The 135588-nt window shown below is 46.7% G+C and overlaps 1 protein-coding gene and 1 long non-coding RNA gene across 4 annotated transcripts; one reads left to right on the forward strand and one right to left on the reverse strand.

Annotated features, from left to right (window-relative positions):
* Positions 1-19991: 19991 nt before the first annotated feature.
* On the reverse strand, positions 19992-116711 carry BCAR1 (BCAR1 scaffold protein, Cas family member). 3 transcript variants are annotated; one of them, XM_074286012.1, is made up of 7 exons: positions 116227-116711; positions 34584-35249; positions 23632-23793; positions 23426-23542; positions 22001-23212; positions 21294-21383; positions 19992-20843 (listed from the first exon to the last, which is right to left on the reverse strand). In XM_074286012.1, the coding sequence occupies exons 1-7, from the start codon at positions 116236-116238 to the stop codon at positions 20331-20333; spliced, it is 2772 nt and encodes a 923-aa protein (XP_074142113.1). In that variant the 5' UTR covers positions 116239-116711; the 3' UTR covers positions 19992-20330. The 3 variants fall into 3 exon arrangements, with proteins under 3 accessions (XP_074142113.1, XP_074142114.1, XP_074142112.1); XM_074286013.1 differs by lacking the exon at positions 116227-116711 and adding an exon at positions 46347-46673; XM_074286011.1 differs by lacking the exon at positions 116227-116711 and adding an exon at positions 45747-45869.
* On the forward strand, positions 55501-61484 carry LOC141554270 (uncharacterized). Its single transcript, XR_012485812.1, has 3 exons — positions 55501-55850; positions 58816-58950; positions 60675-61484. It is a non-coding gene; the product is annotated as an uncharacterized LOC141554270 (long non-coding RNA).
* Positions 116712-135588: the final 18877 nt, after the last annotated feature.

Raw genomic sequence — 135588 nt, forward strand, 5'->3', positions numbered from 1 at the left:
TAAAAGTAGTTTTCTTTTTAAAATAGATTTTTATTGATATCTTTGAATGAGGTGGTAGAGATATGTTGTAAAAAGGGAAACAGGCCCTGCCCTCCAAGAACTTACTAAGGTTCTTACTAAGTGCTAATGAGATAATGAGATATTAGGTCCTTACTAAGTGCTAAGTCAGTACTTGACAATTCTCTAGTTCCAGCCATGACTGGGAGTTTTGCTTGTGAATATCTGGGGAAGAGCTTGCATGCTTAGGAGGAGCAAGTTCATTGATTGAAGTAATTTTTCCCAGAAGCCCTTGCATTATCTCACGCCCATTCTCTGGGAGGATAAAAGAGGGAAGTCACTACTCTGGACGAGAGTTGACAGCAACTGTCTGGAGACAATGGTTCTCTATAGGAAGAAGAATCTGTACGAGAGATTTGAGTTGACACAGCAGATCTCCCAGAGATCGATCGGCAGCTTCTGGAGACAACAGCACATTACAACTTACATTCTTCTAGAAGGAAATAATACATAGACAGACTAGACAGACAGATATAGATAGGTATATAGACACATATATACATACATACTTAGACTGATGAATGGGAGAAGGATGGATGGATAGTAAGATGAAAATGGATATATGAATGGATGGATAGATGGATAGTAGGATGGATAAGGGATGACTAGATAGACAGATCAATTAATGTATGATGATTGGACAGATCCTTTATTTACTATGTACTAGGTCTTGCACTAAGATTTGGGGGCTACAAATTGTTGTTTGCCCTTGATTTTTTTTTTACTTTTTGTTTTGTTTTTAAATGATAGCTTTTTGTCTTTAAAATATATGGAGATGAGAACCCCAAAGACTCTGCTAAAAAGCTATTAGAAATAATTCATAACTTTAACAAAGTTGCAGGATAGAAAATAAATCCACATAAATCCTCAGCATTTTTATATATCACCAACAAAATGCAACAGCAAGATATACAAAGAGAAATTCCATTCCAAACAAATGCTGAGAGTATAAAATATTTGGGAATCCATCTACCAAAGAATAGTCAGGAATTATATGAGCAAAATTACAAAACACTTGCCACAAAAATAAAGTCAGACTTAAATAATTGGAAAGACATTCATTGCTCTTGGATAGGCCAAGCGAATATAATAAAGATGACAATACTCCCCAAACTAATCTATATATTTAGTGCTATACCTCAAACTCCCAAGAAACTATTATAATAACCTAGAAAATATAACAACAAAATTCATATGAAAGAATAAAAGGTCAAGAATTGCAAGGGAACTAATGAAAAAAAAAAGTCAGATGAAGGTGGTCTAGGTGTACCTGATCTAAAGCTATATTATATAGCAGCAGTCACCAAAACCATTTGGTATTGGCTAAGAAATAGACCAGTCAATCAGTGGAACAGATTAGGTACAAAGGACAAAAAAGGGTACATCTACAGCAATCTTGTCTTTGACAAACCCAAGGATACCAACATTAGGGATAAAAATTCATTATTTGGAAAAAACTGTTGGGAAAACTGGAAATTAGTATGGCAGAAATTGGATCCACACTTAACACCATATACCAAGATAAGATCAAAATGGGTCCATGATTTAGGCATAAAGAATTTGATAATAAATAGATTAGAGAAACAGAAAATAATCTACCTCTCAGACCTGTGCAGGAGGAAGGAATTTATGACCAGAGGAGAACTAGAGATCATTATTGATCACAAAATAGAAGATTTTGATTACATCAAATTAAAAAGTTTCTGTACAAATAATACTAATGCAAACAAGATTAGAACGGAAGTAACAAATTGGAAAAATATTTTTACAGTTAAAGGTTCTGATAAAGGTCTCATTTCCAAAATATATAGAGAACTGACCCTAATTTATAAGAAATCAAGCCATTCTCCAATTGATAAATAGTCAAAGGATATGAACAGACAATTTTCAGATCATGAAATTGAAACTATTTCCACTCATATGAAAGAGTGTTCCAAATCACTACTGATCAGAGAAATGCAAATTAAGACAACTCTGAGATACCACTACACACCTGTCAGATTGGCTAAGATGACAGGAACAAATAATGATGAATGTTGGAGGGGATGTGGGAAAACTGGGACACATACATTGTTGGTGGAGTTGTGAAAGAATCCGGCCATTCTGGAGAGCAATTTGGAACTATGCCCAAAAAGTTATCAAACTTTGCATACCCTTTAATCCAGCATTGCTGCTATTGGGCTTATATCCCAAAGAAATACTGAGGAGGGGAAAGGGACCTGTATGTGCCAAAATGTTTGTGGCAGCTCTTTTTGTAGTGGCTAGAAAGTGGAAGATGAATGGATGTCCATCAATTGGAGAATGGTTGGGTAAATTATGGTATATGAAGGTTATGGAATATTATTGCTCTGAAAGAAATGAACAGTAGGAGGAATACAGAGAGGCTTAGAGAGACTTACATGAACTGATGCTGAGTGAAATGAGCAGAACCAGAAGATCGCTGTACACTTCAATGTTGTATGAAGATGTATTCTGATGGAAGTGGATATCTTCAACATAAAGAAGATCCAACTCACTTCCAGTTGATCAATGATGGACAGAAACAACTACACCCAGAGAAGGAACACTGGGAAGTGAATGTAAATTGTTAGCACTACTGTCTATCTACCCAGGTTACTTATACCTTCAGAATCTAATACTTAATGTGCAACAAGAAAATGGGATTTACACGCATATATTGTATCTAGATTATACTGTAACACATGTAAAATGTATGGGATTGTCTGTCATGGGGGGGAGGGAGTCGAGGGAGGGAGGGAATAATTTGGAAAAATGAATACAAGGGATAATGTTATTAAAAAAATTACTCATGCATATATACTGTCAAAAAAACCTTATAAATAAAATTTTAAAAAGCTAGAAAAAGAACAAATTTAAAAGATCCAATTAAATAATGAATTAAAAAGTCAAAAATAAATAAATAAATAAAAGATAGAGATAATTTTCAACATTCACCCTGCAAAACCTTGTGTTCCCAATTTTCTCCCTCCCTTCTCCTACCTCTTCCCCTAAACAGCAAGTACTCCAATATATGTTAAACATGTACAATTCTTTTTTTTATTTTATTCGTTATTTTTAATTTTTATTAAAGCCTTTTATTTACCCAACATATGCATGGGTAATTGTTCAACATTAACCCTTGCAAAGCCTTCTGTTCCAAATTTTCCCCTCCTTCCCCTCCCCCCAGATGACAGGTGGTCCCATACAAAACATATACTATTCTTTGATGTGTATTTCTACATTTATCATGTTGCACAAGAAAAATAAGATCAAAAAGGAAAAAAAATGAGAAACAAAACAAAAAGCAAGCAAACAACCACAAAATAACTGTGTTGGATTGCACATTCAGCTCCGACAGTACTCTTTCTGGGTGCAGATGGTTCTCTCCATCCAAGTCTGTTGGAATTTTGCCCTTCATTTTTGAAGACCAGTGAATCATGGGTGATGTGTGTGTGTGTGTGTGTGTGTGTGTGTGTGTGTGTGTGTGTGTCTGCGGGCTTTATTGGGGGCGTGCCTTCTGGGTGGGGGCTTGCAGCCCCTCCTCCTGATCCTGCTTCAGGCTCAGCCTCTCGAAGAGGTGCTTGCCCAGCCCGGTCTGGGGGTCAGCCTGCACACGGCGCAAGGTAGACCGTGGCCGCCCAGGTGCTTCACCTGTTTGCACAGGAAGTCACGGGGACGGGCTTGAGCCCAGGGCTCGCAGCTTCAGGGGGGCCTGGTTCATACCCTTCTCCAGGTTCAAGGCAGCCTCTAGGACCTCTCCTGGTGGGAAGAAACCCAGGGACAGGTAGGCGGAGGAGGCCGGCAGGTAGAGGTTGGCCAGGAGGGCGAGCAGGGCCGTGGCCTTGGAAGAGAGGTTTTGGCGGATCTGGGAGCTGGGCCCATGGCACTACTGGCGAAGGGAGGAGGCGGCCGGTCCCGGAGTGGGCTGGTCACAGGGGCAGACGAGGGGACCTGGGGGACCCGGGATCTGTTCTGTGCAAGAGCCAGAGCCTGAGAAGCGCTGCTGGGGGACGGCTGGACTTGAGCACGAGCTGAGTTGTACAAAGCCGGCAGGCAGGCCGCTCTCTCTCCGAGGGTTCTGGAAGTCCAGGACTTTGTCTAACGTCAGGATGACCAGCCCAGCAGGCGCGGAGCCGCCGTGGTGTCTCCGGCGTCCGAGCCACCTCCAAGTGCTCCCCAGCGGCTGCCACCGTAGCCTTCATGGCCGCTGGAACATCTAGAGAAGTCTCCACGTGCTTGGGGCAGAGTCTCCCTGACTCACGTAGGAGTTGGAAGCCGACACCCGGAGGTCCAATACAAGCAAGCAAGGCTCTTCTTGCCCTGAATGATCCTCCGTGCTAGGGGAAGAGCGCGGGGGTTGTGAGAAGGAGAATGGTAATGGTCAGGACCAGGAAGAATGAAGGGATGGCCAGCTTGGGGCTCAAGTCAAAGTTGGGCAAAAGCCACCCCTCAGAACCATCAGGACGTGTGCACAGTTGCTAGGGGACAAGGTGGGGAACCGACACGGGTGTCTCTCAGGCTGCTTCCGAGGACTCTACCCCCCCCCACATGCACACACATGTGTTCACATGCACACACATGTAAACACATGCACACACCCCCATCTCCACCAAAGGCTCTGAGCAGAATGAGGGGGTTTGATAAAATTAAAGGGGAGTCAGTGAAGTCAGGGGGTGAGCGGTGATAGGGCTCTTGGGACCCCCTGAAGGATCCTCAGACTGGAACTACATGCTCCTGGGTGCCCGAGTCCTCAGGATCTCCTGAGAATAAGGTATTGCCCAGCTGGGCTCAACGGGGCTGAAAGGGATGAAGAAGGAGCTCAGAGGCCAGCCTCCCATTTCCCTACCCCTAGCCCCATAACTCTGCTTCTGGAAGGTGTAGGAATCCCCTAGACAGTTCAGATGCTACAATTTAACAGCACTTTTAAGTCTACAAAGTACCCATAATAAGGGATTTCCTTAGCCCCTCTTATTTAAAGATGGATAAATCTAAACATCTGGGAGGTGGGTACCATTATTATCCCCATTTTGTGGATGAGGTAACTGAGGCTAGCCCCTGCTCCATGCTTCCTCATCTTAAGCACCAGCTTAGCCCATTCCCCTGATTTTTAAGGAGGAAGAAACTGAGCCCTTGGGAGAAGTAACAGTTCATTAGTCAGCTTCTCCTGGCAGGAACTAAGGAGATCTCTGCCTTGCTCTGGAGGCCTTGGATTCTGGGCTACAGGCTGGAGGCCTTTGCCCAGAGAAGAGCTCCTGGAGCTCCAACAGGTCCTGCACCTGAATGCCGAATAATCTGACAACCTAATCAAAATGGATGGATATTGACAAAAAATACAAATTGCCCAGATTAACAGAAGAGGAAATACTTAAACAAACCCATTTTATTTTTTTAAATGTCAGATTTTTAATGTTCCAATCAAATACAATTAAGTTGAAACACAGATATAGAAATATAATATCTTCTTAAGTGCTGTTGGTCTGGAACAAATAAAATAGCATCCCCTTGGTTTATCTGCAAATTCAGTGTTTGTTTGAACATTAGTTTTCTGCTTTCTACTGAATGATCTCTGAAAAGTCATTTTGGGTAAGGGTCTTCTACATGCCTCACAGTTGGGAGCTCATCTGGGATGGGGTCTTTGAGGGAGATCTCTGTGGGCGCCCTGGACAAGGACAGGCACCCATGGAGTAGTTTTCTCCATGGTGTCTGGCTCTGGTTGAGCAGCCTCCCTCCCCTCTTAGACAACAACCTGAGGCAGGGATACTCAGTGGAAAGCAGAATTGAAGATTGAAGGAAGTAGAGTCCTGATGGCAGGCATTGTAGCCTGAAAGATATGTACATGTGTAAACTCAAAGTAACGGTCTTAGGGATCTGGGCATCCATTGCCTGGGTGGAGACCCTGAGGGATTAGCCCTCCTGAATTTGTTATTGGTGTGGACTGCTATTGATCCCAATGATAAAGGACTTTCCTGAAGAAGGTTCTTGGGTGGCTGTGGGGCGTGAGGGTAATGAAGGACCTGTGCCAACACCTGGACTGGGTCCAAGGTGGTAAAACGGGATAGAAGCAGTCCAAGAATTTTTTCGGGATGTTAGCTAGGGAATTCAAGACTGGAATGAACTTCCCAGATATAAAAGGGAAGAAAACTGGGAGGATGTATATCCCAGGACTATTTGGGTATATCAGACTTAAATCTGTATGTAAAAGGTGAAAATAGAGTTTTGTATATGTCTATGTGTGTGTGTCTGCTTTGCATTTTGTTCTGTGTTAAAAGTTAGCAAGCTCATAAGAGATAAGAATTCAGCCTCTGTGCTACAGGCTTAGAAAATATCAGGCTGAATTGTGGGAAATGGGATTGATTCATAGTAATTCTTTCAGAAGTGGCTCAGAATGTATTGGCCTTAGATCATGGTAAAATAATTTGGGAACTAGTTTTGGACTCCTCAAAAAAAGGAAATCTTTTTTCTCTTTCTCTCCCTCTGCCTCTGGCAGCAGCTTTGCAGAAAGGGGAGAGAAGGGGGAAAAAAATAAAAACATAGATTGAAAGTTTGGCAAGTTTTGAGAAAATAGAAGAACAGTGACTATCACTCCTGTAAACAAGGAGCCCTGTTACCGATAACTCGGGCTTGCGGAATTCTGCTCAGGGAGGGAGTGGGGATCTCAAGGTAAAGCAAGGATTGGTGCATAACTCTTTGCTGGCTTATTAAAGAAAAGAAGTTTGAATGGAATATCTAGGTATATTTTAGGAAATTTCACAAACTAAAGTACTGGTTAATTTTTAAATAACTTTACATTGGTATGTGTGGTAAGATTGGAAACTTGAGATTGGAAATAAGAAATTGCAGATATTGGGAGGAATAAAAATAGAGTAAGACAGGTAAATAGCTGAACACAAGGGCTCTCTGACCTGTTGGACTTGTGGGAAAATTAGGCATGCTCCTAAAAATTGTCCTAGGAGAAAGAAAAATCATTCTTAGAAAGTTTGCTTTCATGGAATTAGAGAACAGAAAGTTTAAGAAGGCTAAACTGGGTAATTGTCTGCAACATTTGATTAAGAGTTTTGGGAACTTACTATATTATAAAGAGATACTATAATTTTGAAATTGGGGAAATAATTTTACTGTTGCCTTGCACATGTTAGATTTATTCTGAGTATGAAATTTCAATAACTCTTTGAATATTGTGGCCTTTACAACTAAAGAGAAAAACTTTTATTTTTTATTATTTGATTGGACTTCAAATTAAAAATATAAGGTTATTAAACAAAATGCCAGGAGCTTACCTTAGGGGAGGTCATGTTTGTATCTCCCTACTTAAATGGTATATTGCTTTTTTATTGAGTAATTTGTAAGCTATATTATAAGTTTTATGAAATTTGGTTCAAAATTAATTGTGAATCTTGAAGTTTAAAGTTTTAAAAAGGTGATTTAAAGAAAAGGGAAAAGAGAGATTGATTTACAGAAGCAATTAATAGTTTAAATGGAGCATCTAGTCAGAAGGGTTATTGGTTTGGGAGTGTTTAAAGTATATCAGAGAAGGTTTGAGCAAGTAGGCATTGGGAGGAGAGAGACAGAGAGATAGGAAAGAAGAATGAAGGTGATTTAAGAAGGATTGATTAAGGTGATTAAGAAGGAGCAAATGATTTCAAGAAGAAATCAGTGGGAAAAAGAAGGAACTGGCTAGAAAGGGTAGTCACAGAGAGACAGTTGTGAGATGGGACATGTTTTTGCAGGGGGAGAGCAGCAGTGGAAAGGTGCTGCAACTGTTTGGTTCCTTTTACTGAAGAAAGCAAACAGTGATTTAAAGGGACAGGATGCTCTTACAATATATTAATTAATTGAATATTTGTTTCTTTAGATACATAATGGTTTTCTTGTTTAAAGAATATGCTCAGAAATGTGATATATGGTTTGAAAGGGTTATTTCAAAAAGTTTAATTGATATTTTCAAGAACTTTTTAGATTCTTTTTCTGTGAAAATAGGAAGTTTTAATTAACCATATTGATGCCAATTATCTGAAAGGGACTCCAAGAATAATAGTTTTTGCCTGCTTCCTTTTGAAAATGTTTTTGTTATGGGCAATATGTAGTTTGGGATTTTTCTGTGTATTGGGTTATTTTAAAAACAAAATGATTGGTATAATATTCAACTTATTCAAGATTCAACATCTACATGCGTATGTAAGAATTGTGTGAATTTTCTGTGATAAATTTCTTACTGTTACCAATATAAGGTCATGGTAAAGAACTGTTTGGGATTTTTCTGAAACTTTAGAGATAAAATCTCTTGGACTTGTAATTAATGCTATTGGGGAGTTTTAAAGCTCCACTCTCTTATGTGCTGAAGGTTGAGTTTTAACTGCTTATATTATGGTATAGTCATGTCCCTGCATTTTTTTTTCTCCTGTGACTGATTTCTATGATCAGAAAAATAGTTAATAAGAACTGTTAATTCAATTCAAATATGTCATATCTTGCTGTTTCCAATCTGGTTATATATAATCATTATATCCTAAATACTTAGGCAAATGATATTTTACCTTGGTCATCTATTTGTCACTGGATATTTGTGTCTATGGATATTCAGAGTTTTTTAAATGTTTCTAAATAATGAGAGGACAATTAGCACAGTGGTCTGTGAAACCTAACTGCTATTTTATTGGGATTATAGCCGTCTGCCTGACTCGTGAAGCAAACTTGTTTCTTCACATAGGAAGTGCTGGCCAATCTATACTGGCCTCCCCACATGTTGTAGCAGTTCCAGACTGTTCTAATCTTTATCTGTTAGATTTGGGTTTTTTGTTCCAGATTTTGGTCACATTACAGCTATACTGATCTGCTTTTGGGACCTGGATCAGCTCCTTGATCATTGTCAGCATATCCATCCCCCTGCTCGGACTGAGAGCCAGTTCTCCACCCCTTATCAACATGAAGCAGTTTTTGAATGAGAGACCATCACCCATGCTCCTGATGTAATTTGGACTGAGATGGGGGACTTGGGAATGGTTGATGAATGATTGTTAAACCTTGACTTGGTCATCAATTACTGTGGATTTAAAATTTGGGATGGAAATTGTTAAAATTGGTAACCGTTGTTGTTAAGGAAGTTACAATATGTTTATAATATCTATGTTCACTTCAAAATATGTAATTGATTGAGGGATTTTTTTTTTTTAGGAAACTCTTCCTGTACTTGTCTGTTATGTATAGGAATTTTAATTCACTCTTGGGATTTATATGTGGGATGGTTATTTGACTATTTATTTATTTTTTTTTTTGGATGATTCCTTTCATGAGAAAAAAGAAGGAGAGGAAAAGATAGTGAACTAGGGAAACTGGTGGATTTTTCTCAAAATACCTAAAAGCAGTGCTCCTCAAACTTTTTAAATAGGGGGCCAATTCACTGTCCCTCAGACTGTTGGAGGGCCAGACTATAGTAAAAACAAAACCTCACACTCTGTCTCCGCCCTTCAGCCCATTTGCCAAAATCTGGCGGGCCACATAAATGCCCTTAGCAGGCCGCATCTGCCCAGTGGGCAGTAGTTTGAGAACCCCTGCCTAAAAGAGTGGGAACTCTTAGTTTTCTGTTTACTTTGCCTTAGGTATTTCTGCCCCACTCCCTATCTCACTAGTTTAGATTGAATTGGAAGTCCTTAAGCAGTCCTTTTTTGTTTTTACTATGCTTTAGCTTTGAAATCCCTTATTCTGTTAGAATTGCTCTGGCAGACTATTCTCAGATTGCCTGTTTTTAGGAAATCTCCAAAATATAGACACCTGTCTTGGGACTGGCAGTCTCCAGCCCTGTAACCCCAGTTTCTTAATTGATATCTCAGCATTTTCAAGAACATTGCAGTTTTGAGAACAAGCCTCTAAAGTTTGGGGTTTGCCTGCCTTCGTGGTCTAACTGCATATTCTGCTCAGAAATTCTTTCTGGATAGTAGTAGCAGCTCCTGTTCTATCAGAGGGGACAGGTGGAGCTACTGCAGGCGCCACTCTTTCCCTCCTTTGGAATCCCTAACAGACTTGGGGTACCCCTCTTAGCATGGGGCTGTCTTGAGTACTGCTACTCCCTATTTAAGCAGAAGCTGAGTTAAGTGCACAAATGACTGAAGACCACCCAACAGTGAACCGTCCATCTCAAACTGGATTCTCTGGCTGAGATGAGGGCCTTTGTACTGCTGATAACTCTGGGGTTGTCAGGAAGAGATTTGCCATTGCCATCCTTGCATTTTCTAGTTTCATTTTGGTTTATTTGCTTCACATTGGGTTGGCTAAAATTATGGTGCTGAGATCTTCCCAGTATCCAGGGGGAGGTAATTCAATAATTCAAATATTCAGAAGGAAAGTGTGTAATGTTGTGCCTCAGTTTCCCTAGATTGTCATCTTTGTTAATTTATCTTTGTATTTTTATGTCTGCCAAATGCCAATCTGTTCTGGGATAACTGTTTCCAAGACAGTTGGTGGGAGCAATTTTTATGGTATGAACTTATTGCAATCAGTGGTATTATCTTATTGCCACTATGTCTACCCTGTATAATTACATTAGTAACCAGAATAGTTCAATGGTCCCTATCAAAATATTGCATACCGAAGATGCTATTAAAATGAAGATCCCTTATATTCTGATGGAAATGGATATCTTCAACAAAGAGAAGATCTAATTGAGTTTCACTTGCTCAATGATGGACAGAATTAGCTATAGCCAGAGAAGGAACACTGGGAAATGAGTGTGAACAGTTTACATTTTTGTTTTTCTTCTCAAGTTATTTTTACCTTCTGAATCCAATTCTTCCTGTGCAAGAAAAGAACTGTTCAGTTCTGCACACATATATTGTATCAAGGATATACTTTAACATATTTAACATGTATAAGACTGTCTGCCATCTAGGGGAAGGGGTGGAGGGAGGAAAGGAAAAAGTCAGAACAGAAGTGAGTGTAAGGGATAATGTAAAAAATGTTGTACTGTCAATAAAAAGTTATAATAATAAAAAAATAAACAAAAAATTAAGAAATGATAATCCTTCAGAGAAAAGGCTGGAATGTATTAGGGCTGATTTTGATGGTGAACTTCATAAACAATATATAGATATAACTGATTTTGAATGGTGTGTAAGTTCTTCATAGAAATATGATAAAAGGCATGTACATATTTCAGGGGGGGAATGTGGAATGGAGAGATAAGATGAAGAACTTACAGGTTAAGATAGTTAGGATTTGAAGCCGCCTTCTCCCCGAGTCCAGTTCCCATCTGCCCAGCCCCCAAAGGGCTGGGAATAGGCTGAGGAAACAGCAAACAAGGCCAGGACATCTCTCTTTAGAATGCCCCCTTCTCTTGTTGGGTGGGCCCTGAGGAGAGGGCGTCTCTGTGATGGGAGGGAAGCCCCTTCCAGTCTTTCTCTCTTATTTATGGAGTTGTGGAGTCTCCCTTATCAGCCAAGATTAGGTGATCACCAAGTTAGTTATTGGACAGTTCTGGGGGGCTAGCCCAAGAGTTATTTGGGGGTATATCAACTCCTCAGGACACCCATGGACTCATTTTTAAAAGAAAGTGAAAAGAAACTAATTATATAAAAGTATAATAATCAAAATATCAAAAGTTTCAAGATCATAAACTCCACATTAAGAAGCAGAGGGAGGCTTCCTTCTCTGGGGGCGAGGGTGAGCTAGGTTTGGTGGAACCCCAATAACTGCCCACCTAGCTCTCATCAGGAACTTCCTCTCCCCCCCCCATGCCAGAAGGCACAGGGAGATAGCCCGACATTCGGGTATCAGGGCTCTGATACTTCGGGTCCTGAAGGCTGACCAGGTATAGTCTGAGTTCGGTGGGGGAGAGGGAGATCTCAGCTGTCAGGCAGAGGCCCCGGATGTCCAAGGGGACAGCTACCCCCACAAGTGGTTCTTGACTCCGGAGCCAGAGTCCGGACGCTTCAGAAGTGGATTAAGCTGCCCCCAGTCTGCTCACGAATCCCAGGCTGGGCATTTCCAAGGTGATGGGGACCTCACACCCTTATGAGACATTCCCTTTGGGGGCCACTCTGAGTGTCCTGAACTGTTCCCCAGTGGCTGCTTCTGTGACCTGTTTGGTTCTCTGGGACTGAGAACAGGATTCAGACACTCAGCGTGAGATATTCCCTGCCTTGGATGAGGGGAGTGACAGAGTTGTGGTCAGAATCCTGGTCTCCCTCCAGGCCCACGAGGCTCCGGCCTTCTGGAAGGGGACCCGGGGCTCCCTCTGAGAGGCCCAGTGAGGGCTCCAAACAGAAGCTCCCTCCCGGATCCTGGCCCTCCCCTTCTCCCCTTGGTGCTTCAACCACCCCCAATACCTGAAGGCCCGCTGCAGTAACGACCGCTGCCCATCCCGCCCGATTCTCAGACACCAGGGCCCCCGGCTGCGTGCCCAGTGCTGGTGAGCTTCCCTGAAGACTCCCCCTGGAGGCAGGACCAGTGCCAAGGGCAGGGTGAGGTCGGGGCCACCTCTGTGATCTTGGACAAGTCTCTGGCACTCCGGGCGGCAGAGGTGAGCCCAGGACCCTTTCCAACTTGAAATCAGTGACCCTGTGGCAGGCTTGTCCTCAAGAGCACCCCCTTTGTCTCACTCTAGACTGCAAAGGGTCCAAGAGGCCTCAGCAGGCAGCCCAGTGCCCAATGCCCACAGGCTGGGTAGCTGCACCAGCCCAGACATGGTGTGGGGGGGGGCTTCCTCCTGTGGGGCGAGGGCTTCTGCGTCTCTCTGGACTCTCCCTGAACCCTCTCACAACTCATCAACACTTCTCCCCTGTTCCCATCTGTTAAATGGAGGGGAAAGGAAGCAAGCATTTATTAAGCGCTTTCTGTGTGCCAGGCGCTATGCTCTTCATTTAGATTCTTACAAACCTGGAAGATGGGTATTATTATTCTCCCCATTTCACTGTTAAGGAAACTGAGGCAGACCAGCCCAGAGCTGTACAGCCAGGACATCTCTGGAGCCAGATTTCTCTATTCCCTGTGTCACCCGACTGCCTCAAGATGGCAACACTCGCTTCACACAGCTGATCTCATACAAACGTAACAGTTATTAAATAGCCATTAAAAGCAGCAGTTATTAGGTAGCACTAGGCAGAAAATATACAAAGTAAATCTATGGGCCAGTGTGTATCACACGGCAGACACGTGAGAAAGTGCTCTGGCCTGTCGAGAGCCTGGCCCCTGGACCTTGACTGGCACAGTCCCCTGGCCCGGCCCCTGCCTCCATTCTGACCTGCCACGGAGTTCCCACCTGGGCTCAGGAGCCCCCAGCCATCCTCCTGAAATCTCCCCAAAGGCCACTGGGGGGCAGCAGCTGGCCAAGCTCCTCCCGCTGCCCCGTGGCTGACTGAGCTCCCCGCAGCGGCTGGCGAGGCCTTCCTGACCTGGGGGTCCTGGGGCAGCCTCCTTCCGCCCCCTCCGGCTGGCCCGTGACTCCCCCGCCTCTTCTCAGAACCGTTTTCAAGCGCATAAAATAAAATACGCAGGGATGCAGCAAAAGCCAGTTTTCTCCTAGAGCTCCAGAGCCTGACTTCCCAGGGTCACAGACTTCCCGAAAGCCGTGGCTCTCGGGTAAAGAACGTCCGCTCCAGGGCCTCAGAAAAGGCAGGGTCACAAGCACATGAACCCCCCACCCAAGTACAGGCAGCAGAGCCCTGGGCGGCTGCGAGGTGGGCTCCCGCCCTCCTCCCGGCCCCCAACAAAGTGCAGGCGGAGATTTCCCCAGAGGCCAACGGAGGAAGGCCGCCAGCCCTCTCTGGCTGCCTCCCCTCCCCAAACCGCCCCTTGTCTCCATGAGGAAACCATTGGAACCCAGGGTCACAGAATCACAATCCAATGGCCTTTGGGCGGCCCCCGCAGAGAGCCTGTGAAGGTACAAGAAGAGCAGGGGCCGAGGGAGGCCCCACCAACCGTCCCCACATACACACACACACACTCACATTCACACACACTCACATTCACACACACTCACACATTCACACACTCACACATTCACACACTCACATTCACACACACTCACACACACTTACACACTAACACACATTCATACACACTCACATTCACACACACTCACATTCACACACACTCAAACATTCACACACACACATACACACTCACACACACTTACACACTCACACACATTCATACACACACCCTCACACACACTTACACACACTCACTCACATACACATTCACACACTCATTCACACACTCACATTCACACACACTTACACACTCACACACACACACTAACACACATTCATACACACTCACATTCACACACACTCACATTCACACACACTCAAACATTCACACACACACATACACACTCACACACACTTACACACTCACACACATTCATACACACACCCTCACACACACTTACACACACTCACTCACATACACATTCACACACTCATTCACACACTCACATTCACACACACTTACACACTCACACACATTCATACACACACACTCACACATTCATACACACTCACACATACACACACACATACACACTCACACACACATACACACTCACTCACACACATTCATACACACACTCACTCACACACACACACTCACACACTCTTACACAAACTCACATACACACACATTCATACACACACTCACACATACACACACACTCACATTCACACACACTCACACACAGTTACACACTCACATTCATACACACACTCACACTCACACATACACACTCACTTTCACACACTCACATTCACACACACTCACACATTCACACACTCACATTCACACACACTCACACACACCCTCACACACACTTACACACTAACACACATTCATACACACTCACACACTTACACACTAACACACATTCATACACACTCACATTCACACACACTCACACATTCACACACTCACATTCACACACACTCACACATTCACACACTCACATTCACACACACTCACACACACCCTCACACACACTTACACACTAACATTCATACACACTCACACACACTTACACACTAACACACATTCATACACACATTCACACACACTCACATTCACACACACTCACACATTCACACACTCACATTCACACACCCTCACACACCCTTACACACTAACACACATTCATACACACACTCACACACACTTACACACTAACACACATTCATACACACTCACACACTTACACACTAACACACATTCATACACACTCACATTCACACACACTCACACATTCACACACTCACATTCACACACACTCACACATTCACACACTCACATTCACACACACACCCTCACACACACTTACACACTAACACACATTCATACACACACTCACACACACTTACACACTAACACACATTCACACACACTCACATTCACACACACTCACACATTCACACACACACATACACACACACACACACTTACACACTAACACACATTCATACACACTCACATTCACACACTCACATTCACACACACTCACACATTCACACACTCACATTCACACACACTCACACATTCACACACACACACCCTCACACACACTTACACACTAACACACATTCATACACACTCACATTCACACACACTCACACATTCACACACACACATACACACACTCACACACACTTACACACTCACACACATTCATACACACACACTTACACACACTCACTCACATACACATTCACACACTCATACACATTCACATTCACACACTCATTCACACACACACATTCACACACACTTACACACTCACACACATTCATACACACACACTCACACATTCATACACACTCACACATACACACACACATACACACTCACACACACATACTCACACACATTCATACACACACTCACACACACACACTCACACACTCTTACACAAACTCACATACACACACATTCATACACACACTCACACATACACACACACTCACATTCACACACTCACACTCACACACCCTCACACAGTTACACACTCACACATTCATACACACACTCACACTCACACATACACACTCACTTTCACACACTCACATTCACACACACTCACACATTCACACACTCACATTCACACACACTCACACACACCCTCACACACACTTACACACTAACACACATTCATACACACACACACTTACACACTAACACACATTCATACACACTCACATTCACACACACTCACACATTCACACACTCACATTCACACACACTCACACATTCACACACTCACATTCACACACACTCACACACACCCTCACACACACTTACACACTAACACACATTCATACACACACTCACACACACACACTAACACACATTCATACACACTCACATTCACACACACTCACATTCACACACACTCACACATTCACACACTCACATTCACACACACACACCCTCACACACACTTACACACTAACACACATTCATACACACACTCACACACTTACACACTAACACACATTCATACACACTCACACACTTACACACTAACACATTCATACACACTCACATTCACACACACTCACACATTCACACACTCACATTCACACACACTCACACATTCACACACTCACATTCACACACACTCACACACACCCTCACACACACTTACACACTAACACACATTCATACACACACTCACACACACTTACACACTAACACACATTCATACACACTCACATTCACACACACTCACACATTCACACACTCACATTCACACACTCACACACCCTCACACACACTTACACACTAACACACATTCATACACACTCACACACACTTACACACTAACACATTCATACACACTCACATTCACACACACTCACACATTCACACACTCACATTCACACACACTCACACATTCACACACTCACATTCACACACACACATTCACACACTCACACATTCACACACTCACATTCACACACACTCACACACACCCTCACACACACTTATACACTAACACACATTCATACACACACACACACACACACTAACACACATTCATACACACTCACATTCACACACACTCACATTCACACAAACTCACACATTCACACACTCACATTCACACACACTCACACACACCATCACACACACTTACACACTAACACATTCATACACACACTCACACACACTTACACACTAACACACATTCATACACACTCACATTCACACACACTCACATTCACACACACTCACACATGCACACACTCACATTCACACACACACACACACTTACACACTAACACACATTCATACACACACTCACACACACTTACACACTAACACACATTCATACACACACTCACATTCACACACATTCACACATTCACATTCACACACACTCACACATTCACACACTCACATTCACACACACTCACACATTCACACACACTCACACATTCTCACACTCACACATTCACACACTCACATTCACACACACACACCCTCACACACTTACACACTAACACACATTCATACACACACTCACATTCAAACACTCACATTCACACACTCACATTCACACACTCACACACACCCTCACACACACTTACACACTAACACACATTCATACACACACTCACACACACTTACACACTAACACACATTCATACACACACTCACATTCACACACACTCACATTCACACACACTCACACATTCACACACTCACATTCACACACACACTCACACTCACACATACACTCATTCACACACTCATACATTCATACACACTCACACATACACACACACACTCACACATACATACATTCATACACACATTCACACACACATACACACACACATACACACATTCACACACACACCCTCACACACACACACACACACACACACACACACACTCCTTAAACCAATAAGCAGAAACGATGGGTGCATGTGTAAGGAAGCACGTGTTACATGTGGTTTCCAAGTACCCCCCCAATCCAGACAGATTTTCTCCGCCCCCCCTCAGCTCCTCTGCTTTTAGCCCAGATCAGCTGCATCCTTGGCACGGGCTCTGAGAACATTGTTTGGGGGGCAGCAGCTGGCGCCAGGGTGTCTCTGTGGAGGGCACAGGTGTCCACTGCATTCTCTGCCTGTGTTCCTGCCCTCTCCAGCTAGCACACTGGAGCTAACAGCTGCTGGGGCAGCTGCTGCTGCAGGCCATGGGGCTCCCCGGACTGTGTCTGGGGCTCGAGCTGGGGGGAGAGCTGAGAGAAGGCCTTGTGGTCAGCGGGCACCCTGGGAGCCGAGGGATGGTCCCCTACACCATCACTGCCTGCAGCTCTGGGGGGCCATCTTGCCGACCACGGCTGATGACAACTGCTGTTCCCAGACCCCGCACCCCCAAGGGCCCCAAGTTGGCTGCTTTCCCTCTCTCCTCTGCCCTGAGGCTCAGCCCAGGCAGCAGGGTCTGGCCCCAGAGATGAAGGGGTGAGCCAGTGCCACACAGGGACTTAAATGGCAGGTTCTGGACCCGCTCGGGGGCAGTGGGCAATGTCGACGTCCTGCCCAGGAATCCCGTTTCTTGCTGACCCAAAAGCGTTTTTCTCCAGATTTTTCTGGTTTCCCTAAAAATGACCTTTTTAAAACGCCTGTACGTAGTGAGCTCCTTGAGGACCAGCTTCAGTCTCTGGGTGCCCAGCAACCCAGAGCGCCTGGTACACGGATGTTCGTGTTTACAAGGGGGAAGAGGAGCTGGTGAAGCCGGGCCTTTCTCAGTTCTGACACTTCTAGGTCACATGTGGGTGATTTAAACCTCACACGTGTACCCAGCTCCCCCCTCTGGCTCACTAGCCACTCAGGGACACCCCCCAGAAAACCCCGAACGTCTCCGAGGGTCTCCCAGCTTGGGCTCAGAGAAAAGGGAGCTCTGCTTTCCAGGTCCCCCATTTGGCTGATGTGGGTCCCCTTGGGGCTCAAACAAATCCAAAGCCCAGCAGGAATCTGGTGGGCCGGCTCCCTCCCTGGTTCCCTCTCTCCTCCCTCCTCCCTCTTTCACTGCCTCCTCCCTCCTCCCTCTCTCACTCCCTGGTTCCCTCTCTCACTCCCTCCTCCCTCTCTCACTCCCTCCTCCCTCCTCCCTCTCTCACTCTCTCTTCCCTCCTCCCTCTCTCACTCCCTCCTCCCTCTCTCACTCCCTGGTTCCCTCTCCCTCCCTCCTCCCTCTCTCCCTCCCTCCTCCCTCTCTCACTCCCTGGTTCCCTCTCTCACTCCCTCCTCCCTCTCTCCCTCCCTCCTCCCTCTCTCACTCCCTGGTTCCCTCTCTCACTCCCTCCTCCCTCTCTCCCTCCCTCCTCCCTCTCTCCCTCCCTCCTCCCTCTCTCACTCCCTGGTTCCCTCTCTCACTCCCTCCTCCCTCTCTCCCTCCCTCCTCCCTCTCTCACTCCCTGGTTCCCTCTCTCACTCCCTCCTCCCTCTCTCCCTCCCTCCTCCCTCTCTCCCTCCCTCCTCCCTCTCTCACTCCCTCGCTCCCTCTCACTCCCTGGTTCCCTCTCTCACTCCCTCACTCGCTCCCTCCTCCCCTCCAGGAGGGTCTGCTTGTTGCTTGGAACCCATGCTGGGGGAGATGCTGGCAGGAGCGGGACAGACTCTGCCAACTTTACCCAATTCGTGTTTCTTAGAGACACGGCAGGGCTGCTGATGGTGGCCTTTTTCCCTTTGGGAATTGTTGCTCCCTTCGCTTCCCTGGGCACTGGCCAGGCAGGAGAGTGACGGGGGAACAAGGGGGCCCGGACCCCAGTCCCATTACAATTACCCGAGTGACCCTTATGGGGGCAGGCTATTAAGGTCCTACCCCCACACTCCGGATCAGATGGAGCCTCCTCCCTGTCTCGGGCCTCTGTCTCACCCCCTCATTAGTGCTTGAGGTGCACGGGCCGCCTTCTCTTACACACACCCCTCTTACAGACAAGGTTCGGGTCCTTTTAGTTTTTTTTTTTTATTTATTTAAATGTAGGCCATTAGTCAAATGATTGGAAAATCAATAACGAAAAATAGTTCTTTAGTGTTTGCACTCTGCCTCCTTCCCAGCCACTGGCACTGGGGGGCAGGGGGAGGGGGCAGCAGATTCAGCCTCTTCAGGCCTCCTCAGGGAGGCCTCCTGATTCCTGGGGTTTGCTTCTTTTAAATATGTACAATGCATTTACAATCCGGGGCCACAGAGAAGGAGGGGCCTTTCCCACTCCCTGTGAACCGAGTCACTGAACAGCTAGAGCCCCCCACCCCACCCCGGTCCCCAACAGGCCGGCCCGGGCCCCCTCAGGCAGCGGCCAGCTGGCCCAGGACCCGCCTGAACTGCTGAGTGCTCTGGCCCAGCTCCTTCACGCGGTCCACCATGTCCTGGGCGGCCGTGGGGGAGGGGTACTGCAGGGCCGCCGTCTTGGTGGTGACCACGATCTCCTTGAGCATGTCGCACAGGAGGTTGCTGTAGTGGGTCACCTGGCTCCGGACGTCCGGGGCCTTGGCTTGGCGGGACAGGGTGTCGCCGATGAACACCAGCTTGTGGGCGCTGAGGATGACGAACTTGCTGTGGGCCACAAAGATCTTGGGGGGCTGGTTGGTGGCCACGGCCGTGAAGAAGGCGTCCACGGCGTTGGTGAGGGTGGTGAGATTGGACTCGCACTGCTCCAGGTAGAAAAGCAGCAGCTGCCGGTCCGAGGGGCCCAGCCCCCCCGGCCGCCCGGGCGCCAGGGGCTGGGAGGGGGTCCAGCTGGAGAGGTCGTGGTCAATGGGCCTGGACACCTCCTGCTCCAGCCGCTCAAACTGCTTCAGCTGAAGGGAGAGAAGGCGCCGGGAGTTGGTTGGCTGGGCTGTGGAGAGGCTCCCGGCGGGGGGCACCTGGCAGGCCCCGAGCGCCAGCTGCACCCCTCTGTTTCCAAAGCCCTCTCACACTGTCAGGGCAGGCTGCCACGTCCCCCCTGCTGCCACCCCCCCCACCCCCGCCCCCCACTGCTGAGGTACAGAGCAGGCTACCATGCAGCCCAGGCCAGGCCGCCGCCAATTCCCAATTGACACCCTCCTCCTCCTAACCTCACCGAAAGGAGAGGGCTCGGGGTCGAGTGGCTCCGACCCCCGGCCGCCTCCCGGCCTCTGTACAGGGGGTGGGGGCTGCTGGGGAGGAAGGGCTGGGCTCACTTAGGCAGCCCCAGAATGTTGCCCGCGCTGTCCCCAGGCCGAGAGCCGGGGCCGGGCAGGGCCAGGGGGCACAGGGCAGCCACTCACCTGCTGCTGCTCCAGCTGCCCCTTCCCCTGCCGAATGATGTTCCCTTTCTCTAATAACTCCTTCTGGGTTTTCTCAAATTCTTCCTTTCCCTGGGGGGAGAGAGACAGAGGCAATGAGGAGGGGAGGCCGGCTGGGAGCCCGACCCCTGTGCGCAGCAGGGTCAGAAGGCACAGTCCCAAGGCTGAGGCTGGGAGGCTGCAGCCCAGCATGTGCCCACTAGGGGGCAGCGAGTCTGCACTCGGGTTTTCTGGTCCACGGGAACTCCCTGGCTCCCCCAGCCTCAGGCCCCTGCTGGGAGGCTCCAGAAAAAGAGGGGCCGGGGGTCCCGGAGCAGGAGGGGGCTGGGGGCCCCGCCCATTTGGGTCCTTGTGCTGGCGAGGTGCCCCCTGAGAGCCGATATCTGCAGGTCCCCGGAGGGAGAGCAGGAGCCCTGCGGAACGCCCGGGAGGAGCGGGTGGGCTGCCATGGCTGAGGGTCTGGGGGGGCAGGACTGTCTTGTCACTGACTCTCCCAGCGCGCCCCCAGGTGGAGGCTCCGGGCACCCCGGTTCTGACATGACTGGGGGAGTCCGGGCCCCAAGAGGGCCGCAGCTCCCTCATTTGCCCTGAGTCGCAGCCCACCCCCCATAGGACCCGCCTCCCGTCGACTCTGTTGGGGCGCAGCTGGCCCCCCACGGCCACCCTCGCCCCTCGGGCCCGGCACCCACCTGCAGGTGGACGTAGTCGTAGTCCTCCATCCAGCCGCCCTCGCTGTTCTCGTAGGGCCCGTCTGGGGAGTCCTGGGAGGTAAACTTGGGGGGCGAGGGCAGCGGCCGTGACTGGATGCTGCTGGCCTTGTCGGCGGGGGTGCCCGTGGTGGGGGGCGGGGCGGGCGGGGGATGGGGGCCGGGGCCCGGCGGCCCCCCCCCCTCGGGGCCGCCCGGCTTGGTCCTTTTAAAGAGCAGCGAGGCGTTGCCGTGCAAGAAAGAAGCCAGCTGCTTGGTGTCGTCAGGGACGCCCCGGGAGCACGTGACGAAGCGGTCCAGGTTGTCGGGCGCCCCCGGGGGCTGCCCCCCCGCCGCCAAGGCGCTGGGGGCCCACTGGCAGCCGTCCAGGGCCTGGCTGTGGGCCAGCAGCGTCTGGTAGACGTCTTCCATCTTCTGGAGCTGCTTGCTGAGCTTGGCGTGCAGCGCCCGGTCCGTGGAGTGGGCGGCGTTGCCCACGGCTCCGCGGGCAAACTCCAAGAGTTCCCGGACGGCCCCCTTCACCTCGCCCACGGCGGCCTGCAGGCCGGGGATCTGGGGCTCCAGCAGGTCGGGCTCCCGCCAGCCGCTGCCGCTGACGAAGGACATGAGGTGGGCCACGGCCGCGCCGACGCCGTGCTGCAGCTTGGCCAGCGTCTCCATGGCGGCGTCCAGGTCCATGGGCAGCGGCTCGCGGCCCGCCGCCGGTTCCCTCACGGGCACCACGTCCAGGGAGGAGGAGGACAGGTTGCTGCGGGTGCTGCCGGTGCTCGAGGCGGACAGGCGCTTGCCGTCGGCCCGGGGCTCGCGGTCGGCCTGCGGGGGGACGTCGTACACGCTCTCCCCATCGGCCTCCAGGGAAGCGGCCCGGCTGCCAGCCAGGGCCAGGTCCCGAGGAACGTCGTACACGGAACCCGGGGGGCCGGGGCCCAGCTTGCGCAGGCCGGGGGGCACGTCGTAGATCTCCTGGGGGGCGGCCGCGGCGGGTGTCCCCTTGCCGGCGGGTGGGGGGACGTCGTAGACATCATCGGCCGGGTAGGGGTCCGCGGTGGGGATGGGGGAGGGTGCCAGGATCAGCGGGTGCCGGGCGGGGTCGAAGGGCTTGGGTTTCAAGAAGGCGGGGGGCACATCATAAGTCTCTTCCCTCAAGGGTCCATCGGGCACGTCCTTGCTCACTGAGGGGGGGATGTCATACACCTGGAAGGGAAGAGAGATTCTGTCAGCACCGGGCCTTGCAGGGAGCCAGAGGCCCCCCGGCTCCTTCCAGAGAGCGGAAACCCTGTTGTGGGCATGCACCCGGGCATACACATGGTGGGGCTGCTCCCCCCTCATCACCCTGCCCAAGGGAAGGCGGCTCTGGGTCCTACACGTGGGACCCTCCCCCCACCCCTGGTCCTGGGGTGCTCTCACCAGGTGGTGGTTTGGTGGCTGCAGGCCCTTCTCCACGCTGGGGGGCACGTCGTAGATGTCCAGGGAGGGGTCTCGGCTGTTGGGGCCCTTGACAGCCATGGGGGGAGTGTCGTACACCTGTCAGGAGAAAGCCCGTGGTTAAGAGGGCAGGCTCCCCACCATACACGCCCAACTGGTCAGGGCAGGGACCCCGGGGGCGCCCTCACCTCCTGGCTGTACTGGCTGGGGAGCAGCCCCCTGACGGGGGGGACGTCGTAGATCTCCTGGGTCCCCGCAGACAGGAGGTGCCTCGGGATGTCATATTCATCCTGCTCCGGTTTGGGGGGCTCATAGACGTAGGCCTGCCCAACCCGCGTGGGCACCACCACCTGAGGAAGCAAACAGGCCCGTCAGCGGAGGAGGGGGCACCAGCGCTGGCGCCACAGGGAGCCACCCCACAAAACCCCGTGGCCTGCTGAGCCCCCATTCCCAGAGTTGGGCAGCCGGGGGCTCCAAGACCCTGGGCCAAGTGGTCAGCAAGGATGCCGCTGGAGTGGGAGCAGCACCGCGCACCCCTGTCTCCCAGGTCTCGGCTCCAGGGCCACCGGGAGCAGGCCCCTCTTGGAAAGGGTAATCACCTGGTTGTGCAGGTATCTAGGACCTCCAATGGGGGAGGAGCTTGGCCAGAGGACCACCCACCCAGTCAAGTGAAGGGGCAGGACTCAAAAAACAAGAGCTCCTCCCGAGGAGCCCAAGGGACCCAAGGGACGGGGCTCTGTCACCCTCTGCATCCAAAAGATACAAAATGGGGGAAAAGGGTCAGGGTGCGGTGCACAGAAGGGGCTGCTCTCTCTCCCCAGGGGCAGCTGAAACCCGCCCCCCCCTCCTCCCCATTGCTGACTGGGCCATTGGGAGTCCCGGGGTCCTGCCCTCCCAGGGACCCTGGAGCTCTGGGTCACTCAGGCCAACCCTGGGAGGAAATGGAGGCTGGACAGGATTCGGGCTCTTCCGGCTCGGGGAGCCCCGGGCTGGCCCGGGGCCGAGCGCCCCAGAGGGAGGCGAATGCTGCCCCAGTTTGTGGCCAGCTTCAGTCCTCTGTGGAGGGACTTTCTCCCCATTCTAGTCCGGGTGCAAGTTCATCCAGCTCCTACCAACCCCCAGAGCCAGGGAAGACGGGGCTGGAAGGACAGAGGCTGGTGCACCGGAGGGCCTCTGTCAGGCCCTCAGCACTGCGGGGGGGGGGGGAAGGAAGGCCGCTCTGGGACAACCTGATCTGCGGTTTACGGCTGGGCCTGGGCCCGGCTCTCACTCCTGCCTGTGGCAGAGCCCGAGCTCAGGAACACCCTGGGCCAGCCCCCCCTCCCCCAAGCAACAACAAAGGCAGAGGCGGGATTTCTCCGGGCGTCCTCTCAGCTCCGTAAAGGTTCTGCAGCCGCAGGATCACTGGTCAGCTGCCCACACCCCGGCCTGCCCAGATCGGGACCGGCCCGTCGGCCACATCAAAGGGCCAGACTTTCTGAGCAAAAATGGGCTCCCACAGGGTTAGGAGCTGTTTATTAATCACCTACTGTGTGCAGCATTCCTTAAACGCTTTCTGTATATGAGATAGAAGCAGCACAGAGAGCTGGAGTCCCAGTTTTCACCGGTGAGGAAGCTGAGGCGGAGAGGAGGGGGGCCCAGCAGGAAGAGGAGCTAGAATGTGAGCACAGGGCCCAACTCCGGCAAGAGCCCCCACTGCAAGGGCCCGGGGGAGAGGGGCGCCAGAGCCAGAAGGGGTCCAGGGTTCTCGGGTCTCCTGACCCCCGCTGAGGGAGAGGAGACAAACTGCCTCCCCACCCTGGTCCAGAGCCCTCTAAGCCTGAGCAGTGGAGAGCCAGGGATGAACAGGGGGCCCTAGGGCAGAGCTGCCTCAGTTTCCTTACCCATAAAATGGGGATAACAATCACCCCCACCTGACCCAGAGCCAGGCCTTACAGGTGTGTAATAGACCCTTAAGGGGCTTGTGCACAGTCCTGTAGCTGGCTAAATGTCTGGGCCAGCTCTGGGTGTCTCTGGAGGACAGAACCAGCCTGCCTGGGCTCTGCTTGGGCGTTTCCTGCCTGAGCCGCCCCAGGAAGAACGGGCAGTATGGGGAGGTCTCCCCCCTCAGGGGAAGAAAGGCCCCTCCCCCCAGCTTCTGTGACAGTGGGGAGTTGAGGAGCAGACCACCGGGGGAGGGGCAGAGTCAGGCACACAGGGGAGGGATCCAGTCTCCTGGGAAGAGGGGCCTGGACCCACACGGGGACACAGTGAGTGAGCTGGGGCCGAGGAGGGGCTGCCTAATGGGACCTTCCCTGTGCAGCCCCACTGGCTCCTCGACCAAGGGCAGGGCCCACTCAGGGAGAAAAGAGGTTTGGGCCGGGACGGAACAGGGCAGCCTGGCTGTGGGAGCTGACCTGCCTGGGCTGGAGTGCAGGGGATGGGGGAGCCCTGAGTGTGGGCCCCTCTGCACAGAGCTCCCTGCCAATGCTGCAGACCCAAGTGGCCGAAGTCTGGAAATCTGGGCTGTGAGACAACAGCCCGCCCCTGCCCGTGCAGGGGCCTGCACACCTCCCCCTTCCTCACTTCCTGGGATGGCCCCCGGCCCCCTGCAGAGACAAATGCCTTGGGGCCCCAATGCAGGGAATGCATTCAGTGCCCCTGACCACACCTCCCCAATGCGGAGCCGGCCCCTGGAAACATGGGGACTGTCCCCCTGCTGCCCTCAGCACAGACTCGCCCTGGGGACTGGCAGCCTCCCCAGCTGGCCCTGTCATCGCCCATTAAGCAGAGCCCCGTTGGCAGGGCAGCGCTCGCTGACGCACTCGGCCTCCACGCTCCCCCCCCCCTGCTTTCCTGCCAAGGGCCACCCCTCGCTCAGCGCAGGCCCCCAAAGCCACCAGCGCTGGGAAGGGGAGTCAAGCAGGCTGCATCGGCCCAGCGGGAGGAGCCGCCCCGTGTCCCAAGGTCCCTCCAAGGCTGGGAAAGGCCCCCGGGCCTCGGGGCGGCTCCTTCCCCAGAGGGGGCCCCGCTCTCCACAGGGCAGGTGAGCCCCACCCCCCACCCCAGGGAGCAGAGGCCAGAGGCCGGCTGCCCCAGGCCCCACCTCCCACTGGACGACCTCAGAGCTACCATGGACACTTCAGAGGTCAGCGAGGGCGAGCTACCTTGGACAGACCTCTGCTCAAACGGATTGGGGCAGGAAGAAGGATCGGTTTCTGGAGGGCTTGCTGTGCAGCGGGCACGGTGCCAGGCGTTAGGGACACAGACTCGGCAAAAAGGAAGTCCTGCCCTCACAGGGCGAACGTTCTGAGGAGGACAGCCCAGAAAACTGAGGGGAACAGGAGGCAGAATGGGGAGGGCCCGGCCCCACAGCCCCCAAGGCGTGAGGGAGAGAGGCGGCCCCACGCGCCTCTCAGACAGAGCAGCCTTGGCGGCCTCTCGCAGTTGAATCCCTTCCAACTGCAGAGCTCCCATTCCCCTCCAGAGCTATTTTTAGGCCCACCTCCTTCCCAGCCAAAACCTGCAGAGGCCCCTGCACAGGGGCGGGGGGCTGCCCGCCTGGGGGGGAGGGGAGCCATATGTGTGGTAGTGGGGGGTGGGAGCCCCAGGGACCAGAGGACTCAAGCCTCCAAGCCCAGAGCCAGAGTCTGCTAGAGACCCAAGAGGGAGCAGTCGGCAGCCAGGGAGCCAAGCCAGAAATGGGGGGCACAAGGGAGAGAAGTGTGCCCAGGGCCAGAGGTGCCCCTGGGTGTGAGGGGCACGAGAAGGCCCCCCAACCCCACCTGAGGACAGAGGCAGAGGCAAACCCGAACACGGGGCCAGGGCCTCCTCCCATTCTACGCCGGCTCTCACAGCCACAGACACGAGCTCCTTCGGGCCAGGCCGGCCCGGCCAGCTGGGATGCCCCTTTAGAGCCGAGCTCTGCCTGGGACCCCACCAGTGCACCGGAGCTCCCTGCGCCTCAGGGCTAGAGCATGTGCCGTGGCCTTGGAGGCAAGAGAGGGGGTCCTCAACCTAACCCTGGCCCTCCCCAGAGCGCGGCACACGCACCTCAGGCCCTATAAGAGCATTCACACTGAGGCTCCCCGGCGTTCACAAGCAGAAGGGAGCCGGCCACCATGTGCCCTCCTGGCCAGCCCAGCACGCTCCGTCAGGAAGGACTTTTGGCCCCTCTCATCCTCACTCCTCGCATCCCTCCCGAGTGGGGCCGGCCCCAGTGCCCGGATGGAGTCACCTCGGCACCAGGAAGCGAAAGCGCCTCAGACGGGTCTGACGGAGGCCAGAACCACGGGAGGGCCTGTGCCAGTGCCATCGGTGGTGGGGAGCAGTGTTAAAGAGGGCCTGTGGCCTCCCGGGAGGAGTCCGGATCCAAGTGTGGATCGGATGGAGAGAGCCGGCAGCCGGGCCGACGTCGGGGTGACCAGCCACGGCCCGGGAGGCGCCCACCTGCCAAGGGGATCGAGGGTGTGGCAGCTTCTCGGAGCCCCCAGGGAGAGCCAGGGGAACAGCAGAGGTGGAGAGGCGGCCCCGAGGGCTCAGCACATGCTCTCTCCAAAGCCAAGAGGAGCAGCCCAGGGAGCCGGCAGGGCCCCACAGGACCCACAGTAGGGGCCAGAGAGTCGGTTCTGAGGCTGACCACAGCCAGAGACCGTGGCTGCGACAGATTCTGGCCAAAGATGGGCTGAGGGCCAAGGCACCAGGTACAGGGTCTGCATGCAGAGGGGAGAGGCTCAAGCTCTCCGAGGGAAGGAGGCCCCTCCCCAGTCTCCCACAGGGCCCCACACAGCCCCTTCCTGTTCAGGGATCTAAGGGGTCCGGCCCAGCAGGGGAAGAAAAGGGCACTGGCCTGAGGGGGAGCCCGGGGTCAAGTCCTGGCTGCAGCTCTGTAAAATGGAGACGCTCCCCAGCATTGCTGCAGGGAACCCGCCACTCTCTCAGCACATCTATGAGGCTACAATTATGGCAGGGCAACCAGCCCCCCAAAAGACAAAGAGCAAGAGAGGACCACGGAGGAGGGGTCCTCTGCAGCTGGGAGCCAGTCTCCCCCCAAGGTAAGGCTGGGAAAGGAGAAGGGTCACTGAGGCGGGGAGGGCCTCCCTCTGGGGGGGGGGGATCTGTGGGGATGGTCCCCAAGCCCTTCCCCATAGCTCTCGCTCCCCTCCCCCTCAGTCCCTCGGCTCCTGATGGAGACTGGGGCAGTGAGGGCAGGCTGGGAAAGGAGAGGAGGGTCCTAGCCCGCTCCTGCGCTGCCACTTACAAGTCATTCTCCAGAAAGGAGAGAGAGAGAGAGAATGGCAAACGCAGTAAGGCTCAGCAGAGGCGAGTTTCTCCACAGAAATGCACTGTATGGCTAATTGCAGGTCAAGCTAGAACTCCATGTTTGATGTTCTTAATTGACCCTGATGCTCTCAACCTCAGAGGAAAGGGAAGGGAGGGATCCCTAAGGGGAGCCGGAGTCAGCCTCCAACAGAGCAGAGGCGGAGAGAGACTCGAAAGCCCCGAAGGAGCCGGGAAGGGGATCCGTAGGCGGGACCCTCTGAAGCAAGGCTGAGTGTGAGAGAGCAGCAGAAATCCCCAGGACCCCACAAAGGGGCAGAGGCCGGGAGCCGGGCCTCCTCCCCACGTGCACATGCAGGGCAGCGGCTAAGGGCCTCCCTGCCTCTGCCCAGAAGTTGGGAGATCAGCCTCCATGGGGGACAAGCAGCTCCTCGATGAGCAGGAGGAAGAGTCAAACCAAAGTTAGGAAGGGAGGGGCTGGTTTCAAGGTGCTAAGAAATGGGAGCAGCGCCCAGCGGAGGAAAGGGGGTAGGCGCCAAGCCCAGGTCCCGAGGCAGTTCTCATTCCCTCCAGATTCTGGTTCTTGGTCCAAAGCTTCTCTGATGAGCCTGGGCCACACTGGGAGAATGTCCCCCAGGGACCTCCCCAAATAGTCTGAGCCTTCAACTGACCTGGCACTCAGGGACCTGCCCCTGACACTTCTGCCCGTCCCACTCATCCCACAGGGGAAGAAATCACCAAGAAGCACAGTGACCACGCCCATGGCAGGAGGCCCCGCCCCTTAGTCTCCATCCCCAGCACAGAGAAGATGCCCAGGAGCCACCAAAATGACGGAGCCCACACGCTTGCAGCATCCCTGGGAATCCGTCACCTCCTCTAAACACCACGGACCTTGGCTGTGGGGCCAGGGGAGGAGGGCTCTCGGAGCTGGAGGCCGGCTCTTGCCCCAGCTGTCCCTGCAGGGCTCAGCTGACAGCTTGGACCCCAGGGGACCCTCCCTTCTCAGGAGCTCCCCAGTGCCCACAGGGCATCACCTCAGTGCTCCCCTCGGTTGGCGTCTCTGCACTGGTCACAACCTGACCACCTCCTCCTCTTCTAGCTCTTTCTCCTTTGATTTTTACACTCTTTTGGCAAGTTTCATGGGCCTGCTCCACCCCCCCAAACGCCAAGGGCATTTACTAAGCGCCTACTGTGGGCCAGGCTAAGGGTGAGGGATACAAGGAAATGCAGAACTAGGCCCTATTCTCGAAGAGATGGCGGCCAAAGGGAGAAAGGGCATACAGACAGAGGAGGGAGACTGTGGTAGAGGGAGGCCCGGGACAGCAAGCTGGAGGTCAGGTCACTTGGCCCCTGGCGCCGCCCACCCAGCCTTGTCCTCGCCCACATAGGCCCGGTGGCACCCGGCCCCGCCCACCCCCTCCGCTGTGGCACCTGCCCTAGCAGGCCCTGCCTCCAAGCGCACTCCTGCCCTCCTTGTCTAAAATGTTTCTCTCTGGTATCTCCCAGGGACCCGCCTCAGGAAGCCGCCTTCCCCATCCTACGTCTCTGGGCCTCCCAGGAGTCTGTGGGCCTCGGCCGCGGCTTGCTCCGCCAGCACTGGCTGTAGAGAAGGTGGCGGCCCAGGAAGGACTCCAGGACCATGCAGATAAATAAACTGAGGGGGGGAAGCTTTGTCCAAGGCCCTGGGGTTTTCAATGACTCGGGGCCATGCCAGGGCAGTCTCAGGGGCCACTGAAGTTTTGTTTTGTTTTGGTTTTTTTTTGGGGGGGGGTTGGTCCCTCTGACCCTAAGGGACTGGAGGAAGTCCAAGGGGGGGCAACACTATGGGGTTGAGCCCAAAGCCCCTGGGCCGGGGCCTCTGTTTTCTGCAGAGGAGACTGGGCCTCCCGGAGTGGGGGGGCCCCTCGTGCACTCCGGGGTGTGTCCGGCCTTCCTGGGGAAGGGGCCGCGGTTTATCAGAACCAGCCCCGGGAGTTTCCAAGGAACCAGAACAGTGCTGCAAGCTGGGGGCTAAAACCATGGCAGGACCCCCAGGCAGCTTTCCCGAGGCGGGACCCACCCTGCACCAGAAAGACTCGAGTGAGGGAGGAGCAGCTGCAGGTCTGCCCCGGGCCGCCCAGCACCAGCATGGGGCAAATAGGCGTCTGGCCCAGGGGCTGGGGGTGGTGGAGGGGGAGAAGACTCAGGAGCAGGCTTCCTCCCGGCTGCCTTCAATCCTTTCTGGTTCTGACTCGACTACTGAGCCCGACCACCTTCTGCTTCCCTGTAAAAGGCGGCCTGCAGACCGGGAGGTCCCTGCCTGGGCCCCCACGCCCACCATCAGCCCCAGACGCTAGTGGAGTCGCCACTGATCCTGCGCCTGCCCCGATTTCTTCCTCGCTCCTCTTAAGACACAACGACCTTCACTTTTTCTTGGGCCCAGAGCTAAGACAAGGGCACCCTGTGGGCGACCTGCCAGGAATGGGGCTGGGGCTGGGGCTGCCACAGAGCCCTTCTGTGCTTGCAGAGCAGACACTCCTGCCCTCCCGGCAGCCCGACCCCTGCAAGTACAAGCCGAGTTCTTGCTGGCATCTGCCAAGTCCTTGAGACTCTGGGAGAGGTTATGCACCCATGGGATGTGGGCACACCTGCCCCTGCAGACAGACCCGGCTAGACATGGGCACTCGTCTCTGCCCTCCGCCATCTGCAAAACCAGGATAATTCCCAAGAGGCCTCCCAGCCCCCCACTGCGGGCTCCTCCCAGGTATAACAAAGAGAAAAAAATCCTTTCTGCCCCCACCTACAGCGGAGCGGTGCCTCGGACAGAGGGCTGAGGTACACAATGTACAGAGGAAACAGAGCCCGCCTCTCACCACCCCGGGCCAGCACCTGCTGCCCCAGCAGGAAGAACTGCTCGGTGCCCATCAGCTCACCCGCCCCCTTCCCCCACCCGCAGACATCCTGTCACTGGAAGGAGCGCCAGGACACCTGGGCAGGAGCCAAGTTCCAGCGGTTGCCAGGACACCCGGGGTCCTGCGTCAGCCTCCCCTCTGCCCAGTCCCCCTGCCAGGAGGCTGCCGGGCTGCTAGACACGCAGGCCACACTGTTTGCTTCCTGGGGGCCGGGGGCAGAGACTCCCCTGAGTCCATCTGACAATCGGTACTGGGGGCTCGCAGCTCAGGCTCCGGATCCCACAGGGCAGGGGATTTCCTGCTGAGGGATGAGTCACTGGGTCCAAGTCCAGCCTTCCTGAACAAAGTCCCCGAGGCGCTAGGACCAGGCACTTCCCCAACGTGGGGGCTCAGGCTCCCCAGCAGTGACCCCAAGTCTAGGACGATAGAGGTCGAGGGAAGCCGTGTGGGCAGGAAGGCTCAGAAAGGCCCCAGAAGCCCCGAACCGCTCCAGTGAGCACGGCGTTCCCGACAGGGCCTGGGGAGCTCAGGGCCCTTCCTGGCTCTGGCCTGCTTGGTGCAGGCCATGGTGGAGGGGAGGGCCAGTAGGAAGTGATGAGCGGACCTCAAAGTGACTTCCCTTCTCTGGAGGGGTAGGGGACTGTTAGGTTCTTACGAAGTGCTAAGTCGGTACTTGACAATTCTCTAGCTCCGGCCTTTCCTGGGAGTTTTACTCCTGTGAACTCCTGGGGAGGAGCTTGCATGCTTAGGAGGAGCAAGTTCATTGGTTAAAGTAAATTTTCCCAGAAGCCCATTCTCTGGGAGGATAACAGAAGGCGGCAAGATTGAGTCTTGTCTGGGCCAGACCTGGGGCGGCTCTCTGGAGGAAGAAGAGTCTCTACTCTAGGTCAGAGTTGGCGGCAGTTGAGACAGCAGATCTCCTCCCAGGGAGCGATGGGCAGTTTCTGGAGACAACTGCACATTACAGGAGACCAGATGGTCAGATATGGCAAGAGAGCACGTATCCATAAAATATGTGACTTGGGCGAGTGCCTTCACCTCCTCTGCCTCCGTTTCCTTATCTGTAAAATGAGCTGGAGAAGGGAATGGCCAACCCTTTTCTCCAGTGTCTTTGCCAAGAGAGCCCCAAATGAGGTCCCAAAGAACTGGACCAGCCCTTAACGTTAGCTCCTTTTCATCGGGGAAAGCGGGAAGGGAATCCTTTGGCAGCCTGGACCTTGCCCAGAGCAGGGGTCTATGGGAAGGCAGACCCAGACAACTCCCCCAGAGGAGAAGGTCTGTCAGGAGGAACAGATCGGCCACCGCGTGCAGCAGAACAATCTGCCAGGAGGGCGGGCCTCGGGGAGCAGTGGATGCGGAAAGCCTCTCCTTCCCTTTCATCAGGTCCTGAGTGCCCTCCCGTTCTTCAAGGTCACATCAAGTCCAGTCACCCCGAATGCCCACAAGCACTGAAGCTTCTCCCCCAGTTTTGCAGTTCTTACTTCCTGTCACTCCCTCCCCACTCCAGAAGAACAGAGGCTCCGAAGCCCCACATCTTACCCCCCTCACAGGGAGAGTAACAAGCTTCCCACGGGACAGCTGAGGAGGAGGAGGGGCAATTCCCGACCCAGGACGCACCACCAGCAGAGTCTGAGGCCACAGCAGAACCTGGGCTTTTGGGCCCCCAAGCTCAGGAGGCCCATTAAGATTTCCAACTACTAAATGGCTGAGCCCTCCCCTGCCCCGGAAAAGCCTTTACCATGGGACTCCAACTGCCCAGTCCTTTCCTGTCCCACCCCCAGACCCCCTGGCTGCCCCCCAAAGGACCCTGGGCTTTGCTCCTCCCCATTCCACCACGGGAATGCCCGACTCACTCCGGCCTGTACCCGACCCACCCACAAACAGCGACTACGGCCGTGTGCCCAGCAGGGAGACTGTTATGGCCCTGGCGGCTTAATCTGATCAGAGGATACTTGGAAATTATAAGGTCCTGTTTTGTGGGGAGGACGGGGGAAGGATTGGAAGAGGGCTGCTGGGGCTGGTTCTTTAAGGACCCAGGAGCCCCAGAACCAGTGAGAAGGGATGAGGCAAACATGAAGGCCGGCTTGGCTGAGCTTGTGAAGCAATGAAGTCCCTGGGATAAGGGCAGCAGAGCAGGACCCTTCTCGCGCCCTTCCTCCCCCCCGGCACCAGCTGGTCAGGGACAGCACCAAGTCCCCAAGTCATCCCAAGCTGCCCAGAATCCCTGCCCACGACCGCTCCTGACAAACGGCCCTCCCGCCTCCAAGTCCCAGAGACTGCTCTCCCCACCCGAGCCGCAATCTCCCTCTGCAGCCCCCCCTGCTTCTGAGAGCCAAGGGAAACGGGCCCTCCCAGCAGGTGCCCGTGGACGTCTCCTTCTCGGGGCCTTCACGAGAGCCCAGCACCGGGCCTTCGAGGCCAGCCCGCTCTCCTCCCATGGCCTGGCCCAGATGGAAGAATGACACTTATGGGAGCAGAGAGGGAACCTTTAAATTGTCTGGGAGAAGGAGAGCACGCAAGGGCACTGCCAGGCAGATCGTAACCCCAGGGCGGGGGTGGTTGGAGAGAGAGCCAGAGCAGGCTTTCCAAGGCAGCCCAGGCCCACTCCGGAACGTTTCTGTGCCCCACTCCACCCTCTCCCACCTTCCTTTTCTCCCTTGTTGCTCACTAGCCCTTTACCTCTCTCCTAGGATACAGAAAATGGCTTCCTCTGCCCCCCAGACCCCCAAGCCATCTGCAGCCCCCAATATCAGTCCATTCCCTCAGAGCAGCCCCTGAGGGCAGAGGAGGACTCTTGGAACCGATGGACACCAGGGACCCTGAGCGATGCTGGACAGACCAGCCTTCAGTGGGGCCAGAAAGTGGTCAGGGCTCCTCTCGGAGACGGCCATCTGCAGCCCCCTCTCCCCTCCCTGTCTAAGCGTGTCCCATGGGACCCAGGACACAGAGGGTAAGAGGACAGGGCGGGCGTTGCCCGCCAGCAACTCTACCTTTGTGGGTGGCTTGGTCGCTTCCCAGTTCCGCACATCCATGGAAGGGGGCACCTGATAGATGTCCTGGCCCATCCCGGCTGAGGGGGGCACCTGGTAGATATCCTGAGGGGGGCTCCCGGGCCCGGGGGGCACCTGGTATACGTCCAGTGTGGGATTTAGCGATGGGGGGACTTGGTAGATTTCCTGGGCTGGGCTCTGGAACTGGTGATGGGGGTTCTGCTTCTGGTACATCAGGGGCTGCTTGGCCGGGGGGGACTGGAACTGCCCTCCTGCAGGGGGCACCTGGTAGACCCCCTGCTGTGCCTTGTTGGGGCCTGGGATCAGGTAGACGCCCTCTCCTTGGGGCTGGTAGGCAGGGTGCATGGGGGCATACTGGGAGGCGGGGGAGAGCACGTTGTAGAGGCCCTGCGGATGGCAGGGCAGGGCTGGCTGCGGCTGCGGCTGCCCCTGGCCTGGCACGCCCTGCTTCTTGTCATACATGCCCACCAGGATCTTGAGCCGGTTGCCCGGCACGATGCCCTGGCGCCCATGCAGGGAGCAGAGCCACCAGCCATCCAGCCCCTGAGTGTTGCGCTCCAAAACGGTCATGATGTCACCCTTGCGGAAGGACAGCTCATCAGGGGATTCGGCCACATTGTCATAGAGCGCTTTGGCCAACACGTTCTGGGGAGAGAGAAGAGAAGGGCGATTACCAACTGACCGAGAGGGGGTCTCCCCCCCCACCCCAAAGCCCTACTCCAGCGCAGCCTCAGGCACAGCCCCTGCCCCCCGGGGTGGGAACCAGCCTTCCCCCAATGGCTTTTTTACCCAGCCAGGACCCATCATCCCCTCGTTTCTCTGAGCCCTTCCTGAAGCTGTGGATCCCACTGGCCTGGACCACCTGCCAAGTGCAGGCCATTATGTTGATCTCTTTGCTGGGGTCCCTTGTACAATCACAGGCCCTTCCCCACCTGCGCATTCCCAGCAGCGCTGAGCCCCCAGTCCAGGGGCCTGAGGAGGGGCATGGGCAACTGCTGGGGGCACGTAAGCCATGCAGCTCCTGAGCAGCCAAGGACTGGCGGGGAGAGGGCGCAGGCTCCCCTCGGAAGGCTCCCTCAGCATGGCCAGCGGAGCAGCTCCTGCCAACTGGGAGCCCAGAGATGACAGGAGGTCCGCGCCAGGCCAGCAAGGGGGAAAGAGACAAATGTGAAATGGGGGAGGAGGAGGCAAGGGCATGCCCAGGGCAGGGGGTTCAGGGGATCACAATCAATCCCAATCGCGGCCCAAGGACACCCAGCAGGTGAGTCACCAGAGCACTAGTCAGGAATTCCTGCGGCGCCCGGACCCGGAGAGGGCCCTCACCTCCCTTCTAAACTCAGCCCCATTAGGCTTGGATGTCTCAGGAAGCCTCCTACCTGAAGCACTCCCTTCTCTGGGGCCCAGAGCCCGGGAGAGCCCTGGGGGCAGGAAGGTGAGGCCCCCTGGAGCTTCACAAGACACTGAGGGCAGCTGCAGAGAAGAGCATGGCAGTGGGAGCTTGTTCGGGGACCGGGGCAGCCACCCCTCCCCACAACGCCTCAGAAGCACTGTGGGGGACAGAGTGGGAGCTGAACCCGGGGTGCCAAGGGGCAGTCACTCCTCGGACCCCGCAGTCAGCAGAGCAGGGCTGGGATGCGAGGAAGGTCGGGCTCGGCTGCTTGGCCGGCTGCCCGGCCTGCCCTCGGTGACTTCACCTGGAGGAAGCACAGTTCCTGAGAAGTCCCAGAGCAAGGCGGCCTGAGAGCAGCAGCCACGAGGCTGGAGGAGAGGGCCCAGTTCCGATTCTGCTGGTCAGTCAGGGCAGGACCCACCCAGCTGGCACTCGGCCTCTCCGCCATCGCTCTGGCTCGTCCCCCAATCTGATTCCTTCCCCACAAAATTCTCTTCTCGGCTCCGACTCTGTTAAACTCCCTTGGAAAGGAGCCTGCTGTCGGACTCCGCCCCTTAATCTGGGGACCGAGTGCAAATTCTTTCACCAAACTCGCAACCAGGAGACCCTAACCTTGTTGGGCTGCAGGTAAGGGCCAGTGGCCCAGGCCTCCTCCCAATTCCAGTGGCCAAGGTCCTGCTCCAGAGTCCCATGGGAAGTCATGACCGTGGACACTGGTTGTGCTCCATGGAAACACACGGGGTGAATCTGAGCAGAGTGACACTCTGGACACCTACAACGGGCACTAAGGGGGACCAGTCACAGCTCACCCCAACCCTCCACAGAGATCTCCCCAACGACAAGGCCCAGGGGATGGGGAAAGGCTCATTTATCAGCCCCTCTGACACATCTCAGCAACCCAAGGCAGCTGGGCCCAGACCCTGGGGCCCCTGAGCAGCAACCTCGGACTGGGGCTCTGCACTGTGGGTTTCTGGCTCTCCCTGAACCACTGCCTCAGGCTGGGACTAAGCAGTCCTGGGTGTCCAGGCACATTCACTTCAGAAGACTGCAGAAGACCGGTTGTGGCTAGAGTGGGCTCTGCTCAGCAGCCGAAGGCTGGCCTGGGCTGTGGCCCCCTCCCCCAGAAGGCACAGGAGCTCCAGGCTGGAGGCCAGATGGAGCTGCCCCGGCACTCGGGCACTGCACAAGCTGCCCGCCCTTACGAAGGAAAAGGGAGCAGGCTCAGCCCAAGCCTGGCCTTCCAGGCCCACCTGAGGGTGCTTGGCCAGCTGCGCCCCTGTCTGGGAAAGGCCCCTGGGCTTTCTCGGAGCACTTGCCTCTCCTTGACTCTCGCCCCCCCTCCCTCATCAGAAGGCACAGGGCGGAGAACAGGCCTGGGCCTTAGCTGCTTTGTCTGCGCAAGGCCCACAACAGCCATTGCTCATGGGAGCCACCAACAAACCCTGATTTGTGGAACAGAATCCTGACAGCTGATGGGGACAATTCACAAGGTGGGGGCCTGAGACAAGCTGTCCAGGCCTAAACCGAGGATGCGGTCCTGTTGGGGAAACAACGGATGGGCCAGAGCCAGGAGATCCGAGTTCAAACCCGGCCCCAGACACTTACTTGCTGTGAAAGCACAGGCAAGTCACCTCCAGCAGCCTGTTTCCCCAAACGTTAGATGGGAATGTCTTACAGGGTTTTTATGAGGAGCAAACGAAATGATATTTGGGTTTTTAAATACTTAGCATATTTTGCGGCACACAGAAGGAGCTGCATAAATGACTATCCCATTTCTGCTTAATTCAGAATCTGAATCAGTGCAGGGGGGGGGGGGGAGAAGCAAGGCAAACCAACCCCTTTCCAGAGAATCCACAATGAATACACGGACAAGAAAATTCAACATACAGGCAAGAACCAGTGCCATCGACCCCAGAAGAGCAGATCTTTGGGGGGGAGGGGGAGGGGTGTTTGAGCAGAGCTGATGTCCAGATGATCAGGGCAGAAAAATCTCTTTCCTCCCCAAGAAGCCAACTCTCAGCTCTGCCTTAGGGCTCTGAGGTCCATGCTCACAAACTTGGAGATGAGGAAACCTTGGAAGTTGCAGATGGGGAAACTGAGGCCAGAGATGCTAAGAATGATCTACCCAAAGTCCCTGGGATTTGAAAGCAGGCCCCAGAACCCGAAAAGCAGCACAGGAGTGAGTTTTGTCTCTCCTCTCCCCAAAATAATGAGGGGGGAAGGGCTGGGGGCCGCACGCAGCTGCCATTCTCCAAGATCGGGCAGCCAGGCTGGCTCCCTGCTGGCAGTTCCCAGGAAAACTGCTGCAAGGCCAGTCCAGCTGTTCTAGGCCCCAGGGAGAGCCAGACCTGGGGTGGCTGGAAGCCAAGAGGAAACAGAAATCACTGGGAACGTAAACAGAAAAACAGGATGGCCCTTCTGTGGGGACTCAGGGTGAGCGAGCAGGGTGTCTGGAGGGGGGAGGGGGCTGGAGAGAGACCAGAGGGAAGGAGAGGAGATGGGGGAGGGTCCTCCCCGCCCTCCACCTCCAGCTGACCCGTGCCTGCCCAGCGACCAGAGGAGCGGCAGGGTGGAGGGTGGGCCTGTGGCAGCAAGCTCACGCTGCTCCTCTGCTACTGTGCGACCTTGGCCAAGGCCTTTCGCCTTTCCTCCCCAGCAAAGCCGGGGTTTGGGTCCTAGCCGGATTCCAGAATTCTGAATGTCCCAGCGGCTGACACAGCTCAGCAGAGTGGAGGCCGCCAGATAATCATCTAAGGCTGGGGGGTGGGGGAGGCAGGACTTAACCCTTCCCTCTCTTCCAGCCCCGTTCTCCCACCCCATCCACCAGCGCACTTCCTTCCTAGCAGGGACACAGAAGGGGAAAGCTATGAATGAGTCTGAGCCGAGCTGGGGGAGCTGAGATGCTCTGGAGCAGACTTCCCAAATATGGTCTCCAGGCGGCCTCCCCTCTGGAATTACATCCTGTCCAAAAGCTGGCTGCTGGGGGGAGGGGGAGGGACCGCCTACGGCAGTGACCCTGGAACAGAGGAGCTCAAGGCTCCCCCCTCCTCAGGCTCCCTTTCCATTTTGGGTGCCTAACTCCCACCCCTCCCCCTACACCTTCCTCATGGACAGGAAGTGCCTGGAAAGTGAGTCAGAGGGAGAATTTCCCCTCTAGCCCAGTCAGAGGCTGTCAGTCCCAAGGATTGGGGGTGGGGGCTGCCACCAAAACCAGCCCACCCGGAGACAAAAGGGAATTCCCCTTCAGCAAAGGCCTCCTTCCTCTCCTCCCGGCCCAGGGAATGGTGGGCACTAACAGAAGCCTCCTTCTTCTCCCAGCAAGGCTCATCTTCCTGCCTCTGGAGGAGCTGGGCCACTCGGGCCCAAGCCGGATTCCTTCCCTTGGCCACCTACCTCCTTGGCTGCTGGGACAGAGGGCGGCTCAAGCACCAGGCTGCCTCCCCCAGCTCCAAAGGGCCAGGAATGAACTCGGGACAAGCTGTCCTTAGGTGACCAGCCCCGGGACTCCAGGTGGGAAGGCTCAAGGTCCTAAGGAGTTAATCCCGGACAGGCCGCCCCTCAGGGCTGGCTGCTGGGGCCTTCTCCACCCCCACCCATGAGCTCATTGTAATGTCTGTGCAGGTCCTGGCTAAAGACTGCAGCTAATTGTATAGTCTATTCCCCGCCTGAGCCCGGGAAGGCTGAAGCTACCTTGGGGGCGGGGAAGGTGTTTCCATCCCTAAGGGAGGGAATCTTGGGTTCCAGGTGGGGACTCTGGGTACAGAAGGCTGCCCAGGCCTTCTGAAGGGGTAATTTTCTTGCTAAATTTGCTAATTTTCCTTTCTTAGAAGGGAGGGTGTAAATACAAGAAAGGAAAGGAAAGGCTATGGCACATGGAGCCAAAGAAAATAAAACAGAGGGCCGGGATCTACCAAATGAAACCTTGCCAGCCCTGTCAAACAGCTTCCTTGGGGGCCCTGGAACTACCCTAGTCACCCAGCTAGGAAACGTCCAAGGCAGAATTAGAACTCGGTTCTTCCTGACTCCAGGCCCAGTGCTCCATCTGCTGTGCTTCCCATCCCAGAGGAGCTTCGGCTTTTCACCTGAGGCACTCTGAGGTAATGGGAACCCAGGCACCTGGCCTACAGGCTTACCTGCGGATGTTTAAGGGCCACATCAGCAGGATTTATTACTCTTGGATGTACCACATAATCATCCTGTGGGCCTGGGCTCTTCCCCCAAACAAGGTCCAGACCAAAAAGTTCTCTAAGGCACTTCAAGGTCCGGCTCTGAAAGCCGGGCCTAAACATTACTGTACTATCCCAGCCTCTTCCAGGCTCCCCTTGGAACCATCAGAGCTCCCTGAGGCTGGGGCAGGGACCCTACTTGCTTAAATGAGGCGACTCCTGAGTCTCAGGGCCACAGGGAGAGAAAGTGAGCAGTGTGGGGTCCTCCCATCAAGGACTTCTATGGTCTCTGGCCTTCCAGGCAAAGCAGATACTGGGGCCCTATCTCAGAGGACCCCCACCCCCCACCCCAGCCATTAAATTTCTACTTCCCCTCCAGGGCCAGCCTCATATGGCCCAGCCTCTGGGGAGGCCTAGCCTCGGACTGCCCAGCCTCAGAGGCCGGTTCTTGAGAAGCGAGACCAGCTTGACCACTGGCTCCACCCAGCCTAGCTGCCTTGTCCTGTTCACTCTCTGTGTGAGTCCCATACACGCTCAAACAATACTGGCAGGTCTGGACACAGGCCTGATCCCTGGCACACTCCTGGTACAAACACGGCTGGTGATGATGATGGGGACTTGGGGAAGGAAGAAGACTCCTCCATCTGTCCCAAGGCCCTATTCCCCAAATGGGGATCACCATGAGGGGGGCCCAGAGACCAAAGGCAGCACCTTCAGAGTACATGGAAATCGCCCAGGCCATGGCCGTCCTCGGAAATACAGAGACCTCCACCAGAATGGCTGCAGCCAGGGATGTGTGGTTGGGGGGGAGGGGCTCCCACAGTACCCGGCCCTTCTGGCATCTCTCCCTCCTGCTGGCCCCTGAGAATCAACCAAGAATTCCTTAATAAACAGGGAAGTTCTGTGCACTGGGCACTGGGAGGGCAAACAAGAACATCCTCACCTTGTTGCCTGCCAGAAAAACTGCTTCTCAGACAAGGCACAGGGCTCTGACTTTGGCCTAGCCAGGGTGAGCCCCACAAACCCAGGAGAGCAGGCAGATGCCCTGGTGCCCATCTGCAGCGCCCCCATGGCCAGGACAGTGAGGTCAGCCCCCTGGGGTGCCAGTGCCAAGGTGACACAGGCATGAATCCTTCACCAGCCTGCTTCACGTGCAACAAGCAGCCAGTTGTTAGCATCGGGTGTTTGCGGGTCTGGGTGCTGAAGGCTCTCCACTTGAGATAATGCTGCTCATTGTGCCCTGCTCATCCCTGGGAGCTTTCCTCAGCCACTGCCCGGCGCTGCACATACACAGCCCCAGCCTCCTCGGTACCAGCGGGGAGGGGGTCCCTGCTCAGCTCTCGGCTCCAGCTACCACCGGGGCCTCCAAGGGAAGCGAACCCAGGAACTGCTGAAAACAAAGAGCCAGGCCCGAGGTCCCGGAGGAGGGAGCGACCAGGCTGGGGGCAGGAGGGCAAAGTCCCTGCACAAGCCTCTCTGTCTCACTGGCCTTAGTTTCTTGCCCACCCACCCCCTTGCCTACCTCGCAAGAGCAGTCCTAGGACATGGAGATGTTACAATTTGGGGGAGAAAACTGTTAGACCCCCAGCGAGCAGGAACCTCGGCCCTGCCCCCTCCTCGCTACGTAGAGCCACAGATGCCCCACAAACAGCGGGAGACTCAGAACCTCAAAGTCTCGGGACTGAGTCTACACAATCTTCTGGTTTTCCTTTTCCAGGGGTTTGTAACCTGCTGCCAGACACTGGCAGGACCCAAGGACAGAAGTAAGACTCTATCTCCCATCCCTGTCTCCACCCCCCCAAGGGCTTCCGACTTCTGAGGGCTGAGAGGTCCCTCGGCCAATGGGTCCAGTTGGGACATCTATGGAACACGGCCAGAAAACCATTCTGCCCTGAAGACTGCCTTGCTCAGTCCTGGATGCGAGTCCAGGAGGCAGCTCTGCAGCTTGGTTCATGAAGGCACTTGGTGGGAGTGGAGGGGAATTCTAAACTAGGAGAACATTCACCAAGGCATCAATGGGAAAGGATGGAGATGGAGCCCCAAAGCCGGGTAGCTGGGGGAAGCGGGGGCCTGCAAGTGTCATGGCCCGCAAAAACTTTAGGAAAAGGGAGAGAAGTGAATCCGGCGCCACAGCTTGTTCCTCAAGTCCACAGGGAGACCTGCACATAGTAGGTATTAAATAACTATTTCCAGAACGCACTAATGAATGAGAGCAAATGGAGCTTGTGCCTTCCCAGAGCTAAATGTGATCTATGAGACAGTGGCTCCTCTAGTCTCCTAGGGAGGAAAGCCAGTCACGATGAGTTGGAACAAGGTCCAGAAAGCCGCTGCAGCCCAGTCAGCCTCCCCTGGCCTGCTCCAGGAAGATTCTGGCGAGAAAATCTGCTTGTCTGCAGATGAATGCGGCCCTCAGGCCTGGAGTTGGGGCAGCAGTTCTACAGAGGCCAGATTTACCTCTCCAGCCGGGGGGCACAGAAACCAGCACCCCAACTTCTGAGCAGCGTGGACTTCTGAGAACCAAGCTCTCTGGGACCGAGACAAGGGACAATGAACCGGCTTCCATCCCTTGTGGTCTTCTGTACCAAGCATCTCAAAAGCTCCTACTCACTTCTTCCCTCGCCCTTCGAGGGCCAAGGCCCCCTCCAAGTGACCGTTAAACCCATTCCCGCCTCCTCCGGTTAGGCTGGGCAAGGGATGAGTGCGCCATCCTGCAAGAGGCCAGTTCTCAGGCCACAGGGTGGAACCCTTTTCTAAAGGGACCTGGCAGCCCTCGGGTCCCGTTCTTGGCTAAGATCAACAAGGACTCTGTGTCTGGGAGAAGCCCAGGCCGTCAGTGAGGGGCATACAGAGGAGCCCTTTGTCTGAGGGAGAGCGGAGACGCCTCCGCCAGACCAGTGCTCTCTGACCTCAGCTGGGGTGAGCCTGGAAGGGCCCTGGGTGAGGGGGTCCCCTCTCCCACAGGCCCCGGGGCAGTGGCAATGGGCACACAGAGCTGAAGGGGAGCCGCTACCTGTCTCATTTCACAGATTAGGGTGACTCCACCAGCTAGTGGGCAGGGCCAGGATTCCAACCTGGGCCTTCTGACCCCACATCTGCTGCTTTCTCTTTCCTCTGTGCCAGGAGTCCACCGCCAGTCTCAGGGGCTCAATGAATGTCCCACCAGACCCTGTCAGCAGAGCCCAGAAAGGGCTTCCGGTCTCAGTTTCTCCAACCAGGGAGAGGCTGGCATTTGGGAGCACACATGGGTGCGGGCATGGGACGAGGAGAAAGCCAGACTGAGCAGCTGGCAGGCAGCCTGAGTCTACAATCTGTCCAGGGCAAGAAGAGGCAACAAGGTGGACCCTCTGCTGACCCCAGGGGGGGCCCCTGACGGCCAGGCGAGATGGGAGCCCTCCTGCGCTGGCCTGACTCTCTCCCCCCAGGCACAGCCTGTGCTAACAGGTCCGGGGGATCTGTGGAGGTAGGAAAGAATACCTGAGCCTTCCACGGTGGGTATCAGAGGCAAACGCCCCCTCCTACTTCCAGTAAGGATGTGCAGGGGCTGGCGGACATGGCGGCCTGGAACAGGAACGGGGGCTCATCAACTTCCAGCTTCCTTCCCCCGGTCCCTCTTTGTGGGACTTCTAAGGCGGCCAAGGGGCAGCTAGTGGCACGGGGGATAGGTGAGGAGAGTCAGGAGGCCCAAGGTCAAATCTGCCTTCAGACAGTCAGCTGGGCAAGTCACTGAACCCTGCCTGCCTCAGTTTCCTCATCTATAAAACGAACTGTAGAAGGAATGATAAACCACTTTGGTACATTTGCCAAGAAAACCCCAAATGGGGCCACAAAGAGCTGGACTCAGACCAAATGACCGGCCAGAGGAAGCTGCATGGCCTCGGGTCCCACCATTTTCAGGCTGCTGGAAATCGGGCACTTCCCCCCACCTCTGACTTTGTCTTATTAAAAAAAAAAAAGATGCCGTGCTCTGCCCCCCTTTCCCACGTGGGTATCTCGGTTTTGTTAGTTTGAGAGACGTGATGTAGACACCACACGAGTCCTGGAGAAAAGGGGGTTTTCGGGCGCCACTAATACAGGGGCCCACACTAGCACAGTCTTATTTTCTCCTTAACGCGCTCCTCAGTGCTGGTAAGGATGGAGACAAGCCCTTCTCAGCTGGGCTTCTCAAACCCTCCGGCCTGAGGGTTAACCCCCTAACCCAGCAGAGCCCCGGGCTTGCATTTCTGTGCCTGGGTCCATGCTGGCCCTCTGCCCGCTCCGCGAGGCTGGAAGGCTGAGAGGACGAGGGTGACCTGGGACCAAAGGGTCCCCAGCAGCGCTTAGTCCTGGGGGAGACAAGCAGACGGAAGTGCGCGTGCTCGGGGAAGCTCTGCAGCTCGATCCGAACCCCGGGCCTCCCCGCGGCCTCCCCCCTCCCCCCTCCATCAGGCAGGGCCCTTTTTGTCCCTGAATCCCCAGGTGCCTTGGGGCCCATCCGCTGGCTCTGAGTCAGGGAGCCTGGGCCACCCGGCGGACCTGCCCCCGCTGCCTCCTCTGCGGGTTTCGGGGGAGTTCCTCCATTCCGGCCCTGCTTTCCCAGACCCCAGTGCAGGGCCCCGCGGCTCCCCCGCCCTTCCACCCTTATTTAACCTGCCAGCGGCCTGGCTGTGCCCCCAGCGGGCCGAAAGCCAGCCGGCGGGGCGCTCGTGTCGGCTCACACCCTGGCTCTGGCAGCAGCAGCGGCGCTCCCCGGCGCTCCCGGCCCAGACTTGCCCCTGCTCAGACTTTCAGGTTCTGGAACAGCACAGGCTCCACGCGCCCTCGGGGCATGGAAAAAGTACCCAGCCCGGCAACCGCGGCTCGGCTCCTGCGCCCGCCTGCGGGCAGGGGGTGCCCGGGAGCGGCAGCGCCCTCAGCCCCCTTCCACGCCCTGTTCTGGGAGCCGGCCTGGCCCGCCTCCCTCCACCTGCTCTGACAGCTCCGCTCCCCTCCCCCGCCCAGCGCCCCGATAACACGGGCACACCTGCTCCTCCCAGGAGCACTGCCCCGCTCTGCCCGCCTCAGGTGGGAGGGAAAGGGGAGGCTTTTACAACAGGGGTGGGAGAGCCTTGCTCTTGTGTCCCAGCCCAGCCCCCACAGCATTAGGAGCCCGGCCCAAAGTTGGGGGCCGCGGGGCCTCCCCGGATCTCTGCGGTCTCCAGTATCACTCCGGGTCTGAGAGCAGACTGACCCGGAGCGGGGGAGGGGGGAATAAAGCGTTGGGAGGCGGGGCGGCCCCGGACCCCCCCAAAGCGGGTCCCGGCCGGCCCCAGGGGTTACATCCGGCGTTCCCAACAGCAGGTAAGAGGGCAGGAGCAGGGCTGCGCGGGCAGCCTCCCCGGCCGCAGGCTCCTGAGCTCTCGGTGAATCATTAACACCCTCCCGAGGAGCCGCCTGGGATCCGGGGTCAATTCCTCTCCGAGACGCCCCTCCCCCCAGAGGCGCAGGAGGTTTTGCCCCAAGCCGCCGCCTCCCAGAGCAGAGCCAAAGGCAGCCGAGTCCACCCAGAAAAACCCACCGCAGAGAGGACCCGGCGTCTCCTCCCCCACCCAGAGTGGACAACTTTTCTACCTTTGGGGCGGGGCGATCCCTGGGACAGCTTAAAGGCAGGGCAGGTCGGGGCTGTGACCTCATTGGGGGCGGGGCCCGCAGTCCCGAACCCCACTCCGGACGGCCTCGGCCAGGGGAGGGGGGGGGTGCGCTGAAGCGGGCCCCGGTCCGGAGCGATCACCTGGGCCAGCGCCCACCTAGGCTGCGGCTTTCCCGAAAAGATTCCGGCAGGAAATGCCACAGGCTTAACCCCTTCTCACCCGATCCCGCCCAAGAGGGGATGTGCGCGCGCCCCGCCTCCCGCACAGGGGGTGTGTGCAGGAAGGGGCGCCTGGGAGGGGGCGAGGGCGCTGGGAGAAATGGGGTGTGCGACGAGGAGGGGTCACAGCAGGATGTGCGCCCCGCCTTCAGAAAGGGGGGAGTGTTCGGGCGGGGGTCACACGGGAGGGGGCGCCCCCTTCCCCGAGCGGTCCGGAGGAAGGGATGGCAGGGGGTGCGCGCCCTTCCCCGAGCCAGAGGGGGTGTGAGCCGCGCAGGAGGGACGGCCCCGAGACCTGCCCTCCCGGCCCCGGGCCGGGCCCCACTGACCCCCGGCCCGCCCGCCCGCCCGCCCGCACTCACCAGGTAATTCATTTTCTCGGGCCCGGGCCCCGGCCTTGCCGGGGAGCAGGGAGAGGCGGCTCGGTGTGGGCGGCCCCGGCTCCAGGGCCCCGCTTCTAGCGCATCGCCGCCGCCCCGGCCTCCCGGCTTCCGACGCGCAGCGCTGCGCCCGCACACTGGCCGGGGCCGCCCGGGGGCCGGCCAACCTTCTGCCTTCACTGCCCAGCCCGGCTCCCGGCATGCCCGGCCCGCTTCCCCATTGGCTCTCCCGGGCCGTTCATGCAAATGAGCCGCCGCCGCGGCGCAGGCTGTCCGAGCGCCCGCCAGGCTCCCTGGAGCCCGCTCTCCAGCTCAGGACTGGAAGGAGCGCTTGCGCGCTGGGGGCTGTTTGAAGGGCGGGCCTCAGAGCACGTGCCGGCCCCGGGGGCCTCGAGAGAGCCGGCGGAGGTCACGTGACTGGCGCTCTGCGGCCGGCCTCACTGCGGGACGAAGCTTCCAGTCCGCGGGCCCTTCTCGCTGCATCGCGGTTCCTGGCTCTGGATCCCAGAGTTCCCTGACCGAGTCCATGCCCATCTCCTCGCTCTGAGCCTTTGCTGCAATGCCCGCTCCCTCCTCTGCCGCCTCGGGACAAGTCTGGGTCCCCGACCCTGCCGACCCAGCTCCGGGCTCACCGTGTGCAAAAGACGTTTGCTGTTCCCTCTCGCGGAGATGTCTGCAGCCCACCTCCGCTCCCGGCCACATCCCTCCGCCATTAAATGCAGTGCGCATTTATTAAGTGCCTGCTGTATGCCCGGCTAAACCTGGAGGGCCGGGGCCGCCCTAGTGTTGGTGAGCCTGCGCTTTGCACATAGCCAGAGCCATATAAATAGTAACAATTACTACTAAGTACTTCAATGTGTGCTGACTTTAAAGTCAGCTGTGTACTATCCAAGCCCGGGTCAGGAACAGCCAGGAATGGCTCCCGGATTGGGGCTGGGAGGGAGAGGGGGGCTGGATGATCCGAATTTGCATTTTTATCTCAAGTGTAAAACGAGCTTTTGGAAGAGGAACCTCAGTTTACTGCTCTGTGCTATGGGACTAATCAAACAGGATGGGAACCCAGGTTCTCTGCAAATCCACCTGCTAGCCTCGGCTCTCCCAGCTAGACAGGCCGGATCTGGAGCAGGTCAGCTGGCAGGCCACAGACTTTCAGTGTTGGGGGGACTGGGGCCCCTGCCACGGCCTCCGGAAGACTCGAGTTCAAATCTGCCCTCAGACACTGAGCGGCTGGGCGACCCTGGGCGAGTCACTTAACGCTAAAAAAGGAGCGTTTTATCCGTCGCTACAGAACCATTAAGATATCAGCCTAGAATTCACGGGAAAATTCAAGAAAACTGAGTTTAAAATGCAACTGTCCAATTCTCCACGAGCGCAGTTGGGTTTTCTTGGCAAAGCTACAGAAATGGCTTGAAATTTCCTTCTCCAGGAGCAGAAACTGAAGCCCCGACGCGCCTGCCTTGTGCCAGAGCTCCGGGTCCTCCTGACCCCGGGGGGCGCCGCCCCCGCCGCCCCCGCACACTGAAGTGCTCCACCATGCTCGTAGGTGGTGTTCCCTCCCCCAAGAGCCGAAGATTCTCCAGAGGACCCTCGGGTCAGGTGTACATTTCGGCCCCTAAATCAATTTCCCGATATCACGGGATCACAGATCTCGAAGCCCCGGCGCATTTTGCAAATGAACCAAGTGAGTTTCAGAGAGAGTAGCAGCAGGGTCTGGAGCAAGCGAGCGTGGGGAGATTTGAACCCGGATCCGCCCCCCGAGGGACGCCATCCGTCCGAGGCCGGACTCCCCTCCCCTCCCGCCTCCGGCCCGGCAGCGGAGGAGAATCCACATATCGGGCGTGGACTTCATTAACTGGGCAAACGTCATCAGTGACGCTCGGGTTGCCTGGAGAGTAATGGGAACGGGCCTGGGACTCTGCCCCTTGGAGAGTAAACAGACGTCGGAGACTCAGAAAACCCGGCACCCCCCCCATAACAGGCACGGGGTGGGGGGGGTCCGCCGGCATGTCAGCTCCACCGTGGCGTGATGACCCCCAGGGCGCTGCTGCCGGAGAGGTCCGGGACATGCGCTAAGACCTTCTGGGCCAGAACGGCTGGCTGGGGAGATTTCTCCGATTTTTCTCTGATCCTCATGAAACGACGGCCCTCCACCACACGGCAGTGCCAGGCTCGGGCCGGGCACACAACGCCAAAAAGCAAACAGTCCCTGCCCCGCCACGGGAGGAAAACAGCATGTGCGCCTGTAAAGTGAAAATGGAGGGGGGAGGGGCACGGGAGTAGGAGCAGCTAGAAGGGAGCAGAGAGGCCTGGGAGTGACCAGGAGTGACCCTAGAAGGAAAAGGGCCGGCTCTCTGTGCAGAGCAGGTGGGGGAGGATCGTGGTCAATAAGCCTGGAGAGGCAGGCTGGGAGGCCCAGCGAGATCCTCCCAGGCCCAGAGGATTGGGGCTTTTAGTCAAAAGGCTAAAATAGCCCTTGCAGCAGAGTCCACTAGTCTCCAGAAAGATGAAACCTGCAGAAAGGTCACGGGCTGCAGCTCCAGGGGTCCCTGCAGGCTCTCCTTGGGGCAATGAGGTCAAAAGCCAGGTTGCAAAGAGTGAGTGAGAACTAGGGGGCCACTGAGTCAAGGTAGCTGCTGCTCCATCTCCCTCCCTCCAGTCCATCCTCCACTCAGCTGCCAAAGGAGCTCAGAAAGTGCATGTCACTCTCCTCAGTAATCGTCAATGGCTCCCTATTGCCTCCAGTACTAAATGCCTTTAAAGCCCTTCACAATCTTACGGATCTTCCTAGTCTTTTTTACCTTTCTTCTCCTTGCATCCTACGGTCCTGCCACATTCTTGGAATTCTTCAGTCGTTTTCAGTGGTGTCTGAGTCTTTGGGACCCCAGTTTGGGCAGAGATTCCCGTTTCCTTCTCCAGTTCATTCTACAGATGAGGAAACTGAAGAGACTAAGGGTGATATGGGTCACACAGCTACTAAGTGGCAAGATTTGAACTCAGATTCCTCTGACTGCAGAGCCTGTACTCTGTCCACTGGGCCGCCTCACTGTCCCTCCTGCAGTCAGCCTGAGATCCTTATGAAAGATGGGCAAGTCATCTGCCTGCCTCAGTTTTCCCCACTGTAAAATAGGGAGAATGATATGAACAAGTCATTTTAATCTCTACCTGCCTCAGTTTCCCCAAATGTAAAATAGAGATGACACAGACAAGTCATTTTAACCTCTACCTGCCTCAGTTTCCCCAAATGTAAAATAGAGATGACACAGACAAGTCATTTTAACCTCTACCTGCCTCAGTTTCCCCAAATGTAAAATAGAGATGACACAGACAAGTCATTTTAACCGCTACCTGCCTCAGTTTCCCCAAACATAAAACAGAGATAATAATATGGACACGTCATTTTAACTTCTATTTGCTTCAGTTTCCTCAAGTGTCAAATAGAAATAATGATAAGATAAACATTTACTGAGCACCTACTATGTGCCAGACATTGCCAAGCTCTGGGGATACAAATAAGAAAACCACAAGAGAACAACTTTCTGACAGTCTCTAATTCCTCACTCTAACGCGCCCAGCACTGTGCTTCTCTTGAGGACATACAACAGAAAGGAAACAGTCCCTGCCCTCAAGAAGCTTGAAAACGAAGGAGGGAAGACAATAATAGAAGCTAGCTCCCAAAGTCATAGCGGGGATCAATGAGATGGTATCTGTAAAGGACTAAGTGCTATGGAAATGCTAGCTATGATATTTCATATCAATATTCATAAACAATATTTCATGTAAAAACTGTTTAATATTCTTTTTTTTTTTAATTGAGTTCCAAATTCTCTTCCCTCCTCCCCTCTCCCTGAGAAGGTAAGCAAATTGATATAAATTATATATTGCAATAATGCAAAATATATTTCCATATTAAATACTTTTTAATATAATATGAATGAAGCTATTATTATAAAACTCTAGGCAAGCCATATGACCTCTTTAAGCCTCAGTTTCCTCATCTGTAAAAGGGTTCTTTCCCCCACCTACCTCACAGGGTTGCTATAAGTAAACTAGGGCTCTCTTTACAATTAATCCCTCCTTGCTGGACACTAAGCTGCCACTGGCTGCTCCCTCTAGCAGCCCCCTCTCAGCGGCCAGCTTCTCCAAAGCCCTTGCCATTCCCCCTGTTTCTCCGACAGCACCCCCAAACTGCCAGGACAGGAAGCTTTGGAGAGCCCTGCATTTTAAACCCACTGCAGACATCTGATCTGACGTCACTGTCACCACCTAGCCGCTCAGTCCCTGGAGGGAAATACCCAGACTCCTCGGCACCACAGGTTTGAAAACGGGCAGAACTGACTCAACCTTCCCTGTTTCCAAGATAAATATGGGGGGGGGAGCAGTGTGCCATGTGGGGACCAGACTGCTTTCCCTGCTCAGCCCTGCCTCTGGCCCCTTCCCAGGAACACGGGCAAGGTGCCAGGGGTCTGCACTCTGCCGGACAAGCTCCAAACACAGTGCCAGTTTTGAGTCAGAGTTCTATCTGTGAATCAGAATGTTCTTACCTGATACAGTGCCAACCTCAGGGTCTGGTTGTCTCTGAGCCTCTGAACAGTCCAATTTGTTCGAGTTCTGATCAGACACTGCCTAGTACTTTAGCATTTAGCAGGATCTAGCACATAGTAGGCACTTAATATTTCTTTTTTTCTACCTTCCTTCTTTCTTTCCTATCTACCTTCTTTCCTTCCTTTCTTCTTTACTTTTTCTTTCCTTCATTCCTTTTCTCTTTCCTTTCTCCTTCCCTTCCTTCCTTCTTTCTTTCCTATCTACCTTCTTTGCTTCCTTTATTCTTTACTTCTTTCCTTCATTCCCTTTTCTCTTTCTTTTCTTCCTTCTTTCATATCTACCTTTTTTCTTTCTTTCTTCTTTACTTTTTCCCTTTGTTCCTTTTCTCTTTCCTTTCTCCCTCCCTCCCTTCTTTCTTTCCTATCTACTTTCTTTCCTTCCTTTCTTCTTTACTTCTTCTTTCCTTCATTCCTTTTCTCTTTCCTTTCTCCCTCCCTTCTTTCTTTTTCTTTCTTCCCTCTAAAATTTTGAAAATTATTTAAAGACTGACTTAGAGCTACTGGCCACAATACTGAAGGTGTGGGCCCACACGCTGTGCCCTGTACATACGGCTCCATCTCCCATTTCCATCCATGCCTTTTGATGGGCTCTTTCCCACATCTGGGCCATATTCCTTTCCTCACTTCCAGCTCTTAGAACTCCTAGCTTCCTTCAAGGCTCAGCAAAGGTTTTCACTTTTATTAGAAGTCTCTGTGGATCCTTGGGTTATTCATCCTTTTCACCACACAATTCCTTTGTATAACCTTGGATTTACTTATTCATACAGGTTATTCCCCAAAAGAACATAAACTCCATGAAGACAGGATTTGGTTCCTTTTTATCTTCATGTCCCTGGGCCTCTGCACAAAACAGATGCTTCACAAATATTTATCGAATGATACCAAACCAGGGCCCATCTTCCTCACAGGAGCCCTCACATCATCCCTTCCCCACCTTTTTTTTTTTTTAAGTAAAAAAGAGATATAAAGGTGAGGCTGGGGACAGGAAAGGCGGTTCACAGGGCAAAGGGGAACATCCCCGGGAAGCATGGACACGCTCTGCCCATGGGCAGTATTGATAAAGGGGTGTTTGGAGAAACATCACCTCCAGACTTTCTGCAGTCCAGATGTAATTGGGACAAGGAACTCATTCAATTCAATTGAGGACTTTCAGAGGGGAAGTGAAGAATTAGGCTGTGGAGAGCTGGGTTTTTTTTTAAGGAACAAATATCCTGTCCTGGAACATAACCTCATTTAGAAGAAATCAGATTTCAAAATAATTAACACAGTCCCAGTTCTTTGCCCTATTACTTCCTTTCACCAGCCCTTAGAGAACAAACTTACTAAGAAGGACACCATGGGGCAGGGGGGAAGGGGAGGATGGGATGGGGTGGGATGGGCAGGATCTCTCTCCTAAAACTGATGAACAAAGTCTTCTCTCAATCGGCTACCCCAGAGGGACACACCCTTTTATTTCTGATGCTCCACATTCATTTCATAACAATTTTCTGCCTATGTCCCGCTCCACCTTCATCCCTTATCTGATGCTACAGCCTGGTACCCCAGAGGGACACATCCTTTTATTTCTGATGCTCCACATTCATTTCATAACAATTTTCTGCTTATGTCCCGCTCCACCTTCATCCCTTATCTGATGCTACGGCCTGGTACCCCAGAGGGACACATCCTTTTATTTCTGATGCTCCACATTCATTTCATAACAATTTTCTGCCTATGTCCCGCTCCACCTTCATTCCTTATCTGATGCTACAGCCTGGTACCCCAGAGGGACACACCCTTTTATTTCTAATGCTCCACATTCATTTCATAAAAATTTTCTGCCTATGTCCTGCTCCACCATCATCCCTTTTCTGATGCTACGGCCTGACTTGACATGTCTCTGTCTCTGGTTCCCAGAAGGGGGGGGGGAATTCTATTCATCCTTGAATTCTTACCATGTACACAGCTCCTCCCCTCAAAGAGTTTGCATTTTAGCAGAGAAGACAACCATCTAAGGCACTTAAACCTAAATTTTTAAAAAAATATTTTGTATATTTAGAAGATTGCACAAGTTTAACTTATATCAAACTGGTTGCTGTCTTTGGGAGGGGAAAAGAGAGGAGAAAGGGGGAAAAATCTGAAACACAAGATTTTGCAGAGGTAAATATCAAAAACTATCTTTGCATGTATTTGGAAAAATAAAATACTATTAAAATATATTTTGTGTTGGAGGGGATGTGGGAAAACTGGGATACTGATGCATTATTGGTGGAGTTGTGAAAGAATCCAACCATTCTGGAGAGCAATTTGGAATTATGCCCCAAAAGTTATCAAAATGTGCATACCCTTTGATCCAGCATTGCTGCTATTGGGCTTATATCCCAAGGAAATACTAAAGAGCGGAAAGGGACCTGTATGTGCCAAAATGTTTGTGGCAGCTCTATTTGTTGTAGCTAGAAACTGGAAAATGAATGGATGTCCATCAATTGGAGAATGGTTGGGTAAATTGTGGTATATGAAGGTTATGGAATATTATTGTTCTATAAGAAATGACCAGCAGGAGGAATACAGAAAGGCTTGGAGAGACTTACATCAACTGATGCTGAGTGAAATGAGCAGAACCAGAAGATCACTATACACTTCAACAACAATACTGTATGAGGATGTATTCTGATGGAAGTGGAAATCTTCAACATAAAGAAGATCCAACTCACTTCCAGTTGATCAATGATGGACAGAAACAGCTACACCCAGAGAAGGAACACTGGGAAATGAGTGTAAACTGTTTGCACTATTGTCTTTCTACCCAGGTTACTTACACCTTCGGAATCCAATTCTTTTTTTCTTTTCTTTTTTTTTTTTATTTTATTTAGAATTTTTTTCCACAGTATATATGCATGAGTAATTTTTAAAATAATATTATCCCTTGTATTCATTTTTCCAAATTTCTCCCTCCCTCCCTCCACACCCTCCCCCCGATGACAGGCAATCCCATACATTTTACATGTGTTACAATATGACCTAGATACAACATATGTGTGTAAATCCCATTTTCTTGTTGCACGTTAAGTATTAGATTCTGAAGGTATAAGTAACCTGGGTAGATAGACAGAGTGCTAACAATTTACATTCACTTCCCAGTGTTCCTTCTCTGGGTGTAGTTATTTCTGTCCATCATTGATCAGCTGGAAGTGAGTTGGATCTTCTTTATGTTGAAGATTTCCACTTCCATCAGAATACATCTTCATACCACATTGAAGTGTACAGCGATCTTCTGGTTCTATTCATTTCACTCAGCATCAATTGATGTAAGTCTCTCCAGGCCTCTCTGTATTCCTCCTGCTGGTCATTTCTTACAGAACAATAATATTCCATAACCTTCATATACCATAATTTACCCAACTATTCTCCAACTGATGGACATCCATTCATCTTCCAGTTTCTAGCTACAACAAAAAGAGCTGCCACAAACATTTTGGCACATGCAGGTCCCTTTCAGCTCTTTAGTATTTCTTTGGGATAGAAGCCCAATAACAGCAATGCTGGGTCAAAGGGTATGCACAGTTTGTGGAATCCAATTCTTACTGTGCAACAAGAAATTTGGTTTTACACACATATATTGTATCTAGGTTATACTGTAACACATGTAATATGTATGGGATTGCCTGTCATCTAGGGGAGGGAGTAGAAGGAGGGAGGGAGAAATTTGGAAAAATGAATACAAGGGATAATGTTGTAAAAAAATTACTCATGCATATGTACTGTCAAAAAATTGTAAAATTAATTTAAAAAAAATATATATATATATAACTTTTCCAACATAATCTGTTTCCTGAATACTTCTATGTACTTTATTTCATTCATTTAAAAATATCAGACTGAGAGGGAGTCCCTATGGACTCTCTTCCCCAGAGTATCAATTAGATCCAAGACATACGAAAAAGAAAACAATTAAGGCTTCTCCTTCTTTTACTGGTTGTATCAGAGATAACACACACATCCAGAGTGGTTCTTAGCTTTCTCTAGTAAGATACTCCCCTTTTAAGGCAGAATTATGTCTTAGACCCCGCTCCCCCCCATTGAGTCACAACTATACTATGAATACTCATTCACTCATATACGTGATAAATTATTAAATCTCCAATAAAAAGAATATGAAAAATAAATACAGTATGATTTTTAAAACTGCCTATAAAGTTGGTAATACTTTCTATAAATGTGGTAATACATAAAACTATAAGAACTGAAATTTATATAGTATTTGAAACTCTGCAAACTACTTTACAGATATGATTTCATTTGATCCTTACAATGACCCCATGAGGTAGGTGGTACATGACTGCCATAACGGGAGGTTTTAACCTAGGTCCACAGATAGTTTTCAGTGGGCTATGAACTAGGATGGGGGGGAAATGTTATCTTTATTTCAATAGAACTGCTTTCCTTTGTCATCCTATATATTACCTTGTTGTGCATTTTAAAATATTCTAGACTGCCCAGGACAACTCCAAATGTTAAGAGCTCCTGAGTCATAGGTAGCTCGTTTCGGAGATAACAAAGCTGAGCCTCTAAGAGGTTAAGTCAGAATTAGGGTTAGTGATTTGCTCATGGACCTGAAGCTATTAAGAAGGAATCTGAACTCTAGGTTTCCTGATTCCAAACTCAGCCCTTGTAGGGGAGTATTCAAGCCTGCTTCTCTATGTGGTAGACGCCAACCCGTGTTGCAGATTTGGTTAGATGCCAGGTGCCCATGTGGAACCAAAGATCCCTTGTGATGTCTCCATGGCAGCTCCAGCTTCCCCCACCAACTCCCCGGCTCCAGATTGGGATTCTCTGCTGTAACACAGGAAGAGACTGAGAGATTATCTTCAAGTCTGGTTCGGAAAAGCAGACCTCTACTTTATAGGTAACTCCCACCTGGGAAGGAATACCCTTGCCCATTGCCCACTGCCCTCACTTCCCTGACCCATGTCACGTTGGCTTTTGGCATCTCAGGGGAACTGAAGGAAACTCACCCTTCCTTTTCTCACCCCCACCCACAGAACTCGATTCCAGGGGATCTGAGACCCAGAAAACCAAGAAGAGAAGCCAAGAGTCCAGGGAATGGGGAGGGAAGAGATCAGTGAGGATTTCTATGGCTTTAAGGGAAGTTTCAGAATCAGTAACTGCTCAATGACAGGTTCTTGATCTGATTCTCTGAAGTCACATTTCCTATGGAGAAAACTGAAATCCCAAGCTCCTTCTGCAGCACAAACAAAACGAGCGAGTGGCTCCTACTACAAATCCAGAGTATAGGGAAAGGATATTGGCTCTCTCTTTGATAATAGCCAGTCTAGCCCGCGGTATCCCCAGAAAGAGAGAGAGCTTTTGGGGGGCACCAATGCGCTGATGTGGTGTGTGTCTCTGCATTCTGTATTTCAGTCTAGATACCTCTGTGTCTCCCTACTGGCCTCGGTAGCTCTCCGTCTTGTTCTGAGTGTGAGAAATTGGGGAAACACTTATAGAGGCATTCCAAGAATTTGTTCCTTTTCCACTTAAACATTCCCCTCATCTCCGCCTCCCCCCTTCCCACCCTATTCGCTTCCCAGAATGGCATTTCCTCTTCGGAAATACTGCCCTTCAGGGGTTACCTTTGCAATGGGCCACTGAGCTAGGGAGAGCCACTCAGCTTGCATCGTCGAAAATTATTACCACATGGGCTGCTTTGCCCAATGTCCCACGCATCCCCCCAGCCCAACGGCTCTAGTATCTTGGAAGAGGAGGAAACTTTTTAAGCTCACATGGGTCAGTAAATGAATGGAGGGACACCAGGAAGATGGGAATGGAAGAGGTTGGGGAAGAACGGGATGACATGCTAATTTAGCACAGCCAGGACTGAAGGGGAAAGAGAAACCCTTACTTACTTACTCTATGTGGGGAGGGATTTCCCCTCTCCCCACTTTCACAGGCGGGTGCTTCTGAACTCACCCAACTCTGAAAGACTTTAGAAGTATCAAAGAAGTGACTCAGCCTGAAACCCAGATCTTATCTCTTGGTCAGAAGGTGATGGATTAGAGGGAGAAAAGGAGACGTGCATCTTGAGACGTCCATTTTCAGATTGTGATCAGTGTGTGGATTTTTGTTTGTTTAACCATACAAAAACATTACAAGAGAAAACTTGCATGGGGGAATTAGGGATGAGTAAATAAAATTAAAATTAAAAATGCAAAAAAAAATGCAAAAAAGCACATCAATTAAATTTTTTTTTTTTGAGAATATAATAAGAGGGGGGCAGCTAGGTCATGTGGTGGATAGAACACCAAACTTGAAGTCAGGAGAACCTGCGTTTAAAAATCTGATCTCAGACACTTAACACTTCCTGGCTGTGTGATCCTGGGCAAGTCCCTTAATCCCAATTGTCTCAGCAAAAAAAAAAAAAAAAGAAGAAGAAGAAGAAGAAGAAGAAGAATATAATAAGAGGATACAAATAATAGCAATTTTGTTACTCTCTTGTTAAACTTCATAAATATTTTTAAAACTATATGACAGAAATTCACAGTTTCTTATATGATCCTCTTTTTTGTTCTCTGTATGTTATTACAATTAATTAGTAAAAAGGAAAAAAGCTTACATTTTGATTTGTGTCAAGAACATGGATTCAAATCCCAACTTTGACATTTATTAGCTCTTGAGACATTAAGCAGAATTATTTCCTTTTCTGGAAATTTAAATTTTGATTTGAATCAAGAACGTGGATTCAAATCCCAACTTTGAAGCTGACCAGCTCTGATACATTAGGCAGAATTATTTCCTTTTCTGGATCTTAATTTACTTATCTGCAAAACAAAAGATGATCCTACTAAAGAATCTGCACTTCCCAATTCTCTCTCCCTTGATGGTTCTCATGCTGCCAGCTGCCTTTCCCATCACTATTACAGTTTCTCCCCTTACTTCTGTATACTTTCCAAAGCATGACCAAGTATTAACTCATTTGATATTCCGGGATTCCAAGTCTCGGAGCCAAGAAGCTCCTCCTTGGCTCCCTGCCTATTGCCTCTCTCCATTTTTAGTGGTTGGGACAGTGCAGCAGAGTAGTGAGTGACCTCCCTCACCTTTTGGGAGATGGACTGTGCCATTAGAGTATAGAATATCATATTGTCATCATCTTTCTGGACATGCCTGCTCAATAAGGTGGGAAGGGGAAGCACCTACCATGTGCCAGACACTATGCTAATCTCTTTTTACAAATATTTTCTCATCTGATCCTCACAACAACCCTCTATGGTAGCTCTGTTATTATCCCCATTTCACAGTTGAGAAAACTGAGGCAAACATGAGTTAAGATGCCTTGACCGTGGTCACACAGTTAGCATGTAAAGGCAGATTTGGAGCCAGGTGTGTGCTTTGTGGTGCCCTTCTCCCCCTCCCTCTACTGCCTTTAAAAGCACAGGTGACCTCATATCCCTATGCCCTAATAGGCACATAGACATTCAGATCAAAATAAAGATAAAGATAATAAAATAGCTCACCTGGACCAGGAAGAAGGATGAAATAATGGAAAGGGAACTAACTAGCTCAGAGCTGATACTTTCACATTTGAGGGATTGTATGTCAAGGAGGATACTGACAGCAAGAAAAGAGCCACATGTGCTTGTACAACTAAAACATCTCTTTTATAGGTAAGGAAACTGAGGCAGGTAAACATTAGTTGACTTGCCTAAGATCACACAGCTAGTAGTATTCTCCTCCCTCCTTTTCCCCCTTCCCCTCCTCTCTCCTTGATAAAAAAAAAATTTTTTTTCAATTTTTTCAAATATTTTCAGGCGATTTCTATGCTCTTTATATCTCCCAACAGTCTTTGCTAATATCTATATCCATCTCCTATTTTTCAGCATCAGAAGCTTGTTAAAAAATAGATCAGCCAATTCTGAACAGTATAACAATCCAAGACAATTCCAAAGGAGTCACAATGAAAAATGCTACCCACCTCCTGAGAGAAAACTGATGAAAAGCGTGTGCAAAGTAAAGTGTAATTTTCTTTATTTTTCTTGGTTTTTTTTTTTTGGTGACATGGAAATATATTACATGACTTCACATGTATAATTGATATCTACGGCTTGCCTTCTCAGAGAGTGAGGGAAGGGTTGGGAGAGGGAGAAAATTTGGAACCCAAGAGATTTTTTAAATGTTTAAAATAAATAAATAATAAATTTAAAAATAGGTCAGCTAGGGCTGACTCAGTTGGGTGTGATAACTCTTAGTTGTTGGGTTTTTTTTTTTTCCCAGTAGTCACTCTAATCCTTGTTCCAACAAGTAATAAGCCTACTCACCACAGATTATTGATTTAAATACAACTCCCGCATCAGTAACTAACCATTTCCTTTCTATTAAAGTACAATTTCATTTACTATGAATTTCATACCATGTCCAGCACCTCCTGCCTCTCTTCTTGAAGTGTTCATGATATGGAGGATTTTTTTTTTCCTTACCTCCTTTTGCACCCACCTTTATGTGGAATTCACTAAGTATTAAAGTATATGTTGTTTTACTTTGGACGTTCTTATGAAGTTTTTCCTGGAATTCATCTCTTCCTACAAAATACATTGGTGCATAAACTGCAATTATTTTCGTGACGGACTTCTCTGCAAATGCTTATCATGAGCAACATAACGCTGGATGGCCAGGCGTCCTAAGCAATGAAGTCATTCCTGGAAGAGGTCAAGGGTCTTAAAGAATGTCTTTCTCCACACTCTAAGTTGTTAGGGAAAAAAAAAAGGCTCCTAGCCTTTGCAGACAAGACTTCAATGGGAATGTTAGTCTTATCTTGAGCTTTCATTTTCAACATAAAGAACTTTTTTTTTTTTTTTTTTTCCTTCCAGAGAAAATGGGGATGGGAAATTGAACACATATGTCTTTTTGGTTGCCGGTTATCCACTATCCTATCCATTCCAAGCCAAGATTGAAGCCCTTTTTTGATCCTTCCCCCCCCTCACCCAATGTCACACAGGTGGGGTTTTAAATCCTACCCTTTTTGTTGTGTTTAACTTCCCCTACCAGCCCCAGTTCATTCTAAACTAAAATTCCTAGCATTTTTGAAGGACCATAATACTTATCTTCTCTTATCTGACTGTGATTCCATTTTCCTTTCTGAATCCAAGTTGGTTGGTGAGCTCCCAGAGTCCCCTACTGGGTCTCTTCAGACCACTTCCATTTTCCTCTTCATTAGAGCCGTTTCTCTTATAACTTCAGAATTTGAACATCTCTCTCCACTTTTCTAAAACATTTTACTCCATGAATCTTCTCTCTCTTTCCTCTGAACCCTCTGAACTCTATTTTCCGTAAATCTGGGAGACTTGTTAGATAAACTGTGCCATATTTCCTTTCCTTCTCTATCACAAATTCTTCAATGGAAGGGTCACTTCCCCCAAAGTTGAGAAACTGTGTGTAACTTTTAATGACCCAAGTTTCTTCCTGAAACAAAGGACCAACTAAATATGTGTAAAACAACATTCTTCAGTTCTTGCTATACAGCTATGATTCAGAAAATTCTAGATTCTCTGAAAATTACAAAGAGGTGGATGTTAATAAGAGCTAATAGGGGAAATACACCAACACAAAAGGGGCATAAAAGATGACATCAGAGAGACAGATGACTAAAAAAGGAGCTAAGCAGGTCTCGAACTGCATGTTCTGCAGTGAGATATAATTGATGGATGGACAGCTCTTGTATCTACTGGTGTTTACGGATAAGGATTATAAGACCTAAGCCTGAAAAGGAAACAGAAGCCAGCCATGAGCCTCCTTATTTTATAGATGAGGAAAAAGAGGCTTATCCAAGCTACTGAGGATACAAGGCAGAATTTGAACTCGGGTCCTAACTCCAAATCCAGTTTGCTCTCCACTACTCCACGCTGCCTCAAGACAAGAGTTGTACAAGATGAAAAGGCATGGATAGGTTTTGAACTGCATCACTGGAGCTAATATCTATATCCATGAGACATCAAAGACCCAATGAAATATGGAACAAGCCCTTTGTAATGGAGTTTGGGCCCCTGTTGGGAAGTATCAGCTGTGTTTATGCTAAATTTCTTTAAAAAATTTTTTCCAACTTCATGCAAAGGTAGTTTTCGACATTCATCTTCACAAAACCTCATGTTCCAAAATTGTCTCCCTCTTCCCTTCCCCAAGACAGCAAGCAATCTCATATAGGTAAAATGTTACATAAAATATCTTAATAAATTAAAAGTAAAAAGGACCAAGATCTGGGTTTGAACCCTTGCTTTGTGACCTTCAGTAAATCACTTTACCTTTGAGCCTCAGTTTCCCCATTTGTACAAAGGAGGGGGTCAGACTAGCTAATGTCTAAAATCCCTCCAATCCTACCATTCTGCAACATTCTTCTTCACAGGTGTCAAACATTAGGCCGGTCAGACCAGATTAAAATTATAAACGGGAAATATTTAACAATGGGTTGTTTTTCCTTTCACAATGAATGGGTTAGTAGGTCCCATTTCTATTTGAGTATAACATTACACTACATGAACACATTTCTTAAGGCTTCTGGGATTCAAAGAGGTGGGAACTAGCTAGAAAGTGGGTAGGGTGGAAAGAACATGACTGAAGTGGTCATCAATGTGGGGGAAGGGAATGATAAGTTAGCCCCGCTGACTTGGACTGAAGGGAAATCGGGTTGGAACAGCCCAATGTCCAAGTCATCGGCTCTCCATCCTAGGAGGTTCTGGCCTTTCCTCTGTTTCTGTGAGTCCAGTTTCTGAGCTTCCCAAACAATTGTAGGAAGTTGTATCCAGGATGAGAGGAGGGGCCAAGCCTGGGGAAGGTCCTGGGGGTGGCCCCCTGGACAGGGTGGGCAGGAAGGAGCTAGGGGTCACGGGGCTGAGCAGTCCAGCAGTTGGGGGCTTCTTTGATAAGAGTACAGCTGAGCAAGTATTTGTAGCCGGAAAGCATTTGGAAGGAGAGGGATTTCAGGGGGGAAATGGGAAAATGTCCTCTTCCCCATAGAGGATAAAAACTCGGGGAAGAGCTAGTTTCTGATATGAGAATGGAAAAAACACCGGTTTCGGAATCTGAAGACCTCTGCCCCATTCACGAGATCTTTTTCTGCCATAGTGTGTTTGGAGGAGGGCTGCTTTCATTTAAATCTCAGCTCTAGTTTTACTAATCCCAGAATTCCAGAGCAGGGGCCCCCACGGCTGGGAAAATAGTGCCAGCCTCTGATAAGTCCAGGGACTTATACAGTCTTAATGCGAGTGGGGAGCAGGAATAAAAAAAGGGGGGGCGCTCAACCAAGTCACTTCCTATTTCTTAGCCCCAATTTCCCCCTCTGTCAAATAAAAGGGTTTGATTATATGAATTCTAAGGTCCTTTCCAGCCCGGACCCTCCAGGATCCTGTTTGTCTTCATAAATCCCTTGGAATGTAAGGCAGCAAAAGGAACCCCTCCTAAGTCCCTGGAGTTTGGATTCAAATTCTTCCTCTGATGTTTATCATTCCTGGGTCTTTGCTATCTAGTGTAGTAAATAGAGGGTTGGATTTGGAATCTGGAAGGCCTGGATTTGAATCCTGCCTCAGGCACTTATTCTCTCTCTACCCAAGGCTTAAACTGTTGCAACCTTTGTTTTCTCACCCATTAGGGGCAGCTAATTGGTGCAGTGGATAGAGCACCAGCCCTGAAGCCAGGAGGACCTGAGTCCAAATCTGGCCTCAGACACTTAACACTTCCCAGCTGTGTGACCCTGCGCAAGTCACTTAACCCCAATTACCTCAGCAAAAAAAAAAAAAAAAAAAAAAATTAGCACCCATTTCCCAGTATTGTTATTTGGATCAACTAAGATCATTTTCATAAAGTGCTTTACAATCATCATCATATACAAAATAATATTTTTTTAAGGTTTGCAAAATACTTTATATATGCTAACTACTTTGCTCCTTTCAAGAACCATGGGGGGGGGGCAGTATTGTGCTATTGTTATCCCCATTTTACAGATGAGGAAATTGAGGCAGAGAGAAGTTGACTTACCCAGAGTCATACAGTTGATGAATAACTAACGCTGGATTTGACTCAGGACTTCCTGATTCTATTTCCTATCTGTAAGGATCCCCCCCAAGGGGGCTGGACTAGATGGTCTCTCCATCTCTCTCACCATGAACTCTAGAATTCTATGATCCTGTAAACCTTGGGTGCTAGGAGTCTGCTTACTGAGCGACTTCAGCCAAATCGAATTAAATCATATCAAAAGTTCTTCCTAGCTCTGCGACTCCATGATGCTCACAGGTATTGTTGACGTTCAGTCATTTTCAATCTTGCCCCCATTTGAGGTTTTCATGGCAAAGATACTGGAGTGATTGACTCTTCAGCCCATTTGACAGATGAGGAAACTGAGGTGAACAAGGTGAGGTGACTTGGCCGGAATCACCCATTTAGTGTTTGAGGCTGGATTTGAACTCAGGGAGATGAGCCTTCTTGACTTCCCAGGTAAGATGGGAATTCACAAATACATACATGAGGAAGAGAGAGATAAGGGGAAGGGACAGGGAGGAAGCCTTCCATGATCCAGCCCATGAACCTTACTAAAGTAGCAGACGGGATTCAAAGCCGGCTCCCAAGACCTTGAGCCCTTTTCTCCCACATCCCCTGATGGCGAGTGTCCAGTGAGGGGAGCAGGCAGTAAGACTCTCTGTGGAGGGAAGGGACCATCACCCAGCCTTCGGGCACCCGAAGACCTCCATCTTGAAGAGCCCACCAGCCTCGACAATCCAGGTTCACAAACCTCCTAAAACGCCTGGCCTAGGTGAGCAGATGAGCTTTGCAGGCCTTCCATCCCAGCTTGCCCTCCAGCAGCCCTGCGGTGGGACCCAAAGCAAAGGATTTGGAGTCAGAGGTGCAGGTCTGTCTCACTACCTGGGCCCCCTGGGCCTCAGTCTCAGGCTGTTCCCGGTTCAGACATTCTTCTGAGCTTGGCCCGCAGGCTCCGGCTGCCAGAATGAGAGGAAGCCAGAGGGAGCTGTCAGTCCCAGAGCCAGATGAGAAGGGAAAAGATGACCCTGACCTAGAAACCCAGAAGGAGCTGGCAGGAGCGGGGAACCTAGAAATGAATGTAGCAGCCAGACCTGGGACGGCCGTGGCAGCCTACCACTGACGCAACCCCTCCTCGACACCAAGGGTCCGGCTCTGGGGCCACGCCAGGCCTCTGAGACGCGACATGATAATAGCTGGCGTTTATGTGGCAGTTTAAGTTACATACACTATCTCATTTGACTTTGCCTCGAAGAGCTGAGGAGGGAGCCAGGAGGGGCCATCCCCTTTGTTTTCAGAGAAGGGGGGGAATCTGTGAAGTCCTGCTTCGGCTTGCCTGGTCCGTCCCTGTGACCCGGCTCAGATACTTGGACAAGTCCAAGCAGGGCCTGAGCATCCAAGGCAGAGCCCCACTCCACGGCCAGACACCATGGCGGACACAGCCCCCGGGATTCTGGAGCAGCCAGGCACGTTAGCAGGACCACGGGGTCACACTGGGCAAAGATTAGCTGGCTCCTCCCAGACGGGGCAACGGACAGAGTTCTCAAACCGGGGTTTACCAAACATACATCCACAAGACTCTGCTAAATTTCATTGAACCTCAGTTTCTTCATCTGTCAAAGGGGGAGAATGAGACCCGCTCTGTGACCTCACCAAGTTCTAAGACGAGCATAAAGATGCCTTTGAAAGCATAACTAGCTGTACAAAGGCAAGCTGTCCAAATGTGAACTCCCATAATAATTATTATTCCATTGAAGAGCTGCCATGATAAAAAGAAATTGGGGGGTGGGGACTGCCAGACAGAGGCCGTTTCAATCTTCCAGCTGCTGCCCCCTCTGCAGTGCCCAAGTATTGATTAGCTAAATCCCTCTGACAATGAGCAAGGGAGAAGGAGAGCATGGAATATTACAGCCGTCTGAGGCGTCTGCCAGCCATCACTCGGTTGGGTGCTAAGTGAGTAAGCGAATAAATGAACTGGGGGAAAGGTTAGAAAAAAGGATTACGAGGATCAGAACTTCTCCAAGCTGAAAAGAAGGGGGGTCGGGGAGGGAGGTATTAATTTCCCACTTCCTGTGTCAGAACAAGCCCATAGCTGTCTGGGGAGATATCACCGCCTTTCCAAAATGGTCCTTTTTCTGAATAAACTGACTGCTTTCAGAGAGGCTGTTAGCCAAGGTAGTTGGGGGAACCGTCCGCCATTCTGGCCTTCCTATGGGGTGGGCAGGTGGTCTGGAGGTCCCTTGACCTTCCCTGACACGACCCCCGGGGCCCTGCTGAATCAGAAGCCTGGGTCACTCACTGGCAGGCTGCCTCCGATAAGCATCAAATGGGCATTGGTAGAATAGCAGAGTTCCTGAGCAGGAAGTTGACCCTGGTACAGAAGTAAAATGACTTTGCCCACAGCCTCAGAAGCTGCCACCCTGGCACAGGTGGTTGTCCCCCCAGGTCTCCGGACCCTCAGCAAAGTCCTTTCAGTTTCTCCGGCCTGTTTCTCTCTTCCTGAGGATTGGAAGGGGATGGGACCGTCCAAGGGCCGCTTGTAGGTCCATAGTCACTGCTCTCTGGCAGCCCCCCGAAACTTTAACCTGCTCCACCTGGGGGACTGGGAGGGAGGAAAGGTGAGAAGAAGGGGGGAGGGGGTCATCTCCAAGCTCCAGCTGTGTTTGTGTGAAAGGCTCAGGAAATGGTGCTGCACAGATTCCTTTGTGTGGCAAAATAATTATAATCAACGCCCGCCACAGCAAATGAGCTTGGCACTCATCAACCCACTGCTATAATCAGCAGCCAGCGGCTTGATTGTTGCTCCCCCACTCCCCCTCCCCCCCCCTACTCCCCTGAGTCTAAAATGACATCAGCTGTCAACTGAGAGCTGATAATAGGGCAAGTGCCCCCCCACCCAAAGACTGAATCGCGGGTAGCCTGGAGGTGGCGAGGGGCTGACGGCCAGGCATAAAGCCCTGATGTGGCCGTCAGGGACCAGTACTGGCCGCAGAATTATCGATGTAGAGCTGGGAGGGATCTGGGGACCATCTGGTCCAACCTCATTCTACAGATGAGGAAACTGAGACCCAAAGAGAAGTGACTTCCCCACAGTGACCCGTAGGGAGTTCATTGACATTAATGACCCTGAGAAGTCAGTTGAAGTTCCTTATGATGGAGAGACAAAGAATAGGAAAAGGGAAAGGTCTCCATGGCTGGAGAGTATGAACTCCCTAGGGAATAGGGACTCCCCCTCAGACCTCCCCACGAGGCCCAGGGTCTCCACTGGCTTCTGAACTCTTGCCACACACACTGTAACCTCATCACTCACTTGCTGACTCACTGCCAGCCTGGCCCCCCTTTCAAAGAGATTTTGCTTTATTTTCTCTCTCAAGGACCATGAACCATAAAGAGCAGAAGTAAAACTCCCCTAATTATTTTAATTGCTTTTCTAATTTGGAAATTAAACAGCAAAGAAGGAGCCTGGAGAGAAGAACAATTACCCCAGAACGAGGCTTCTGAGGGCTGGTCATGGCTTCCTAATGTCAGAAGAGGAAGAAAGAAAATCAGACCATGAGCTTGTCTGCCGTAGGATGACTGCCACCTCCCACCTTCCACTTTACAGAGGTTCAACGCAATAATATCGATAAGTAGTATGGCGAGCCAGAGCCCTCCTCCCCAGTGGGGCCATCAATGCCATTCGAAGCCTTTTCCTTTTCCCTTAGCCCTCAGAATTTGTTCCCATGAGGACTCAGGATGAGTGCTTTGGAATTGTGGTTGGTCATTGTGCTGCCCAAAGTTCCTAAGTTTTTCACAGTTTGTTTTGATAATATTGTTATTATTGTACAGACGAACTCTTGCCTTGACTCTCCATCAGTTCATACAAATCTTCCCAAGTTTCTCTGAAGCCTCCCCTTCACTGTGTATTCCAGCCTATTATAACTGCAACATATCCATATCCCATCGCTTCAGCCTTTCCCCATTGGATGGGCTTTCCTTCACCAGTTTCCTGTTCTTTACCACCACAGAACTGTTTGCATATATGGATCCTTTCCATTTCTTTGGGAGGTAGAACCCAAAGACCCAAATATAGGGGACAGCCTAGAAGCAGTATCAGTATCGCTGGGCATGCACTGTTTAGTAGTTTTTGGAGCCCGGTTCACAGATTCATTATGAAAGAACAAGTCTGACCCTCTCACTCCTCTGTTAGAGAAGTTTCACTGGCTCCCTATTGCCTCTGCAATAAATACAAACCCTTCTATCTGTCATCTAAAGCCTTCCCAATCTGCCCTGGCTTATGTTTCCAGGTTGATTATATACAATTCCCCTTCATGCACGCTATAGTCCATCGAAACTGGTCTGCTTGCCAATGACATTCTAGACTCCATCTCCTGGCTTCTGTATCCAGGCCCCTCCCACCTCATCTCTGCCCCTTCACACTCGAGTTTACGAGGTCTCCTTCCTTCATTTCTCTCAGTTCCCCCCTCCCCCGGCCTTCGCCAATTCCTCTGGACAGGTTGTTCTCTCAGGGCTGACGATGATGCTTCTAGCACAGCCCCAAAACACACACGATGCTCTTGGGAAGGACTTGTTGAAAGAATTTGAAATGGGATGACTCCATAGGAACATCACTGTAATAAACACAAACACGTGGACATCCACTAATGCGAAAAGTGAGAACACATGGTCAGCAACAGCTGTGACACGGCCCCGAGGCCTGAGAAACTGGAGGAGGAGAGAAGGAGAGAAGATGGGGATGAGCACTGCAAGGTTTGGGACTGGGAAGGTCTGACTTTGACATCTTAGAGGAAGAGAACTTGGTGGGAGACACGAGTTCCCATAGTATGGACACCACAACACGCTCACGAGATCAGCTTTCTCTTCTACTATGTCTTCACCATCCGCCAACCCCGGGCATTGCAGTGGCTTGTGCTGGACACTACTTGTATTCGGGTTCTTTAGAACCAACTGCTAGATTGATAAGTTGGAAATGGGCAAATGCTACAAATGAGAGCTTGATCTGTGATTTTATTGATTGTCTTCAATGAAATGATGAAGAAAAACTCAGTAATTCAGGTTAAAGTTCTAAAAGTCCAAGTGCTCAGTCCACACAGTACCTAAGATGCGCTATATATATTTCCTTCTTTTCCCCCCCAAAAGTCTACCATGTATATAATCCTCCCCTCTCCCCCACCAAGAGAGCTGTGTGTTAAACACTCGCCATCCCTCCTGCTCTCCACGGCTCTGTACCGCGTCTTCTCTCCTCCCCTTATATTATTTTACTCAGTGATCTCATCCATTCCCATGGGTTCAATTAGCATCTCTGTGCAGATACTCCCAGATCTATATATAGCTAACACTTCTGAATTACAGTCCCACACTGCCACTGGACATCTCAAAGTCTGAAACAGAGCCCACCATCCCCTCCTGCAATGCCCCACAGAGAACAGCTGGCAGATTCTCTCCTGCCGTGTCCAAGGGTCTCTGATACCACACTCAAACGGTCCTTGAAAATACCTGGATGAGGGACAGGAAGCTCCTAAAATAAGAATACATATATAATATACATAAATATAATCCAATATGTCAGATTATCCAATATACATATTTTCTATATTCTCAGCTCTTAAGGACTCATTTTACAGATGGAGAAACTGAGGTTCAGAGGGATTAAAGCAGTGTAGAAGAGTGAAAAAAAGCCTTCCTGAAAAAGTTAGAGTCCTGAGTTGGAATTAGACACCCACAGATAGAGAGATAGATATACACATACATACATAAAACACATATAAAATAGAGGATATATATATACAGATACACACATAGATATATGAACTGACATATAAATATAAAAGAGAACACACAGATAATACACATATAAAATAGAGAATGAATACACACACACACACACACACACACACGGCCATGTTGGTAGTTTTGCCCCATAACTCAGTGACTCAGCCAGCCCCCCACCACCCCAACAATCCCTGATCAATGAATGGAGAGGGAAGCTCCTTTCCATCCCTGCCAGGACCGCCTGGTGGGTGTGGAAGCTTCCTCTGGAAACAGGGAAGGGGGGAGCTGAGAAGCAGAGGGAAGCAACTGAAGGGCCGGGTCTTCTGGGAAGCTGGCAGGAGCCTCCGGCACTGACCTGAGCAGGAAAAGTCTGTAGCCCTGAGATTGTTCTCCCCAGCCATCCGGTCCCAGCTGTGTGGCTATGGGGCTCTTTGGGGTGACAAAGGAAGTAGCTCCTTTGTGGCTGCCAAAACACCCCAGGATTTTAAGCTGGAAGGGACTTAGGGGAGGGGTACCTACTCTGAAACCCTGGGTCGGTGAATACTGAGGGCCAGGCCCAATTCACGGTGGCCCTAGCCACCTAATGCTTAATGTTCCCTCCACTCCATCATGAAGAGAGGGACTGTTCAGACCCCCGTGCCCACAGGCAGGCAGGCCAGAATGCCAGGGGACTTCATGTCTGACACCCCCATGCCCAGAGTGGCTCTCCCTGGGGCTGGCTTTCGGGCGTTCCTATGGCTTCCTCTGCCCTCAGAGGGTTTACAAAGCTGTTTTCTCCAGCAGAGACACGTAGACTATGGTCCCATTTCCAATTTATTTTTTGGTCCCAGCCTGTGATTTCATCGATGAAGGAAACTCCCCCTTCAAAGACTGAGAGAGGAGTTCCCTGGGGCATTGAGAAATTAAACAAATGGTCCAGGGTCATAGAGCTTTTCTATGGGTCATAGAGGTTTTCTAGCCATTATACCATTCTGCTTCTCATTTTACAGATGAAGAAACTGAGGCTCAAACTGTTAACTGACCCACTCACCATCACACCAAGGCTCAAAGAGAAGTTTTGGCTTACTCAGGATTCTCACCCAGGTCTCTGGAACTAAGTCCTTTATATACTATCCACTGAATTGTCCATTGTCTCTTCCACTTACTAACTAAAAGTCACCATTTCAGAGGACTTTCAAAGGACTCAGTTTTTCCTATCTGGAAAATGGAGTCTATCCAATAGATTTACAAAGATAATAGTAATAATAATAGTAATAATAAACAGCTAGAACTTATAGAGTGCTTGAAGGTTTGCCTGGAGCTCTCTGTATGTTGTAGTCTCATGTGATAAATGATCAAATGAGTTTGTCCCAATGGATAACAAATGGATAAATGTTAATGGAAATAAGAGTTCACATGTAAAAGAGACTGTTTTCTCTACAACTCTGAGGCAATATTGGTAGTGCAAGTATTATTGGAAGTGCAAGTATTAGTGATAGTGCAAGTATTATTGGAAGTGCAAGTATTAGTGATAATACAAGTATTATTGGAAGTGCAAGTATTAGTGATAGTGCAAGTATTAGTGATAGTGCAATTATTACTGGACGGGCAAGTATTAGTGATAGTGCAAGTATTAGTGATAGTGCAAGTATTACTGGAAGTGCAAGTATTAGTGATAGTACAAGTATTATTGGAAGTGCAAGTATTAGTGATAGTGCAAGTATTACTGGAAGTGCAAGTATTAGTGCTAGTGCAAGTATTAGTGATAGTGCAATTATTACTGGACGGGCAAGTATTAGTGATAGTGCAAGTATTAGTGATAGTGCAAGTATTATTGGAAGTGCAAGTATTAGTGATAGTACAAGTATTATTGGAAGTGCAAGTATTAGTGATAGTGCAAGTATTACTGGAAGTGCAAGTATTATTATTGGAAGTGCAAGTATTAGTGATAGTACAAGTATTACTGGAAGTGCAAGTATTAGTGATAGTGCAAGTATTACTGGAAGTGCAAGTATTAGTGATAGTGCAAGTATTATTGGAAGTGCAAGTATTAGTGATAGTGCAAGTATTATTGGAAGTGCAAGTATTATTATTGGAAGTGCAAGTATTAGTGATAGTACAAGTATTATTGGAAGTGCAAGTATTAGTGATAGTGCAAGTATTATTGGAAGTGCAAGTATTAGTGATAGTGCAAGTATTATTGGAAATGCAAGTATTAGTGATAGTGCAAGTATTACTGGAAGTGCAAGTATTAGTGATAGTGCAAGTATTGCTGGAAGTGCAAGTATTAGTGATAGTGCAAGTATTACTGGAAGTGCAAGTATTTTTTTTTTATTTTTTTTTTATTTTTTATTTTATTTTATAATTATAACATTTTTTGACAGTACATATGCATGGGTAATTTCTTACAACATTATCCCTTGCACTTACTTCTATTCAGATTTTTTCCCTTCCTCCCCCAACCCCCTCCCCCAGATGGCAAGCAGTCTTATATATGTTAAATATATTACAGTATAATTTAGATACAATATATGTGTGTAGAACCGAATTTTTTGTTGCATAGGAAGAATTGGATTCAGAAGGTAAAAATAACAGTTTACATTCATTTCCCAGTGTTCCTTTTCTGGATGTAGCTGGTTCTGTCCATCATTAATCATTTGGAATTGGATTAGTTCTTCTCTATGTTGAAGAAATCCATGGAAGTGCAAGTATTAGTGATAGTGCAAGTATTATTGGAAGTGCAAGTATTAGTGATAGTGCAAGTATTACTGGAAGTGCAATATTAGTTCTAGTGCAAGTATTAGTGATAGTGCAAGTATTATTGGAAGTGCAAGTATTAGTGATAGTGCAAGTATTACTGGAAGTGCAAGTATTAGTGATAGTGCAAGTATTACTGGAAGTGCAAGTATTAGTGATAGTGCAAGTATTATTGGAAGTGCAAATATTATTATTGGAAGTGCAAGTATTAGTGATAGTACAAGTATTATTGGAAGTGCAAGTATTAGTGATAGTACAAGTATTACTGGAAGTGCAAGTATTAGTGATAGTGCAAGTATTACTGGAAGTGCAAGTATTAGTGATAGTGCAAGTATTACTGGAAGTGCAAGTATTAGTGCTAGTGCAAGTATTAGTGATAGTGCAAGTATTACTGGAAGGGCAAGTATTAGTGCTAGTGCAAGTATTAGTGATAGTGCAAGTATTACTGGAAGGGCAAGTATTAGTGCTAGTGCAAGTATGAGTGATAGTGCAAGTATTATTGGAAGTGCAAGTATTAGTGATAGTGCAAGTATTATTGGAAGTGCAAGTATTAGTGATAGTACAAGTATTACTGGAAGTGCAAGTATTAGTGATAGTGCAAGTATTACTGGAAGTGCAAGTATTAGTGATAGTGCAAGTATTATTGGAAGTGCAAGTATTATTGGAAGTGCAAGTATTAGTGATAGTGCAAGTATTACTGGAAGTGCAAGTATTAGTGCTAGTGCAAGTATTAGTGATAGTGCAAGTATTACTGGAAGGGCAAGTATTAGTGCTAGTGCAAGTATGAGTGATAGTGCAAGTATTATTGGAAGTGCAAGTATTAGTGATAGTGCAAGTATTACTGGAAGGGCAAGTATTAGTGATAGTGCAAGTATTATTGGAAGTGCAAGTATTATTATTGGAAGTGCAAGTATTAGTGATAGTACAAATATTATTGGAAGTGCAAGTATTAGTGATAGTACAAGTATTAGTGATAGTGCAAGTATTATTGGAAGCGCAAGTATTAGTGATAGTGCAAGTATTATTGGAAGTGCAAGTATTAGTGATAGTGCAAGTATTACTGGAAGGGCAAGTATTAGTGATAGTGCAAGTATTATTGGAAGTGCAAGTATTATTATTGGAAGTGCAAGTATTAGTGATAGTACAAGTATTATTGGAAGTGCAAGTATTAGTGATAGTACAAGTATTAGTGATAGTGCAAGTATTATTGGAAGCGCAAGTATTAGTGATAGTGCAAGTATTATTGGAAGTGCAAGTATTAGTGATAGTACAAGTATTACTGGAAGTGCAAGTATTAGTGATAGTGCAAGTATTACTGGAAGTGCAAGTATTAGTGATAGTGCAAGTATTACTGGAAGTGCAAGTATTAGTGATAGTGCAAGTATTACTGGAAGTGCAAGTATTAGTGATAGTGCAAGTATTATTGGAAGTGCAAGTATTAGTGATAGTACAAGTATTATTGGAAGTGCAAGTATTAGTGTTAGTACAAGTATTACTGGAAGTGCAAGTACTATTGGTAGTACAAGTATTATTGGAAGTGCAAGTATTAGTGTTAGTACAAGTATTACTAGAAGTGCAAGTATTATTGGTAGTACAAGTATTAGTGATAGTACAAGTATTATTACCACTTTGTGGAAACTGAGGAAAGAGGCAAAAAGTGTTATTCCCAGAGCCATACAGTTATTATTGTCAGAGCTGGGAGATAAGTTCAGGCTTCATGAGCCTCGTGGCTTTTTTTCATTTTGTCTCATGGGGAAATTGTAAGGACTAATCTTGTCTTGTTTTCCTGGAGACTGCCACAAGTGTGTGCTGGTGGGAAATGAAGAGATAGTCAACAACCAGGTGAATAGGCTGGAGGAGAAGACCCAGGCCCAACCCCCCCCCCAGCCTGAGCTCCCATGTGGGGGCCATCTCCCTCCTGGCAGAGCATGGCTGCTCCAAGATGGACCTTCTGGGGCCGGAGCAAGGATCCACCAGTCTTGGAGACATCTGTTCCAACTTGAGCAGCACACCGAGTCCATGTACACACACCCAAGACAAAGCATCCCTGCCAGACCCCTATCTCCACACATGGCTGGGAGCCTCCCTTGGCGTGCGGCCGCTGCCAGCCCCTCCTCCAGCCCAATGTTTTGGAAGGACATCAATGTTTTTTTTTTTCCTCCCAGTACCCAGGATTGGAGTCTCCATGCTAGAGGTGCTGACGGAGGCTGTCACAACACCAGGCAACCCTCCGTGGAGAAGCCCTCCCCCAGCAAGCAGACAGGGTGGGCGCCTAGGACATGTTCCTTCTGGATGGGTGATGTCTCTCACGAGAACACGGATGGCACTCGATGGGGTTATCACCAGGGCAGCGGGGCAGAAGGTTCTGGAAGCTGACATATGGGTTATTTCTTTCCTGTTCTCCCTCATTCTTCTCTGCCTTTCTTTTGGATCTAAGTGGTATTGTGAGTGCCTGGAGCTCAGCACAGTGCCTGGCACACACCAGGTGTTTAATAAATGTTGACTGAATTGAACTGAATCCTATTACATCGATTTATTTCTCTCTTTCCTCTCTCTCTGCCCCGATTACTCTCTCCTCATGGCTCTGGGTGCCCCTTAAGGAGCTGGTCTAAGCCAGACTTTCATCCCTCATGAACAAGAAATCAGGAGACCCCCATTCAAGTTCTATTACTGTATCATCTCTTGGGTCTCATTTGTCTCATTTGTCAAATGGGAATCGTGATTTGAAGGGTTGTAATAAGGACCAAATGAGATCATGTACATGAAACTTCTCTGGAAAGCAGAATACAACTATTAAGTCATTGTTATTATGATAAACAAAAAACAAATTCTGTCTCAAGGAAAACTAGGATGGGGATAATTCTTAAAAATTTCCCCAGAAGAGAGATATAAGAGAAAAGAATGCCCTTAGATTTTAGGTCAAAGCTCATACTCCAGCTCTGAAAAGTAAGTGATCCCAGTGCTGCCTTTTTCTGAACAATAACAGCCCCAGGCTTGGTTAATGTAAGAGCTTTCTGAACAGGGTACCACCCTTGCCTCAAGTCAGCCTCATTTATACATCATCCTCAGTTCTCTCATCCGCAAAATGGGGATAATACTTGACATATATATATATATATATATATATATATATATATATATATATGTATACACACACACACACACACGTGTGTGTGTGTGTGTGTGTGTGTGTGTGTGTGTGTGTGTGTGTGTATCATTGCTAGATTGGGAAGAAAGAGCTTTATCTATTATAAATGTGGGCTAACTCATTATCACTAACAACTCATTATCATTATTATTATCTCTATAACTCTGCTGGGCAGACCAGGGAAGGAAACGCTATCTCCATTTTACAAATGAGGGGAATGTTAGGGACAAACTGGAACCATTCTCAATAAAATCAGGGGTGAAACAAAGCTGCCCAATATCATCATTACTAGTCAGTATTGTATTAGAAAGGTTAGCTTTGGCAATAAGAGAAGAAAAAGAGATTAAAGGAATTAGAGTATGTCATAAAGAAACCAAATTATCACAAATGAGGGGAATGGAGGAGTGAGGGGACCTGGCTGCTTCATGGACCTTAGAAGGGAAGAAAGGCAGAGACCACTCCCCTTCCCCAGCCAAGGAAATGGCTCCTCCCTTACCAGCATCTGAGTAGGGGCAGTAAGTTGACTCACTGGGTAGAATTCTGGCCCACAGGGAGTAAGCCCCGAGTTCAAATGTAGCCTTAGACACATACTAGCTGTTTGTGATGCTGGGCAAGTCAATTTACTTCTCAATTTCCTCAACTGATGATGACAGCATTCACCTCCCACAGTTGTTGCAAAGATCAAATGAGATAATATTTATAAAGTGCTTATTTGGCACGCAGTGGTTGGCATAAGACAGGCCCTTAATAAATGCTTTTTTCAAGGTGTTGATGTGCCGTGCCATTGTGGAGACATTAGGTTTCCTGGTTTTTTCCATCAGTGGGGAGAAGTACCCAAAATAAATAAAAGAAACTGGAGTAATGTATGGTAATCTTCCATAACTGTACTATTCTTGAATCTGCTTTTTTTTTTTTTTTTAAATTAAAGCTTTTTATTTTTGAAACATATGCATGGATAATTTTTCAAGATTAACTCTTAGGGGGCAGTTAGGTGGCGCAGTGGATAGAGTACCAGCCTTGAATTCAGGAGGACCGGAGTTCAAATCTGGTCTCAGACACTTAACACTTCCTAGCTGTGTGACCCTGGGCAAGTCACTTAACTCCAGCCCCAGGGGAAAAAAAAAAAAAAGATTAACTCTTGCATCTCATTTCCAAAATATATAGAGAACTGACCCTAATTTATAAGAAATCAAACCATTCTCCAATTGATAAATGGTCAAAGGATATGAACAGACAATTCTCAGATGATGAAATTGAAATTATATCCACTCATATGAAAGAGTGTTCCAAATCACTACTGATCAGAGAAATGCAAATTAAGACAACTCTGAGATACCACTACACACCTGTCAGATTGGCTAAGATGACAGGAAAAGATATTGATGTATGTTGGAGGGGATGTGGGAAAACTGGGACACTGATACATTGTTAGTGGAGCTGTGAAAGAATCCGGTCATTCTGGAGAGCAATCTGGAACTATGCCCAAAAAGTTATCAAACTGTGCATACCCTTTGATTCAGCAGTGCTACTACTGGGCTTATATCCCAAAGAGATCTTAAAGGAGGGAAAGGGACCTGTATGTGCCAAAATGTTTGTGGCAGCTCTTTTCGTAGTGGCTAGAAACTGGAAGATGAATGGATGTCCATCAATTGGAGAATGGTTGGGTAAATTATGGTATATGAATGTTATGGAATATTATTGTTCTGTAAGAAATGACCAGCAGGAGGAATACAGAGAGGCTTGGAGAGACTTACATCACCTGATGCTGAGTGAAATGAATAGAACCACAAGATCACTGTACACTTCAATGTGGTATGAAGATGTATTCTAATGGAAGTGGAAATCTTCAACATAAAGAAGATCCAACTCACTTCCAGTTGATCAATGATGGACAGAAATAACTACACCCAGAGAAGGAACACTGGGAAGTGAATGTAAACTATTAGCACTACTGTCTATCTACCCAGGTTACTTATACCTTCAGAATCTAATACTTAATGTGCAACAAGAAAATGGGATTTACACACATGTATTGTATCTAGGTTATATTGTAACACATGTAAAATGTATGGGATTGCCTGTCATCTAGGGGAGGGAGGAGAGGAAGGGAGGAGATAATTTGGAAAAATGAATACAAAGGATAATGTTATGAAAAAAAATTACTCATGCATATATACTGTCAAAAAATTATAAATAAATAAAAAATTTTAAAAAGGAAAAAAAAATTAACTCTTGCAAAACCTTGTGTTCCAATTTTTCCCTCCTTCCCCCCATTCCCTTCTCTAGATGGCAAGTAATTCAATATGTGTTAAATCCAATATATGCATAAATATTTATACAGTTATCTTGCTGCATAAGAAAAATCCAAACCAAAATGAAAAAAAAAAAAAAAAAGAGAGAGAGAAATAAAATAAAATGCCAACAAACAACAAGAAAAAGAGTGAGAATGCTACGTAATGATCCATACTCAGTTCCCACAATCCTCTCTCTGGGTATGGATGGCTCTCTTCATCACAAGATCATTGGAACTCATTGGAATCTCAATTGTTGAAGAGAGCCATATCCATCAGAATTGATCATCATATAATCTTGGCGTTGCCAGGTACAATGATCTCCTGGTCCTGCTCATTTCACTCAGCATCAGTTCATGTAAGTCTCTCCAGGCCTCTCTGAAATCACCCGGATGATCGTTTCTTACAGAACAATAATATTCCATAACATTCATAGACCACAATTTATTCAGCCATCGAATCTGTTTTTAAATTGTTCAACTCATCTATGTAAGACAGAACAATCTGACATTAGATTAGAAAGATCCAATACTGAAGATCTCACCCATCATATTATTACATTGACTTTCTTTAGTGAAGGAAAGATTGTTTACTAACTGTATGTACCTACAGCACGGTAATCTCTCTATTCCATTGCACAGTTATACTTTACAAGATATTAGAATTTCTCATTGAATATACCTGAAATTTTGCAGAACACAGCTTGCTGTTATATCTCTGCATCTTTGGGATTTTGAAGAGATTTTATTCTTTTAGTGGTAAGGAGAAACTTTTTAAAAACATACATTGGAAACTCTACAACTATATATAAAACTTTAGGGGTTTGTTGCTGGTTTTTAATAATAAAGCAGCATGAGCTAGAAAAAAATTAACCAAATTATTTGTAATATAATTACAAAAAATGTAATTATTTGAAACAAGTGCTTGTTTCCTTCCTTTCTCCTCCAGTACTGGTCCTTACCCACTCTTTGCCCTTCCCTCTGTTTCCTGAGCCATTAGTGTCCTTGGATCAGGGAAGCATAGGTGCCAACTGCAAAAAAGACCAAGAGAAACGGGTCTCCTTTTCCAGTAGGCAATACCCAGAAACTGTCTCCTACTTTCATTATTATTTCACCCACCTTGGACAACAACTTGTCCCCCATTCTGCCCTCCACAGGCCCTTAGAAGAACATCCACCAGAAGCTGCCGAGTGGTACGGTGGAGAGAGTAGTGGTCCTGGAGTCAGGAGGGCACCACACTCCAGAATGGGACACAAGCCCTGCACCCAGTCTGGACTTGCTGCCAGCCTAGTTCCTGCCTTCATTACCCAGCTCTGGGACTAGTGCAGCAGCCTCCAAGCTGGTTCCCCTAGGTCAGCATGAGCCAAGGGGAAGATAGACACCAACAAAAGCTAATGCAATCTTGGGCTCCGCTAATAAAAGCCAAGCATCCAGAACAAGAAGGATGATAATCTGTGCCCCAAGTAGAGGCCATGTGGAGGACTATATTCCTTATGTGAGCCCACACTGCCTCTACATGAATGAGGCAATAGGGAGGCCAGAGCACCTCGTTAGCCTATCTCAGAAGTCCCCAACTGGGAGGATTCTGAGTTCTTCCAAGTCCCTGAGGCAGGATTCGAGCAGTTTTCCTGATTCTGGGGCAGGGGACTTTCTCAAGCCACCTTCTCAGCTGCTTGGAGGCACCAGACCTGATTGAAAGTTTCAGAAACTTTTTCTCCAGATGCAGGTTGCCCGAGTGACGGTTGCTAGAGAACATACTCCCAAGACTTAAATCCATCCTTGATCACCCATAATCAGTAGGGCTGGCCTACAGCAAGGGCAACTTCAATGGGGAAGCTGGGACCACCTTGTCTCTTACCATTAGTGGAAAAGATGGGCCTGGGGCTTTTTGTTAATAGAAGGCAGTGATGGGCAGGGGGCAGGAATTCCCACCTTTGCTGTAGCAAACCTCCCATGGGGAGTCAGGTCCCAGAATCTGTTCAGGCTGTATCTTTCCAAGGAGAGAACTGGCCCTCCAGGCAGCCGGAGTGTGGAGCCATCTCTATTCACTGGACAATGAGATCAGAACTAGAGCATTCTGCCTCTCCCTCTTTCTGTGGGTCTGGGGGCTATAATGCCCATCTTGTAATAACAACAGTCCATTTCTCTCTCAAATCCTGATTCCCCTGAGCTGAGGTCAGCAGCCCAGAATCGTCCCTTTCAGTCAATGCCGTCCAGTGAGAACGGGGAGGCAAGGGTAGCCAGCGGCATCTTTCCAGGCTGGGTGAGTCAGTCCGCAGCAGCTGTGAACTACCAATGGCTCACACCTAAAAGCTTCTGGAGGCTCCCCTCCCCACCCAAATGTAGGTCTGAACACAGAGTTCTGCCCCTGACTCAAATGGCCCTCAGGCCCAGCTCCAAACGGTCAGACGACAATCAGGAGGATCAGAAAACTACAGTGTAAATTAGGGGCTCCCTCTCCCATGAAGCCTTTCTGGATCTCCCACCCGTCTCCTCCTGACCTTCAAATCCTGATGTGGGAAATGACCTTCCTCCTCAGAGCTCACACACAATGTTATTTTCCATGTTTCCAAATTTATTCTTATATTTTCATGTTATAAATGTATACCACAGTTGCATATTTGTGTTGTATCTTTCTAATTGTAAACTCCGTAAAGGCAGGAGTAACTTTGACCTAAATTTTGTTTCTTCCCAATCAACAAGCATTGATTAATACTAGCTGTGTAAACCTAGCTGTGTAAACCTGGGCAAGTCACTTACCCTAACTGCCTTGCCTCCTCTCAAAAAAGAGCACTGGTTAAGCACTTATTATGTACCAATCACTGGGGAAACAAAGACAAAAATGAAATAAACCTTAACCTCCCAAAGGTTTTATGCTCTAAGTTAAATAACAGCAAAGATAGCAGATATCACATTTATATAATATTTATGTTGCTGTTCAGTCATTCAGTGGTATCAAACAGTGACCTGATTTGTAAATTTTTTTGGTTTTGGTTTTGTTTTTTGCAGGGATCCTGGAGTGGTTGGCCATTTCTTTCTTTAGCTCATCTGACAGATGAGGAAACTGAGGCAGAGTGAAGTGTCTTGCCCAGAGTCACAGAGCTGGGAAGTGTCTGAGGTCACATTTGAACTCAGGAAGATGAGTCTCCCTGACTCCAGGCCTAGTGCTCTATTCCCCGTGCCACCCAAAGTCTGCCTTTCATATTTGCAAATCATTTGATTCTCACAGTGATCCTGTAGGTATAATTGTTATTCCTATTTTGCACACAAGGAAACTGAGGTTGACACACAGCTAGCAAGGGTCTGAGGCAGGATTTTGAACTCAGTTCTTTACTGATTCCCAGATATTGATATGTGTGTCTGTGTGTGTGTGTGTCTATATGTGTGTGTGTGTACATACATATATATATAGAAAGAGAGAGACACACACAGAGATACACGTATGTATGTGTATACACGCATGTGGGCATGCATATTTTATACATAAATACATTATATGTTACATACATAACATATACACACATAATGCATGCTATCTAATATATACACAAATTTTATGTATGTATATGCAAATACATATAATGCATGCATATGCAATATTAATATAATGTCATTTATGATAACCACATACATAATCTCACATAATCCTCCCAACAAACCTGAGGGCTAGGTACTATGGGTACTGTCACCATTTTACAGATGAGGAAACTGAGGCACAAAGGTATTAAATGACTTCAAATAGTGGTTAGAAAAAGAACGTGAGCCTGGATATCTTGCCAATTCGAAATACACTTTTCAGTATCACTTATTGCCTCTCACTTTTCAGTATCACTTATTGCCTCCCTTTGGTACCGAGCACGGTGAATACAGTCGGTATTCAACATATGTTGGTTCTTGTTATAGGTTCAGGTCTCCACCATCTGCTCCCTACTCTCCCACTCAATACAGCTTTACTTGGCATTTACCTCTGTCCCTATTCAGATCCTCCCCTAAGCTTTAAGATGTATGGCAAGTAAAGTCCCATTTTACAGATGAGGAAACCAAGGCTCATGGGTATGTGGGCTTAATTAATTAAGGGTCAGAGCAGCCTCTGAGTCTGAGCCGCTCCTGCTCTGTCACGGGTGCAGGCAGCCCCAGGGCTGGGACTCTTTCTCACATGTGATTTTATGTGACTTTCTTTTGATGCTGGTGATGAACACACCAAAGCCACATCAGCTGATGGTCTTCTGAACGGACCTGAGACAAAAGCGCCAGGCTTTCCCTGCTGGTCCAGAACCCAAAAAAGACCGACAGAGGAAGCCGGAGACACAGAGAGACATGGGGGAACAGAGACCGCAGAGTCTCCAAAAAGCCAGCCACTGCCCACCTGGTCCAGACTGGCCTTCCTCGTGCCCCCCAGGCCTTTTTCCTTGCCTACCTTGGCTGTTACTAGGTAACAGATCATCCTGCAGCCTCCCCCTCCCCAAGCTCCCTCCCCATCCTGCAGCAGACACCAGCCCTGGCTCCCTGCTGGGCTCCTGAAAGAGTCTTTTCTTCCCCTTCCCCCTCCACTAGCCAGTCCAGAGGAATCTGGGATGACAAGTGAGATCTTCAGGCCCCCCCCACCAAGTCCTTGCTTGCCCAGGCCAAGAGTCCCCTCCAGGGCTGCCTCCACTGAGGCTCCTGCCCGTCTCCCTAAGCACCTACACGGTCCAGCAGAGGGGCTCCCCCTGTCCAGGGCAGAGGAACGGGGGCTCATCTCAAAGGCCTGGCAGGAAGAGGAGGCCTTGCCATCTGCCTTGGCGATGCATCTTGGAGACCAGGGGCCTTTTCTGCCTGAATTGGGCCGTGTCCTCCAATGGAACCTGAGCTCCCCCAGAGCTTCCCCGGCCTGTTCTCTTCTGGCACTCTCAGCACTCAGCACACTGCCTGTCTGGGAGAGGGCCTTGGTCAATTTTTAAATCAATCTTTCCTTCAAACTGACCCCTGGCCATTGCACCAATCCAATGCATTCTGACATCTCCCTGGATAGAAGGCAGTGGGAGCCTGCCCAAAGGGAGGAGGGAAGAGGCAGAAAGGAAGGGACGGGGTTATGGGAACAAGGGGACAGGGTCACAGAAGGGCAAGAGGGCAGGGACTGCATCTCTCCCAGCAAAGCGGGCTTGGGCCGCAGGGCCAGCCTGACCAGAACCGAGATCCAAAAACTTTGAGGGGAAGGAGGGAAAATGTGCACAAGGGCCCAGAGCAATCCTGTGCAACCCAGCATCCCCCTGCAGCCAGAGACAATCTCTCAATATCTCTCTCTCTCTCTCTCTCTCTCTCTCTCTCTCTCTCTCTCTCTCTCTCTCTCTCTCTCTCTCTCTCTCTCTCTCTCTCTCTCTCTCTCTCTCTCTCTCTCTCTCTCTCTCTCTCTCTCTCTCTCTCTCTCTCTCTCACACACACACACACACACACACACACACACACACACACACACACACACACACACACACAAGCTCCTTTCTCAGGAGCAGCCCAGCCGGGACAGCATCATGGACAGAAGGCCCACTTGGCCCTGTGACATCACCCATTCATTCATTCCCTGAATAAATATTTACTGATCTCTTGCTAGAGGTTAGGGACGTGGCCCAAACATCCCAACTTCACTTAACAACTCATTACGGGTCTGTCATCTGTGAATTTTCCTAAGGCCTTCTTGCCACTGTTTATGTTTTTTTGTCTGGGAGGGGAACGAATGGTTTACTCCCCGCCATATGTGACTTGAAAAAAAATTTATCCTAACCTCACCCTTGAGGTTCCAGGGAGCATGGAGGCATTTAAGTCCAGGCCAGAGGTGGGGTGTAGGGAACAAGTCTGTGTAACTCCTCTCGGAGTTACCCGGCTTTGGAACAAAAAGGCAGAAACAGCAACCCTGGCCTTCCAAAGCCTGAATTCTGCTGAGATTAATGATACGGGCAGAGAAGCACAACTGTCGTTCAGTCACTTTTCAGCTGTACCCGAGTCCTGGTGACCCATTTGGGGTTTTCTTGGCAAAGACACTGGAATGGTGTGCCATTTCCTCCTCTAATTCAGATGAGGAAACTGAGGCAAACAGATGATCTGCCCAAGATCACACAACTATAAGTGTCTAAGGCCAGATTTGAATCATGTTCCCAACTTCATTTAATGAATCAAGCATTTATTAAGCACCTACTAGGTGCTTTGGTTATAAAGACAAAAATGAAAAAGTCATTACTCCTCAATAAGGAGACAGCAAAACATATAGAAAATACAGAGGCTGGGGACTGGACTTAGGAGTCCACTGGGAATAGAGAATAATTCCTGCACCAATAAAATTATAGTCTCTAGAGAGCAGCGGTCAAGCTCAAAAAGAGATGGGGGTCACTACTCTGTACATAATGATCTCTGCTGGTTGCATAATTTAAAATGCAGCGTAGTCTGTTTTATTGTATTTGTATCTACTTTAAATATTTCCAATGACACTTAAATCTGGTTCTCTGGAGTGCTGTGGACCATCTCCCACCTAGAATTTTGAGAAGTTCCCACAGTCCCTGTGCATCCTCAGGAGGCAGGACCCTATACACTACGTCACGCCATCTTTCAGATACAAAACACATACATGGATAATTCGGGAAAGGAAGAGGAGAAGGGAGGTAGCGATGGCTGAGGGGATCCAGAAAGGGCTCATAGAGACATGTAGCTTGGGCCGAGGGAAGGAAACGAGCAATTCCAGAAGGATGGGGTAGACAGGAAGCGCATTCGAGGCAAGAAGGAGCCACACAAAGGGTGGAAGGTGGAAGATGATGGGATGGAGAACAACAAGTCAGTCTGACCGGCTGAGGAATGCAGGAAGAGGAATAATTAATGGAAAGGTAAACTGGGATCTGGTCACAAAGGTCTTTAAATGCCAAAGAGAGAGATTTATTTGTATTTGGTCTTAATGGGTCTCAAAGGAGTCGAGTCCCTGGCTTGAAGGAACGTTAACAAGGGCAGAAGGGGATGGGCAGTATGGATCTTGTTCAGGCCACACAGCTGGCTCCTGGAATGCGAATGCTAGGGGATGGAAAAGTCCCAGCTCTCACTGCTCTCGGTTACCTGACTCTCTCAGCACAGGCTGGAGGGAATGCATTCCACAGCTTCCAGGAACAAGAGAGCATACTCTGGGGGCAGGCAGCATTCAGTGCCGGCACCCCCCCACCCCCCCGCCCCAGGGCTCCCGTCAGCCCCTAAATGATTCTGCACTGCCTGTAATTTGTCTGTCACATTGGAACCAGGAGGCATGTCTAAGCCCTGTACAATGTCTTGGCTGCTTACTAAGCGTTCAATGGGCCTGGAAAAACACTGCTAAAAAGGAAGAAAGGAAAAACAAAATACCCTGCTCATAAATATCCCCCACCCTTCCCTTCCTTTCCCTTCCCCATGCACTATCAACAAGTTATCTGAGGTCAGCTAACTGATGGGTTGATTCAGGAGAGCAATTCTGGCCTACTCTAGCTATGGCTTCTAGAGTAACATCTTTTGTTGATTTGGAAAGCCCTTTTACTAGCTGGCCCTGTCCACCTTCCCAGGGTTCTTAGTTTATATCTTTCTATCTTTTCTAAAATTCAACAATGAGGGCAGCTAGGTGGTGCAGTGGAGAGAGTGTGCTGGGCTTGGAATTAGAAATATGACTTCAGAAACTTACTGGCTGTGTGACCTGGAGCAAAAATCACTTCACCTTTGTTTGCCTCAGTTTCGTAGCCTGTAAATTGGGGAGAAGTAATAATAGCACTTACCTCACAGAGCTGTTGTAAGAATCAATGAGGTAATATTTGTTTTTTAAAAAAATTGTATTCAAACACAGACAGTTCAGTGGATAGAGAACTGGTCCTGAAATCAGGAGGACCTAAATTTAAATCTGATCTCATTCTTAACAGTTCCAAGCTGCATGACCTTGGATAAGTCAACAACAACAAAAAATTATTCAGACACAATTAGATAGCTCAGTGGATTAGAGAACTGGCCCTGAAATCAGAAGGACCTGAATTAAAATCTGATCTTAGATCTTGGACAAGTCAACAACCACAATAAAAAATATTCAGCCCAAATGAATGGATACTCATCAACTGGAGAATGGTTGGGTAAACTACGGTATATGAATGTTATGGAATATTATTGCTCTGTAAGAAATGACCAGCAGGAGGAATACAGAGAGGCTTGGAGAGACTTACATCAACTGATGCTGAGTGAAATGGCAGAACCGGAAGATCACTGTACATTTCAACAATGCTACTGTATGAAGATGTATTCTGATGGAAGTGGATCTCTTCAACATAGAGAAGAGCTAATCCAATTCCAATTGATCAGTGACGGACAGAATCAGCTATACCCAGAAAAGGAACACTGGGAAATGAGTGTAAACTGTGAGCATTTTTTTTTCTCTTCCCAGATTATTTTTACCTTCCGAATCCAATTCTTCCTTTGCAACAACAACAAAATTCTGTTCTGCACATATATATTGTACCTAGGATATACTATAAGATATTTAATATGTAGGGGAATGCCTGCCATCTAGGGGAGGGGGTGGAGGGAAGGAAGGGAAAAAATTGGAACAGAAGGGAGTACAGGGGATAATGTTGTAAAAAATTACCTATGCATATGTACTGTCAAAAAATGTTATAATTATAAAATTAATAAAAAAAATTATTCAGCCCATAGAAGGCACTATTTCTTCCCTTCTTTCCTATTAAAATGTGAGCAGATATTTTGCCTACCTTTGTTTCTCTAGTACTTACCTCAGTGCCTGGCTCATAAAAAGTACTTAATAAATGCTATAATATATATTATATATATATATAATATGATTAATATATTGATATATCATATATATTAATATATATAACATATATTAACAAATATCTATGTGGAGCATTGGATAGAGCTTCAAGGCTGAAATCAGGAATACCCAAGTTCAAATAAACCTAGCCACTTACTTGCTGTGTGACCCTAGGTAAGTCACTTAACTCTATTTGCCTCAGTTTCCAAATCTATAAAATGAGCTAGAGAAGGAAACAGCAAACCACTCCATTACCTTTGGCAAGACATCCTAAATGGAGTCAAGAAGAGTGGGAGATGACAGAAAATGACTAAAACAAAAGAAAACTACATACAAATATATAAAGTACTGTTCCTTTAAGATATCCTCTTTTAATAATGGAGTAATTTGTTTTGTTGAGTTAATCAGTCTCCCTTAGCTTATTCTAAAAGCAACAGTCACTCTGACTCAGTTCGGAGATAATCACTATTTATCTCATATTGATGAGATATCTTATAATGGCAAAAGGATAAAAGAACTGTTTTCTGATGGGACAAAGGTACTTTATCTGAGTATTGTCAGAGGATGGGAATTTGGTTACTAGACATAAGCTAGGGCGGTTTTATTCCAGAGCAGACTCATCATCGGAATCCAGATCACAAAGACAGGTCTGTGAAAGGACAGATTTCAGAACTGCATCGTCAGCTAAGTTGGAAACTGAAAATGACAGCTACTCCGGCTTTTGTGGAAGAGTAAGTCCAGCTTTGCAGAGAAACAGTTTGGCTACATTAAGTAGAGAAGTTCTCCAGAGGGCTGACTGACTCGTTCGAGATGAAGTGGAGTAGCTCAGCTTGGAAATGAAGACGTGTCTTCTTAATATAAAAATCAGGAAATTCAAGGAACTTTCCTGAATCAGTCCTGGAAAGAAAGAGGCCACCCAAGTTCAATAAATATGGAGGCATTCTCCCCCACAAACACTGAGGGCATTGATGGGAGAGTGTGACCTAGGTTTATGTGTGAATTGTAATGTATTTATTATTCACCCATTTGCTTCGATACATGAATTGTGATATTGTTTTGTTTTATTGCTAAATAAATCGTTCAGTTTCAAATTAAAATCACATCATTGTGAATTTATGTTAAATGGAAATACAGCAGTGGAGATTCAATTGGGAGGTAAAGTAGTGAGTAAAGAAAGCCAATTCTGGGTTTTAGGGGTAACCCAGAGAGAATTTAAATGTGTGTGTGTGTGTGTGTGTGTGTGTGTGTGTTTATATATATATATGTGTGTGTATGTATATATGTAGATGTGTATATATGCATATATATGGAAATATATGTAAATCTGTATACACACATATATATGTTTATACAGACACATATATGATGGAAAAACAACTAAAACAAAACAAAAACACATACAAATATATAAAGTACTGTAGCTTAAAGATACTGTGCTTTAATAATAGAGTAATATGTTATTGAGTTAATCAGTCTCCCTTAGCTTATTCTAGAAGCAACAGTCACTCTGACTCAGTTCTGAGATAATAACTACTTATCTCATATTGATGAGATATCTTATAGATATAAATATGTGACAGTTCAGGTAGCAGAAAGGGGCTAGCCTAGGAATAAGTAGCTTGAGAGCTCAGGAGAGCAGAGCAGCTGGTGAAGAGGGCAGGGGTGGTTCACATCCAATTGAGTCAAATTTAGTTCAATTCAGCAAGCTCTCATTGAACACCTATGAGTTGGGCTGCCCTGTCCTAGAAGCTAGGAATTCAAAGGCAAAAATGAGATAGTCCCTTCCTTTAAAGAGTTTACATTCTCCCCAGAGGATACAGACAAGTAAACATAAGATACATACAAAATAAATACGAAGTAGGTGACAGTGGATAGGGTCCTAAGCTTGGAATTCAGAAAACTTGGATTCAAATCCAGCCTCAGATGTTTATTAGCTGGGTGAGTCACTTAATCTTTTTCCCTCAGTTTCCTCAACGGTAAAACAAACTGGGGAGGAAATGACACTTCAGTATCTTTGTTAAGAAAATCCCAAATGAGTTCTTGAAGATTTGGGACTCACCACCAAGTCACAAAAGAACTGAGTCTTTAGGATGGGGGAAGGGAGTCAAAATATTGCCAAAGTCACATTTCCCAGAAACACTGGATTTCTGAAGCACAACAGCTGAGAGGAGGAGCTGGAAGCCAGGAGGGGTGGAGGTGGCATTTCTAGGCATTTTGACAAAGCAAATAATAGGCAAATAACATGCAAATTAATGCAAAATCATGTGCAAATTAGACTTTTTAACATGCCAACAACTTTAGGATTTGTCAGAGTGGGGCTTCTGAACTGCCAGTCAGCGAAGACAAGACAATAGGATACAATAAACAAAACCACATCCTACTAATCCACCAAGGAGAAAGAGAATAGACCATAGAAGATGACCCAGGAGGAGGGCGGGAGGACAAAAGCGATCCTATGGTCATTTATTAAATGCCCACCGAGGGTCCATAGGGTGCTAGCCATTGGAGAACAGAAAGGCAAAAAGGAAACAATCTCTCTCTGCTCTCAGAAAAATAGTATCCAATGGAGGAGACAATGTATACATAAACAAGCTTAAACACCACTGGCCTGGAAGGAAAGGGAGGACAAGAGATCAGGAGAGGTTTCTGGTTAAAAAGTCCAGAGCAGAGTACTAAAAAAAAAAAAAAAAAAAAAAAAAAACAAGGAGTAAGATAGAGATAAGGAGGGCGTACAATCCAGGCAGAGGCACAGGCAGCTCAAAGGCAAGATTCGGGAGATGGAGTAGGTAAGGAAAAGGAGGAAAAAATTTGTCTGGGCTCTATGGTTCAGGAAGGACAATATATGTAAAGTAGCCCAGTTCTGAAGGGCTACAATAACACAGGCGTTTACATTTTCCTCTAGAGGCAAGAGAGGGAAACAATGTATACAGAATTAAGTAAATGCAAAATATTAACAAAGAGGTAATAACCAAATAATAAACAAAACAATAACAAAAATAATAAAGGGATGTGGGCATTTGAAAATACCTTATACACTAGGTACCTTCAAGGCCTTTTCCTCTTACTCCCTTCTCAATTCTCTGCAATTTGGCCAACTTCATGCCAAAGTGACTAATGATTTTTTTTAATAAATTTTGCAGACTGAATATGGATCGAAGTATATTCACCAGATTTTGTTGTTTTTGTTGTTTTGTTTGCCTGTTTTCTTTCTCAAGATTTTTTCCCTTTTGGTCTGATTTTTCTTATACAACACAACAAATATGGAAATGTTTACAAGGACTGCACATATTTAACCTATATCAATCAGACTGCTTGCTGTCTTGGGGAAGGGAGAAATAAGGGAGGGAGGGAGGAAAATTTGGAACACAAAGTTTTACAAAAATGAATGTTGAAAACTATCTAAACATGTATTTGGAAAAATAAAATACTATTGAGAAAATAAATATATTTTGTTGATAGTTTTGCTTTTCTGTCACTATCTATCATTTTGCCTCATTATTATACTGAAAAAATGGAGGTCATTCACTGAGAGCTCCCTCTTCACTTCTCATGATCACTGTAATAATTCCTCCTTGGCCCCTTTTTGCCAAAGCAAAGCCCTTTTGCATGCAAGAATCAGCCCTTCCATCCTGACTTCTCCAGCACATTGCCTCTTCTATCATTGTTACTCTTTCCCTTTTCTTCCATCTCTCCCTGTCTACTATTCAAAGACTCTCCCATCCTCCAAATTTCTCATTTGATTCACTCCTCCCCATTAGCTATCATCCTATACCTCTTCTCTCTTGGAGGCTAAATTCTGGGACAGGGTGACCTAGAAATGAGGGTTTCACTTCCTTTCCTCTCACTCTCTTCCTCATGTTCGACAATCCACCTTCCCACCTCATCATTCAACTGAAACCTCTCTCTGGGAAGGGACTTAATGACCTTTTAATTGCCAAATCCAATGGCTTTTTCTCAGTCCTCATCCTTCTTGACCTCTCCACAGTCTCTGAAGCTGTTCATCCATCACCTTCTTCTTGGTATTCAGTGACTCTGCTCTCTCCTGATTCTCCTCATACCCATCTGTCCACTCTTTCTCAGTCACCTTTTACTGGATCTTCATCCAAACCATGCTCACTAATAAAGGATTTCCCCATGGCTCTGTCCTGGGCCCTCTTTTCCTTTAATACTATTTCATCTCATCAGCTCCCATGCATTCAATTATTGTTCTATGCTGACAGTTCTCAAATCTATTTACCCAGCTCTAACCTCTCCCTGACCTCCATACTTCAATCTCCAAATACCTATTGGACATGTTGAACTGGATGTTCCATATGCTTCTTAAACTTGACATGTACCAAATTGAACTCATTATCTTTCCCCTGAACCCTCCCCCTCTTAAAGTTACAATAACAATGACCACAGCCTCTGAAGAAGCTGGTATGTATGTTTAAGAGAGAAAAGGAAGATGAGAGATGGGATGGGAGAGAGAGAGGGGAAGCCAGGGTCTCCTTATTCCCCGTCCCCCACACACTCAGCAAAAACAGGGACACTGACTCCTTTGCTATCCCTTACAAAACAAACTTGTCTCTCAACTCTGGCATATTATACTTGAGGATGTCCCCCATACTGGCAATTCTCCATCTCTTAGCTCCCTCCCAATATCAGCAGAAATCTCACTTTCTACAGGAAGCTTAACCTACTTTAATGGGACTTCATTCTCCCAGGAGATTATCTCTAAATGCATTCCGTCCATATCTTGTTTGTATGTTTTCTCCTTCCTTAGACTGTGAGCTTTGAGGACCGGGACTTGTATTCAAAGTACTTAGAACAGTGCTAGGCACATGGGTAAGTGCTTCATAAATGCTTGTTGACCGAGTTGTATTTCCCATTGCATCTCTCTGCCCATCATCTCCCATAAAGCTATTCTTTATAAAATATAAATGTTATTTATTATATATTAAAAATATAAAAAATATAAAAAGAAATAAAAAAAGAGTAAGGAAAAAAATTCAGAAAAGTTAACCCACATCCAAAAGATTTTTATGCATGTTTCCCACTTCTGCAAAGAAAGGAGGAAGGTAGCCTCCCACCTCATCTCTGGGACCTCAGGTTTGCTTAGTATAATTTCAAGACGCTCAGGTTATTTGTTATTCTTTCTTTTTCTGTTATTGTAGTCCCTATTTATGTTGTTTCCCCATTCTACAGATCTCATTTTGTTTTACTTCATCTAAGCCATTTCATGCTTCTCTGTATTTTTAAATCATCTTCTTATAGTACAAGAATATTCTATTCTATTCATGCAGCATAACTTATTTATTTCTCATTAGTGGGTATCTACTTTTGTTTCCAGTTCTTTGTTACCAAAAAAAAAAAAAGTTGCTATAAATATTTTAAAGGGTAGGAGGCCTTTCTTTTTGTCATTAATCACTTTGAGTTATAAACTTATGTTTAGCAGTAGAATTTCTGAATCAAAGGTAGGGAAATTTTAGTCGCTCTCTGAGATATTTGATGTTGTTGAGTATCTTTCCTTCCTGAATACTTTCTCCCCTCTACGATTTTATAAGATTGCCTTCTCTTGGTTCTTTTCCTTGCCAACTGCTCTTTCTCAGTTTCCTCTGCTGCATCTTCACCTATTATCACATGCATTAAGTAACTGTGAGCGTCTCTCAAGGGCTTCTCTCTTGTTAACCTCATTAGCTTCCATGGATTTAATGATCATTTCCATGCTTGTAGGGGACAATGGGAACATTTCACATGGGAAAGTAAGGTCCCTTAATTTTTGCTCTAGCAGTGATCCTGGTCTGACCCTAGGCAACAGAACTAAAATTTATGCTTGCTCTGCCATGTAGTAATATTAATCTAGCTGGGACAACTCCCTCATCTTCCTCAACTGTTTTTAAAGATCTACCACTTTCTAGGTGGTATAGCAAAGAGTGAGGTGAATAAAAGTTATTAACTTAATTACAATCTCCATATCTATCCTCCAACTATCTATTCAGTCAGTGATGGAGGAAGATTCCTTTATGGGTGGCAAAGGGTCTAAATTTTTTGGCTAAAGCTCTCCCTAATGGCTCTGAAATTGTTGTCTATTTATTCTGTATAATAATACTTCATAGAGATTTCAATACATACTGGTTGACTCTCCCCCATTTCTTTGTGTTCTCTACAATTGAGTCCTTAATAATGGTTGTTGATTGAATGATGGACAGAAACAACTACACCCAGAGAAGGAACACTGGGAACTAAATGTAAACTGTTAGCACTACTGTCTATCTACCCAGGTTACTTACACCTTCGGAATCCAATTTTTAACATGCAACAAGAAAATTGGATTTACACACATATATTGTATTTAGGTTATACTGTAGCACAGGCAATCTAGAGGAGGGAGTAGAGGGAGGGAGGGGAAAATTTGGAAAAATGAATATAAGGGATAATGTTATTTAAAAAAATTACTCATGCAAAAACAAACAAAAAAAAAATGGTTGTTGATTGATTGATTGAAGAAAGTACATGTATCCCGATTCAAGTGTAGATGATGTGGCAATCTATTGAGAGGAAGCCTTCAATTTATTCATGGATTTTCAAAGAGTTGGGACAAGACTTTAAATATGCATTAATTCAACCCTCTCATCTTCTAGGTGGGGAAACTGAGGCCCAGAGAAACGGAAGTTTTTTATTTACTCAAAGTCAGTCAGAACTGCTTCTGAACAAAATAGTTGGTGACTAAGTAAGCTCAGAGAGGATTTAAATAGGAAGGAGGAACCTATGAGCTTATCTATTCACAGGCCTGGGGTAAGTGCAGACAGTTTCAGTTGACTGTCTAATGGGTTCAGACCACCCCGAGAAGGGTCACACAATCCAGCCCTGTCAATACGGTGAGTTCAGAGACTAATTTAATTTCTCTTCTTTCTCCCTCTTCCCTGCTACATTAGCCTCTGACAAGTCTCTGACGGAGCATATAAAAACAAACCCCAATTTGCTTCTGCCTTTTAAAATACATAAACTCAAAGTAGCAGCCCACAGAGAAACAAGCTAAGAAGAGAGGAAGATTCCATCCTTCATCTACCAGACATGCAGGAATCCTTGGGAGGGTGAACAATAACAGGTTAGAATAGTGTTTAATTGCTTTAAAGCACTCTGCAATACTAATAATAACAACAAAGTATAGTCTGATTTATCAAGAAAGTCTCATCCATCCTGAAATGAGCCCCCACGAGCAGCAGCAAACCTAGACCAAAGCTTAATGAAATTCAGCCATACAGAAGAAACAGAGCTGCTCCTTCGGTGGCAATCTGACTCAATTCAACAAACATTTATCAAGCACCTATGACACTTAAGGCCCCTTGCAGACTTCCCTGGACTTTGGAATTCCTAGAGCCACACATTCTCTTCCTTAAGCAAAATAAACAGTAGAGAAAAAGGATCAACAATCCTGGTTGATGCTCTGATCATTCAATAGACCTTTATTGCAAAGCTCCAAGCCTGAAGGCTGTTGGAGATAACAAAGACAAGGTCCTCCTTCTCCCTGCTGCTGGGGAGGTAGAGGCTGGCCAATCGACTGAGTTTGGGAGTTCTGAGATACAATAGGATCAGGAATACACACTAAGTCTGGCATCAATGTGGCTACCAAAGAGGGGTGAACCAGCTCAGATGGGAAAAACAGAGCTCTAACAGTCTCCATGCTGATTATTATGGTATTGGGATAGGGCCAAGAGTAGTCACTGCACTTCTATGCTGGAGGAGGTCGGGAGACTCAGCCATCATCATCATCAATCATGTTTAATCTAATTTACGATAATGACCCCCAAAATCTGCCATCCTTCAATTCCCACCCCCACCCCAGCCTTAAGACCTTCCTTATCTCAAAGTTGACAGGTTAGTAAGAATAATAACAATAACCAAAATTTACAGAGTACTTTAAGGTGAGCAGATCCCTTTACATGTCATATTTCAACTTCATAACAACCCTATAAAATGTATTATAGATGATGAAACTGATGAGGGAGGCAAAGTGACTTGCTCAGCTAGTAATTTTGATTTTGGGTTTGAATTGAGGTGTTCCTTCTTCAAGTTTGGTGCTCAATCCATTCCACCATTTTGTTATATCACTTTGCATATATCACTATAGCATGTGCTATCCTGATGGGCACAACTGTGCTAGAAAGGCCTTGAGTACATGGCCTGACTATACATATAAAATAGATTGGTCTGTTGTCCCAAAATGAATCTAGCGGTCAACCAGCATTTATTACACAAAGGCAAAAACGTGGCTGCTGCCCTTTTACAGCTTATATACTAAAAGGGAATAAAATATGTACAAACAATATATTCAGAGTAATTGAGAGAATCTCAGGGGGCTGCCTAGCTGAGTTATTAGAAGCTCATCATCTGTTTGGCTACAGGATAATTACTTTTCTCAACTACAGAGAGTTACTCGTGAAGGCTATCCTGTAAATTAGGAAGGGAGATTGGTAAAGGGAGTATACCAACAAAGTCAGATTATTAAATCATGTCTTTACATTCTCTGGGTAACTATTTAAAGGCAAATTTATTTATTTTTTTTTTAATTTTTATTTTATTTTATAATTATAACATTTTTTTGACAGTACATATGCATGGATAATTTTTTACATTATCCCTTGCACTTACTTCTATTCAGATTTTTTCCCTTCCTCCCCCAACCCCCTCCCCCAGATGGCAAGCAGTCTTATATATGTTAAATATATTACAGTATATTCTAGATACAATATATGTGTGTAGAACCGAATTTTTTGTTGCACAGGAAGAATTGGATTCAGAAGGTAAAAACAGTTTACACTCATTTCCCAGTGTTCCTTTTAAAGGCTAATTTAACTCACAGGTAAGAGTAAATGAATGAAAAAACATTTGTTAAGTGCCAAATGGGAGGATAGAAATAGAAATGGCCAAACTAGACCCTTCTTGCAAGCAGTTCACATCCTGATAGAAGAAAATAACACAGAAGTGGAAATTCAGTTGGGATGTCAAATCACAGAAATCTAAAGGGGGCAGTGGAGGGGCAGATGGTAAGGTCCAGGCCTTAGGTTAGGAAGTCTAAAGGGGGCTGTGGAAGGGCAGATGGCAAGGTCCAGGCTTTAGGTGAGGTCAATATGTCAGTATGGAGAGTGCAGGGCTCAGAACCAGGGCAGATGGTTCCATCTCACTGGAATGAATAGAGTTGTTAACTCTATTTTTTTTTTTTTTTTTTTTTTGGTCCATGACTTTTTTTTGTCATCAACTTAATATTTTATTTTTTTACGGTTTCTCACACATTCTAACTTTTTCCTTGAATTCCACAGGCCAAATTTCACTGAAATGTTTTATCATTTTTCTTTTCTTTTTTTTTTTAGTTTATTTTTAATATTCACTGTGTTTTGAATTATGTTAGGAGAAAAAAAATCAGAGGAAAAGGCAAAAACCATGGAAGAGAAAAAAGTGAATATACATGTGTTGATTTACATTCAGACTCCTTAAGATTTTCAGTCCAAATTAGGCCAAATTCAGTCCATCATTCTTAAGCCAAAAAAGAGGTTTTAAATTATTTGGAAATCAAATTAGTACCCAAATAAAGCAATATGATCATGAGTGAAGTCAGTCATCTTCTTCCAACTATGAGATAAACATTGTCATTTTTGAGTTAAAATATCACCAATCCTCCAAACCCTCTAACTCACAAACCACAATTCACTCCCGTCCTAAGGGTTATCATGCTAGACTTAAATCCCCATCCCAAGCAAAGTTAGAGCTTTAGTTAAACAAATGTCTGTCTAAGCTTTGCCACAATCAGCTCATCTCAAGGTTGCCCCTGGTCGGTCACCACCTGGTAAGTCCATACCATGTTTATCCCATGACCTCCTGGTCAGTATATCAATCAATCCACAAATATTGACCAGGAATACCTTACTCTTGCCAAAGCTTCTTAAACTATGAGCCACAACCCCATATTGGCTCATATAACTGTATGTGAGAGCTACAAAGGTATGATTTATCAATAAGTGTTTGATTTGTGTATTTATTTTACTTATCTATATATGCAGAGTTGTGTAAAAATTTCTTGGGGGAAAAGGGAAAGTGGAGTGGAAAAAGTTTAAGAAGGCCTGCTCTATACAAGATATCTTGTCAGGAACTGTAGAGGACTCAAGGAACTTCTAAGTTCTAAGTCACCAGGTGGCCCTGGATCTGTCGCTCAACTGAGACCCCAAAAGGTTAAAGTTTATCTTTAGTCCTCAGACATGGTACTGTCATTTGGAGTACACCAGGGAAAGGCTTTTAATTCACAAATAAATTCATTTCACTGAAAACCATTTTCTATTTTCATTTGGTGAATTTTATAACTATTTTCCACACCTTATGAGAGTTCATTCACAACCAAGCACACTAAAATAGAAAGATGGAAATGTTGTTTCTCACTGAAGAATCCCAGACCTCAATCAAATATCAGCTATGTGATGAAAGGGTCATGAAGATAGGCTATGGGAATCGAAAAATTTTTTAAAATACTAAATAAAAATTAAATTAAAAATGTATTTTTAAAAAGTGACTCAATTTTTCATGCCCTTTGACCCAACAACATGATTGCTGGTAATTTATTGCAAGGTAGTTAAAGGTCTAAAATACCAAAAGATAGAAATTTTTTTGGTAGTAGCAAAAAACTAGAGGCAAAGTAAGAGTGCAAAGATTGAGGAATAGTTTGCCCAATTGTGATACATGAATGTGGGAGACAAGGGAAGAGAATAAACATCTTTATACAGTACTGATATACTTTATGCTTGGGGCACAGTGCTAAGAGATTTTTACAAATATTATTTCATTTGATCCTTATAACAACTGGGTCACATAGGTGCGATTTTGTAATTGAAGAAATGTGGGCAAACAATTGCATTTTCAGGAATGCAAGGAAATTAGTTTTAAGTGACAATAAATCAAAATAGTATGGAGAAAACAATACAATAATGTATAGGAAAATGCCAAAGGACTTCAGAATTCAGGTCAATGTAAAATCAATTTTTATTTGGAAGGATACCTCCCCTTCTCTTGATAAAGAGGTGGCTGAAAGGATTAAAGGTGTGAGAGGATACATATGTTGTTAGATACAGTGCTTCCATTTGTATTGTTTTTTAATCACAAGGGAGGATTCTAATGGTATAGGATTTGGGGAAGTTTCATTGATGCTTCAAAAAAAAAAAGTTCACAACAATTTTTTGAAAAAAGAAAAGATATAGGTCTGAAAAGATGGCATCAATCAAGAGAAGCACCTACTATAGTGGGAGGTCCTGGGGTTAGATATAAAGATAAAATCCTTGCCTCAAGGAACTTACATTCTAAGCCAATAAGAATACTAGTATAAACTAAAAATACAATCCATCATGGAATGCTTATAAAGCTTTAAAACCTACATCTAGAATTTAATGATTTTCTACTCAAGCCTCTTCAGTCTAGAGATGAGTAATCTGAGTCTCAGAAAGTACAATGACTTGCCCAAATTCACAGAAATGTCAAGCAGCAAACCCAGAATTTGAAGCAGGTACTCTGGTTTGGAAGAGTAGAGCAGGTAGCCCCACAAGGTATAGAGTGCTGGGGGGGGGGGGGAAATCAGGAAAACTCTTCTTCCTGAGTTCATATCTGGTTCTTAGACTCCTCTCAGCTGTGCAACTCTGGGCAATTCAGTTAAACTTGTTTGTCTCAGCGTCCTCAACTTACGAGTTGGAGAAGAAAAAAGCAAACAATTCCAGTATTTGGCAAGAAAACCCCCAATGGTGACCCAAAGAATCATAAACAACCGTAAAACAATTGAAAAACTCTAATTTGCTTCCATTCTATCTGGTAAATCTTTCCTTGTCCACAGAACTGAATTGTCCCACCATCACCCCCAACCAGCTGCTTTGGAAAGTCCATCCACGTGCCCAAAGACCCTCAAATGGCTTTGCCAGCTAGAGCTGTCCCTGCTCTGCATGGGTGACAACTCCAGCTTTGTAGGAAAGCAACTTAAAGAGATATTAGAGCAGCCCTGTGTCTGTCCCTCTCTCACACAGAGAATAAAGCAGATGGAAATGCAAGTGGGCACAGTGAAGGGATTTTTATTTCTGGGGAAAATGCCCTCTGAGGGTAGAGGAATAAAAGGCTACCCACGCAGCTGATGCCTTCCCCAGTGGCCGGTTTGCTTCACAACTTTTTGAAGAATGAGTGTAGAGATACTAAAGCTCAGGGGAAAAGAACATTTTGTTTTTCTAAGGATGCACACTTACATGGGCGCACATACAGAGACTGGGGTGTAAGTAAAAACATACTTAAACCTCTCTTTTCCTGAAATTTTCTATTCTTTATGGCTTGTCATCAAATCTCTAGACAAGTACTGAGCCCAGGTGGAAAATTCTCAATCTCCCCTTTCCCAGATTCATCCATTTCTGCAATAAACATTAAGTTAACACCTGTGTGGCAAACATAGGGATAGGAGCTAGGGGAGACAAAGTTTTCACAAGGCATTGGGTCTCTTACCAGGAGGGGGGAAGAGACAGATAGATACACACACACACACACACACACACACACACACACACACACACACAAAGTGTACACTTGCACACGTGCATCCAGGCACACACAAGAGACTAAGGCACAACATTCAGAACTGAACGTCTCTATTTCAACATTTACGGAGTATTTGCATTGGCAATCTTGTGTGCTTGGATTTCTCTCTCTAATTCTTAGCTCCAGGAGTTAGTAAGTCTGTCTGTTGATGTCCCAAACACCGTGCTGATAATGAAAATCCAAGCAAATAAAAAAGGTCTCCTCAGAGAAGTCCTACTGAAGCTTGGGCTGGGGAGCAGGAGGCTTGTTTTGGACAGCTGGGAGAAAGGGTAGAATGGATCTGGACTGGCCTCCTGGAGGAGGCAGAAAGAGAACCCTCAGACAGTTTTGGTGGGCCATTAAGGACAAGCTGAAAAACAGAACAAACTTGATGAGAACCAAGTTTCACAATGGGTACATTCATCCCTGGCATTTAGAGGTCTTAGGATCAGCCATCCTGGGCAAGCAATGACGCAGGATCATCTCTAGCTCTTGCTTCATGGTCACCAATCCTTTTCAGATTATTTGCATCTGAGCTACAATAGAACAAAAAGAACCTACTGTGTGCAGGACATGGCTTTGGGACCAGAGTTTAGAGGAAAAAAGGTACAGTTAGTCCAGGGATAAGATGCCAATAGAAAAAGCTATAATGATTGGTTGGTTGGTTGGTTGGTTAATACTCAGTATCATAAGATGAATGCATTTCAACATTATGAAATCAAGTGCTTTGTGGGATAGTGGGTCAGGAGGGGTTCATTGAAGGCTTCTTGGAGGAAGCAGTAATCTGAGTTGAATTTTAAAGCTAGGTAGGACGCTAAGAGCACAAGAAAGGCAGATAAGCATGGGAGAACCAAACTACCCATTGTGCTGGGGGAGAGGAGAGCAGCCTAGTTTAGCAGTAATACATCATCCATGGTGGGGGAAATAACATGAAATGGGGAGGCTCTAGATCACAGAAGGCCTTGAATGCCTTCCTTTCAGTTCCAACTAAAATCCTATCTTTTACACAAAGCCTTTCCCAACTTCTGTTAATTCTAACTTCTCTATGTTTGTATATATTTATTTGCATGTTTTTTTTTTCCCCCATTAGATTATAAACTCATTGAGAGCAGGAACTGTCTTTTGTCTCTTTTTGTATCCCCATTGCTTAGCACAGTGCCTGGTATATAGTAGGTGCTTAATAAATGTTTATCGATTGAATGCCAGGTAGAAAAGTCTGCATTCTACTCCACTGGCAGCTGAGTCCCTAGGCAGCTTTTGATTGCAGTGGCAACAAAGGATGGACTGGAGGAAGGAAAGAGGAAAGGCAGGAAGGCTCACTGGTCCAGCCTGGGGGAAGAGGGTTTACAGCAGGAGGAAATCCAGGGCAGAGGGAGGAAGCGATGTTCCTGAGGTGCGATGGGGGGATTTAAGAATTGATTGCTCATAGTGGGGTGGGAGAAAAGGGAAGAACGGAGGCTTGAATAGAAACTCCAAGCTGCCGATGGGCGCAAGAAATCACAGAGCAGCTGGGAAACAGAATTAGGAGCTGAAGGTTGTTAGAGGAAAGAAGTGACATCAGAGCACCCCCCCCTTACTCCATGGAGAACCCCAGGGAAAAGTGGAAAGCCAAACTGCCTCCATTCAGAGAGCCATTAAGGGAAATCCCTTCCACCATCACAAGGAGACCTTTGTGCAGCCACCAGGAGTCTGGGAAATCAAAACTGTCACCTTAGAAATGATCACAGAGTTATCTCTGCTTAAGTGTCCTGTCTGGGGCAGGGAAGGAAACCAAAGCCGGGAATGGGGATGCTTCTGAAGCCTCAGCCCTAGCCCTCCCCCTGCCGTCCCCCAGGGAACAGGGCCAAAGCTGAACCTGCCATGGATTGCGGCTATAGAGCTGGAGCTGTAACGGAGGCTTCGTTTGTTCCTGGCCCCTTGGGACTAACCAGTTTCATCACCTTTTGGGGTTCAGAGGACAGGAGGGTGTGATCTATAATGGCAAATCATTAACAATGAGAGGCTTAAGGTTGACTGGAATTCATACACGGCCTTGTAAATTTTCATCTTTTTTTTTAAACCCTAATGATAGTAATTACTGGCAGGAAACTTGGGTTTGGGGTGGGGATGAAGGGCAGGATTTCCTTAAGTCCCTGATCTAAGTGCTTAGCACCGTGCCTAGCACATAGTAGGTGGTACATGAATGATTATCCCCTTCCTCTGCCCGCTTCTGCCCTCTGAGCTGTGGATGAATGTTTGGGTCCATTGCCAGCCCTCTCTGACAAGGGTATTTCACTTTCAGTCTTCCAAAGTTCAGGGGAGTTAGAAACCCCCAAATTTAGAGCTCATCTAGTCAGCATGGTACAATGGGAAGACAGCTGTACTAAGAGCAAGAACTGCCCAGTTCAAATCCCATCTCTGCCATTTACTTCTATAGCTTTAACTGAAAAAATGAGGGAGTTGGAAACAGTTGATACTGCTGTCCCTTCCACCTCTACCCTTCAGTATGATCCTAGTTCAAACTCCTCATTTTATTAGATGACGGAACTGAAACTCTGAAAAGGGAAGATAATTTGTCTTTGTGGCTGTTGTCGGGTGGTTATTCATTCATGTATGACTTGTCATGACCTCATTTGGGATTTTCTTGGCAGAGATACTGGCATTGGTTTGCTGTTTGCTTTTCCAGTTTATTTTTACAATAAACTGGAAACTGAGGCAAACATGATTAAATGATCTGCCCAAAGTCACACAGTGTCTGAGGCCAGATGGAAGAGGGATAAGGTGCAAAGAGCTAAGAAGCTTCAATCTCCTTTGGGCAGAACAGAGTTTGTGCACCAAGGGCAGAAGTTGCCAAGCTCATGGGAAGTCTGCATTGCAGGTCCTCCTCCCTCTTCAATCTTCAGGGATTTGGATAAATCATCAATTCTAGAATTCTGGACTCTCTACCAACCTGTTTCCCTTTTTTTGCCTTCTCACATACTAGATGGTATACAAGCAAGAGGACAAGTTTGGAGTCAGTCCTGGGCTTGGAGAAGGAAAGTCTCATCTTCCCTAGTTCAAATCCAGCCCCAGACACGGCATAGCTGTGTGACCCTGGGCAAGTCACTTAACCCTGTTTCTCAGTTTCCTTATCTATAAAATAAAATGGAGAAGGAAAAGGCAGACCACTCCATAATCTTTGCCAAGAAAATCCTAAGTGAGATCACAAAGAGTCATACAGCACAGAACACAATAAATCAATAAAAAACAACACTCTCATCTCTTAAAAATGATAATTAAGTAATCCTACTTGATCTTTTCCCCAAAGGTCCTGGAATCAAATCTAGACTCAGATATTTACTATGTGACCCTGAGCCTGTCATTTAACCTTGCTTTTATTCAGTTAAATGGGGGGAATAATAGCATCTACCTCTAAGGATTGTTGTGAAAACCAAATGAGAGAACATCGGAGAAGTACTTAACAATGCTTGGGCCATAGTAAGTGCTAGATTAATGCCCATTCTCTTCCCCTACTTCTGCCAGAAGAAAATTATTTTCGTAATAATCCTAAAATGCTATTTGCCTAGTAAAATGCTCTTCCATTTTCCAACTACACACATATGAGAGGCCAGATTTTCTGCATCTACTTCAACCAAAATTGCATATTGCAAAAGACTAAATTCAGAAACAGATAGGAGAATTCAGTGATCTTCTATTAAGACAACATTAAAGGGATTTGCAAAAATATGCTAAATAATGTCACTTTCCCATTAATTATTTTTTGTTTGGGAAAAATTTTTTAAATAAAAATACCATTTTTTCACAATAATATTTAAATTTTCCAATTACATGAAGATAGTTTTCAACATTCATTTTTCTAAGATTTTGAATTCCAATTTTTTTCTCCCCCTTCCCTTACCTCCCCTCTTCCCAAGACAGCAAGAAATTTGGTGTTTTATATATATATATATAAAATGTTACTTATGTACAACTATAGGTTACTTATGTACAATCATTTCGTATTACTCATGTTGTGAAAGAAAAATAACAAAAGAGAAAAACCATGAGAAAGAAAAAGCAAACAACAAAAAAAAAGAAGGTAAAAAATAGGATGCTTTGATCCCTATTCAGTCTCCATCGTTCTCTCTCTAGATGTAGATGGTATTTTCCATCCCAAGTCTACTGGATCATTGTATTGCTGAGAAGAGCTAAGTCTATCATAGTTGATCAATACCCAATGTTATGGTTACTATGTGCTCCTGGTTCTGCTCACTTCATTTAGCATAGTTCATGTAAGTCTTTCCAGGCTTTTCTGAAATCCACCTGTTCATTTTTTATAGAACAACAATATTCCATCACATCCATATACCATAACTTATTCAGCCATTTCCCAATTGATGGGCATCCCAATCAATTTCCAATTTCTGACCACTACAAAAAGAGCTGCTACATTTTTGCACATGTGGGTCCTTTCCCCTCTAAAAAGTGGCATTTACTTTAACACAAAATATTTTGTTATTTTTAATGAACTAATAAATATATCTTTAACTATATCAGTAGTAATTTCCAATGTGGTAAATATTAATAGATTTAATGCACATAAACAAAAGTTCTTTAGAATCATAAGTAATCTTTTTTAAGTATAAAGAGGTCCTGAGACCATTAGACTACATAATCTCTAAATTCCCTTCCAATCCTACTTGAATGTTCCTCTCATCCTTCTTCTTGGACAGCTTAGCAGAGAAGCCTAAGCTTTAGAACTATAGCATTAGAAATAAAAAGATGGCCTTGGAGCCAAAAAAAACCAGCTTTCAAATTCCATCTCAGACACATATTATCTAGTGACCCTGAGCAAGTCTACTTAACCTCTCAATCTTAGTTGTCATTATTTAGTTGTTTTAGCCATGCCTGATTCTTTATGATCCTATGTGGGGTTTTCTTGGCAAAGATACTGGAGTAGTTTGCCATTTCCTTCTCCAGCCCATTTTATAGTTGAGGAAACTGAGACAGATAGGGTTAAATGGCCTGCCCAAGGTCACAAAACTAGTGTCTGAAGCCTGATCTGAACTTGGGAAGATGAGTCTTCCAGACTCCAAGCCCAGAGCTGTCTCTATCCACTGAACCACTTAGTTGTCCTAGGGCAACTCTCTCAGACTATAAACTGAAAAGACAATCCTGACCTAAGGTAGAAGATAATTTACTGATGGGAGTCTTAAGGAGTATACTTACTCTTCTGGATCAAATACAATTTTACAAAAAAAAGAACAAATGATCATATGCTAAGATATAATATAATAAAATATAATATATATAAAATATAAAGATATATATAAAATATAAGATATAACAAAATATAATATATATATGCTAAGATATAATATATATTATAAGATATAAGATAAAGAATTCAAAAATAAAAGAGAACTATTAAGCAAAAAAACAAAAAAACAAAAACAAAAACTTTCATATGATTTTAGGCTGGATTTTTAAAAGGCTTACTCCACAGAATAAGGAAAGTAACAGTATTTGTCCCAATCGGGGGCAAATACTGGGATACAAGGATACTCACTAGTCAGAGATGTTTAAAGAGCATTCCTGTTCAGATATGATCTGAAGCTAGGTGGCTTTTGAAGTCCCATTAAATACTCTGAGTCTAAGTAATAGGAAATAAATCTAAGAAAAGAAGAGTACCGATTTATTGTTAAATATTGGTATTGATGCCTAGCAAAGGAGTACTAATTTTATTTGATAGGCAATTGGAAGCCTAGTATTTGGAATGTTCAAGCAAAGAATTAACATGTCTAGATCTACACAAAGAGATAATATAAGTAAATGAACAAAAAGTCCATTTAGAAAAGGATAAATAGTAAAGATATTATTAAGACTATGATTTTATTTCTCTACTGAAATCTTTCTCACTCTATTGTCCAGCTGTAATGTTGAGGTGACTGTAGCAATCTGCAAGCTAAGGAACCAAGATGGGGAAAACTTCCAGAACAGGCCCAGCGATGGAGCCTTTGGAGGATCAGCTCAGTTCAATTTGGCCAAGTTCACCATCACAAAACTGGCTTGATTTACTAGATTATCTATTACTAAGACTAGAAGAATTGAAATCACAAATCCTTGATGAAATAAGTATCTATCATTTTCTTCCGCCTTCCTTTTCTTTGTTTATATTTATCAAAAGGGTCATTAAGTTTTAAGGATTTTATTTAGATATTTCCTGCTCTGGGGTTCCAGAAAATCCCTAGAAAGGTCCTGGAAGTTCCTGCTTCTATTGAGGGAGAATAATCAGCCACTAATCCCACACACTAACTGAATTCCACCTAGGATTAAGATCCTAATTCTTCTGCAGGGTCCAAACAACAGGAGCCTTTGTAGGAAGGGAAGCTGGGTCAAGGTGCCTCAAACCCACATACAGGATCCCAGCCAGAGCTCTAGCTCAAAAGAATGGTGGTGATTGTCCCCAAGTCCCTGCCTGCATGAGGGGCTGTGCTGGGCGCAAGCGGAGCAATGGAGTAAGGCATGAAACATTTCGCACTTTACTTTGCTAACTGGAAAGCACAATATGACTGCCAGTTGTTTATTATTATTATTACTACTACTACTATGCCATGGATCAGCCTAAGGAAATAGGAAAGCAGGAATGGAAAGGGAAGTACTTGACCACCAACATATGTTAGTAAAGGGATGACTAGATGGAACTATGAATAGACTCTTTCCTCCTGTTATTAACACCCCAAAAGTCAATAAGTATTCACTAAATCTAGACACTATGCTAAAACTGGGGATGCAAAGAAAGGCAAAAAAAAAAAAAAAAACTGAATAATAAAGTCAACAACAAACAAAAAAAAATCCCAGATTTCAAGAAACTCAGTCCTAATAGGGTAGAGAACAAGTAAACAATTAAGCTGGAGCAAAATATGGACAGGCTAAATTGTGGATTATCAACAGAGAGAAGGTACCCTAATCTATTCAAAGCAAGAAGAGAAGATACCGTGTTAGCCTTTTGTGGGACTGATGCCAGGGGCATATGTTGGGCCAAAGAGGATGTCCGTAAGAGGAAACAGATGCTCCTCCCAATGACGAACTGGGAATGAAATTTATCTGATGACCAGAGTCCAAGTCTCAACCCTTTTATCAAAGCACTTGCAACATCCCACTTCTGGGTGGAGTGAACAGGCTGGGCAGAGATAAATACGCCAACCCAGGGAAGCTTTAATAAGCAACCTATTTCACCTTGGCACATTGAATAATAAAGGGAAAATAGCAGCTAAGAGAAGCCTCTCAAACCTGATAAAGCTTAATCCAAATTTTCAGAGATAGGAGACAGTGGGAGGGTGATTCACTAAGGAAGCTACCACCTAAGAGCTCAGAAGGGAGGAGAGGGCAACATGAACTTCTGAAACAGGTCCTCAGTGGGTTCAGACAACCCCAGAATGCTATTGGCTTTTACTTGCATTGGCCCCTATCTGGAGTCCCGGACTCAGTTCTGGACACTCCCTTTTAAAGGGATGTTGACTAAATCAAGATTGTCCAGAGGAGGCAGACGTAAAAGATAAAGACCCGCCAGGATGGTGTCAAAAAAAAATATGACCACTTTGTGTGGTAGGCCCAAGTCTGCCAGAAATGCTTTTTTTAATCATTTAACATCTTAAATCCAAGCATTTCTAGCCTAAAAAGAGAAATGTCAAAACTGGCAGAAGCTACACTGATACTCCAAAACATCTCTCTACTCCAAGACAATCTGAAGCAACATTTAAAAGAATCCTGAAGTAAGAAAAGATAAAAAAAGTTAAAATATAGCTTTTTAATTGGGGGGGGGAGGGATGTCAAGAACTATTTAGGTTTTTCCTACACCAGTCTCCCAAGAAATTGAGAAGCCTTCCTATAATCAAGAAAAGGGTCCTGTCCGGAGATGGGCCACAATGATAATCACTTCAAGAGTTGGGGAAAAGAATGAGATCTCCGCACTTAAATCATTTAGAGACTTTGGTTTGTTGTTGTTATTGTTTGTTCTTGGCTTTCTATGTCCTTTCCTAAAGGGAAAAGCCTGGAAAGGGTCTTAGGCTGGAGAAATATGATTTCTTACTGTTATTGGTTGAACAGAAGAGGAATGAGATTGATTCTTTGGGACCCCAAGACAGTGATCTAGAAGCAGTGGGTGGGAATTGCAAGAAAGCACCTTCTGAATAAGCTCCGCTGGGATACCAAGGTGGGTAGTATTCTTGTGCAGTTTGGACCAGACAGCATCTATGAAGATCTCTTCCAGTTCAGACTCTCCAAAAACTAGTCCAAGCTGTGGGGAGGACAAGGGATGTAATACATGGCCCTTGCTGTAGCTATGTGACCATGGGGTAGAAATCAAGGACCATCAGAGTTTTAAAAAGGGAGAACTGAGAAAAGAGGAAGGTTTCCTGGGAGAGAAAGAATTCCAGCTAAGTTTTGAGAATGTAGGATTGGGATAAGTTTAAGAGAAAAGGGATGGTATTTCTGGGCACTCTGCTTGGGCGACTGGAGAGACCAAGACAAAATGAAACCGTCCCTACCCTCAAGGAGCTTACATTCTAGAGGGGATCACATAAAAGTACCGACAAGCTATATACAAAGTAAACCCAAGGTAATTTAGTGAGGAAGTCCTTGTGGGGAAAGACTTTTCCTTTTTCCATTTCCTATAGGGAGTGCCTTCTGAGCTGAACTTTGAAGAAAAGCAGGGAATTAGAAAAATGGAGCCCATTCCATGCATCTGGAACAGCCGATAGAAGTGCTCAGGAGGCAGAGAAATAATAAGAAATCCAGGAAAACTGGATCATAGAGACCAAGAAAGGGAGAAATATTAAGTCTGAGTAAGGGTTTTGAATGCCAAACAGAAGCACTGGTACAGCAAACAATCCTGTAACTATAAGGTACTGGCATCTGACTTATCCCTCAGACAACCCCCCTCCCCGGTTCCTGCCAGCTCCCATCACTAACAGCATGCCATAATATCATAATAAACCACCACAGTCAGTTATGAAAGCTTTCTTAGCTGATGAGATAAACCTGAAAAGCTTGTTCACAAACAAAATTAACATGTGAGAGAAAAAGGGGAGTCTAGACCAATTATGGGGGGAAAAACCTTTGTATCAAATATCTTTAACAAAGAGTTTGATTTCCAAAATATATAGGCAATTAACAGAAACCTTACACCAAAAGCCACTTCTCACCAATAGATAAGTAGTCAAAGGATATGAACTGCTATCAAAAAAATATTGCAACATGTAAAATCTATATTAAATTACTTACTGTCTTGGGGTGGGAAAGGAAGGAAAGGAGAGAGAAAAAACTCAAAAAAAAATTTTGAATGAATAGTAAAAGTTATCATTATGTGTAATTAAGGAAAAAATTTAACGAATTTAAAATCACAAACTATGAATAATCATATTAAAAATGCCTCAAACCATTGGTATAATCATTCTGGAAAGCAATTTCAAATTATGCAAATAAAATTCCCTTTGACACAGGGATAACACTCCTAGGCAGTTAGTCAATGAAAATTTATTAAGTGCTCACCAGGCACCATGCTAAGCACTGGGTATATATAAAAATATACAGATATGCACACACACACACACACATATACATAAACACACAGAGTCACAAGAAGCTCACAATCTAAAGTAGGAAATTACAAGCAAAAATTATGTACAAACATTATACTAGATAAGTAGGAAATTAATGGAGAGAAGAAAATAGAATTAAAAGTGGGTGGAAAAGGTTTTCTGGCAGAAGACAGGATTTTAGTTGGGATGTGAAGGAAGCCGGGAAGAAGAGGATGAGCAGACAGGACACTTCAGGCATGAGGAAGACCCAGAGATGAAGCATCTTGTTTGTGCAAGACCAAAGCAGCCAGATCACTGTATTAAAGAGAACTGTGTATCTGCTATTCTGCCTGGTTTCAGCTCCACAGAACAAGACTACTTCATCACCTCCAAGCTCCTCTGACTGTCACCATCTCCTTTCCCCTGTGATTGGTGGGCTGGACAGTGGAGTACCAAACTCCTCCCAAGGCCTTCTTTTGTAGAAGGCAGAAACTGAACTTCCAGTAGCTGCTGCTCTACTTGGTTTCCACTCCCTGGAACAAAATGAGCCCCTTGCCCCAGCCGGGAACCCTCTGGAGATACCCTCTTAGCCAAGCCACAATTCCGAATGGTTTATCCCTACATAATAAATGAACCCTGGGATATGTCCACCCAGGTAAAAGCCTGTTTTATAACAGATCATGTAGCTGATACTTTTATCATTTCCTCTTTTCAGATGCCAGTGGAGTCATCGAGCTGTCACAGTTGGGTCTGTTTATCTGATTGTTAGTTTTAACCCATCAGACTTAGTGTAGTCCTATTTAAAATGTTAGAACTTTTACCACATTGCCAAACTAGTAGATGGAGATTAAAATAAATGTTTCATCGGAAGAAAAATAAGAAAACAACACCTGGTTGTGACTGAGAAAAAAGACAGCTAGAATGCATAGATTATTGTGCTTTGAGGTCTGCAGAGCTCTTCACCATGTCAGCCCATTTGATACTCATAACTATTATTATCCCTATTTTTACAGATGAGGAAACTGAGGCAGAATACATTAAGGAGCTTGTTTGGGGATCACACAGCTAACTGAGATAATATTTGAACTTGGGTCTTCCTGATTTTGAATCCGGCATTCTATTCACCGTTTATACCACTTAGGTGACTGAGAGTAATGGATACTTCATCTAGGAAGGTAGAAACCTTAGGAATTATCGAGATTTTGTTCTTCACTCGTGTCTGACATTTAGTGATTCCATTTCTAAAATCTGGAATCCACTACCTTTGAAATAGGAAGCCACTTTCAGCTCCAGGATATGTGATCTTATTTGAAACACCCTCCTTGAACAGATGGAAAAACTGAGACCCAAGAGGAAAAATGGAAAAGCAAGGTGATGAAATTTACAGCAGAGCTGGAACTATAAAATTGTAGTCCCCTCCCTCGTGTCCAATGCGGCTCCCCCAACTTTTTATGCTCTTTTCTTCCATGTTAGCCCTTCTCTCAGACAGCCCAAATTCCTATAATCCTGTTCAGTTACTAAGTCTCCTTGATTGAAATCCCACTGGTGCCAGTGCTATCATCCCATACACACACACATTTGATGCTTGAATCCTGCCTCTCTGTCCATCCCCAGCCCTTGGCTTCCTCACAGCACTCGTACCCACTCCTTAACATATCTGTACTCACAAAAGCATGAGCACTTAATTAAGATTACACTAGTTTTTAGCAGCCAGGGCATTAACATGAGGTCCTCTAACTCTAATTTATACGTCACCCTAGGTCAGAATAAGAACTCCCCCCTCAAAAAAAAGGGATTTGCTTAGAAGCTCAGACCTGCTATAGGGTCATTAAGGGGAAACTGAGATTAAACCATGATGATGCTAATGTTCCCGTTCTCCCTGGATATTCCTAAAAGGACAGAAGAAAATGCACAGAGAAGCAAGATTTATAAAAAAGGTTTTAACTAATTCAGTTTTATAACCCTAAGCTATAGGGGAGTTAGGTGGTGCAGTGAATCGCGCTTGGAGTGGGAAGATCTGAGTTCAAATGCAGCCTCAGAAAACTTATTAGCTTGTGATCTAGGGTAAGACACTTCATTCTGTTTGCCTCAGTTTCCTCATCTGCTAAAGGAGCTGGAGAAGGAAATAGCAGACACGCCAGTATCTTTGCCAGGAAGGACCTGTCATGAAGAGTGAGACAAATAAATGAATAACCCATTGTGAACAGGAATTCTATTCCAAACTAGACAGGTCGGGAAAGGGTGTGCGACTTCAATAGTGATTCAGGTGGGTCAGAGGAAGTCCTGGAACTTAGGCCTTCCTGGTTTGATGAGCTCTCTATCCATGATACCTCAGGACCTCTCTACTCTCTATCCATGATACCTCAGATCCTCTCTATCCATGATACCTCAGGACCTCTCTATCCATGATACCTCAGATCCTCTCTATCCATGATACCTCAGATCCTCTCTATCCATGATACCTCAGGACCTCTCTATCCATGATACCTCAGGACCTCTCTATCCATGATACCTCAGGACCTCTCTATCCATGATACCTCAGGACCTCTCTATCCATGATACCTCAGATCCTCTCTATCCATGATACCTCAGAACCTCTCAGGTTATACAAAAAGCAAAATATATCGCACCCCTTTCCCTCAGGAAGCTTTCCTATCTAAGAGGGAAGGATGACATAGACAACAGGTTAAAATAAAAAGTTTAAAAGCAAAGTATGATTGATCAATTCTGGGAGATCTGCAGAGTGGGGAAAAGTTACTTCCAGTTGGGAAGGAAGAGGGACAATTTTAAGGAAGAGGTGACAGCTCATCCTTAGAATACGGGAAGATTTCAAGGGTTCAAGAGTGACAAGAGTGGGGAAAGAAGGAGAAGAGACATTCTATGAGCAAGGGAAAGAAAGGACCAGATGAGTTCCACAAACAGGGAGTTCGCCTGGAGTACAGATGCATGTGGGAGAGTGGTGGGAGGCATTGGAGTCACACTGGAAAGTTCAGCATCCCAGGATGCAGCACAATGACCAGTGGGGACGGGAGAAGCTCACAAAACGCTGGCTTCCAATGAGATGCTTAGCGCCTCTATCCTTGATAGCAAAGTTGCCTCTATAGAATGCCATTCTTCCCTTTTACTTTGAACGGAGTTGAGCTGCCCATTTTAGATACTATGAAAATAATAACTAACATTTCTTTTTTTTAGAAAAAAATTATTGAAGTTTTTCATTTTCAAAACATATGCAAGGATAATTTTTTCAACACTGACCCTTGAAAAACCTTGTGTTCCAATTACCTCCCCCTTCCCTTCACCTCTTCCCCTAGATGGCATATAATCCAATATATGTTAAACATGGTAGAAATATATGTAACTAACATTTCTAAAGTATTTTAAGGTTCTTTTAATGCTTTATACCTTTGATCTTCACAACAACTCGATTAGTTGGGTTCTCTTGTTAGTCCCATCCTTACAGATGAGGAAACAATTTAAGAGGTCATGACTTTTTCAAGGTCATGTAGATAATAAACGTCAAGGCAGGCTCCGCTGTGCCACCCAGACATTCACACTGGGAAGCCAAGGCCCAAAGCAAAGTGGAGTCCCCTAGACTCTGCTGAATCCTCCACAGAACAGGAGTGACTTTATGTTGCATCTATTTGCTGAGGGAAGACCTTCCCCCATCCTCAACCCCACCTTTCCCCTGTCCAAATCCGACAGGCCTTCAAAGTTTCTTCCCACCTTATCTGCAAACAAGTTTCCAACCCCAGGGATGTCACCATAGGAGGCGTCAATAGGGAGACTGTCTACAAAATGTCTAGGAACCAAAGTTCCTCCTCCCTAGTGAACTCACTCCGAGGTAAAGGGAGAGAGAGGCTGAGTGAAAGGACCCAGCTGCCCGAGCTCTTCAGCACAATAGATGGACCCTTCTGGAATTCCGCCTAAAATTCAGCAGGCCTCAACGTGACCCTTTAAAGCCATGTTTTTCTTCACTTATAAAATCAACCATTCAATCAGTCACTCAACCCAGGCCTGTCTACACTCACCAAAATGCCCCCAAATCCACCAATAAAAAGGCGAACCCAATGTCGCTTTTTCTTGCGCTTTCCCTCCCCGGGAGCTCAGCGCTAGCTTGGGCTCCCAGAGCATCTTGTCATTTCTTTGGGGCTAAATGTCCTGGCTCAGCATGATTTTGGATAACGAGAGCCACAATGAATGCTTGAGCTTAAAATCCAAACGTGGCCGTGGGCACAGACATGATCCACAGCTATTTTGAGCTCAGTGTGTTTCAGGCAGTAAAAGGGGCAGACAGCTCTGCCTGGAAACTTCCCTGTGGCCATCCCTCAGCACATGAAAGCAATTTCAGACTTTCTCTTCCAGTCCAAAAATGAAGGGGGGGAAAAACCCACTCCAAGTCTCCCCCGCAACCACCCACCCACAGATCTTGCCCGAGGGCCCAGGATATCACTGCTCTGATGTGAGGAATAAAGCTTCTTGGAAGACAAATTTATAAAATAGCCACGTTTCCACCCCAAAACAAATCCATGCTTAGCTGTCTCTGCCAGAAGGTTTCCAGCTAATTAGAAGTCAGCCGTTAAATGGGCTTCCCTGTTCTGTCCACATTTGGTTTCTGATGGAAGGGCGCCTGATGAGATGATGGTCGGCCAGCCCATCAGGGTGTCCCTCCTTCACCTTCTCCCGATCCCCCATCTGCCCCACCCCCTTGGCTGCTCCCAGGGAGGCTCACAGGCTGATCTCACCAAATGTGACAGGGAGGCCGAGCCAGATGGAGGCCCAGCCACCTGGTAACAATAACAGTGCCCACAGAGGGGGGAAATGAGGTCACTTGGGGAACTCACCAAGCTGATTAGTATACAGCATCCTCATTGTCCCAACACCTCCCAGCCCTCTGCCCCCACGTACAGTCAGGGACCCAGGGGGCAATCAAGACATGATCCAACCGATTCTTCCCTGCTCCTACCTCCCGCTCTGCCAAGGCTCCGCTAGAGATTCAGCCCTCTGCAAGAGGCTTTCCTAATTCCCCCAAATTAGCTCTCCCTCAGCCTTTAACTGCTTTCTATTTTACATCAGCAAAATTAAATCCCCTCAAGGACAGGGACTGCTATGATTTCTTTGTAGTGTTCTGGGCTTGGGAAATCAAGAAGAGCCAGAGTGGCAAACTAGCCTCAAACACTCTGTGTGACCCTAAACAAGTCACTTAGCTTGTCTTAGCTTCAGTTTTTTCATCTGTAAAATGGAGATAATAATAATGCCTACCTAATTTAGTTGTTGCAAGAATCAAGTAAGATAACATTAGAGCTTAATAAATGCTCTTTATTTTTTCTTTATTCTTTATTATTCTTATATTATCCCCAGTTCCTGGTACTTATGTTGTCGTTCAGTCATTTCAGTCATGCCCTACTCTTGATGACCCCCTTTGGGGTTTTCTTGGCAGAGATACTGGAATGGTTTGCCATTTCCTTCTCCAGCTCATTTGACAGATGAGGAAACTGAGGCAAACAAGGGGAAGTGGATTTCCCAGGATCTCACAGCTAGTAAGTGTCTGAGGCTGGATTTGAATTCAGATCTTCCTGACTCCTGACCAGGTGTCCTAGTGTCTAGTCCTTAATAGACTCTTAAGTGTTGGCTAAACCAAATGATCTTTTAAAATGACGTCCCTGTCTCTCAAATCTTCTGCAACAGGTCATGCACATGCAACTTTTGTCCTCTCTTGCTGCATATAGAAACCTCTTTGAATAGTGACAGTGTCTCACTCAGGATTATGACAGCTAACCTAGCCAAATTTCTGATACTCCTGGGGGCAGAACAGTGTTCTTCCTAACTTAACCAAGTTCCCCAAAACTAGGCATGAAAACACTGGGACCCTGGGCAGCTTCTTCAAGAAAAGGGCAGAGAGATGGGATTTGGCAAGAATTGTTTGTTTCTGTTTTAAAGATTAGATGATTCTATAATAATTAGGCTGGAAACACTTTTAAACAGAATTGTTAAGCAAGGGGGAAGAGAATCACAACACCCAATGAAAGCCCTAATTTTTTCTTCTGTAACTCTGAATTACCCTGTTTCTACTGTGGGCGGGAGCCAGCCTCTAATTCCATAATAACAAGGCACAGTACTTACATAGCATCTTTCATCCAATAATCTCCAAACACTTTACAGTAGTTAATTAAGACTCAATCTACCCCCTGTGAAGAAGATACAGTACAATTCATAGTAAAGAGATAGGAAAATGGCTGGGACGGGAGGGTGGGGGACAGTGGTCAAAATGGGGAAATCAAGGACCAGAAATAAGTCAGGAAAACTGGAGGTTCTTGACTAAATATGGGGCAAGAGAGGTTAGGGACTCAGGGAAATATTAAAGACATGCAACCCTCAAATTTGTGACATCATAGGGGTCCCTTTTCAGATAAGTTTGTTGACTTCATTCCATGGATTGAAGTCAACAAACTTTAATTAAGAGTCTATTTCTTTCTAGATACTGAAAATAGGACAAATAAATCCCTGTCTTCAAGGGGCTTACATTCTCTTAGGGTAATATACAACAAAAAAGAAAGGAAAGAAGGAAGGAAGAAAGGAAGGGAGAGAAGGGGGAAAGAAGGAAGGAATAGAAAGAGAAAGGAAGGAAGAAAGAAAAGAAAAGAAAGAGAAGGCATTAATAATTGGAGGGAAAAGGGAAAGCTTCCTGGAGGTAGCAGTGTCTGAGCTCAGCCATGAAGGTAAGGATGAGGAAACTGAGGCCCCATTAAGGTAACGAGATTTTGTTCAAGATCACACAGGATATTTCAGGTCTAGATTTCAGTGTCCTTTCCACTCTAATACACAGTACAACTCCTCCTCCGAAAGCAATATTGTGAGAATTTACCTTATCAGTTTATCTATCTGCAAAACAGGATGCAATGGGAAGCCTTGTAGGGCAACTAATAACATGGCCCAAGGCACCCCAGAAGTATCTTTAAGGTCCTATGACCTAAGCCCTGGAGGAAGTCACAGCAAAACAATCTAACATGGCAGGATTTCGATCTTGGAGAGAGAAATTATTCCCCAAACTGGTGATGAGGCCTAATAACAGTAGGCATGTTCCCAAGGCAGGGGGACAAAAAGGGTCAAGGATTAGGGGAAAGTGAGCATCGGTTTTCCATAAGTAAGACTACAGAGAAACTAAGTTTGTTTCAGGAGTCGGTCAAAGAGCCCTGGACCAACAGGGAAATGTGTTTCCTACCTGCTGGTGGAAAGAAACACAATACTAAAGTCGCTTGAACTGTGAAATAGATGTAATCATTTTTCAGTTGATTTGCTTCCTTTTTTCCTCCCCATTTCTTTTTCCCCAAACGCTTCATTTTCAATATCTGCCTCTGATGATGTCGATGTCTTTCCACGGAGAAAACTCCTTCCCCACCCCAATCCTCCCCTGGGGGAGGAGGAAAATAAAAACCTCAGCCTTGGCTTGGATTAAAACCCTCCCCAGCAACCTCCCCACCATAAAGCTCTAACGCACAGGTTCCCACCTTGCCAAGATTTTCCTTTCCAGATCCCCCTGAAGTAGGCACCTCCCTCCCCCCTCCCCCAGCTCACTCTCAGCCTGGGTCCCAGGTGGCAAAGGTGGGAAGAATCACTCATTGTAGTAAACAGAAGCCAAGAGTGGGGGAGCGCTCAGGCCAGGAACCTGCTGAGCTGGTGTCTCCCTAGTACTCCCCTGCTGGGGCCCAGCCTTGGACGAGAGAGCTGCTCGTGGCCCAGGGCGGCTGGCACCATCAGCACCGACTGGGCAGACGCCCCAGACATTAGCCAAACCAGACCCCGGCCTAGCGCTGGAAACCCAGAAGGGGCCGTGCAGCTGGAAGGAGGAGAGCAGAGGGAGGAGGGAGGAAGGGCCCGAGAGAGCAGGGGAAAATGCTAAGGAGTTCGGAGAAGTTTAACAAAAGTTTCCGGGGGATTTTATCCAGCAGGAGGAAAAGTTTGGAGGGAGAGCCATCTGGCAAGGCCGGGAGAGTTTTCCCTGACTCTCTGAGCTGTCCATTTTGCTGTCAGGCGACGGCACAAAATAGGTGACTCGGCGCTCCCTCCCCACGTCTCCATCCTTGCGGTCTCGGGAGCCAAAAAAGCAAAGCCCCGACTGGGAGAGGAAGAGGGGGAGGTCCCCCTGCTCCGATGGTCTCGGGAGGGGTGAGGGGCCCAGAGAGCTCGCTCCCTTCTCCCCCTCCCCAGCACCCCCCAAAGTCGTTGCGCACGAATGAGGCCGGTGTGGTGCAGCCCCACTTCCCGGCTCGCGCCGGTGGGCCCCGCGCACTCTGCCCAGGCCAGCTGCCAGGTCCCCGGGGAGCGGCACGCGCCGGCAGCCCGACTCCCGGGGTCCCCCAGCTCCCCGCTCCGCCCCTCTGGCGAGCCTGGCACAAAGGCGGCGGCGGCGGGCGCGGTACTCACCGGCACAGACATCTTGGCGGCCGTCGCCTGGGGCTGGGGATGCTCCTCCACTCCTCCCGCCGGCTCTGGGGGGCGCGCGGTGGGGGCCCGGCTCCCCGGTCCAGGCGCGGCTCCCGGCCCGGGAAGCGGCGGGGCGCGTGGCGGGGCTGCCTCGGAGGCTGCGGGCGGGGGCGGCGGTGGCCTCTCGGCTCGGGGCACCGCGGGCGGGCCCCCGCTCTCAGAGCCCCGCGGCGGCACCGGGGCGCATCCCCAGGCTCTCCTCCCCGGAGGCGGGGGCTGGGGCTAGGGTGCGCGCGCTCTCCACCCGCCCCTTTCACTCCTTCGGGGACCGGGGCCACCCACCCCACCCCGTCCCGCGGGGGGGGGCCGGGACTTCGGGGTGCGGCGAGGGCAGACGAGCCCGAGCTGGGGTCGGGGCCGCTGGATCGGGGTGGCCGGGGGCGCATGCAGCCCAAGCCGGTCAGTGCAACTCGGCTCTCGCTACCCCCGTGCGCAGGCGCTCCGGCTCGGCCTCCTCCTCCTCCTCCTCCTTCTCCTCCTCCTTCTCTCCTTTTTCCCTCCCCTCCTCTCTCCTTAGAGCTCTGGGCTGCGTTAAAGGGAAGGACCCCGGCCCCAGTTCTTTTTTCTGTCGGCCTAAGGCGTAGTTCCAAGAGGGCTGTTCCATCCCCTCTCCCCCGCCCCCACTAGCTTTTCTGGCACTGTGGGGCTCACCGGAGCCGCTGCCCTACCTCTGGGACTACCTCCCGCTTAAGTGTCTCGTCCGTATCCCTCAAGTGCCAGTTGTTGCATGTCTCTGTTAGAGCCTAAGCTCCTTGAGGGCAGGGCATGTGCTTGGACTTTTCTCTGTATTCTACGTCTCAGACCAGCGTAGTAAGTGTTACACCCGAGAGATGATCAATGCTGACCGTCCTACACGGCCCTCACACAAGAGAGAGAAGTGGGGGAAGGCTTTCTCTGTCCCAGCGCTTACCACCCTATCTGACACAGAGTACACTTTTTATTTTTATTTATTTTCTTCCCTGAGGCAATTGGGGTTAAGTGACTTGCCCAGGGTCACACAGCTAGGACGTATTAAGTGTCTGAGATCAGATTCAGGGCTGGTGACAGAGTAAACTCTTTAATACATTTTATTTTTATTATTATTATTTTTTAGATTAAAGACAGGTTGGAGAGGCAATTGTGGAAAACTGGGGAGACGTGAGATTGCTCCGGTGGTCTATGCTCAGGGAGTTCCAGGCTACAGCTAAAGGAGCCGTCCACTTCGTCCCACCGCCTCATTTCACCAGAAGGACAGGTCCGGAGAGGACAAAAGTCACAGGAGTAAGCAGAGCCAGTATTGAAAAGAAGGGAGAAGAACTGAGCTAAAAGCTGGGATTACAAATAATAAAGAACCCCTTAGAAGAGCGATGGTCCGGGGGACGGCCGAAATGTTACTAGGTTCCACTGGACAGTGGATCCAAAATATAAAAGTTGAATTGGTCGTTTGAAGAGGGAGCGGGAGGAATCATCTGGGACAGTTGAGGAAAAGGAAAGAGGATTTAAACATAAATCATCTAGAAACACAGTCAATGCTGTTTCCACTGCATCAAGCTCATCTTAACCTCTCTGAGGTTTGGTTTTGTCAAATACATCAAGCATTCTGATTTCCCCTAGTTCGAGAACTCCTTCCACACCTGGAGACCTCAATTGGTCCCTAGCTTGATAGACAGGATTTATGAGCTGCTGAGAAAAAAAGGCCTGGCCGCCCATCCTGCAGCTCTCTCCCTCATCCACCTACCCTCTTGCTCTGGTAACAGTAATCATGGCATAATGGACAGTGACTAGACTTGGAGACTTTCAATGATTACTATCTCTGTAACTCAGGGCAAATCCCTTCACCCTGTCTGCCTCAGTTTCTTCATCTGTAAAATGGGACTAATAGGAGGAACCAGAAGCAAAGAGACTAAGGGACTTGCCCTGGGTCACATGGCTAGTAACAGGCCAGTTGTGAATGCAGGTATTTCTAATTCTAGGTTCAGTCCGTCATCCATCCACTATGCCAACAGCAGCTTCTAGGATTTTCTCTGTTTATCCCTCCGTGATACAGGACAGAAAGATGGACACAGAATTCATTGGGTCATAGGAGTTAAAACTGAATGGAAATTATAGAAATTAGATCGTGGAACTGCTCATTTTATAGATAGAGAAACTGAGGCACCCAAAATGAAATGAAATAATTACGCCCAGGTCACTTGGTTCCAAAGCCAATGTTCTTTCTTGGCCCCAATCCTCCTCCTGCTTCAGAGATAAATTTTTCATCAGCTAGCTGCATATGCAATGGAGAAAGGCATTATCATCTTTGACCTGCTGTCTCTTGGAGGCAGGGGAGCCTTCTCTGATCTCTTAATCCAGCCCTTTTCAGCCTTTATTTTTTAGAGTCATTGAATTGTAAAATCGCTCCTCCCAGGTGATGGGGCACACAACAGGGCCGGTTCCTGGGGAGAGCCATTACCTGGGCCACCCAGAGGCTCTTGTGCTTCCTATATTTATCTTCAGAAAACTGAGCGGGAGACCCTGTAGGGGGCTCCAGTAATTGCTGGAAGCCCACCCTGTTGTCCAAATCCTTCTAATGTCCCACTTAATGGGGAAGGAGAGAAAAGGAGGCGCTGCCTTTCTGTTTTTCTTCAGAGAGGATTAGGAGAAATGAAACGTAGCCACTGTGTGTTAACCACCATTTGCAGGCAGGATGTCCTGCTTCACCTGGTCCAATAATTATGGCCCCAGTCTCGGCCAATGGGAGAGGCAGAGCCCTGCCCCTAATTGTACTCCACAGTCCCAGAGGGGAAATTGCCTTCCTGGCCACAGCTGCTGATCATCCCCTCCTGAGGCCTAAGAGCCCTCTGAAATATTCTGATGTCACTGGGGCTATGAGTAATAGACATTTCTCCTGTTTCCAAACCTTCTCTCTGGTAGTCCCACACACTTTCCCCCGGGAAAGAAAATTTGAGAATTTCTCCTGCTGAAAAAGTGTCATTGCACTATCATCAATTAATGTGAAGAGTTACTGAGCACCCACAATGCCCTGGGCCCTGGTTGTAATAGGCTAGGTACCTGTTTGTCAGGAATCGGTTAAGTACCCCACTGCCTAGAGGTGCCGGGATGGATTTCAGGACCTCCAAATCCAGAGGTCTGAGCTTTCCTGTCTCTTGATGCTTTAAACTGCCTGATGGGAGACATAACAACCGATTTTCAGCTCCTCTTCCTCTTCTCCAGGTCCAGGACAATACCCCCTGGCTAAGTGAGAAATCCGCAGAGAATCAGCTTGAAATTGGTCGTGTTTATTTCAGAGAAGAGCTCAGGAAAGCTGATAAAAGCTTCTGGGAACCCTGCTGGGTGCTGGGAGGAAGGAGAAAAGACGAAATTATTGTGAAGAGAATGGGCAAAGCTTTAGGGAATTAGGACTCTGGATGCAGCTGGGGCCAAGATTGATTACAAACTGCACATTTCAAATTGCTTGGGAACTCTGGTCCTTCTCTGACTCACTATGTCCTTTACCCTCAGGCAAACTGCAAAGAAGTTACCCCCTAGAGAGAATTTCAATTATTATAATATGGACTGACTCAACTAAGCTTGTTCTCTGACCTCTCACTACAGGCGCTGGCTCTCTCTCTCTCTCTGTATCTATCTCTGTTTCTGTTTGTCTCTGTCTCTCTCTCTCTCTTCTTCTGTCTCTCTATCTCTATCTTTCTATCTCTGTCTCTATCTCTATGTCTGTCTCTTTCTGTTTCTGTCTCTCTTTCCCCCTCCCTCCTTTTCCCTTTGTCGCTATCCCTATCTTTCTCTCTCTCTCTCTACTCTCTCTGTCTCTGTTTCTGTTTCTGTCTGTCTCTCTCTCTCTATCCCTCTCTCTCTTTCTTGTGTCTGTCTATCTGTCTCTCTCCATCTCTGTTTCTGTCTGTCTCTCCCCTTCACTCCCTTCCCAAATGGGTGTAGCTAACAGCACCTCTCATTTGAAGATCAACAGAGACCCTCCCAAGAAATCAGTAAGTCATTTGATTTGAAAGTCAAAGCCACCAAACACTTCCCTTCCCTTCCCTGCTGGAGCTGTCCTGTCCTTAGATAATCCCCATGGGGCAATTGGATGATGCAGTAGATAGAACACTAGCTGTAAAATGAGGAGAATTAGAGTTCAAATCCAATTTCAGACACTTAACACTTACTAGTTGTGTGACTGTGGGCAAGTCATTGAACCCCACTTGCAAAAAAAAATTACCTTACATTTGGTATGCCCAAAGGGCTATCAAACTGTGCATATCCTTTCATCTAGCAATGTCACTACTAGGTCTGTATTCCAAACAGATCATACAAAAGGAAAAATGTCCCAAGAAATGTCTGTAGCAGCTCTTTTTGTGGTGGTAAGGAACTGGAAACTGAGTGGATGCCCATCAGTTGGAGAATGGCTGAATAAGTTGTGGTATATGAATGTTATGGAATATTATTGTTCTGTAAGAAATGACCAACAGGATGATTTCAGAAAGGCCTGGAGAGACTTGAATGAACTGATGCTGAGTGAAATGAGCAGGACCAGGATATCATTATATCCTTCAACAATAATACTATATGATGATCAATTCTGATGGACGTGGCCCTCTCCAACAATGAGATGAACCAAATCAGTTCCAATAGAGCAGTAATGAACTGAACCAGCTACACCCAGAGAAAGAACTCTGGGAGATGACTACGAACCACTATATAGAATTCCTAATCCCTCTGTTTTTGTCCATCTGCATTTTTTATTTCCCTCACAGGCTAATTGTACACTATTTCAAAGTCCGATTCTTCTTATGCAGCAAAATAACTGTATGGACATGTATACATATATTGTATTTAATTTATACTTTAACATATTTAACATGTTTTGGTCAACCTGCCATCTCGGGGAGGGAGTGGGGGAAAGAAGGGGAAAAATTGGAACAAAAGGTTTTGCAATTGTCAATGCTGAAAAATTGCCCATGCATATATCTTGTAAATAAAAAGCTACAATAAAAAAAAAAAAAAAAAAAAAAAAAAAAGAAAAAAGAAACAACCAGCAGGATAATTTCAGAGAGGCCTAGAGAGACTTACGTAAACTGATGTTAAGTGAAATGAGCAGGACCAAGAGATCATTGTACATGGCAACAGCAAGATTATATGATGATCAATTTTCTTGTTGTTTGTTTGTTTGCTCGTTTTTTTTTCCTTGTGTTTTTTCCCCTTTTGATCTGATTTTGTGTGTGTGTGTGTGTGTGTGTGCAGCTGGCAAATATAGAAATATGTTTAGAAGAATTGCACATGTTTAAACCTATATTCATTTGCTGGCTGTCTTGGAGATGGGAAGGAGAAAGGAAAAAAAATTGGAACACAAGGTTTTGCAGTGAATGTTGAAAACTATCTTTGCATGTATTTGGAAAAACAAAATGCTATTAAAAATTTAAAAAGAAAAGAAAATCCCCCATAAATCTTAAGCCTTAAGCACTAAGCCTGGAGTCAGGTGGAACTGAGTTCAACTCCTGCCTTAGATACTTACTAGTTAGGTAACACAATGCAAGCAATGTAAGTGCTATCAGCCTCAGTTTCCTTGCCTGTAAAATGAGGATCACAGTAGCATCTACCCCCCCAGAGCTGCTGTGATGATAAAAAGAGATAATAATTATAAAAGTACCTGGCACATAATGCTATTATTATAGTATAAATGCTATAATAATAGCATACTTATATAGCATACATATAACATTAGCTATTATTATTTTAAAATTATTATTAACTTCTGGTTTCCTCAGTTTACTCAACTGTAAAGTGGGAATAATAATAGCACTTACTTTTACAGTGGATCAAATGAGATAACATTTGTAAAAAAGCAAAGTGCCTGATGCATAGTAGGCACATGTAAATGGTCCCCACACACATATATTGAATTTTAAAGGGTTTCCTGTCTAAGTGAGTTTCCCATTAAAATGCATCCCTCATTCCAGAAAAGCAGAGCAAATGCCAATACTGTGGAGGGAAAACACCTTAGTTATCTTAACACTTTAAGAAGGATTAGTTGACAGCTAGTACAAGGAGAGAGGGAAAAGCTGAAAGAAAGGCAGCAAAGGACCAAAGGAGAGCAAAGAATTCTGCCTTAGAATTTTACCCTTGCACGCATAGCTCTTGGACATAGGAGTGTGATGACCATAATCTCTGCACCAGAAATTGGATACATGGTCTGAGAAAGGCTCTTCCATTTGTTATGTCTTGTTGAAAGTGCATTTTCTCTGGTCAAAAGATATAAAGAGACAAATTTCAGATGAAGAAATTAAAACCATGTAATCATGAAAACATGCTCTAAATCACTATTGATCAGAGAAATGGAAATTAAGACAACTCTGAGATATCATTACACACCTGTCAGATTGGCTAAGATGACAGGAACAAATAATGATGAATGTTGGAGGGGCTGTGGGAAAACTGGGACACTGATACATTGCTGGTGGAGTTGTGAAAGAATCCGGCCATTCTGGAGAGCAATTTGGAACTATGCCCAAAAAGTTATCAAACTGTGCGTACCCTTTGACTCAGTAGTGTTACTACTGAGCTTATATCCCAAAGAGATCTTAAAGGAGGGAAAGGGACCTGTATGTGCCAAAATGTTTGTGGCAGCCCTTTGTGTAGTGACAAGAAACTGGAAATTGAGTGGATGCCCATCAGTTGGAGAATGACTGAATCAGTTATGGTATATGAATGCTATGGAATACTATCGTTCTATAAGAAACAATCAATCAAGAAGATGACTTTAGAGAGATCTAGACTAACATGAACTGAAGCTAAGTGAAATAAGCAGAAGCCGGAGCTCATTGTACACCGCAGTATCAATATTATACAGCGATCAGTTCTGATGGATGTGACTCTTTCCAACAATGAGATGATTCAGGCCAGTTCCAATGATCTTGTGATGAAGAGAGTCATCTACACCCAGAGAGAGGACAGTGGGAACTGAGTGTGAATCACAAGATAGCATTTTCACCCTTTTTGTTGTTGTTTGCTTGCATTTTGTTGTCTTACTCATTTACTTTTCTTTTTGATTTGATTTTTCTTGTGTAGCAAGAGAATTGTATAAGTATGTATACACATATTGGATTTAACATATATTTTAACATGTCTAACATATATTAGATTGCTTGCCATCTAGGGGAGAAGATGGGGGAAGGTAGGGGAAAATCTGAAACACAAGGCTATGCAAGGGTCAATGTTGAAAAATCAAACATGTATATGTTTTGAAAATAAAAAGCTTAAAAAAAAGAAGAAAGAAGGAGGCAGCTAGGTGGCGCAGTGGATAGAGCATCAGCACTGAATTCAGGAGGACCGGAGTTCAAATCTGGTCTCAGACACTTAACCCTTCCTAGCTGTGTGACCCTGGGCAAGTCACTTAACCCCAGCTTCAGGGGAAAAAAAAAAAAAAAGAAAGAAAGAAAGAAAGTGCATTTTTTCTCCTTGAAACTAGAGCTGCCCCAGAGAACTCTGGGTGCACAGTTTCTCTTACTCAAAGCAATTCCTGCAATAGTCAGTCAGTGAACATTCCCCCGCCCCCCTTATGTTGTGTCTGAGGCTACATTTGAACTCAGGTTCTCCTGACTCCAGGGCTAGTGCTCTATCCATTGCACCATTCAGCTGTCCCCAAAGAACATTTATTAAGCACCAACTACATACCAAGAACTATGCTAAGTCCTGGAGATACAAAAAGAAGTAAAAGATAGTTGTTGCCCTCAAATCTAATGTAAGCAAATATAATATAGACTTTGTAGGGGATAGCATACTGGACTTTGATTCAGAAAAACCTGGATTCAAAGTCGACTTCAGACACTTAATAGGTGTGAAATTTAATCAACTGAGTAATTCCGCTGAGCTTTTTTTCCCCCTTCTTAGATATTTTCCTGTATGTAGAATAAAAGCTCCCTGAGGGCAAGCACTGCAGATTTTCATTTTGTCTTTGCATCCTCAGGACCTAGGACAGAGGCTTATTAAATATTTAATACATGCTTCTGGAATAGATGAACAAATGAATAGTGTTTATCTTACCAGGTTGTTCTGAAAATGAAAAAATTTAAACATATGTATATATGTATGTATATATATATATAAAATATGTATGTCCTTTATATATATATACATATATACACACCACACAAAATTAAACATATGTATATTATATATATATGTATACACACACATATATATGTATATACATATAGCCTTAAAAGGCTAAAGACATGTCAGTTATAATTAGAGACTGGAGGTCAGAGCAAGGCTTCTAAACCTGGAAGCTGACTCACTTCTTCGTGCCTCAGTTTCCTCGGCTGCCAAACTTGCCTTAGTACTCACCAAGGGTTTAGAGAGTGAAAGAGCCACAGTGGCGTGAGTATTAATATATTTTGACATCTGTCCTCTCCTCAAAGGAATCTCTGTCCGCTCCTGGCACATGGCCCTGCCTGTACTCCCCCGTGCTTCTGTCCAGCTGGCGTGAGAAGGTCTCTGTGGAACCTCCATTGTGGCCCTCTGGGCTGGCTCCTCTAAGTCCACTTGGCGCCTGCTCTGCACTTGCTCAGTCTGTCTCGCTCTTCTTTGCTCCCTCAGTGTCTCCTGATTTTCTGAGTCTTCTTCCTTTTCCCTTTCTCTTGTGGGGCTCCTGAAACTCTAGCCCAGAAGCTAGAGAGGTATCCCTCATCTAGGTTTGGAGGGATAAGGGACCCTTCCTAGAGCAGGGAATCTGAAACCAGCTAAAGGAAGGGGACTTCCTGCTGCTGGGATCTGTAAACAATTCCTTCCCTATACTAATCTCCAAACAGACAGACCTCTCCATTCCTGCTTGCTGTTTTCTCTCTCTTCCAGGAATCCAGGAGCATACTCCCCTGGCCTGGGGCTATAGTCCAGCTGCTGCAACCATCACTATCACTATCACTTCTACTTTCATCAAAAAGCATTTATTCCTGGTCCAGAGAGCCCATTACTGTGTTGGGAGCTGTATTGAAAGAGTTAAGAAGGATCTCTCAGCACTTACAACCTTAGCAAACCCTGACAACACAGAGAATGTCTATGAGTTCACTTGTTATAAGAACCCTCAGCTGACAGCTGCTGCTTCCTTGTCTTGGGTTGGCCCTGCCTATAAAAGTTTAGGAAAAGCAAAGATGGATGTATCTTATCAAGCGTTGACTGCCTATGGAGGACAGAAAGCTAATATGAGGAGGAATCCAAGGTCGAAATGACAGAGACTGGGGATAATATGCAACCTTGGGGAAAGAAAGGTAGAGGATAGTATATAAAGAGTAATAGTGCACTGTCTATCTACCCAGGTTACTTATACCTTCGGAATCTAATGCTTAATGTGCAACAAGAAAATGGTATTTACACACATATATTGTATCTAGGTTATACTGTAACACATGTGAAATGTGTGGGATTGCCTGTCATGGAGGGAGGGAGTGGAGGGAGGGGGGCATAATTTGGAAAAATGAATACAAGGGATAATATTATAAAAAAATTACTCATGCATATATACTGTGAAAAAAAATTCTAAATAAATAAATTAATTTTAAAAAAAGAGTAATAGTGCAGGGGCATCTGTATGATTCCCCCTTGGCCACTGAACAAGGTCCCTTCCTAGGCTGCTCATGGCATATGGGTTCCAGCATCTACCAAATATAAGATATAAAACTTAAGAGAAAAATCAGTGATATATCAGGAAGTAGCGAAGACCCAGAAAGATTTGACAACTGTGATGCTATGAGAGGTTCATGTTTCTTTCTCCCTGCAAAGGCTAAAAAAAAAAAAAATGAATGTCTGAATCTAAGTGTTTATATTCAGCTACTAGGAACCCATGGCATTATCTAAATCCTTTTTGCCTCTGGGATTCTTAGGAAAGAATGATTGTGTTCTGTTTCCCTAATTCCATGGTGTAATGGACAGTACACTGATCTTGGAGGCAGGAAGACCCACCTTTCAAATCCTACCTCAGACACTTCCTAGCTATAGAATCCTAAACAAATCATTTCATTTTATTTATATATAATATTATATATATTATAAAACATAAACACACAGCATTACCACTTCAGTTATCTGAGTGGTAAAATGAGAGGGTTGGTCTCTAAGTTTCTTTGAGCTCTAAATCTGTGATCCTAGAGTTCTGGAATGGCAACAGGAATTTCAGAGCTGGTCTCCTCTCTAAGCCAGTGTGATAATGGACATCTTCCTCTCCCCACAATGTTTATAACATTTAAATAAAGCAGAAGGGCAGACTAATCCCACAGCCCAAATGTATTCAGTTTCTTATACTTAATTTTGTTTCTTTCTCCCTTACAGATGGAGGAGAAACATTATCTTTTGTTAGGTCAGAGTCAATATATTAGGGAATCCCTATGAGAAAATATATTTCATTATAGAATATTAAATTTATATAGAGAGAATAGGGATAGTTTTATATATATATATATGTATATATATATCTCGATAGAGCATACATAGATTTTTTGAGAGGATGATCCCAATAATTTAAAAAACTTAAAAATACAAATTGTTTCATTTCTCATACAGAACACAATAATTGGTACCTCTAAATCAACAACGCAGACCAATAGAAACGGCCTTGGGAGCTGGCAATAGATGTCTAGTGTTATAGTAGTACATACTCATGAGAAAAATTGTCGGGGAACATCCTAGGGGTTGGGAAATTGCTCTCCAAGAAGTGAGGCTCCAAGAATTGCTCAATGAATTCAAGTGAGGTCTTATGGAAATCTATTTTTATCTTCCTGCTTCTCCAGGGATTCTTTTCCTATCACTGTATCCTTCCTCACTGCATTGGAATGTGGGAAATCTGCCCTTCTTCTGGTGACTCTCGACATGTCACTTACAGATGTAATCAGCTTTAGATCACGGAACATTAGAACTGCGAGAGACCTTATTTCAACCCCTTTCTTGTACCGGGAAAGAAAGTGAGTGGAAGTGACTTGACAAATGAATTAGTGACAGCCTTATATACTCATAAAGAGATGGTGACATCCCCTTCCCCAGATGCCTTAAACCCTATCTTTCCTTCGCAAGGATTTGCCCCCGTTCAGTTACTAACATCTGAAAACGAGTTTCCTAAATCCTTCCCAGTCCAGGTTGTGTTGGAGGCGAGGGGAAGGAGGCTAGAGGGGAGGAGTGGGAATGTCCAGCAGAAAGGCACAAAAGCAGGACGGTGGGACACTGAGAATTAATTTCACCCATTTCATAAGTTGCCAAAACCGGGCTCTGCCTAAGGACTCTCTCCCACCTAGAGCTAGCTGCCAGTCTTTGCAGAGCCCTCCTGCCTTAGCCCTGTGGATAAAGGGCTGGTTAAATAGCAGAGGTTGCTTGAGGGCAGAGGGAAAGGATTGTTTGCCTTGCCCAGTGGCAGCCGTAGACAATGGGCCCTTAGGAAGGAACAAGCTGGGGGTGGGGTGGGATGGGGAGGGGAGAAGAATTATCCCTTCATGCTCAGGGCTACTGTATTCTGATCCCTTCTGCTCCCACTATTGAATAAGCTGGTGCCAGGACCCAAGGGAGTCAAATGCAGACAAAAAAGATCGAAGGGGTAGGCAGGCAGCTGTTTCCTATGGTGTAGGCTGCTAATGCCTCCAGCCTTTCCACCCACCTCTGGTAGCCTTTCTTTGTTCCCAATGGAGTTCTTCCCAACTCCCCAGATACCAGATCTCAACATGCTTCTAAATCTCTTCAGTCAGGGCCAGCTAAGTGGCGCAGTGGATAGAGCACCAGCCTTGAATTCAGGAGGACCGGAGTTCAAATTTGGTCTCAGACACTTAACACTTCCTAGCTGTGTGACCCTGGGCAAGTCACTTAACCCCAGCCTCAAAAACAAACAAGAAAAACAACAATAACAACAAGAAAAATAAATCTCTTCAGTCTAGCATCCTAACTCCTGGGCATCCTGAAAGTCCAGCCAAGAGCTGTCAGAATTAGTTCTAATTGTTGGGCTTGAGTCAGGAGGCCCGAATTCAAATCCAACATTGGACTCTACTTGGATAACCCCGGACAATCACTTAACTTCTCTGTATCTCAGTGACCTCGTCTGTAAAATGAGGGTAATAACAGCAACTACCTGGATATCTTTGACAAAGAGAAGATCTAATCCAGTTCCAATTGATCAATGATGGAGAGGCAGCTACACCCAGAGAAGGAACCCTGAGAAATGAGTGTAAACTGTTTGCATTTTTATTTTTCTTCCCAGGTTATGTTTACTTTCTGAATCCAATTCTTCCTATGTAACTAGAGTATGGTTCTGCACACATATATTGTATCTAGGATATACTTTAACACATTTAGCATGTATGGGACTGCCTGTCATCTAGGGGAGGGGGTGGAGGGAGGGAAGGGAAAAGTCAGAACAGTAGTGACTGCAAGAGATAATGTAAAAAATTACCCATGTATATGTACTGTCAATAAAAAGTTATAATAAAAAAAATAACAGCAAGTCCCTCCTAGACTTGATAGGAGAGTCAAACGTGATTATATTTGTTGGTTTTATAAAAATATCTGTTTTTCAAAATACATGTAAAGCTAGCTTTCAGCATTCATCCTTGCAAAACCTTGTGTTCCAAATTTTTCTCCTTCCTCCCCTTCCTCCCTCTCCCCCAGCAAGTAATCCAATATAAGTTAAACATGTGCAATTTTTCTAAATACATTTTCATATTTGTCATGCTGCAGGAGAAAAATTAGATCAAAAAGGAAAAAAACACAAGAAAGAAGAAAAACCAATAACAAAAACAAAAAAGGTGAGAATATTATCCAATTCAATCTCCACAGCTCTTTTTCTGGATGTAAACGGCTCTCTCCATCACGTCTATAGGAACTGCCCTGAATCATCTCATTGTTGAAAAGAGCCAAGTCCATCCCAGTTGATCATCACATAATCTTCTTGTTGCTACAGACAATGTTCTCTTGGTTCTACTCACTTCACTTGGCATCAGTTCATGTTTTTCCAGACTCTTCTGAAATCAGCCTTACATGATTTCTTATAGAACAATAATATTCCATTACATTCATAGAACACAACTTAAATGTGATCATGTTTGTAAAGCACTTAACATAGTAGGCACTTCATAAATGATTGTTTCCTTCCCTTCTTTCTCTTTCCCAGTGTCTGGCACACAGTAGGCACTTAATAAATGTTGGTTGACTATTGATTCATTTCATATGTCTAATCTGTTGCCAAGTCTTGTAATCCTTACTTTCACATCATTCTTTTTTGTCTTTTTATCTCTCCTAATACAGCCAAAATCTTGGTTCAAGCTCTCCGTACCTCAAATCTAGTAGGTCTTTTGGTTGGTCTATCCCCACCCCAAAATATTTTCCACTCATAAAAGCTCCAGGACTTTCCCTCTGAGGTTATCTTCCATCTACTTTCATCTACTCTGCAGATATCTTGAATGTATTTAGTTATTCGTATATTCCCAGCTTCCCTTGGAATGTGAATTCCCCAACAGCATGAACCATGCTCTTTGTCTTTCTTTATATCCCCAGTATTTAGCAATTTAGGGCCTGGTCCATAACAAGTACTTTTAAATGGTTTTTGACTGCTTGATGAGTGATAAAGGAAACTCTCCTGACTTTGCGGTTCTGCCCAAGACCTGCTCTGGAGTCCAGGATTTTGCCCATAAACATGGATCTGCAGTGAGTTTTGCTCCTCTCTATAGATTGTCAGCTGCCTTAAAGTGTAGGTTAGATGTTTGTAAATAACTAATGACACAAGGTCTGTTCCAGCAAAGGGCTTTCATCCTCTTCCATACTAACAAATGGAACATCACTCTTCACTGGAAATAATCTCCAGGGGATTGTGATTGAATTTATAAATACTGTATTTGGGGAATGAAACAGCTGGGTCAAATAGTATACATTCTCTGAATTATTAAATAGCTCAAACTCAGTCATTGCCACCTTCAGGTCACAAATTTAAACCTACAAGATCAGAAGTTCACTTTCTCATAGCAACGCCAACTCAAATGGTTTCGTTTATTATTTAATTGTTTTCCTGTGTTTTTTTTTTTTTTTTTTTTCATTTCAGAAGAGTTTTCAATGAATTGGTTGTTATCTAGAGATAAAGTACCTTTTCATGAAAAATGAGCAAACTCTTCTCAGTGCATTATGATTCCAATACAGGAGCCTCTGTAATTTGGGAGATCTTCAGATGACCTTTGGATTTTAACACTCAGATTTTCTCTTCTTTTAAAGTCATCTGATGCATAGTAAATTTTGTTCCAGTCTTTCATTTTTATCCCATAAATGTCTTTGTTTTTAGGTGTGTTTCTTGTAAGCAACAGATTATGGAATTTTTGCTTTTTTTAATCCAATCTGTCATTCTTTTTTTGTTTTATTGGATTGTGTAACTCATTCAGTTTCAGAATTAAGAGTTAGGTTCATGTTTTTTTTTTCTATTTGTATCTAATGTTGGTGTTTTTCCAAATTAGGTTCTGCCTCCCCTTTTCCTTTGTAAACATAATATTTTTTTTTCTTTTCAGTGATTTGGCTTAATCTACTTTAAGGCAACCCCATTTCCACCCTGCAAGGCTTCCTAGTTGTTACTCTTTCCCTAGATTTAATTAGCTTATTAGTTCCTTTTTTTTAACCTTTGGTCTAGCTATCTAATTCTTCTCCTCTTTTTTCTCTCTCAGTTAAATAGTGAGTAAAATACACTTACCTTTCCTCCTTTTCAACTAATTTGTTAGTTTTTAAATTTTTATTTTCTGTGCCTTTTTCTAAAAACAAAAACAAAAACAAGTGAATCTTTCCCTTATTTTGTTCATTTTTTCCTTCCCTTTTTGCCCATTTTGTACTTCTTATTCTTTGATTCATGGTCTTTTTACTTACTTAATTCTTTATAATTATTTGGTTCTTGACCCTTAGTCCTTATTTTGTCTCTGTATTCCTCATGGAATTAAAGCTTATATTTTAGATTCCTTCTTTTAAACAGTTTCTATGTTATTGCCTTGTATATCTTGCCCCCTGCTACTCTTTTCCTGTTGTGCTTCACTCTTAGAAATACCAACTCCTGCAGGTGGTAAAAGAAAAGAAGTATTGCTCCATGGTAGGATTCATCCTATGTTCCTAATAAGGCATTTAACTTTTGGCTTCCTCACTTTCCTTTGCCATGAAATCTTTCTAGGTCCAGGTCTTCCCACTGTTCTGAGGGTCAGTTGTCCCCAGAAGTGATGGTTCCCCTTTCTCCTAAGACATGATGAATAGTATCTCAAAATACCAAGTTCCCATCTCCTTTATAGAACACCTCTCGTAGCATTTTATTTTTTTATTTTTTTTAATAATAGTTTTTATTTACCAGACATATGCATGGGTAATTTTACAACATTGACAATTGCCAAACCTTTTGTTCTAATTTTTCCCCTCCTCCCCCCCATGGCAGGTTGACTAATACATGTTAAACATGTTAAGGTATAAGTTAAATACAATATACGTATACATGTCCCAACAGTCGTTTTGCTGTACAAAAAGAATTGGATTTTGAAATAGTGTACCATTAGCCTGTGAAGGAAATTCAAAATGCAGGCGGACAAAAATAGGGGTATTGAGAATTCTATATAGAGGTTCATAGTCATCTCCCAGAGTTCTTTTGCTGGGTGTAGCTGGTTCAGTTCATTACTGCTCTATTGGAACTGATTTGGTTCATCTCATTGTTGGAGAGGGCCACGTCCATCAGAACTGATCCTCATACAGTATTGTTGTTGAAGTATACAATGATCTCCTGATCCTGTTCATTTCACTCAGCATCAGTTCATGTAAGTCTCTCCAGGCCTTTCTGAAATCATCCTGTTGGATGATAATCATTTCTTACAGAACAATAATATTCCAAAATATTCATATATCACAATTTATTCAGCCATTCTCCAATTGATGGAGCATTTTTTTTCCAGTGGGAATTTCTTCTATCACTGAAACAAGATTTCCTCCTTTCCCTGCCCCTTTTTCAACTTCTCTCTTTGCCTCCTTGCCCAAGCGTCAGTAGACCGAGGTACTATTTTCCCCTCTTTGCTCACCTTTGACTTGGTTAGGGAACATCCCACATTCCCCTCTATCTTTTCCTTCCCTCTCCCCTAGTACATACTCTTTCATTTTGAATAGTCCCATGAAAGACATGACTCTCCCCTAGGTGGAAACTTACAAGACTCAATCCATGATTCAGGTCTCTTTCTCCACCATCCTTTCTCTTTGCCTTTTGCTTTCATCCTCATTTCCTTGTATACTTAAAAAAAAAAAATCTCTGAGTGGTTTCTCCATGTTTTTGTGGCTGCTGTCCTTGGTTGCTGTATCTATTTACATTTTTTTTTTTTTTTGTATTTCTGTTGTCTGGGGTGTTTGAAAAGCAAATAATTTGTTCAGGTCTGGTTTTCTTTGTAGGAATGCTTCAAACACTGCTTTTTCTTGAACATACATCTTTTTTTGGTTAATGGTTAGACACAATAATATTACATTACGTTCTTATATGATAATTTCTTCAGCCATTCCAAACTGTAGGGCATATGGTTTATTTCTAGTTCCTTACTATTACAAATAAAGCTTCCATTTAATTTAATTTAAGCTTAAAAAAAGCAACTACTATGTGTAAAATTGGCAGCTACTTGGTATAGTGGATAGAGTGGGACTGGAATCTGGAAGTCCTGAGTTCAATCCAAACACTAGCTGTGTGATTCTGGACAACTGTTAATCCTGAGTGCCTCAGTTTCCTCATCTGTAAAATAAGCTGGAGAAGAAAATGGCAGGATACTCTAGTATCTTTGCCAAGAAAACCCCCAGTGGAGCCATGGAGAATAAGTATAAAATACTATATGGCGTAGGGATAGCTAGGTGGTGTGATGGATAGAGCACGAAGCCTGGAGTCAGCAAGATCTGAATTCAAGTTCAGTCTCAGACACTTACTTGCCTTGTGATACTGTGCAAGTCACTCAACCTCAATCTGCCTCAATTTTCTCAACGGTAAATTGAGTATCACAATAGTCCCTACGTCCCAGGATTGCTGTGAGGGTCCAATGAACTAAGAGCTTAGCACATTTTGTCAGTGCATATTCCTTTCCTTTTCCTTCCCCACTACTAGGCACTAGGAATACAAACTCCAAACTAGGAATTTATATTCTAACAAGGGTACAGGATAAAATAAACATGTACTATGGGTGTAACTTTGGGCTAACAGAGCAGATCCAATGTAGACAGTACCCCTTCCCTCTTCTCAATTCTCAGGACCTGTACAGCTCACAGGACTCAGAGTACCAGTAGAGGGTCAAATCCAGACTTGTATCTTAACAACATGACTTCCCTGCCTCATTCATTTTCCATTCTGATTCCTAAATTTCCTGCCTTGAACCATGTCTTTGATGAGGTTTGTGAATTCTTTGCCAGTTTGCTGTTCCCTTTATTTACTAAAATTTCTGTGTAGCTCCCTGTAGGGGCTACGATAGTTGTGCAAACATCTCTCCAAGGAACCAAGTGCATATTTTTGGGTAGTTGAACCCCACTCTTCTCTGCAAAGATGTTGCTCAGGTATGTGAACTAGTTCTGAACTTGAATCTCCACCTGAACAAATGTCTTATCAGTTGGGTAAAGAGGAGACCTGAGGGGGGAGAAACTCCTCCTAAGACATTCCTGGGCATTTTTGCTTCACAAAATGGAGAATGAAGGGGGACAAATTCTAGAGATATTTGACGAGTAAGAACTACTAGGAGAAAGGGGGGAATAAGAAGAGGTTACTTGGAGCAGAGCCTTGAAGGAAGATAAAGGTTCTGAAAAGCAAAGCTGAGGAGGAAGACTATTTCAGGCACAGAGGATGCGACCCTGCTCCCAGTCACAGCTGTCTGATTCCAGGATTTCCCTGGGGCACAGATCTAGTACTTCTCTAACCTTTCCATTAAGGATGGGGATGGTGGAAGAAGGACTTCCACCTGGTGATGTTTTAAAAAAAAAAAAGATCTGAGTGTCTCAGATAGTTATCCTAGAATTTCCTACCATCATCAAAGTACAAGGTGACCTTTCCAGCCTTCTCCCCCCACTTTCCACATTAAGACTCCTTTCTCCGATTCAAGGCTACCCTCCTGGATAAACATGCTTTGTTTGGGGGAAGGATGTCCTTGGCTAGTTGTGAATGTGCCAAGGTTTCAAGGAATTCAATAAACAGTCATTCAACCCCTGCTATGTACTCTGTGCTTTGGGGTACTGGAAAGTCTCAAAGATGAATAAGGCAAGGTCCTTGATTTCCGGGAATTTACCATTACTCTTATGATTTAATACTATGGTGGCTTACCTACTTAATATTGTTGAGTGTTGGAGTCCCTGGTATTACTGGGACTGAACCTACCACCCCTGAGGCACAGAAATCTGGAACAGCTAGCCTTCCAAATGGGAAACTTCCAAGCAAGCTGCCGGGCCCAAGGAGAAGGGACTTTTTGTACCCAGTCCAGAGGGAGAATTTATTCATATCCCTTTTCCTAGGAGCTGAGATCTGCCTTTCATTTTAGGGCCATAGATTAGTCAGTGATCTGGCACATTTCTGAGACTCAAATGGCCTGGGTCCTGTTCTCACTCTTGCCTATTTGGCTGGACAACAGACTAATTTTTGAAAATTCTTCTTCTCCTTTAAAATAGCCCATTTTCACAAAAAGCCAACATCAAAAAAAAAAAAAAAAAAAAAAAAAAAAAAAAAAAGTAAGGGTTTCTGTGTTAGTTCTGCATTTATTTTCCATAAATTCCTTTCCACTTTTTCAAGTGCTGTTAATGACTCCCCAAGCAAACACGGAGCTCAGGAATCTTGGAAGGGAATTGGCCCTTCTGGAACACCCCAAAATGAAATCGGCTGCTTTCCCCTGGCTCTCCAGAGCATTTTTTTTTTTTTTTTTGGTCAGGAAGCAGACATTGAGAAACTGTCTGGGTCCTCACATCATAAAAGGGAAAAGAAAGTGTGTGTGTGTGTGTGTGTGTGTGTGTGTGTGTGTGTGTGTGTGTGTGTGTGAAGATGCTTCATGTAAACAGAACCAGATTCCCGGCCCATTGGAATCCACACGAGGCAACTACTTTCCCTTCTCTTTTGAAACAGTTCCTTTCTCCAGCCTCCCAAGAGTTCACCTGCCAAGCTTGGTTTTTCCTAGTGACGTTCTTCACAACAACAAACAACAACAACTACAACTCAGAACCAGATGAGTCAGGATTGGAAATGCTGTGAGAAATTACCCTGGAGCTACTGCTTCCCTTGGGAGGGAGGGAGATCTGTGCCTCTGCAATTCCCTTAAAGGTTCCCCCCATGCAGGACTTGGAAGATCTCCTAAATGTCCAAGGGAA

The sequence above is a fragment of the Sminthopsis crassicaudata genome, chromosome 2, assembly GCF_048593235.1.
Source record: "Sminthopsis crassicaudata isolate SCR6 chromosome 2, ASM4859323v1, whole genome shotgun sequence".
Lineage (NCBI taxonomy): Eukaryota > Metazoa > Chordata > Mammalia > Dasyuromorphia > Dasyuridae > Sminthopsis > Sminthopsis crassicaudata.

Bases quoted from the DNA above. Each gene is read 5' to 3' on its own strand.
- BCAR1 (XM_074286011.1), bottom strand. From the start codon at position 45,809: ATGAGGTCACAGCCCCGACCTGCCCTGCCTTTAAGCTGTCCCAGGGAT. The intron at 35,250-45,746 runs GTAGAAAAGTTG...CTCTCTCCCCAG, and splicing joins GGGATCGCCCCGCCCCAAAG to AACGTGTTGGCCAAAGCGCT. The intron at 23,213-23,425 runs GTGAGAGCACCC...CTTCCCTTCCAG, and splicing joins AGCCACCAAACCACCACCTG to GTGTATGACATCCCCCCCTC.